This window comes from Amblyomma mixtum, chromosome 3, assembly GCF_055824585.1.
Source record: "Amblyomma mixtum isolate Tamu chromosome 3, ASM5582458v1, whole genome shotgun sequence".
Taxonomy (NCBI): domain Eukaryota; kingdom Metazoa; phylum Arthropoda; class Arachnida; order Ixodida; family Ixodidae; genus Amblyomma; species Amblyomma mixtum.
The window spans coordinates 356,518,752-356,662,930 of record NC_143014.1 but is presented as its reverse complement, the minus strand read 5'-3'; the positions used below and the strand labels follow the sequence as shown (position 1 = coordinate 356,662,930).

Sequence of the window (144,179 nt, the reverse complement as noted above, 5' to 3'; positions counted from 1 at the left end):
GGTGTCAAAAACAGTGCAAAAATAGTAAGGAACACCAGAAGGTAACAATAAACATCCAAGAATTCAATACAAGTACTACAAGTAAGGAACACCAATATATAACTGTAGAACACAATACAAGTAGTAATACGGGGGTAAAAAATAAATAAACAGTGCGTAACGATTAATCAGGAGCACCAAAATGAGCTTTTAAGGCATTTTTGAACAATGTAACATCAGTAATAGACACAAGATCTTCGGGAAGGTGGTTGCACTCTGTTATTGAGCGCGGGAGAAATGAATTATGAAAGGTATTCGTGTGGCATGCGAAAGATCCAATTTTATGACGATGGTCCACGCGATGTGACACATAAGAGGGCCGGTGGAGTAAAAGATTGTGAAGTGTGTCGTGGTAGTATATTTTATGGAGCAAACAAAGTCGCTGTATCTGACGTCTCAAGGAGAGTGGAGGTAGGTGTAATGTGTTTTTCATGTTAGTTGTGCTGGCAGTACGATGATAATTACTGAGAATGTAGCGGGCAGACCGATTCTGAAGAGCTTCGATGGTTGTTACCAGATGATCAAGGCCGGGATCCCATACAGAAGCAGCATACTCAAGCTTTGGACGGATAAGTGTTTTATAAAATTGTAATTTAAGAGATGAAGAAATGTTCGCAAAATTACGTTTCAGATAGCCTAGAGATCTGTTAGCGTTGCTAGTTATATAGTTGATGTGCTGTTCCCATGATAATTTGGATGAAAATAAGACGCCCAAGTATTTGTAAGATGTTACCTGTTCAAGCGGGGAATCGTGAAGAATATAAGAAGATACATTAGAGTTAATTCGAGATACATGCATTAAGTTACACTTGTTAGAGTTAAGAGTCATTAACCAATCCTGACACCATGCAGTTACTGCGTTAAGGTCTGATTGCAGAATCTTTTCGTCATTAGGATTGGTTATTTCACGATAAATTACACAGTCATCTGCGAAAAGGCCAGCGCGAGATTGAATTTTGGTGGGTAAGTCATTTATGTAAATTAGAAAGAGCAAGGGAGCAAGAACGGAGCCTTGTGGCACGCCGGAAACAACGGGGACATTATTGGAGTCGATTTCGTTAATCGTTACGTATTGGGAGCGATTAGTAAGAAAACTTCTCAACCATGCAAAAACGTTGGGATCCAGGTTAAGTTGGTGTAATTTAAAGAGGAGTAGAGTGTGTGATACCTTGTCAAAAGCCTTAGAAAAGTCTAAAAATATGCAGTTGACAACACCGCCGTGGTCGAGGACGCTGTGAAGAAAGTGAGTGAAAGATGCCAGCTGCGTTTCACATGAATAATATTTTCTGAAGCCATGTTGGGAACTATGAAAAAAAGATTGAGAATCAAGATGGGTAGCGATTTGGGATGATATGATATGCTCAAGAATTTTGCATGGAACACATGTCAAAGATATGGGGCGATAGTTTTTAACATCATGCTTGTCACCATTTTTATGTGTGGGAACCACCTTCCCTACCGCCCAATCATCAGGAACCAAGCCGGTGGATAAAGATTGGTCGAAAAGTTTTGTTAAGATGATAGATGAATAAAATTTGGTGTTTTTAAGGAATTTTGACGTGATACCATCAGGACCAGAAGCAGAAGAGAGCTTCAGGCAATCAATAATCTTTTCGACACCAGCTGGATTAACTGTGATGGGAGGCATTGGCGATAGCGGAGGTATGTCGAACAGAGGTTTAGGGACGTCTGCATGACTAGAGAACGATGCTGCAAAAAAATCGTTGAATGTAGAGGCACATTGTTCATCTGTTAACGGTAGACCATCACTGGAGTTAATAATCATCCTATCGCTTTCAGGGCCTTTTACTGTTCGCCAGAACTGTCGAGGATTAGAACGTAGCAGATTGGGGAGGGTGTGTTGAAAGAAATAGCGTTTGGACTCCCGTAAGGCGCGACTGTAACTAGCATTCGCGGTGCGATAGGCTTGCCATCGCTCTGATAGTTTTGAGGTTTTAGCTAGGCGGTATAAACGCTTCTTTTTATTGGCTAGTCTTCCGAGAGCTTTATTATACCATGGTGATTTGGTGCACTTAATTACTCGTATGGGGATGTGCTTGTTGATGAGCTCGGCTGTTTTGGTTTTATACAAGTCCCAGTTTAATTGTAGGCTGCGATGTTCAAAATTTCTCAAAAATTCGTCACAAAAAGAAGATAATGCACGATTAATTTCGTCGTAATTTCCTCGGCTGTAATTCCTAACAATCTTCATTTTTTTTCCTGCTCGGGGGGCAGGGAATCCGAGCGTAAATTCAAGGAGTGAGTGGTCGCTAAGTCCTGGAAGAATGCTGAGGTTTGAAATTGATTCAGGGCATGTAGTTAAGATAAGGTCAAGAGTGTTTTCAGAATGACTAGTGCATCTTGTAGGCAGTGTGACGATTTGAGAAAAATGGAACGTTGAGCACAAGTTAATAAAAGATTTAGATTCTGAATCAGTAGGAAGACTACTGGGGCCATCCACGCCCCAGGAGATATTAGGGTAGTTAAAATCACCCAAAAGAAAAATAGGAGAACCAGGATACCGAACACAGATTAGATTAATGACATCGTGTAGGTTGTTAATGAATTCGAGGTCTCTGGGTGGTGGACGATAACATACACCGACTGTGATCTTCCTGCCTTTTATGTTTAATAAAACCCACGTTATTTCTAGATTGCTTGTCACATGTATTGCGCATGAGGATATGTTATGGTCTACGGCAATTAGTACTCCGCCACCTGGCCTGCAATTTCTATCATTACGGTAAAAGTTGTAGCGTTTGTTACATTCTAAAATTTCATGGTCGCGTATTTTGCTTGAGAGCCATGTTTCTGTTAGTACTACTACGTGGGCTGCACAAGAATCAATAAATGAACTTAACTGTTCACGGTTTTTCAGGACACTTCGAATATTAGTATACACAACAGAAAGCTCATTAAAAGGTCCACGACCCCTCTGTGACCGCTAAGGTGATAAACTAGAAGGTTGGATGACGCCACTGGGAGAAGGGCTAGAGGATAGCGCAAGGTCAGCGACAGATTTCTGGGTGGTCACAGCCTTGTTTAGTTGAGATTCAATGACGGTTTTCGTGGTAGGGTTGTAGGTGTAGCACTTCCCGTTCATGTGGAGCCTTTTATACTTCAATTGGTATGACGTGCTGCGAGTCTTGGCAAATTGTAAAAGCGTTTTTCTAGCTAGCCTAGTTGAGGGACAGAAGTCTTCGCTGACAGAAACCTTGTTCTTTTTTATCGTGTCTCGATTGGACAGAATTAGATCCTTAGTCTTGGAATGAACAAACTTGGCGATAATGGGCCTGCAAGAATTCTCTCCGGCACGTCCGAGCCGATGTGCACGCTCAATGTCATCGGAGCTTAAAGAAGAAAAGGCTGGTAATTCGGAGAGTACTGAAATTAACTTTTGTTCAGCGTCCGATGGGCTTTCTTGGGGCACTTCAGGTATGTTATAAAAGATTAGATTATTGCGCCTGGATCTATCTTCGGCGTCATATAGGCGTGCGTGTAAGTTAGCACATTCCTGCTGGAGGGTTTCAATATTTTCTTGTGTCGCCAGCATATCAGTTTGCAGAGTGTCGATAACAGACACCTTTTCTTCCAGGCATGTTAGCCGGTCGACAACTTCTGTCAGTTTTCGACCTAAGCTATCTTGCTTATTGCTAATTTCAGTAACTGAAGCTTGAAGTAGCTCTTGGCTGTTTTGCACCGCGACAGTTCTTGAGTGTACGTCGCGAAGCAGCTTTGATATTTCTTCTAGATCCATGCTTTGTGTATTAGCCCTCGTACCAGGGCCAGGGCCAGGATTTAGTTCAACATCACCAGCAATTAGTAATAACACTTTCACGACATCAGCACACTCAGATATCACAGAAATAAGCACTTCTGGGCTCGGAAACAGCAAAAGGCAACGATCTCCGGTTTTCTTGCTATAGAGAGACGGATAGCAATTGACCTGCACAATGAAGAAACGGTTGGCATAAGTAGTCCGCATCGCCGTGCTGTCTCCGAGCCCACTGAAGGGTCCCTGTGGCGACGCTTGGTTTATATCGTCGGGCAGGGATGACGTCACTGTAGTCGATGATGTGAAGGTAGTTGGCGGGATCTTTAAAGCCGCAGCGCTGTAGATTAGACTGTCTTGCTCTGTGCTGTGGCACGTTTCCACTGGAATCCAAGGCTCGTGATAAGGCGCGAACAGGACGGTGCTTTCGTTGAAGGCGGCGTATCCAGAAGATGCCAGGAATGCGAAAATCTGCACAATGAAGAAACGGTTGGCATAAGTAGTCCGCATCGCCGTGCTGTCTCCGAGCCCACTGAAGGGTCCCTGTGGCGACGCTTGGTTTATATCATCGGGCAGGGATGACGTCACTGTAGTCGATGATGTGAAGGTAGTTGGCGGGATCTTGAAAGCCGCAGCGCTGTAGATTAGACTGTCTTGCTCTGTGCTGTGGCACGTTTCCACTGGAATCCAAGGCTCGTGATAAGGCGCGAACAGGACGGTGCTTTCGTTGAAGGCGGCGTATCCAGAAGATGCCAGGAATGCGAAAATCTGCACAATGAAGAAACGGTTGGCATAAGTAGTCCGCATCGCCGTGCTGTTATATATTAAGAAACGGGGTTATATTTCTATCAAACTTTTCTGTGCCATGCTGGCATCGGTTTGTGTGCAGCCTTTGTGTGCTCATTCTTTTTGTTGCCCTGGAATAAACAGTTTCCTCGACACTCCGTCATTTTATTAAATACGGCATGTTGAACTACCACTTGCTCCGAACAGGAGACAAGCCCGTCAGACAGAAAGAACCCTTATTGATTTATGAATCCAAAGGTGTTTGTTTTATAGGTCTGTTATCTGTACGACTTACGCTCAAATAATTTCGTTACGACGCAATTGGCACAAGGGATTAAGCGCGGCATTCTGCCCGCCTCCGGCTACAGCCAAACGTGGGTAACGCGCAAGCAATTCGAAATTTGCGCCAGTGAAACCGAAACAAGAAGTGAGTGCCAGTTCCTTTCACCAACCGCTTGGTGCGCAAGGATCGATTGGGTGGTGCGTAAGCAATTCGAAATTCGCGCCAGTGAAACCGAAACAGGAAGTCTAGGCCTGTTGCTCTCACCAACCGCTGGGTGCGCTACAATCGATTGGGTCGCTGGGGTCTATGGTAGTGTCCTCTCTTATTAAGGCGGAAGCCTTTAATGCCTCATCGTTGTAAGCAGGAGCTGTCGACAGAGAATGTCACGCTTTTCAGTTGGTCGAAACGGTCGTCACGTCACAGTGCGCGAATTTCAATCGGGGCCAATTGTACTTAGGCTACTAACCATGCCGATGATTACAAAATCGTCTGCCGACCACAAGGTTGGAATCTGAGGGACTTTGCGCCCGGACTACTACTCTTCTGCGCCTGCGAGGTGTCCAGGCTGCCGTATGATACGGTGAAGAATGAAGACATTATCAGAGTCAATACGGCCAACAACACCTTCACGCTATGCACGCCCGATCGTCAACGGGCGACTGCATACGCCAAGATTGAAAAACTGAACCTCCAAGGTCAAACCTACAACGTTACGTCGTACGTGGCGGCGCCCGAAGACTCGATAAAAGGGGTCATTTACAACGCCTACGCGGGAGACTCGCCCGAAGCGGTTCGCCAAGGCTTCGGAAACAGAAACGAAGGAATAGAAGTTGTGGATGCCCGAAGGATCGGACAGTCCAGAACAATACAAATCACCTTTTTTGGAAAGAAGCTACCCAGCCAAGTAATCTATCAGTGCGGCGTCTTTCGGGTCCACCCCTTCAGGGAGCAACATAAAGTATGCTACAACTGCAGGAGGGTAGGACACCGGGCCGACGTCTGCTACAAACCTACAACGAACCTTTGCCGCCGCTGCGGAGAAAATCACTCGCCTCCACCTGAGGGAGAACAGCCAACCTGTCAACCCGTCTGCATCGTCTGCAACGGGGGCCACAACACAGGCAGCCGGAACTGCAAATTCCGGCTGATCAACAGGAACAAACAAGGAACGCCCCATGGCAACCAGGCACCCAAGCAAGGGGACAACGACTCATCACTACACGGACACCAGTCTAGGCCCAGGAAGAAGGAACAGGGTGCTACCGGAAAGGGAGGCAGCCACAGCCGGAACAACTCCAGCTCCTTCCCGCCCCTGGGGAACCCAGCAGGGAACGACAAGCGAAGCTCGAGCCGCGGACGCAGCGATAGCCGCTCCAACAAAAAGGTGAGCTGGCCAGCAGAGGCCTCCCAATCTATTGACGCTCGAGAGAAGGAGTTTCAGATACAACTACAATCCCGAGACAGAGAAATTGCCAGCCTTAAAAAAGAGTTGGCTGACATTAAACGCCTGTTACAAGCGCATCAGGTACAGAATGCCACTTCGGCTAGAACGCCACCCACCGCGTCCCAGGCTTCGACCAATATTGCGATGGAAACAGACGCCATTTGCCACACTCCCTCCACCGCGTCCCAGTCTTCGGCCCATAACGCGACGGACACAGACGCCAGAATAGCAACTAAAAGACCGCTTCCTACAAAAGAAGGCGAGGAATCCAAACGAAAGGCCGAGGCTTCGGAAGCCGACACCCCGCAGCCATCGAAAGCGCCTACCAAACTCAGGGCAGACATCAATACTCTGTCAGAGAGAACTAGCGCTATATCAACAGAACAAGCAACCTTCCAAGGCCTCGTTACTACCAAATTTGCTGAGATAGATATTCGCTTTGCAACACTAGAGGGACAGGTATCCCAAATAGCCACGTGTATGCAGCAAATAATGGATAGGCTTACAACTATCGAGGCCCGCCTACCCCCCATCTTGGATCTGTCCACGACGCCACAACCATCTATAACCCAACATGGCACCACGCCAAAAATTTGAAATTTGGCAATGGAACTGCAAAGGCTTCCGCCGCAAGCGGGCCCACTTGCAGCTCCACATCCAACAAGCACCGTCTGTTACAACCCCAGACGTGATTGCGTTGCAAGAAGCTAGCGGCAGGGCTACACTGCCAGGCTATAAAGCATATCTGCCACCTCATTATGATACTAGTAACGCAGCCGGCTCCTTCACAGCCACTCTGGTGCATAGAAATATCACCGCAATTCAACATTTTATAAATGATTCGGAAGAAGATTACACCCTACTTGAAATAGTACCAAGGCAAAAAGGAGACTCAAATCTCTTCATCCTTAATGTATACAACCCGCCCAGAAACAAAGGCAATGGACTCCCACACTTGTTGATAAACACAGTAAAGCTGGCTGCTAGGGCTCAACTAATAATTGTGGGAGACTTCAACGCTCAACACCCAGCATGGGGATATACCAAAGCAACTCCGAAAGGGAACCTGCTCTGGCAAATCATACAGTCGCTAGGGCTCACAACGCTAAACAACCCGAGCGACCACACACGCATGGGTAACAGTGTATGTGTCGACACATCTCCAGACTTATCCCTCTCTAAAAACGTCAAGGACGCAAAGTGGGTCAACACCGGGCAAAACCTTGGTAGTGATCACTTCATCCTTAGCATCACCTTCCCCACGACAAAACTTAAAAACAAAGCAAAAGAAATACGAACCACGGATTGGGACAAGTTCAGGCAACTTCGCGACAAAACAGCTCCAAAGGAGATCTCTAACCTTAGCGACTGGGTTATCTCCCTGAATGAGGATGTCAGCTCCACTAGCGTTGCGGTGCCAGTTGAGAAGGAGGAGCAGATTGCAGACTCAAAACTGTTACACCTGTGGCAGGCACAAAAAGGCCTCCAAAAACGTTGGAAGAAGCAAAAAGACAACAAGCGACTACGCAAAAAGATCGCTGAAATCGAGAGGCGAATCGAGGAACATACACTTACTCTCCAAACACAACAATGGAACCAAATATGTGAAAGCGTCAATGGACAGCTCGGAAATAAGAAGACATGGCATCTTCTAAGACACCTGCTCGACCCAGAACAAACACGTCCCGTGCAACAAAGTCAACTGTACAGACTCATACATAAATATGAGGGTACAACTGAAGACCTAATCAAAGAGCTAGCAGAACGTTATCTAAACACGGATGATGGTACTACACAACCAGACTACCGGGGGACTCCTAATCCAAATTTAGACGCAGACATCACAGACGCAGAGGTCTGGTACGCAATTGGAAAACTGCGGACAACATCTGCGGCAGGACCAGACAAAGTAACAAATAAGACTCTCAGGAACTTAGACGCAACGTCGATCGCGGCGGTTACAGACCTTATGAACAAATACTGGCATGCAGGCAACATACCACCAGAGTGGAAACACGCGAAAATCACTTTTATTCCTAAAGCGGGTAAGAAACTCAGCACTGAGAATCTACGCCCAATTTCATTAACATCATGCCTAGGCAAACTCATGGAACATGTCATCCTCAATAGGCTCCAAAACTATGCGGAGGACATGAACCTCCTACCTGAAACAATGTTAGGATTCAGGGCCCAACTATCTACCCAGGACATACTCTTGCAGCTTAACAAGGACATAATTGAAGCTGACGAGGGAACAGGAACGAAAGCAATATTGGGTTTAGACCTTGTTAAAGCTTTCGACAACGTCACCCACAGAGCCATTTTGACAAACTTGTCAGAAATCAACCCCGGAGAAAGGACGTACAACTACATCCGATCCTTCCTCACTAACAGAACAGCAGTGATAACGGTCGGAACAATAGAGTCTGCCCCAATCACACTAGGAAGTAAAGGAACGCCACAGGGCTCCGTCCTGTCCCCTTTCCTTTTTAACCTCTCCCTCATCAAAATTCCCCCCAAACTGGCACAAATACCAGACCTACATCACACGTTCTATGCAGATGACATCACACTTTGGGTAACCAAAGGATGCGAAGGCTACATAGAAGACACACTCCAAGCAGCAGTGGACATCATTGAGGCATGCGCATGGGAATCCGGCCTCACTTGTTCTGAGCAAAAATCTGAACTTTTCGTGATCCGTCGTAAACAAAGAGGTAGGCGTACCACGACAACGCCCCCGCAAATAAACGTCTATGTTAATGGACGATCTGTCAAAGAGGTACAGACCATGAGAATACTGGGGTTGTATTTACAAACAAATGGAAAGAATACTGACACTCACTAAGCTAAAACACACGGTAGAAGCGACGGCGCGATTAATCCGCCGCATAGCTAACCGCAGACAAGGGGTGAGGGAAAGAGATTTATGCCGACTAGTGCAGGCCTTTGCGCTAAGCAGGATACTCTATGCCACCCCTTATCTCAAATTTTCGAAAGTAGAAAAGGACAAATTGGATAGTATGATACGGCAGGCCTATAAGGCTGCGTTAGGACTCCCACTAAATGCCTCAACTGAAAGGCTTATGAGGTTAGGAATACATAACACCTACAATGAACTGAAAGAAGCCCATTTCATGGCTCAAACAGCGCGATTAGCCAATTCCAGAACTGGCAGGTGTATTCTTACCAGGCTCGGAATTAACTTTCAACCTACGAATAACGATGCTAAAGTGGACTTACCCCGCGACTATAGGATGGCCCTACTAATCAAACCACTCCCCAAAAACATGCACCCCTTACACCATGAGGGTAGAAGACAAGCAAGAGCCAAAGCCTTACATAACAAATACAGACAGTGCGCTGGAACACTTTATGTAGATGCAGCAGAATACAAAAATACCAATGCCTTTGCAATTGTGGTTGTGAACGAGAATGGTGACCACATCGTCTCGGCGACAATCAAAACGAAATCCTCTGAAACGGCAGAAGAAGCGGCTATAGCCCTCGCCCTAGCGCATACCCAAGGAAGCATCATCTTCAGCGATTCCAAAATGGGTATCAATAATTTCGCTAAAGGGCGAATTACAAACACCTCCCTTAGAATCCTTAACGCAACCAAATTCTCACCAAATTATTCCGAATTGATATGGGTCCCAGCCCATTCGGGGAATCCGGGGAACGAGGCAGCCCACAATAAAGCCCGAGGTTTCGTCGACCGGGCAGTGGATGAGTCTGGCTCCCTGAATTTCACGAAGGACTCCATGATCACATATCATGATCTCACCAATCATTTTAAACTAGAGAGGAGAATTTTCCCCCCTCCAGACAAAAGACTTAGTAAAGAACAAGAGGTTACGTGGCGTCGTCTACAGACGAGATCGATACGCACCCCATCACTCCTCGCGCGCATTTATCCAGATCTTTACAACCCAAACTGCAAACACTGTGGCCAACGTGCTACCTACGATCACATCCTGTGGGACTGCAAAATAGAGCCACCTCCGGGTGATCTAGTTACAGCTCCTTCTCTCGAGCGGTGGGAGACCGTGCTGGCTAGCTCTGACCCCAGAACGCAAGTTTTGGCGGTGGAGTGGGCTGACAAAGTCGTCGAGGGCTATGTACTCTCGACCACTTAACGCGACCTCTTGCCAAGCTCTTCCCGGCGAATAAAATGTTTTACAATCAATACTAACCATGCAACCGATTAAAGGGGTCGTATAGTGATGCTCCAAGTAAGTTTGAGTTTAGTTAATTGCTTACTTAGCTAATTAGTCTAATTAACCTTTCTAGTCCGACCAGATAAATAAATAAAACCAAGTAAGAAATTGGCCGAGCTTGGGAATCGAACCCCGGTCTCCGGAGTGCGAGTCGAGCACGCTTCCACTCCGCCATGCCAGCACGATGGTTTGGAATGAACAAAGGTGCGTCTAGTGAATACGGTGTCTTCGCTCACTCCCATCTTCCTCCTTTCCCGTTACGGTGAGGTTTAGGTGTCCATCGAGATATGAGAGACACATTCCCTTTCCCCGGAAACCAATTTACCGACGAGCAAGGCGTAATTGTCCGCGTTTCAGATTGGTCCAAATTGTCGTGACGTCACCGCGCGCGAAATTTGACGGGTGTCCACCGAAATATGTGAGACAGTTACTGCGCAACTTCCCTTCCTCAAATACAATTTTCGACTAGTGTCTACTCAGATATGTGAGACAGTTAATGCGTAATTTCCTTTCCTCAAATACAATTTTCATTTTCTTCATTACGGCCCCTCTTTCTTCTTTCACTCACACTTCCTCGCTTCCTGTACGGTGCGGCTCAGGTGTCCACCGAGATGACAGAGAATTACAGCCCCATTTCCTTTCCTCAAAAAGCGTTGCGTTCAAAGGGCAACGCATCGTGCCGAACGGGTGGTGGCGTTCCTTGGACTCCGTGGCAGCGCTACAACACGCTGTCGCGTTCCACTTCTAAACGCGAAGCTTAAGCGTCATTAATTGGCAGTTAATTAATCCACCAACAAAATGTGCAGTGAACAATCACGTAGCAGAATGCAGCACTCAGGCTTTCGCCTTTCAGCACTTTAGCCGCTAAAGTTCCTCGTAATTTTCGTTCTTTCTCTATGGCGGTGCTGTTGCGGTGCCTCATCGGAGCCGGCCTTCATCCCACTTCTGACACCAGGTCAGACCAGTCAGACAGACGCTCGGGATGGTGACCAAGAAATGACCACTTTTAATGTCCCGTCATAAAATATGTACAGCCAGAACGGTCACATGACTTATGTGAGAACTGGGTGAGGGAAAGGAAGGCATATCGCATATCTAAGCGCGTATCAGTGGGACGGCCGCGCGCACAGTACTTGTCAGGATGACTGTCACATCTATAACGCAGGACGCTGGGTAGCCTTCACGGACTTGCAAAGAGCGCTACAAACATTGTCCAAACTACTGAACAGAACCACTCACTCACCAATTTATCATGATATTAGATACCTGGACCACTTTGCTGTTGCTGATGGCCACTGTATAAATGTTCAATGTAACTAGCTCACTGCGGCGTCCTGGACAACGAGAGTGCAGATGAAGCAGCCCGCGAAGGTCTACAGTGTCGTAACTATAAGCGCACCTTCACGAAATCGTATGTTTTCCAAGTCGCCAAACGATATACCCAGGGTGTAAAGAACTGACTCTGGAACTCGCCAAGTCATCGTTACCCCTTTCTCCGTTCCATCGACCCACAGCTCAAATAAAGACTACCACTCGAGCTTCAACGTCATCTAGAAACAATTCATCATAGACTCCGTCTAAATGTGTCATTTACGAACAGTTTATGATGCCGTTTCATGCAAGCAGACAGTCCGTATTGTGACAACTGCGGCTCAGATGAGACTGTAGTTCATATTCTCTTCGAATGCCCAGCGTACGCCAACGAGCGTGCGCACTATGAACCATGCATGCAGTCCGTCACCGAAGTGCCACTCACAGTGGACTCTATATTACGTCCTTCAGGCTGCTACAGACAGCAATGACCTGCAATGATATTCTTATTTGCCTATTTAGACGCTATGTCTGTTTGAGACAAACTCTTAATTGCCCGAACACTTGATCATGCACAGAACTTGACTTCGGTCTGATCCGAAGAAGCCATCATGCAGTGAACTATCGCGTTACAACTCTCTTCAATGACTGCACTCTTTGCTTGCGCTGTTCTTCCATCTTTGCTCCCCTATTCTCTCCCCTACTCAGAGTAGCATTTCATTGAATATTCACGCCAGCTAAAATATTTGTTTTTCATTAAAGAGCTCTCTCTCGCGCTTCTCCACATTGCTACTGCACTATTCCAGTGATGCAAGGGATTTTAAAAGTCTACGTATTTCAGGGGATGAAAAATACAATGTGTGCACTAGAGGAAACTCGTAGAGGTTATCTGCTCTAATGAAGCCATACAACAGAAATGCATCCTGTGTTGTTGGCATGCGTTCAAGATTGGCGATGTAACGGACCATTTTCTTTTATAAGGCACGAATATTGTTTCTGTTACTCTTTTTGGTACACTAAGTTACAATATGTTAAATAAGAAATGAAAAGAGTGAAATGTATTTGTATTTTTGCTTTCAAAGGTAGAGAAGACAAACATAGAGAGAAAACGCCGGTTACTGATGAAAGTGTTTTACACAGATAACAGTCATGAGTGTCCCCATTTAAGTGAGGAGAGAAGTACAGACCAAGTATCTTATGTTCATTTACAATTTGTATCTGGTCGCATCCCAAGCTGACAGTGCCAGTCATTTGCACTTTATTTCTGGCTCGAAATACGATTGCTTTTTTCTTGGCAGGGTTTATTTTTATGCGGTTTATTTTTGACCAAGATGACAGCATCCGCAGTACTTGATTTCATTTCGCTAATAGCTGGTCTATATTTGAAGCAGACACGAGCAGTGTACTGTCATCTGCATATATATCAAAGTTAATTTAAGAATCAATGTGTACAATGGCATTAATATATGTATTAAACAGTTACTTTCGTCAATTGCTTTTGTCCTAGGGAGTAAATGTCGCCCTCAGAAATCCACCAAATAACATATAATGAGACGCCTTTAGCAGGAAATAGTGCTTTACGTGACGTTGGTTGCGCTTTCGCGCTAAAATGCTGAAAGTAATGTGACACTCATGTTTAGAGTTGAGTATGATATCAAATCCGCAACCAAACTTTCGTGACGTTTTCGTAGATGGTCCGATATATATGAAAGTCGCAAGGAGGAGAGAATAATTAAAAGCATGTTGGCACCAAAAGGATCAAGACGATGAAGAACCATTTCATCTTTTTGCTTTAGGGCCTAAGCATCTTCCTACCTGGCTCCAATGTGACCACCTGGAATCTCGATGACGACCTGCCAACACCATCAAACTTTCCTGGTACTGAATGCTGTGACACCTCCTGGCATTACCGACGATATAGCAATTGCCCCTACGAGCCGGACCTACTGCTGTTAACGCCCCTCGGACTAACATCGGCAGCAGCTGCGCCATCGAGGCAACAGTACTATTAACCGAGTGACGCGCTGATATTCTGTACTGAGCGTTGTGGCACCACATGGAACATACCATTGAGGAACCATTTCATCTATTTGGTTCAGTTAAGAGCACATTTCGGTAAATGCTATTGCACCAGCGATGTGTATCTTGTGGTGCTGCCGTGCCCACTGCAAGCATGTTCGCTCTTTGGCGATGTCATTAGTTACTCAATCATATCCTATTATTGGCAGGTGACGTAGAGTGGAACCTTGGCCCTACAATGGAAGAATTTGCCGCTGAAATCCGTAAGATGGCCGCAGAAATAAAATTATTCATGAATGAAAGCAAGGCTACTAGCGAATCCCTCCAGGCTAAACAGGATGCGGTGGTGTTAATCGAAAAGAGACCAAAAATATTGAAGGTTGAATCAGTAAAATACAGAAAACATGTCTCAGTATGCGGGACGGATCGATGATTTTGAAAACAGAAACAGAAGTTCAAATACTGCCATCTACGGCGTGGATGAACAAGTAAATCAAACGCCAGATTGCCCTGAAAAAAAAGTAGCTAAAATATGTTCAGTTGAAAGGATGAAGTTGGTCTGTCAGCGAAGACTTTTCTTTTAGGATTCGTGAAATAAGGAAGCAGCTCTGGGTCAACTGCAAGACCAAAAGAGAAAAAAAGAAGGCTTTCCTGTTTTTTGCAATAATATTAAAATGATGATCATAATAATGATGAATTTTATGGCACAAGGGCATCTGTGGCCAAAGAGCGCCAGCCAGGTTTCAAAGTTTTTGTTCGGCTCCTGAGGGTTTAGTAGAAGACCCATTTCCCAAGCATTTCACGCTAAGGAAGCCGAGTACCAGGCATGGGAAAGCTTGTACCCATTGTATCACCGGTGGGTACCCGGCGGCACTGGGGATCGAACCCCGCACCTACCGCATGCGGGGCGGATGCTCAGACCACAAGGCCACCGCTGCGGTGACCAGATCAAAATAAATGGCCAACTGCTTGCCTGCGACGAAGTACAAAAAGACAAAGTGCCAATAGGAGAAGCAAAACCGTCTTAAGGGAAAATCGATTCCAGCTCAAACAGCGCAAGATGTTCCGATAGTAAACTTGAACGCAAGAAGCGTTGTTGAGAAGGTATTTCAGCTAGAAGGCTTCCTGCTAGAGCATGCACCTGATATTATCACTATCACCGAAATTTGGCGCTCTCCTCTTATGTCTACCAGAGGTATGTTTCCAACAGGATAGGTTTTGTTGCGAAAAAATAAATGTTCTCGTGGTGGTGGCGTAGCGATTCTTGTCAAGGGCTGGTATCACTTTGTGCCGATGCCAGATGTGCTCGGCTCTGAAGCACTCTGCTGCTAAGTTGTTATAAGCCAGCTGGTTTACTACATAAGAACAACGTACCGGCCTCCGAACTCTAGCCCTGACATGCTACATAATTTAGCTGAGTACATGCAACGCAATCTTAATCGCTTACAAGTGGTCATACTCACTGGTTTTTTCAACTTTCGCTGTACATCATGGGGAATCCTCGATAGCGGAAACGTTGAAATTGTCTGTGCGGACGAGCTGCTCGATATAGTTCTTTAGTTTGGTTTAAAACGTTGTTCTTCAACCTACACGTGTCACTGACAGAAGCCAAAATGCTCTAGACCTCACGTTTGTTAATGATACGATTGTACTGAATGGCCTTTCTTAGGGAACAGTCGATGGCTTGTCAGTTCATAAAGCAACCAAATCTACTTTAACGTGGCGGCGGAAGTCTCTCAAAAGGTGCACGAGGTCGGTGTATGATCGGGACCGCTCAAATGACTTTAGAATCCTTGAACATCTGGAACGTTCTTACACGAATTCAATGTCCAATTTAACGATCCGAAAGTTTCAGCCCAGATATTAGTTAGTTTTCAAGAATAACCTTCAGCACTGTTTGTCAAAATACGTACCAACCAAAGTCAAAACAATGCGAAAAGTTAATCCATCGATAACCCTACAAATCATACAACTGAAGTGAAAATCTTCCAGACAACAAACGTTACAAACAAATTATTTTAATCTCGATACAGCAATAAAATCCGTGACAATTCCCTTGCGTTAAAGTTATCCATCTGAAAAATTCTTACGATACCCTAAATACAAATCGCACAAATAACGGGGGAAGATCAATATAGAGCGGAAGAATTTAATGCCCGCTCTACAGCCGTCTTCACCACTGATAACGGCATGATACCTGGCACAGGCTCCTATGTCTGCTATAGCACCAGTAAACTAACGGTGGTAATAATACTAACGGCATCCGGAATACTGTCTTCATTGCTAGCCATTGACATTAAGGAAGTCAGTGGCCCAGATAATATACCTAATCCTTTTTAAGGAATTATGTCGCATAGGTAAGCAAATACTTTAGCCTCATCTATCAGCAATGTTTATTAACCAGTGAAGTACCAAACGACTGGAAAATGGCTAAAATAATTCTCCTTCACAAATCAGGTCACAATGATAACCCTTCAAACTATCGGCCCATTTCAATCACTTGTACAGCTTGCAAAGTTCTCGAACACATTATTCTCAAACGCGTTGTCACGTGATGGCAGATATATGCAGCGAGGCCAGGGGCCGAACGCCTGACTGCTGAGCCGCTGAAAAAGTATCACAAAAGCGCACCACAACGTCGTTGTCGCTCTACAAAACACTTCGTCGTGCTCTAAACGTACAGTCTTTGTCAAAAGTAACCGGGCTGCATGGATTGCTTATCATTTGTATAGTAGAGCCTTTACGGCTATCGCTAAGGTCAAAAAGTTCTTTGAAGGTGAGGACAGGGGTTCTCCTTACCATACAGAGATTTAGAGCTTGAGGGCTGGCATACTAGTTTAAATATACCACTGAGAAGCAAAACCATGCAGCCTGGTTACTTTTGACAGAGTTACGTAGCACTAACCCCTCCCCCGCGGCAAAAGCAAAGTCCCGGTCCGTACTAGACGTACATGTCCAAGGCAGAGTGCGAGAAGTAAGGCCTGAGGCGGGCGACACGAACGATGTCGCTGCGGGGTGGTGCGGGCGGGGACTGTGGATGAAGCGGTGTAACCATGGTCACAGGACGTACGACACGATAAGTGCCCGTATAACGGGGAAGAAGTTTTTCACAGAGGCCCACATGGCTGGATGGAACCCAGAGCAAGACAAGAGAGCCCGGAGGGTAGGGGACGTCGCGATGGCGACAGTCATGACGGCGTTTCTGCGAGTCTTGGGACGCAGACAGCAGTTGGCGAGCGACAATACGGGCGGCGTAGGCGCGGGCGATGGCGTCCCGAGCTTAAGTAGTAGCGGAGGCGGTGGCGGGCAGTACAGTGTCCAAGGGCAGCAGAGAATCGCGCCCATACAGAAGGTAAATGACAACGCCGTTGTATCGTGACACATGGAGTTATATGCGAAGGCGACAAATGGCTGGCTAATATCCCAATCACGGCGATGGTCAGAGACGTACATGAAAATCATGTAGGCCAAGGTACGGTTCAGGCGTTCGGTCAGGTCGTTTCTGTGTGGGTGATATACCGTGGCGAGACTGTGACGGACGGAGCGCGAGCTGAGAATTTCGGCCACCACGTGGGATAGAAAGCAGCGGCCGCGGTCTGTGAGCAGGTGACGGGAAGTACCGTGATGGAGGATGTCGTTGAACAGAAGGAAGTCAGCGACATCCGTGGCGGAGCTGGTGGAGATCGCTCGTGTGATAGCGTAGCGCGTTGAGTAGTCCGTCGCGACGGCGATCCATTTGTTCCCCATAGCACACACTGGAAAAGGGCCGTGCAGGTCGACGCCGACACGGGAAAACAGATCTATCGGGATTGCAGACGGCTAAAGGTGGCCGGGAGGGAGAAACGAGGGCTTCTTGCGGCGCTGGAAGAGCTCGCAAGTGGCTACATGGCGCCGGACAGCAGTGGAAACCGGGCCAGAAAGGACGCTGGGACGCAGGAGTTCAGAAACCACGAGCAAGAGCTCAGCACCGTAATGCCGCATATTGCGCCGGTAGAGGTTGTTCTAATGGAGCACGAATGTAGCGAGGGAAACATCAGAGTGGTTGGCGGCGAGGCGGTCGATGAGAGAGCATAGTGAAGAATCTAGGGGCTGTTCTTCAGCAATGTTGCGAAAGTCAGATATGGAGAAAACGCAGGCGTGAGGCTTCAATCTACTTCAGGAAGGTGGGTCTACAGGGCAACGGGACAAGGAATCTGCGTCTTGATGCAAGCGGCCGGACTTATGAAAAACAGAAAATGTATATTCATAAAGGAGAACAGCACCGCGCCCAAGCAGGCCAGCAGGGACCTTGAGTGAAGATAGCCACCACAAGACGTGATTATCTGTTAGCAGCAAAGTGGTGGCCGGACAAGTAAGAGCGGAATTTGATAATTGCACAAACGAGGGTGAGGCATTCCCGCTCGGTTATATAATAGTTACGCTCTCTGGCGGAGAAGGGAGGCGGCTGGCGTACGCAATCACGCAAATCTGATCGCGGGGCCGCTGAGCAAGAATGGCACCAATGCCATGGCCACTCAAGTCGGCCCGAAGTTCCATTGGTGCCGAAGGATGGAAATGAGCCCAGACAGCAGGAGAGATGAGGGCACAGATAAGTGTTCATAAGGCGGCAGTTTGGTCGAGCCAGGGACGGGTGGGGAAGGCGACATAGGAACGTATACGGCTGCTTGAGGCGGCAGACGAGCGAATTCTTTTGAGTAAAGGCGAGTAGAGCAGGTGGTGTGGTCACAGCAGAGAGGCAGGTCTGATCGGAGAAGGCCAGAGGAACAGTCAGTAAGGGCTAAATGGGCAGTCAAAAAGTCAAGGCCAAGGACCACGTCCTCATGGCAGCTGGTCAGGACGGTAAACAGCACAGAAACATGACGACCGGGAATGTTGACTTGGGCAGTGCGCATTCCATCCACGGCAGCAATGCAGCCATCGGCGACGCGAACGGTGGGCGTGGCGGCATGCGTTGAAACTTTCTTGAGGCGGCAGCGCAGAGAAGAACTCATGACAGACACATGGGCGCCAGTAACAATGAGGGCAATGACCATTCACAAGAACATTCAGAAGATTATTGTGGGGAGTGAGGGTCAGAAGAGGATTTTAAGGCCAGGTCAATGATGCAGCGTTACCTCCGGGGCTGCATCACCTAGTTTTCCGATAAGTGGCGAGAGTTGGACAAAGATGAGTTGCAGCGGGCGAGAGGAAAATGGGAGCAGCGACCTTGCGGGGACGCTGAGTGGCTGAACCCTCGTCATGGAGCCTATAGCCTCGTCATGTAGGAGTTCTGGACGTGGTGAGAAATGACGCGGGGCGTAGTAGGTGCGGCGATGGACGAAGGAGAAGGAACGGCGTGGCGGCGACCAATGCCCGGGGCAGTGACGGGAGATTTGTCCTTCGCGCGAGCACGTAAAACAGATCGCGCGATCATCAGGGGTGCGCCATTCATCAGGGTTGCGGTACTGGTACCAAGTCGAGACGCTGGTAGTAAAAGAGGCAGCCGCGATCACTGGAGGATCCGGGCTGGCAGTAACGTTGTCCACGAAGCGCGAACGTACGGCCATATTCGCAACCTCCTGGCGTACTACGGCCTAGATGAGTGCCAGAGTGTTGTCCGGCAGGTGCAAGGGGGAGACAGCGGGCGTCAGCGCCTTCAGTTCACGGCACACGATGCGGGTAAGGTTAGCCGGGTCTAAAGGATGCCGCAGTGTTGGCAGATCACCACATGAGGAGCTGGAAACGGTGTTCGGCAGCCGGCCGAAACGGTGGGAAATGCGCCTTTGTTGGTCCTGTTCGAAGCGCCGCTGAGGCTATCTGCCTCGGACAAGACTTTGTCGGCCTTACGGCACAAGGCCAGGACGTCCTGAATGTAACCGATGTAAAGATCGGAAGACGTTTGGACGCAAGACACGGGAGAGAGTCTTTTAGGCGGCGAGTTGACGGCCAATAGATTTGCCGAAAAGGTTTGCGGAGTTTCTGCCGACAGACGTCCAACGATATCAAGTCATCTTCGTGTGTTTCAAAGCAAACTCTCGCGGTGCCGGTCCGATAAAATATCACATTGGCGAGCATCAGCATCGCGTCCCACTTGTCACGGGTGCTTACTCGTTCATAACGGGCGAGCCAGTCGTCCACATCAACGTCGTCGGTCCCACAGAATACATGGTCTGTTCTGAAAGTAGTAGGACTCATTTTTTTAAACAAAATTTATTCAAGAGAATAGTGCAAACGATTACAATTTTTCAAGGTAGCACCCTTCCGCACCTACACGCTGCTGCCAATGAGTTTTACAGTTTTCGTACACCTCCAGGAACGCCTGGGCCGGAATGCTGTTTAGCTCCCTCATCACGGCCTGTTGAACCACCTCTACCGATCCGTGATGTTTCCTCTCGAGCGTCGATTTTATTCTCGGGAATAGAAAAAAGTCTGGCGGGGCCAAGTCGAGGCTGTAGGGGGGCTGAGGCAGCGTTGCCGCCTTGTGCTGGACAAAAAATCAGGGTCGTCATTCAGATGATGAAGAAGATCCTACCGGTTGGCCTTTTCCTCCTCTGACAACACTCCCGGTACCAACTTCGCGCATGCTTTCCTCATGGATACGTTTTCTGTCACGATCCCAAAAACTTGGGTTTGAGGTATGCTCAAGTCATCAGCAATCATTCTGATACTCATTCTACAGTCACTGTTAAGTAAATGTTTCCCTCGCTACACATTTTCGTTGGTCTCGCTGGTCGAAGGGCGTCTGAAGCGGTCGTCTTCCTCCACTCTTTCCTTACCTTCTCGGAAAAGCTTCTGCCACTCAAAAACACCTGATCTACGCATGGAAGCGTCACCGTAGGCCTCCTCAATCATGTTGTGAGTCTCTTTGCCCGTTTTATTAAGATTTACTCAAAATTTGATCGCGTATCGCTGATCCAGTAAACGCTCGACGATTCTGCTTGACGAGACGTTTCGACATGGGTTCACAGTACAAGCGACCTCCTCTCTTCAACGGCCGAGAGCCGACTGCCGATTTTCCCCAGCATTCCCAATATCCCCCTTCAACGATACTGCACGCGCAGACCACCTCTCGTCCGCCCGTTCGCCCAGGAAAAAAACAGTCCTACTACTTTCAGAACAGACCTTGTATACCTGGTTCGCAGGGGTGAGCCAGGACGATGGGTTGTGTTGCTGGCTGGGATGGGGTGGATTCTGTAAACATGGTACTGCTGGCGAGGTGTGGGCACTGCGGAGATCCAGCTTGGGGCCGGGGATGGGATTGCGTGACTTTCACCAAATGTTAAGTGATGGTAAATGTATTCAGCGAGGCTAAGGGCCGAAGGCCTGAGACTGCTGAACCGTTCTCAAAGTTGTTCTTGTTCTTAGCTTTTGAAAAAAATGGCACATACCTACACTGGGGGATCGGCCAAGAATTGGGTGGTAAGGGTTGCTATTCACCTGTACATACTAAAGGCAAAAGAAAAGCACACGGGAGAGCAACACCAGGGGAGTCTACCACAAGGAGAGCAGGGAGTGAAAAAAAGGTATGACTTTGGATTAGAGAGTGAGAGAGATAGAGAACAAAAAGAATAATTCGAAATATAATAAAGCAGAGAAAAGAAAATGCTGTAAGCTTTAGCAAGGCAGTCGATGAAATTCCAGCAAGAAATTTTGAACAGATAACGTGAACGCACCACAGCGTCGTCGTTGTTGTCCAAAACACTTCGTCGTCCTCTAAATGTGCGTAGCCATATTTTAATATCCATTGACAAAAGCAATTTTATTAGCAGCGGGCAACATGGATTCGGAAAAGGTTTGTCAACTACCGCGCAATGAGCTGTAACCATACAAGACCTTGCGGTAACTGTTAATTATCATGAGCGAATTGACATCGTATTTCTTGATTTGTCCAAAGCCTTTCGCCGTGTCTCACACTCTAAATTATTTCACAAATTTGAGTTATTTTAAGCTCTGGGATTATCACAAATTGGTTACAAGCATATCTGTCAAATCGGCGTCAGTTTGTAGGATATCAAGCGCAACGTTTTGTTTTAGTTTAAGTAGCATCTGGTGTGCTGCAGGGAATAGTTTTAGCTCCTATCACTTTTCTTATGCGTATCAATGACATTGCAGATAGCATAAATCGTACTCTCTTTGTTCGAAGATAACTGCATTATTTTCAAGGATGTCATGCAAGGGCGTCCGCAGAACTTTTTGTGGAAGGGCGGGGGTGCGATGGCCGGGAAGGGGGCAGGTGGTAGGTTAGCATGAAAAAGGCGCTATTTTTGGTCTAAAGTACCCACATGAAACAAAAATTAGAATTAGCATGTTAGTGCTAGGCTTGAAGAATATACATTGGATTTTATTAATGAACAAAGAATTACACTTAATAAGCAAAATGCTAATATTTACTATCACTTAAACGTGCCAATGAAGCTGTGTCGTTGTTTTCTGCTAGTTCATAAAAAATAACGGCTTTTCAAAACCTTTTTTTCTCCTCATATATTAATATGTAGAATGATCTTGCGCAATGCACTGTCACAGCTCAAAATGTCAATAAGTTTGAGAACCTTTTAGAATTATATTAGAGGCAACGGGGGAATTGACAACTGATCATGCTGTGGTTATGATTTCCCTCATCTTTGTTAAGCGTGTACATTGTTGTTGCTTTTTTTTTCTCTCTTTCTGTCACTGCTCGTCCTGTATTCGTGTTTTGACTATGTTTTTTTGTTTCTTGTCGGTGCCTGAGGTTTTTGTTCCTCAAAAATTAAAAGAAAAACCTCTCCTGTTATGGCCTTCAAGTGAGGGCTACAGTATTCTCAAACAAATAAATAAATAAACATCCGAAATTCCAGGCGGAGGGTGCAGCCGCCCCCCCCCCCCCCCCCCCCCCCGCCTCTGGACGCCCATAATGTCATGTGTAATGAAGACCAACTGATTCTCAGCAACTCACTTGTGCAAGTTTTCTAATGGTGTCGGGACTGGCAAGTGATGCTGAACCCATATAAGACAGTCTGTATGACAGTGATTACAAAGAAAAGCCCTTTAATTTACACCTAGAGATTTGAACATCAGATACTAAAAAGTGTAGGCGAGCACAAACACTTTGGTATATGATATTAGCAGACCTAAAATGGAACAGACAGATTAGTTATGTAACATCCAAAGTACACTCAGCACTTTTTTATATTAAAGGTTCCCTCCAATCTGCTTCACTTGACAACATGTTATTAGGTTACCTCTCACTCGTATGCCCTTTGCTTGAATACACCATCTTTTTTTTTGGTTTCTGTCTGCAAAAATTGCATTGCTCAACTGGAAAGCGTTCAGTGGAAAGCGATAAGATTCATTTACAAATACCGTCATTGCGATTCCCCTACAGAACTCATGTGCAAAGCGGGTCTTCCAGCCATTCAAAAAAATCAGAAGGCACTTTGACTGTCTAAAGCGCGTAGAGGCGAAAGCGTTTTCCGCACCACTTTAACTGCCTCTGTGTCACTGTTGATGTCACAACTGGATGACGTCACACATAATGTCAAAATACTAATTAATGGCTAACTACCGGTTAATTACTAAATACTAATTAACTGCTAACTAATGACGCTTAAGCTTCGCCTTTAGAAGTGCGACGCGACCGCGTGTTGTAGAGCTGCCAGGGAGTCCACGGAAAGCCACCATCCATTCGGCGCGATGCCTTGCCCTTTGAACGCAGCGCTTTTTGAGGAAAGGAAATGGCACAGTAATTCTCTGTCGTCTCGGTGGACACCTGAAGCGTACCGTACAGGAAGGGGGGAAGTGGGACTGAAAGAAGAAAGAGAAAGAGTGGTCGCAATGAAGAAAATGTAAATTGTATTTGAGAAAACGAAATTACGCAGGAACTGTCTCACATATCTAGGTGGACACCCGTCAAAAGCGTGACACCTCTGCTGACAGTCTTCTTCGACAACGATGAGGCATTAAAGGCTTTCGCCTTAAAAATCGTCCTAAATTCCTGAGTCTCAAATTTCTTTTTCTTGTTGTAAACGATGCCTAGAGACGTGATAAACATAAATACGTGACCTTTTGGGACGCTGAAAATTCAAGAAGAAAACATAGTAAGCACTTGCACGAATACAGATTTTTATAGTGACACGCTCAAATTTTAAGGCGAAAGCCTTTAATGTCTCATCGTTGTAAGCAGCAGTTGTCGACAGAAAATGTCACGCTTTTCAATTGGTCGAAACGGCCGTGACGTCACAGTGCGCGAATTTCAAACGGGGCCAATTGTACTTTGCCTAGTAACCATGCAACCAATTGAAGGGATCGTATAGTGATGCTCCAAGTAAGTGGTACTGAGCTTAGTTAATTGCTTAATTAAACATTAGCCTAATTAACTTTTCTAGTCAGGCCATATAAATAAATAAAACTGAGTAGGAAATTGGTCGAGCTCGGGAACCGAACCCCGGTCTTCGGCGTGCGAGACGAGCATGCTATCCACTCCGCCATGCCAGCTCGACGGTTTGGAATGAACAAAGGCGCGTCTAGTGAATACCGTGTCTTCGCTCACTCCCATCCTCCTCCCTTCCCTTCCGGACAGGTTGTGTCCACTGAGATATGAGAGACAGGTACATTTCCTTTCCTCAAAAACCAATTTACCGACGAGCGAGGCGTAGAACCGAATGGGCAATGGCGTTCTATGGAATCCCTGGCAGCGTTGCAAGATGCTGTCGCGTTCCACTCTTAGAGGCGAAGCTTAACATCTTAACCACACATCAGTGACCACACTTTAGGTAAAAAAAGTGCCCCCTGAATTTTGACGGGTGTTCACCGAGATATGTGAGACAGTCACTGCGTAATTTCCTTTCCTGAAATACAATTTTCATTTCCTTCATTACGGGCCCTCTTTGTCTTCTTTCACTCCCACTTCCTCTCTTCCGCTACGGTGCGGTTCAGGTGTCCACCGAGATAACAGAGAATTACTGCGCCATTTCCTTTGAGTTCAAAGGGCAAGGCATCGCGCCGAACGGGTAGTGGCGTTCCGTGGACTCCCTGGCACCGCTACAACACGCTGTCGCGTTCCACTCCTAAAGGCGAAGCTTAAGCGTCATTAATTAGCATTTAATTAGTATTCAGGCATTAATCAGTAATTAACCTTTAATTAGTGATTTGTCATCACTTGGTAATTAGTACTCAATTATATGTGACGCCACCAGTGCCACAGAAGCAGCGAAAGTGGTGCGGGAAACGCTTTCGCGTCTACGCACTTTAGACAGTCAAAGTGGCCCCTGAATTTTTCCTTCTTTCCGCAACCCATCCCACATTAGTACCTGCTGCCGAATTTTGTTGTCACCTGCGCATCTTGAGATACCTTTTTCGACGGCTTCTCTAACCTACATTGGCAGCGAGTGCCGTGATTTCGACTTGTTTGCTTTTTGCTACTTTTAACATTTGTGTGATTGTAAAAGCACTTTCTTGTTTTTTTTATGTATCCTTCATGCTATTTAGAATGCACAGCTGGCCAAATCTTTAGCTAGCGTACGTGACGGCCACGTTTTTCGTTCTCCTGCAGCTTATTGCAAAGCAAATTTACAACAATGTCTAATCTAAGCACAGGCTTACTAAGCCAGTGCTTAATAATGAACTTTCCGCAAGTTTGCTTCGACGTAAAGCGCAGGAGGGCAGAAAAAGCGGCCGTCGCTTACGCTAGCTAAAGATTTGGCCGGCTGTACGAACTTTTTTGGCACCTTCCCAGTTACAGCCTAGCAGTATGTTACGATAAAAAATAAAAGGGGAGGGGCAGCGGAGGCAGCACTTATTGCCTAGTACGTTTCTGCCTAAAAATGAAGTGTGTCTAGGTGCTTTTCTTTTCTTCAAATGCACTTGTAATCCCAATGTTTATAATCAAAGGCTGCGCCTGTATGCTTGCGCCCTCTTGACGAACGTCTTTGACTAATGTTTCCGGCAGCAAGAGCTTCTTCCTTGGTGGAAGATATTGTTGGTTGTACTTGTGCATAAAGAGGAAGACCTACGGATGTAGGCCTCTACTGACCAGTTTCACCGTCGTCGTCTTTGCCCAAAGTGTTTTAACGTGTTCTGCTGAGCTGTTTGCTTAGTTTCTTCAGAAGATCAGCAATGAACAGCACGGAGTTTTACCTGGTCGCTCTGTCCAAGCAAGTCTTGTTACCATTTAAAACCAGCTTGGTGAAATGGTTTTGGCTACAAAATGATTCTTAACCAGATATGTAACCTAAAAATGCGTTTGATCTCGTCCGCCATCAGCTGCGCATCGACCGCACGGGCTATAGCACCACTTTATTAAGAGTTCAAAACTTATCTCAGCCGTGTTTTGATACTGTGACTTATGCGGGGTGCTCACATTACAGTAATTCTGCCTGTTGTGGTTAACCTTCTCGCCAATATAGTCAATGCATTCTTAAACAGGGGTTTAGGTTGTGTGAAGCTTTAAAAATTAAAAATATTTTACTTCACAGATGACTTGACCCTCTACCATTAGCTGCCGGAAGACATTGAAGCTGCGAAAAAGTGGTGCGGGTGTAGCATGGTAATATTAAATTGGAGTAAAACGGCAGCCCTTTCTTACAAGACGAAGACAGATCCACTTTCCACGATTACGTTGTCAATAGTGCGCCTGTAGAGGGTGTCGATGTCGTTCGCGACTTAGGAGTCCATCTTGACTATAAACCCACCTTTGAGGCACCTGTCAACCATGTGCCACATTCAAGTCTTCATACTGTCACGCACTAAAAGAAGGCGAAGCGGGCAGCGGCGCTGGCTGCAGTGGAAGCGCTAGGCCATAAGCCAATAAATCATGCCGCCATCATCCGTCATGTTGTTATGTCTTCATCGGCTTGCCATCTTGTAATAATATTTTTGGCATGGTAACACCCAAAGCTATGCAGTCAGTCGTATAAAGTGTTTTCTCGTGCTCTACAAGACTTTCATCGTCTCATAAATTGCAGTTTTGTAGCGTTGTGCGGAATTCTCTGACATTTCTTAAATGTGCTATGGCTGAGCGCTTGCAAAAGCGGTACTCAGAATGAAGTTACTCTTATGACTAGCAACGTCTGTTGTTTAAGATGAACCGAGCCCCACTTTCGATGAGGTGCGAGTTTCGGACGATGTATATCTACAGAAGCACTTGCACTAATGACTTCACTGTCCTGATTTGGCCTCTGCATTTGAATTATTATTGGCCAAGCAAGGTCCGAAAACCATCGGGTCTTTTATTCTGACTAGTGCGAATGTATATGTCCTTAATACCACATTCATGGTACGCTTAACACCCATACTGCGTTCTGCAATCCAGATGGGGACGTTTTTATTCCTAATAGAGTGGGCATGCGCGGTGTTTTGCCCATATGCATAAAACGTTAGATTACAATGCCTCATGCATGCTTGGCATCCTGTTCTGCGTTTATGGATTATACAGGGTGTTTCACCTAAGACTTTCTGCAATTTTTAAAAATCAGCTATTTGAATTAGATGCCCGCTTTTTCTGGCATTGCATTGTCAGTGGTGTAGTACATCATAATGCAGCTAAGACGTGCTAACTACCAGGCTTGGTAACCAATATTTAATAGTTAACTTTTAAACTATTACCCTTGGGCTCCTTAATTATTGAGAAGCATGTAGCCCACCGTAAGTAATGTCCATATCCGTTTTTAGAATTTCGAGAACGCGATTATCCTCGGCGCTGTGGCCCAACAAATTTTGGCTATTTCGACGAGTTAGGTTCACTGGAGAGGTTGCTTTGCCTGCAAGCTTCTCAAACGGCATGTATTTTGGCGCGATGTAGGCGAAATTTGTTGGGCCACAGCGCCGAGGATAATCGCGTTCTCTAAATTCTAAAAACGGATATGGACATTACTTACAGTAGGCTACATGCCTCTCAATAATTAAGGGGCCCGACGGTAATAGTTTAAAAGTTAACTATTAAATATTGGTTAACAAGCCTGCTAGTTAGCACGTCTTAGCTGCATTACGATGCACTACACCGCTGACAATGCTATGCCAGAAAAAGCGCGCATCAATTTCAAATAGCTTATGTTTAAAAATTGCAGAAAGTCTTAGGTGAAACACCCTGTATATTGATGCACCACTCCCAACGATGGGGGGCTGCTTGTAAGCGCACTAACAGGGCGGAAAAATGAATACATGAAAAAAACAACCACATTATCTCTACCCCCCACCCTCTTCTACTTGTGCAATTTCTTTTTCTGCATCTTCGCCACACCGCGGAAAAGTAGAAAGCAGTAAGATGTGTTTTGTATTTTTTAACCAAGGCGCTTATATCTCCCGTGCGTGACACAGGTCCAGTAAACAGTGAAGAATTGGTTGCCTAAAAAAAAATCTCGGTATTCACATTAGCTCAGAGGCTCGGACGTAGCGGCTTGTTTCTGAGCCCCTGTTTTCCATCCTCATTGTTTCTAGCATAAATACCTGTCAAGGGTAGATAAGAGGTTGGCGTTTATGGGCTGCCCTCTCTTGTTATTTATCAGGGCCCTACTTTCTTCCTAGTAGCTTGTAATTGCGTGCACAAGGGAAGACTCCACCGCCCTGGAGACAGCGCTGCGGATCTCTCTGAAGGGACGTAGTACTTGAAGCCAAAAACGTAAGTCATATCGGACGTGCCCCAGCCCTGTTTCTGGTTAACCTACTTCGTTTAGTCGGGCGGCGTTAAGTTCGAACCATCACGCAAGTTACTAGCAGTGTTGAAATGTTACTATCTTTCTTGGTGCTACGCATAAGTCATCTGTCTGTCCTGCATTAATGGATCATGTCTCACGCAGCGGTGAATATCACCAGTTGGCTGTAGCGGAAGCAAAAGGTAAGGTCAAAATTATGCCCACGAACAGAAGAACAACAGAAAGAAGAACTAAGGCATGCATGATGGATGTTTACAGAGGTAGTGCACCTTCAGATGCAATGACCAGAAGTTGAGCAGCTGTGTTAAGAAAATTCAAGTCTTCATAAACTGACCGTGGAAACCAGTGAGCACACAAAATACGCTATACACTATAATATGCTGCTGTACCTAACATAACTGCGATGGTTGTTCAACTGCGACGGAATGAAATTTATTCACGGTGCTTGGAAGTGATCTTGAAAAATTTATGCGGGTCCGAGCCCCAGCGGGTAGACAGCGCGGGACGAACAGGCCGCAGCACAAGAAACATGGAGCCTGTGTCTCTCTTGTGTCTTATTCCTCCCGCGCTGCTTGCCTGCAATAGGTTATACCAACTAGGGACTTCACCCCCCTCCGCCACACACCAATTTCTTTTTATACTAGGCGCCCTACTGTTCACGCCAGAAATTAAGCTGCATTGAGTGGAATGTGATGTTATAACTGCGATTACAATCACCGACTTCAACTGCGTTTTCGGACGTGCGGAGGGCAGGAATAGGCTCACTATCGCCCACTGGAAACTCGAGAATGGATAAGAAGGTATGGCATAGAAGCAATATTTTCCTAACTTCACGGAACATAAAATCATTCTCTGCAGAAGAAATCATACCAATACTTTGGAGAAATGTGCGGGTGTGTGCGTTTCTCCTCGTAAATCACATAACTTGGAAGTCAACAGAGGAGGCTTAATATATGCAGGTGACGGTTGATCTAAGCGAATGTATCAGAGTGCGAGAAAAAAACTGAAAAATATTTCGCAGCTTGTTGGTGGCACCGCAATCGACACGTCTCACTTTGCCCAAGACTCTGCGCGCAAGTGAGGAATGATGTCGGAAACCATCTCGCCTATTATCCGGCCATTGCCTACGTCTGTCCCCTTCCTAGGTCAATATTTCGAGGAAAAGGCTTGAAGATCATGTTGGCACTGTGTTCAGCAGCGCGACAAATGTATTTTCTGGTCGACAGAAGCACGTCCCCGAAAGCTACTTGTTAAGTACGTCAAGGTCCAGGGCAAGTGCGTTGAAAAATAAAATGTTGTGTCAGGTGGCTAAGTTCTCCCTTGAATGTTGAGCTCCGATCTTATTCGACGCCCATCGTGCATATTATACACCGCCGGGTGATGTTTGGATAAGCGCTGCTTTTATTTCTAATAGGGCAGAGAATGATGAAGACGGTGTACTTTTACAAAGTTTTTCAGTATATGTAAGGCGTCCTCTTCGAAACTAAGTCTTTTAAACTGTTCTTTTTTCGGGGGGGGGGGGGGGGGGGGGGGGGAGTGGGAGGCACTCTATCCGGTATGTGTACCGTCTTTGCCAAAAGCAACCGGGCAACGGTGGCTTGTGTCTTAGACGCACACCGAAACACTTCCGGCAGCCCTTAAGCTCTGAATTTGTGTAAAGGTGAGCCCTTGTCCTCACGTTTTCACACCCTTCGTTCTTTAGCGGTGCCGTAAAAGCTGGATTACACGGTTCAGAAGCAAAAGCCTGCTGCTCGGTTACTTTAGGCAAACGGGTTACGTGCCTACAGCTTCATCGTCTCTATGCTGTTTGCCCAAAACGAAACTCGAATGGCGGTAAAAATTATGCGTAAGTTTGTGCATTGGTTAAAGGGTTTTCATGTCACGCATCCAGCTGCTGCCGGTGCCGTTATGTAATGATCAAGCGCGCTATTTCACACAAAAGAAGCACTACCTGATGAGTTACTGCCCACAAACGTCCCGGAAGGTTCTTTACATTAGTTTAGAACTTTATAGTTATCGAGTAATGATCACTGCTGTAGATAATCACTGCCTTCTCAAAAGCTTACGCCATCAGTGTACACTGTCGGCTGATGCGATTCTTTGGTGTACTCACGTTCTAAGAGAGAAATGTATGACCAATTTAAGGACCGTTTCGGAGCAGCTTGACATAAGGCTCACCAATTAAATCCAGTTTTACTTTACCAAAAAAATGCTTTCCACATTAAAAGGTGAAGTTAAAACTTCTGGTCTGGTAAAAAGTTGAACAGCGATTCTTTAGAGCGACCTCTTTATATTTCGCAGGAAAAATAATAATAATAGTCTTACAGAAACCTCGCTGAGATTTTATGTAACCAGGCTGTTTGATGTAATATTCAATGTTTCGTGCCCTGATACAGAAACATTTTAGCGATTTTTCGGCACTGCAATGACGGTGTTCTGCTTGCGGAAATTTCCATCGAAAGCAATCATACATGACTGAGGGCTGCTTGAAGTAGCTGTTCAAACTCTGACCGCCAGGAGTGAGTAGCGAGGACCTTTTGCTAGAGGGCATTTACTTTCGTTTCTAATTTTTTGAGGCGTTCCACAGTAGCGCTTCCTTAAACGCGTTTAGTAGCTGCAAGAACTCGCTGCCGGGTTGCTGCGCGCGAATAGAGTATTTCTTATTTTATCAAAGAAAGAGCACAGTTCTTGCACGTTAGAGCAGCGTAGATATTCCTGTTGAACGAAACGAGTCTATCTAAAGACGTGTATCTGTGCTTTTAAGAACTCCGGGTGTTAGCTCACATGTTGCTATACCTTGCAACAGGTTTTTTTTTATCTGATGCTCCACTTACCTCTTAAGAATTGATTAAAGTGGGTTCAGAAGGAAAGAATGTACGCATACTATCCGGTCGAGCTGGCTACCTTACATAGTTCACTTGTAATTACGAAACTGTAATCCCGAGACTGACGGGATACAAAAAACGTATGAATTAGGGGCATGAAGAAAGCCGTGTACCGAGTTCAACAGTTACGCAGTTAAAGAAAACCGTGCCATAGTGCGAAACTAAGCATTCCATGCCAAACGCTGCCCTTCGCCCCGGGACGCATTGTGTTGGTTATGGTGCAGTCTCACGGGCCTTCTTTCCAAATAGATGTGTTGGTGGATTGCGTAGGCGCCTTTTCTCTTCGCAACCGCTGCTTATTATGCCCGTAGCGGTGGCCTAGCGGTTAAACCATCCGCCTCGCACTCGAAATGTGGTAGGCTCGATTCCCAACGCGGCCGAGTACCATCCAGTTTTCTTCTGGGTTGAAGATTACCCCGGGCGTAGTGCTTGCCTCTTCTGTGGTAAAAAGCCTTGAAAAGGCCTTTAGGCAACTAACCTCTCCACGACGCATCACCTATCGTCATGGGACCGAAATCGGCCTTGTACGGTGACGCACACTATGGCCGAATGCGTTCTTTAGCGGCGTGCTCGTAGAACAAGTCTGGTGCAAGAACACTACGTGACTGTGTAATGCCAGGCCGCTCGTCTCTAGTTACCGAGCCAGTAATACACTTGAGAGAACGAAAGAGAATGCCACCGACATTTCGCGAACTCCCGTGACACCGGACAGCTTTCATAAACCTGGCAATTGTCTGCTAGTAAAGCGCCTCTCGAGAGTTAACACCTTGCTGTTAGTGAATGTTGTTTTCTGTGCTCAATATTCGGTCTATTTTTGGGGGTATTAGGTGCATCCTTTAACTAAACTAGCGGAAGCTCGTACCCTAACATCGAAGAGCGTAGGAGAAAAAATCTTCAGCAAAACCGAAAATACAAAAATATCCAACTTTGTTGCTGCCGTTTCGGCTAGATGAAGGATAAGAGCCCATACATCCCAGTTCTGCGGAAGGTTGAGCTTGCTTTCCAGGCATATTAGAAAGCTCGCACCTGAGCAACCACTGTGTTCTGAGCCCTTTTTCGCAAGCCAATAACGTTGAACAGGTTGCCACATCACACAGCTTTTACGCTGAATAATCAGGCTGAAAACGCTGACCGCGAAACAGCCCAGCCATTAACGTGCTGACGACAATCACATGACCCCGTGATATAAAAGTTGGTGATACGAGCTCCACCTTTTGCTCTGCTGCCATACTTGTAGGCGCCAGTGATAAGGGTAATTGTGCCAATCTGCTTGTGTACCTTGTTTAGTGAGGCTTAATGTCCGGGCGATAAGAGACCTGCTTTCTCCTGGCAATGCACAAGTCTGCAGCTGTCACTATACACTCGCTCGCACAACGGCGCATACACAGGTGGCACCCAAGGCAAAAGCGCAAGAGCTGTATCAATGTTACATCTCAGGAGTCCTGTGTTATGGCAGTATGTGCACTCTACAGCACTAATAGCGGCCCTACAGAAATGGCCTTTCAGTCTTCGAAAGGTATTATGTCTATGGCCGACGCGTGCCCTACAAAAATACGAGCAATTACAGCGCAAAAATCAATTCCCGAATCAGAGCAGCATCCCTGGTAATAACAAGATGTTGCATCGGCTTCCTGGCTGCCTCTTCTCGTGCTTTTATGTTCGCTTTGCTGTCTGTTGCATGTAGTGCAAGGCAGTGACGGTTGTCAGAGAGCCAGTTTTCTGTATTACTTTGTTGAAGCTGTAATAATCACCTCATCCTAACGACAAAGTTTCCTTCTCACTTTTTGTTGTTCCACTATTGTTAATTTGATGAATTTGACTGTGTTTATGCCACATTTGCATTGCTTTTAAATCGCGTTTATTTTTATGTACTCATAATTTCTGGCGTGCCTACTGTGCTGTTGCAGCTGCCTTTTACTATATATTACCTCGTAAGTTTCACCGCGACTTCGTTTCTTATGCGAAAAGGAGTAACCGTCGCTTTACATGCCAATGCAAAAAATGCAATGGTCAACACTGGCATAGGCAGTTTAGTGTAACGAAAAATGACTGATCTTAAGCACGCGAGCGAGATTAATAAAAAGCTTTTAGAACCCCGAACATATTTTTATTTTACATAACATCCCCATTTATGTGAAGGTTCATGTTGCGAACAGAAGTGACATCCATTTTGAAATAATAGTGCATCGCAAACGTGAAATGTATCTTTTTTAAAAGGCGGGAACATTTAAGACTTATGCAGACGTATGAACACATGGCGCAACATCAGTTTTTCTATTCACAGGGTGTGCATTTTAGTGAAGACACGTATAATTGTCCAATAATGTGTGAAGAATTCTAGAAAATAATTTTTTTTTGCACAATGATGGCGGTGGTGGAAAACATTTATGTACAGGTATAATACAGGAGGTTATGCATAAGCTGACCCAGAGGAGGCCAGCCCTTACAAATACTAGGTGGAGGTCCCTAGTTCGGGACCCCAGTGGCATAGGCCGCCGCCCGGGCTCGCGCGACCAACGCCCGTTGGGCCTGCAGGTCAGAGCAGCCGAGCAGGGTCGCCTCCCAGTCCTCCCGGGTGTCGTTGGGGTGAGGGGGGAAAGCAGGGTTGTAGGGGCAGGCCCACACCATGTGGTAGATGTCCGAAGACTTCTCCGCACAGTGCGGACAGCTGCCCGAGAAAGAGGGGTCGAAGTGTTTCAGAGCTGCCGGGCACAGCAAAGTATTAGTATAGAGGCGGAGCAGAAGCCGCTCCTCCGCCTTTGAGAGACCTTTACACGGGCAGGGATAAAGACCATGGCCAGATTGATAGAGTGAAACGATGTCTTTGAAGGTGTAAGCTGGAATAAATTCGAGTTCCTGATCGTCAGGGTCGGAGGGGAATGTCCGGTGACAGAGCGCGCGGGCGGCGGCGTCAGCTGCCTCATTTCCCTCAAGGCCCATGTGAGCGGGAGCCCAAACGATACGCCGGTGCGCGGGGTCACCGGTGTAGACGCTGTTTTGAAGAAAGCGGTAGGCTAGATACGGTACCCAGCCCTGCTCGACGTTCCGACATGCCCCTCGCGAGTCGGAAATAGTTGTTTTTGAATTGGAATCGGATGCAGCCAACGCAATGGCGACCTCCTCCGCGTGTGTTATATCACGGGCTCGGAAAGTAAGGCCGTTCGCTGTTTTGGATTGGTGGACGACTGCGGATGTGTACCATCCCCCATGGTGTGGGCCTGAGGCATCCACGTAGAATACGCCGGGTTTCGATCCATAGTGGCGGGCCAGGGCTTCCGCCCGCGCCAGGCGCCGGCCATTATGGTCCTCACGGTTCATGTTCGCGGGAAGAGGGCGCACGTGGAGGACGCATCTCCACTGGGATGGAATACGTACGCGCTCTTCCATGAGAGTGGTGTGTTGGATGTGTAGTCGGGCAAGGAGGCGGCGACCCGACGATGTCTTCGAGAGACGTGTGTATTGGTTAGTCAAGTGGGCTTCCCGGAGCTCTCGAAATGTGTTCACCATGCCTAGCCCCAGGAGGCGCTTGTTGGAGGTGGTCACGGGGAGGCCTAGAGCCCGCTTAATAATTTTGCGGAGGATGACTTCGAGTGAATCCCCGTCTTGCTTCCGCAGGTGGAAGTATGGAGTCGAATATAGAACTCGATTGGTCACAAATGCATGCGCCAGCCGCAAGGCGTCCTTACATCGTAACCCCCCGCGCTTGTTAGAAACCCGGCGGACCAAGCGGCCCACCTGGTCCCCCACCTGACGGAGTTTGGCCAATGTTGTTTCTGACCGTCTGTCTTGATGTATAAAGAGCCCCAGTACCCGGACTTCGATATTTTAAGGGATTCGACCTGTCTCGAGAGACAATGAAATCTTGGCTGTGCACTTTGGTGAGGGGCGTATGTGCACAAATTCAGACTTTTGGGTGGAGCATTGGAGGCCGCAGCGGCGAGCATAACGGTCCACTATGGTCGCCACCTCCTGCAGGTTAGCCTCAATGTCTGCAAGGGAACCCTGCGTGGCCCACAGGGTAATGTCATCAGTGTACAGCGCATGCTGCACACCGGCGACAGCGCCCAGCTGGGCTGGTAGGCGCATCATAGCCAAATTGAATAAGAGGGGAGAGAGCACCGCGCCCTGCGGTGTACCCCTGGTTCCTAAATGAAGAGGGCCATGTTCTTTATCCTGGATTCGAATGTAAGATTGTCTGTCGGTTAAAAATTGCCGAATGTATTGAAAGGCATTTCTGCCGCAGTTAGTTTGAGAGAGGTGGGTGAGAATGATCTCGTGGGTAACGTTGTCGAATGCACCCTTCAAATCCAAGGCGAGTACAACCTTGTCATTGTGAAGGCATTCCACGGGGTTGAGGACAGCCCGATTGAGTTGTAGCAGGACATCTTGTGCAGATCTGTGTGGGCGAAACCCGAACACGGTGTCTGCGAAAAGGTGTTTGGATTCCATGAACTCGGGCAACCTGTCACGTACCATCGTCTCCATGAGTTTGCCCACACAGGAAGCCAGAGAGATGGGTCGGAGGTTGTCCGTGTTGATGGCCTTGCCAGCTTTAGGAATGAAGGTGCCAAGGTCGGTCTTCCACTCGATGGGTAGTGGCACTTCCCCAAGCCAGATTCAGTTAATATAATTCAATAAAGACAGGTATGCTGGGTCGGGGAGGTTGGCTAACAATTTGACTGTAATTTTGTCCCGACCCGGAGCGGTGCCGCGTTTCATTTTTGCCAGGGCCGCCTTCAGGTCGTGGAGCTGGAACGGATGATCCAGCTCAACGTTCTCAAAACCTGCATAAGAGTACGCCGGCCCGCGGGAGTCATGGGTGGTGCACAAGTACTGGTCCCGAAGCTTGTGCGCCAATTGATTTGTGTTGCCCTGAAAGCTGTGTATTGCTCTTTGGAGGTGTTTTTGAGTTTCCGTCCGTGTTTGCGTTGGGTCAATTAGGGCGCGAAAGAGTCACCACGTGTTCCGGTTGGACATTTGCCGCGGGCCGTATTGCATCGGGCCACCCAGTTGGAGTCGGCGAGTTGGGCCGCATACTCAGCCGCTCGTTGAGTGAGCTCGGCGATGCGAGCTTTAAGTTTCCGGTTGTGCTTTTGCCGGCGCCACCGACGGACGAGACAATGCCGGGCCTCCCAGAGATGGAGCAGGTGGTTGTCCACATCCGAGACCGCCTCTGAGAGCTGAATTTGAGTTTCGGAGGAGAGAAGGCCAGACCAATTGTTGTGACCAAGACTGGTAGCCCTGCTCATGTATGGGTGTGGCATTGTTATAATTCTGTCTGAACTTGGTCCAATCTGGGAGTCGGGCTTGTGTTGTTGGTCGCGCGAAAGGATGGGTCCTAATCGTAGTATTCAGGAGGCAGTGGTCGCTGCCGAGGGTTTTCTCTGTGTTGACCCAGTCTGCATATTGAATGTTGCGGGTGAAGGTCAAGTCTGGACATGTATCCCTAGTCACGGAGTTGCCTATACGAGTTGGGTAGACTGGGTCAGTGTGAAGAGTGAGGCCCAACGTTGACGCAAGCTCCGCCAACTTGCGTCCCCGCTTCTCTTCAAGGCAGTAACCCCACATCCGAGCGGGAGCGTTGAAATCGCCCACAATCAGGAGGGGGTTACGACCCGCAACTCTCAGTGCGCGGCTAAAGAGGTCCCCAAATGACATATTCGGCAATTTCGGATTGCAGTATACATTGAGTATGTGTAACGGTGGGTCCTGTTTGCGGAGTTGGAGGAGGGTCACCATTTATTCAAGTTGCATGTCTAAGTCGACCTGGTTGGCTGTATAATTTCTATGGACTAAGACAAGACTAGGGGTCCTGCTGGAACGTCGTACAATTTATTAGTACGGCGCCTTTCCCTGGCTCTTGGAGGGCAACTACGGCAGGCAAATGCTCAAAGGTTGAAAGGAAAAGTCGGAGGTCGGCCCGCTTGGAACGGGACCGGAGCCCCCGACAGTTCCATTGAGTAATCGTAATGGGGGAAGCCGATTTGGAAAGAGGGGAGCGCCTACACCGGTGGTGTCCCGCCATGCTCAGATTTAGAGGTGAGAGGTGGAAGTGAGGCTGCCCCCGAGCCGGATACCAGGGGCTGAAGCTCAGCACCTAGAAGGGGTTGCTGTCTTCGTCATCGTCAAGGTCATTTACTCGGTGGGACAATCTGGAGGGCCGACCAGATACGTCCTTAAGAGGACCGGTTCTGCGAGAAAGACGGGTGTTAGTCGCGACGTGTTGAGCGATCATATAGGGGATGGCCTCCATGACTCTAGCGATGAGGCGTTCCATCGCAGTTTCCAACAGTGTGTCAAATTTGGCATTAAGGCGGGCTTCGAGTTCGGCAAGGGAAGGTTTCATAGTCGGCGTCGCCGCCGCCTCGCTCTCCATAGCGTCCGTATTGGAGGAACTAGGGGGAGGGGGAGTTGTTTTAGCCTCCAAGGCTTCAATTTTTGCAAGTAGGATCTCGTTTTGTGCCCGGAGAGAAGCTACACGGTTGTGGAGCTCAGCGCCAGCCGCCGAGCGAGACGGAGGGGAGAGGGGGTGGGAGGAGGAGGCAACCGTGCCTGAACCGCTCACCTGTTTGCCATTTTTGACGACGCTGGCCCAGGAACCGGCCGCGCCATTCTTGTCCTGAGAGCGGGCTTGCTTCTCCTGGCCGCCGTGTGGAGGCGGTGGTTGCACTGGACAGCTCTTGGCGTCCTTCCCGCTAGTAGGCGTCTCTCGTTTTGAAGCATCGCTGCTTGGGTGACGTGGCTGCCTGCCCGTCCCGCTGGATTTCCCGTCCTTAGGGGCGGCTGGCTTGGTATGCCGATATTTAGCACTGCAGTCCCGCGAGTTCGTGGCATGGCCACCGCCACAAACCGCACATTTTGGCATACACTGGTGAGGGGCCCGCACCCCCTCTTTTATGGGAGTCTGCTGTCCACACAGGCCACACTTGTCTTGTGTTGGGTTGGGACAAGAGTCCTCCCGATGGCCGACAGTTCCACACAAACTGCAGGCCGGAATAGTGCGCAAATATTGGTGCACTGTGACAATCTCAGAGTTGTAGTGTACGTATCGAGGCCTCACCGTGCCGGCAAAAGTGAGCCGAGCTTTGTTTGAGGTGCTGAATTTGCGGATATCGAGTAAAGTGCCGCTCCTCCACTGCACGCAAGGTTGGAGAGACTCAGACGTCTCTTGGTTGGCCACCGTATTTACCCCATAGCAGACGTCCCCTTCATGTTCTTTGAGATGGCCGGCGAGCGGCACATCTCCTTTGGTCAATTTGATAGAAAAGTCGCCTAGCAGACGGTCTGCGACGCGAGCGTTCCGGGTGCTGGCGAGGATCAAATTTTGTTCCTTGCTTAAAAGGAGGCTCAACTCGGCTGCCTGAGGCGCCCCGAGGAAAGCGCCGAACGCGGCACCGAGCTCGCCGTGTTGAAAGGCGTCCCGGATGGCCAACGATTTCCGGGGCTTGATCACGATGACAAAGTCGCGTCCTGTTGAAACTTTGGCAAAGGTTTGGGCCTCCACTTGGTCACTGGGTTGCGGCCCTTACGGCCAGAGTCCTTCGCCGCTTGCAGGCGGGAGCTTGGCGGGTAGCATTTTCGGCGGTTGCCGAGGCGTCAGCCGCTATCTTAGCCTCTCGTCTGGAGCGACGCTCAAGTAGACGGAGGAGAGATTCATTGCGGATCGGGTCCGCGGGTGCCGATTTGGGTTCCACAGTGACGGGAACGGTCGACCAAGACATGGCGTCCGGGTCATGACCGCGTTGAACGGGCGTTTCCGTCATCTTGCAGAAAGCAGCAGCGCCCTCGCAGCCGAACGCCGGCGCAGCCGTTAGCCTTAGCGTCGGCGCCGGAGGCGGGAAGGAAAACCCGCTTTAAAATTTGAAAAGCTGGGCCCACCTCAATGAAATTGTTGTCCACGGATGCCGATCAGCTTGCCGAATCCAAAGTGAGCAAAATTGATGAGGTCCGACGACTTGAGTCGTGGCTCCTGTCAACAAATGACGGAGCCAAAGCGCCACACGTCTGACAGGCGCGATACGCTGCCGCGTTACCCTTGCACAAGGAGGCTTAATATTATGACGAAGAAGACGAAGCTGGCAGCGCTCGCGCTATGCCAGCGGCATTTAAATCATTCACAGTTCATCGTACGTCTCGCCTCACTCCTCGGCTGACCGCTACGTAACATTTAGTGGAGGTGCTGCGTTACCCTCGGCATCCTGGTCCTGGAGCTTCGGCGTCCTGTGTCAGCCGTGGTCTTCGGCCATGAGTCCCTAGCCTCCGCCGCCCTGCTTGCTCCACCGTCTGAGACCCGATCGGGCCTCGCCGTTGCTCCCCAGCCCTGTTTAACGTACTTACCACCCAACACGACGGGCTGGAAGCGACGCCCTGACCAACCCGACCTACCGACCCGAGACACCGCTCAGATCAGAAGACACAGTCCCTATGCCCATGCCGTTGGGCGCGTCAGAGGGCCTAGACAATCGGCTCCTGGCGACCAGCGGTTCGGAAGCTACGTATACCGCGACTCATTCGCTCATCTCTTTCATCGTGGCGGCCAGCACTACACAACCTTGCCACCTCTCCTATACCTTCATCTTAGGACCATCATCATTTCGCTCCTGTCTTTTTCACCGATCGGGGCGATCGCTCGGTGGCCCTGATTAGTGTGGCGAAGAAGATGAAGCTGGCAGGGGCGCGGGACGGATTGTTCTCGCTAGGCCAGCGGCCATTAAATTATCGCCAGTTCATTCTCGATCGCGCCTGATTCTTTGGCTGGCCGCCACGTAACATCTTAGGTAGGGGTACTGGCAAATAGCTGTCGATAACATGAGCCGCGAAAAAAAGCGCCTTCGTGACGCTTGACGGTTTAAATCATGCCGTTCGGCTTATGCAACGCGCCGGCTACCTTCGAACGCATGATGGACTTACTTCTTCGCGGCTTTAAGTGGTACACCTGTCTTTGTTATTTAGATGACGTTGCGGTTTTCTCGCCTACCTTTACAGTCCAACCTCGTTATAACGAAGTCACATTTTGCGCGGAAATTTGTTCGTTATATCCAATATTCGTTATAAAAGTATGCACTCAAATTCCCACAGAAAAGGTCGCTAATAAACCCAGGTAAAGAGTACTTTAAGATGGACAGCACAGGGTTGAAAAAATGCACTATTTTTGAATTTAACGCATGGTATAAGCATATGAAACCTCGCCTTGCATTTCGTACTGGAAAGCAAGAGGAAAACTCACAAATCGGGCTGCTGGCCAGGTGCAAAAACTAATTTATTTAAAAAACGACGTAATCTTCATTTGGCGGCACTTCACACTGTTTGACAGGTTATATTTCTCGACGAAATCAACACAGAGCAGCGCTTTCCCGATGTCAGCTTATTTGGCCACAGGTAGGTTCCCGAAGTACCCCCTGAACTTCCTGGCCATGTCAGCGGCCTCGGTGCTGCTGAGAGCTCGCACTTCGCCATCTTCACATGCATCGCTGTTTCTAGCATCATTTGCGGAAACCACCTGATCAGCAATTTCTTGGTCGGTCAGTTCGGGCGCCACAGCCAAGTTGTCATCTGCACAGATGAATTCCTCGAACGTAACGTTCGGAACCGCCAGCTGACGCCATGTCGTCTCGCCGAAATTGTCCTCTTGCCTCCCAGTTGCATTCGGCAGCTTTCTGCCTACTTCTCGCAGTTCTCTGCGCCAACGGCTGCTTCTTCGCTAGACAAGACGTGGCAAACAATCCGATGGCGGTCATTAAATCGCTGCAGCCAGCCACTGCTTGCATGAAAGTCATTGTGGCCTCAGAGGGAAGTGAGACTTCTCACCTTCATTTGAAGGACGGCACCAGACACAGGCAGGTTACGTGCTATAACGTCCTTGAACCATGCAAACAAGGCATCTTCAACATCCTGTCTTGCTGTCATTCTTCACAGCGCCTGCAGAGTGGGCGTTTGAAATCTGCCTTGCGCTCAGGACAACCATCTTATCTAGATAGATAAGAGTGCTAGGCGCAACACCGAAGTCCGCGGCAATGACTTTTCCTTGCGCCCGCTGTCATCTGCCCTGAATATCTTTATCTTCGTTTCAAGCGAAACTGCTGTTTGTTAAGATGCGTTCCGCTACGGCGTCTACAGATTAAACTGCAGAGATAGCGCGCGCGGGGCGCGGGTCGGAAATTGCGACGGCGGGGGTGGCCGGGGAGCGGGGGAGCGGAGCGGGCATCGGTTCGATCACGTGCCAGTCACGTGCTAGGCAGCCGTTGATGCTAGATTCATTCGCTCTCCCTAGATGGCGCCGCGTGCGGAAGCGCGGGTGATTCAAACACATTTTAGGTGCGCGCGCTTCAAAAGATCAAAATTTAGCGTGTTTTGAGATTTTTTCCTTCTTGTTTGCGCATTTTGAGCCCCGTGAATACAAAAACTGCTTCGTTATAACCGATACAGTGCCAAATTTTGAATTTTTCGTTTCGTTATACAGATAGAACTCCCTTAGAAATAAAGCATGTCCAACCAAACTTTTCTTTCACTTCGTTATATCCGATAATTCGTTGTATCCGTGTTCGTTATAACGAGGTTCGACTGTACCACGCACCTCGCTCGCCTCATGAACTCGGGTAGTGTTCCGTACAGCTTGGCTTCAGCTGAACTCCTCGAATGCAGATTCGGTCGACGAGAACTGACCATTTTCGGACACCTGGTTGAGGCCTCCGGAGTACGGCAACATCCCGCTAAAATTGAAGCCGTCAAAGATTTTCGTCTGCCACGGTCGTCCGAGGATGTGCGCAGCTTTGTCGGCCTATGCTCATATTACCACCGTTTTATCAGAGATTTCGCCGGCATTGCTCGTCCCCTCGCTGATCTTCTTAAAACCGACACCCCCTTTACCTGGGGCCCTCCTCAGGAGAACGCATGTTCTTCGCACATCCGCCTGCTCACCACTCCGCCCATTTTAGCCCATTTCAATCCGTCTGCTCATGGTGAAGTGCACACCGACGCATGCGGATAACGAATCTGCGCCGTGCTCGCTGAATGTGCTCATAATCACAACCGCTTCATTCCTTATGCCAGCCGCCTTGTATCCAATGCTGACAAAAATTACTGAATGAGCGTGAGGGTCTCGCCCTTGTCTAGGCAGTCGCCAAATTTCGGGCCTACCTCTTCGGCTGCTCCTTCTCAGTCGTCACGGACCACCACACACTATGTCGGCTCTCTTCCCTGAAAGACCCTACTGGCCGCCTTGGGCGCTGGGCACTGCGCCTCAAAGAAGACTCGTACACCGTAAATTCAAAGTCAGGGCGACTCCACCAAGGCGCTGACTGCTTATCTCGCTACCCTGTGGAGCCCTCTGATCTTCCTGAAACTGAGACCGTGCCTTGTCTCTGCTATTTCTGTCCTCCTCAACATCGGCGAAGAAAACCGCCAAGATTCCTCCTTACGACCCCTCATCGATGGCCTCAGCTCAGAACACCACTAATCCATCCCTGAAACTATATGGTCTTCAGAATGGCAGCCTCTACCGCCGCAGCCTACGCCCCGATTGCCCTCCGCTATTGCTTTTTATTCATCAACAGCTACTCTCCTCTGTCCTTGAAGAACTCCATCATCTACCGACATCCGAACACCTTGGTGTCTCCCGCACTTACACCCGGGTTCGACACCGCTTCTTTTGGCCCGGTTTATTTCGTACCGTCAAGCGTTACGTCGCCGCTTGTGACCTGTGTCAACGCTGAAAGACACCCCCTCCCCCCCACACCCCCCATTTACTGTCGGTCTTCTGAAACCCATTGATGTCCCGCTGGAACCTTTTCACCGCGTTGCCTTCGACCTTCTCGGCCTACTTCGTACATTCCATTCCGGCAACGAGTGGATCGCTGTCGGAACGGACTATGCGGCTCGGTACGCCATCACACGCGCCTTGCCGACGAGCTGCGCTATAGATGTCGCCGATTTTCTCTTCCAAAGTGCCATTCTGCAGCATGGCGCTCCTCGCCAACTACTCACCGATCGGGGCCGTACTTTTCTGTCCAGCATCGCTTCGGACATCATCCGTTCATGTTCCACGCAGCACAAGCTCGCCACAGCGTGTCGCACGCAAACCGATGGGCTTACCGAGCGGCTCATCCGAACTTAGACCGACATATTAGCTATGTATGTCTGCCCCAAACAACGTGACTGAGACAGCGCCTTGCCTTTTGTGACCTTCGCATACAATTCTTCACGGCATGACACCACGGGCTGTTCACCTTTTTACCTTTTGTGTGGCAGGCACCCCACCTTGCCCTTAGACGCTCTCATGCCACCTTCTCCAGCCTCCGCCACCGCTTATGCCCATAACGCCTACCCAGGAGCGCCAAACAGCCCGCTGTCGGCACCAAGCCTCCCCAGTGTCCCAGAAGTCTGCCTACGACCACCGAGACCATGAAGTCAACCACGAACCTGGATCACTCGTTCTTCTGTGGTCGCCTTCGCGTCACGTTGGTCTCTCCGAGAAACGTCTCTCCCACTACAGTAGCCCTTACCGCGTGGTGCGCAGAGTGACTCACGTCAACTATGTAATGGCTGCCTATGCGTCCTCACCATCGTCTTCTCACCCCGTCACCGACATTGTCCACATCCGCTGCCTTAAACCCTACCACGTCGCTGACATTTCGGCCCCCTAACGCCCTGACGGCGCTTCTGCAGCTCGGGGTCATGTAGCGGGCTGACGACGACGATGAACAGATGCACTATGCCACGAGTCGAGGACGGACAAAAACGACAAAGATCTCTCACCCGGTCCGCTTGGCGCTGTTCGCAGCTCTCCTAGCTTCTGGTATATGCCTCCCTGTAAGTACCTGCGAATATATTCTTCCCCGCTACAATATTCTCTGTCTGCTTTGTCCAAACACACACAAAAGAATTTGGAATTCTGAGCCAGATTGTGCGAAAATTAGCTGAATTCATAAGTAGGATCATAATTTACTGTTTTCCACTTCAGTACACATACCATTCCGGCTAACTTGATGCAGCCGAAGCGCTTGGCGTTTTGGCAGAGAAGGGCTCTCGGCGCACTGGAAGAGACTTTCAGCGCAGCATGGAATTTAACAGCGCAGCTTGGAGTAGCCTTTGCTTGTTGCACCAGTCAACATGCTGTAAGTAGTAGTGACACGTAAAAAAAACAACTCCGACTCTCTCTGCGCGTGAAATTAGCTCTTTTAATGCGACAGCGCTAAGGAGCTCGTGACGAAGAAAAGTTGGTGTCGACGTTGTTGCTATTATAAGATGAAAACCTCCAAATAAATAATCTTGTTGAAATACGCGGAATCAAACTCCGGTCTTTCAGATTGCGAGGCGAGCACGCGCAGAGGATGCTACGACGGTTGTTTATTTTTCATTATTGCACGGCAGCGTACCAACCCTGACAGGATTCAAGTCACTCTTAAGGGCTCGTTGGTTCGAACCATATAAAAGTGAGCCTAGTGAACGCGTTGTGGCCTTTGATTTCGTGAATTGCCTTTTTGTACTGATGAGTACGTGAGTAATTATGAATATGCGAATTTTTAAAAGAGACCCGATAACAATCGCGTTCTACTCAATAAAGCATTTCAACTGACTGCATTCAGCTGTGGTAAAGCAGCGCCATCTCTGCTGTACAGTCGAAAGTAAATGCGAATAGCTTGAGCTGAGGTACGATAGGTGGTGTTATGAGCATGTTAGGTTTAGAGTTCCTGTATATGCTACCTTCGGTAGCATATACAGGAACTCTAGTTAGGTTTGAGTGTGGGTTTTTGGAGTTCCGTGTTCCAAAGCGCTCAGGCTATAGACCGTTTACAGCGCGCAGTTCTTCCGTTTGAGACCAGATGGCGCCACAGGTGTGCTCGGAACACGGCGTCATTACTTGCCTCGTAAGTCGCCGGCGTGTATGCCTAGACGCATCAGTGGAAATGTGGAAAGAGAAAATACATGCTCTGTTGTGGATTGCAAGAATTGCGACAAACAGTTAAAGGCGCGGGATGCGATCGTTTGCGAGCTTCACGGAACCGAACTGCACAAGGACGTACTGCCCCTGTTCGCGCCCGTTGGGCACCCGCCCTTTCCGACCGGGCGAACGCAAAACACATGTTCGCCAACGCAAGACAGCGAATATAGAAAGAAAGGACTCGATGTTGAAAAATCTGCGAGGGTAAGTGCGCAACATAGCCGCATGAACAGGCTGTCCCGCCACCGAAGCGTCACAAAAAAAAAGACGACTTACGCTCCTATATACCGCTACTGCATACTGTGCAGTGCATAGCCGTGCGAGCGGACAACGCTTACTGTCAGTTCGTGTATTACACACCGTCTTCGTGCTACTGTTGAACTTCGCTCAGAGTAGCGCAGTTTTCGTGGACCACATTCGGAATAAAGCATTTGTGTTACGGCTGCTGTGCTGCGTGGTTTTCACTTCCTCGCGATCCATGCGAGACAGTCACTAGAAGTGGCTCCGACTGGTTACTTACAACCAACGAGACCTCGAGCATATTCATGTCCGCATATCGAGCATGGAGCGTACCACAATTTTATACTATGTGAGGCTGACATAATTGTGAACTTCGTGTAGCATGAACGCGTTGCCATGCGCGCGTTATAACGATTATATCGCGGAATCCTTGTAAACGATTGCATGCAAGCTTGTAAAGGATGCTAGATGCATGGTACTTCTTACATGATTGGGCAACATTTGTTTGTTTATTTATTTTTGTCGCCTTCCTTTGTTTAGCAAACCAGCAACAAAAATTTAGGCTTCCTAAGCACCTTTAACAGGTTGTAAACAAATGAGTACGATGTGCATGTGAGCGTTTTACAGCAGTCTGCATGCATGTACACAATATGACAACGATCTGCGCAGCCGCAGAGTCATTAAACCTTGCTGTTTTAGATAATAACATTAAAAAATTATAAGCAAAGCCTTCAGCGGCATTCAGGCGATCCACCCGTTGCCTCGAACAGGCGGAGAGCTCAGCGGCTCTTTGCGACATGAAGTCCGATCACGTTTTCACGCCTAAAGTGATCAAATTGGGGTTTTCACATGTCCTTCGAAGCTTCGGACCAACCACACTGTCGTCTTCCCACTCCTTTACAACCGTATCAGCCGAAACACAGCCTGTCGGAACCGAAAGATCAGACGCAGCAGCCGTCGCGACGAGGCGAGCGCCGAGCGGTCAGGAGGCGAGTAATGGCGGCGTGATCACGTGATCAAAGATGGCAGCCACCGTGATACGCCGCTGTAAAGCGTCTATAAAGGACGCCGTAGTGGAGTGATTCGGTAATTTCGGTGGCCTGAGGTTCTTAAACGCGCCCTGACAACGCACAGGGCTTGTGGATTCAAATTTGGAGGGCCGGCAGACGAAACCTTTCAAGTCCTCAACTGGTCCGAACGAGGAGCCCGGTGATAACACGACTTAAGAAAAACCAGCCAAAAAGACCGGCACAAAGGTTGATTGGTTGATGGGGACAGTTGATAGTCCAGTCGTTGTGTGTGCCTCGTCTCTCCTTTGTCCCCGTCTTTTTGGCTGGTTTTTCTTAAATAACACGACTGTTTCACTCCTCCGGGCGGCAGCGTGGGTGCAACCCTTCGCGAACTCTTCGGGCTTCAGACGGGCAGGCAGCGGCGACCGGACCTGTGTGCGTTATGTTTTGTTCAGGTGTCAACCACTGCGATGTCATTGAGCCTGTACCTCCCGACCACCTCTGATGAATGCGGTCTGTGTGCTCTTCTGGTCAACGAATGCGACGCCAACGGAGGCGCAGCCCTCCGTAATGGCCCCTATTTCTGCCTTTTATCTTTCACTTCCAACTTCCTCCCTTCCCTCATGGCGTTATCGAGGTGTCCACCGATATGTGGACAGTTACTACACCATTCCTTTCCTCTAAAATCACAATCACAACACAGAGGCTCAACGGCCAGTTCAGGGGGCAGCCTCACTGCAACCCATTCGTGATCTCTTCCGGCGGCGGATGGGCTCCTTTTATAGGCCTCCCAGATACTCCGAGCGATTTGTCCAACAGGCAAGGCGTGGCGCCGAGCGGGCGATGACGTTCTGTGGACTGTCTGGCAGCGCTGTAACACGCTTTCGCGTTCCACTCTTAAAGGCAAAGCTTAAGCGTCCTAAAATTTTTATTCACAGTTATCTGCAAGGCTACGCTGTGAGAACCTGTTTGCTTTCGCACTTAAACCAGACATTACAGCTGATGTTTCCATGCGGTGAAAACCGCAGTGGTTCAATTGTCTGAAAAATTTTATTAATTGCAAGTCAGATGAAATAGTGGCGCTCGCATTTTCGTCATAAATCGGCGTCCAACCGTATGTGCTCTTACAAATTGATTGCGAGAGCACAAGCTTGCAACAGCGTTGAGGCGGGCACTTTTATCTTGCCTGATCACAATACTGCACGCGTCGAGGAGCCCATGCACACTGCAGCGCATTAGATGTGCCTACCCGATAAATTAAAGCTTCCATCGAAGATCTTCTTTCATTATCTGTGACTGTCCCTCTCTCCGCACTGAAACAAGTCTCCAGGTTCTCCACGGACAAGCCTCTGCCACGCGAAGGGAGTAGTTTGGTGTTCACTAATCCATGCTTTGTCAGCTTTACCAGGATGTACGGGGAGTAATTTTAATGACTGCATTCACGCTACAGCCGTATGGCGCAAATTGTGCAACAATCGAATGCGAATACCGTTAAAAATGATTACCTAAACCGACTGTCTAAAAAGATAATGTGAATGAAATACGAATTAGCGCACAATTCCATTTTCCAGGGATGCCTTACTATTAGTCGGCTGCAAAAATTTTTAATAAAGGAATTACTCAAAGATTTCGCATACATAGACGGCATGCAAGACATCTCCTGGTTTCCTTGGTACGGCAGCGTGTAATTTGCGCAAATCTATCGCAGTAGAATAGTAACTATGCATTTTATGTCTATAAACACTATGCGGTGGCTTTTCGGTGCCGCGATTGTACTGCGAAGAATGCCAAAAATGGAAAAAACCATATCAAATGTCATTTACTGGACGCCAGCTGGGACGCAGAAGGCAGGGTATAACAACGCCGATATTTATTGCTGCGTTTGTGTTACTGATTGAAGCAGTTTATTGGTGGAAAATGGGTTTTTTCTTGAGTCAGTAGGCAGTCAAAATTTCACAAAGCTTTATTATTTGTTTATTTTTTTACAGCGATATATGTTAACCTGTTAAGCGCCGCAATATGAAGCAGTAGCAAAAAAAAAATGAAATTTATGTTGATAATTTGCATCGGTCTTCTAAATTAACTATGGTAAAAAAATACAGCCGCATTCACAAAGGCTTAGTAGATTTTTAGCATATGTTTCATTTTTGGAACATTGGCGTTTCCCATATGAAAGTGACAAAATTTGTCTGGAACAACTTTTATTGAGTGTTAAATGGGGATTGCTTACTCATGTTAACAGAAGAGTAATTATTAGCGTCATACAAAGCCTTTGAAAACTATAAATGTTAATAACAATGCTTGCGAAAATGTATTTTTTCATCCTGCTTGCTGTAAGGCAGTAAACACTTCACAAGCCATGGTATGCTGCAAAGCATTTCATGTGCAGGCGCATTTTGCACTGCTGACACTGGTTCGTAGTGTTTTTCTTGCACTCTGCACAGTTCCCCTGAGTTGCTGAGATGATGTAGGGGCCATTAGTTTTCCTATCCTCCCGTCTCGGATGAACCCGAGGTCCAGGCCGCACAGTGATTCCCTGCTTGAGGTGCAGCAAGGGCATGAGGACGTCCCGCCGAAATGCTATGTGCGTCATGGCGGCGTCGGTTATTTCATGAAGCTCGCAGTGAAGGATCCATCCTGCGACGAGAGCCATGTTCAGACCATTGCTGAAAAGGTTTCACCACCATTTTTTGCTTCAAAGTCTTGGACGATAACATAAGAGGAGGCGGTCGAGAACATCTACTCCCCCCATGCCCTCATCGTATTTTTTGATCAGATAGAGTTGAGGAATGTCCAGCTTTTTTGTTTGCGCGTCGTGAGAAACGTTTTGCAGTTCCAAGAGGCTCATGGCCGAGGTGGTTTGAAGAAACTGTGACGACTGCATTGTCGTTCCACCTGCATGCGTAGACCACCCCGTCACGCTTGTAGTGGGAAGAACCTCTTTCCTCTTTTCCGACGCCTTTCAAGCTCTTCAGTGGACAACCACTGGTTCTTGCATCTCGTACAGTCACCGTCGCTCGAATCCCCTGGTCAGCCAGTTTCGTCAGGAGATCATGCGAAGTGAAAAAGTTGACAAAGTAGACTTCGTGCTGTTCAGGGGCGGGCAGGACAGATGCCATATTGCTAACAGCCCTCAGCCCGAGAGGTGCCTTTTCGTCCGCCTCGTTTCTCCCGCAATATATTCCCATTGCATAGGGATACCCATTCCAAGAGCACATCATCCATATTTTATACGCAAATCGAATAGGTTTACCGCGAATGAACATTTTGCACGAGTGGTGGCCGTACTAGGGCACCATGGGCTCGTCGATGCTGAGCCTTTCGTGGAACACTACAAACTGTTGGAAACATTTGGAGATTTCGCCGTAAAACGGCTCAATCTTGCCCATCTTCTCGCCTGATTTCAACTGAGCGGCGAATCAGTTGAAAGTTAGTCGCCACCACTGTGGCGACTAAAGGCACACGAAGGTCTTCTGCGGTGCTCCAATACGAATCCACAGATGGAACGTAGTGATATCCGCTCAAAAGTGAGAGACCGAAAAATTGACCTGTGTCCGCTGCTGTGGCGTCCACCTCCTCCTCCTGTTTGAGTGCGTACCTTGCAGTCAGTTCAGCCAGGGAACCAAGATATTCTGGCGAAATAATTTTGCTGAACAGCATAAATTGGCTCATGTCCGCTAGCTGAGGAAGTGCCTCTAGCAACAACGGAGGGTTCTCTCTGGGAAGTGTTTTGTCCAATGTAGCACGGTCATCCCATACTGCGCTAAGGGAGCGCTTTGGGGTTTTTGTTTTTCCATCCTTGTTTGAAGATTTGCGCCCTTATCCAGCAGTCGACTGCCACCGCGCTGGTTTCTTTTTGTCGTGGCTCAGGACTCGAACAGCAGCAGGCGAATCAACGTCTTCATCGCCGCACTGCATAACTTCAACGTGCCCGCAAACATCATCGGGAACAACTTCAGAAAAGTCATTTTCATTCACGTGCTCCTTGTAAGTAATATTGCCATCTTCATCAGGCGGCAATTCGCATGTAGACGCACCTTCGCGTTCGTCATCAGGAAGGCTTAAGAAAAGGTCAGTTGTAGCCTCCAGTGTGAGGAAGGGTTGTGCCATGACCTACAACGGTAGTTATTGCGTTGAGAAGTATAGTACTTCAATATAATACTAGCTGAGAAGTCCTTTTCTACTTACATTCACAATGATTGATGCAGTTATGCGCTGCAGTTGAATGCTGCTTCTTTGACATTAAGCAGAAACGCAATGTCAAAATAATGCCAAGAAAACATACTGTTCAAGTTTGTGCCAAACGACACCTAAAGGGCGCCATCAACATGCCGAAAAAGAAGAAAAACATGGCGAAATGCACACGCGAGTCTACGCTGCTTTTGACACTGTAAAATACCAATGTTCCAAAAATCGAACATTTTCATTAAACTCCAAAAATTGAAAACTAGGCTGTCTTTATTATTTTTTATTTTTTTGCCCAGCAATACCTATGTACCGATCTTTTAGTTCTGCTTTGCTCATTGCAACATTACATTTGTCCTGCGAAATAATTCAACAAACGTATTTCTCTGAAGGAACGCAAAATATGCCTGTTTGTGAGCATTTATCCAAAGCATTTATCCAAACAGGTTGACAATAAAAATTTAAATTGCTATGTTTTTTACAAGTATCATCGAGTATGCGAAAAGAAAACGGAAAAACTGCGATAGATGGGGAAGAAAATAACAAATCAGGTTTCGTATGTACCACTTTTGGAACATTGCCAAGTAAGAGGTTAATGCCTCAGCTCCCGAAACCGTGTTTTTGTATGTCCGCATTGTGGTACGGGAAGACGTGGAGACATATTATAGCTAACTAGTTAACTACATTGCTAAATGATAGCAAGGTGCTTACTCCTCTTCAGTACGGGTTTCAAAAAGGCTTTTCCAGACCCACAGAACTCACCTGTGTAATCTACAGGTTTGCGAGCATAGTCAACAACTGTGGCGTGGTAGACATCTTAGGTTTTAGCAGAGCCTTCGAGCTTGTTTCTCATGCCAAACTAATTTACAAACTAAAACTGATTTGCCTTCTTAGCTTCATAATTCGTTGGATCCATTCTTACCTTTTTAACTAAGCATAATATGTTTGCGTTCTTGGTTTCTGTTCTAACTACCTTTTAGCCACTTCAGGCGTCCCGCAGGGAAGAGCCCTCGGGCCACTCATCAGCCTTTCGTAAGCAACCCTATTTTAGACACAAACTAAAGCTAGAACCTCTCAAACTTAGAGAATCATCTTGGATGGGAATGGATTGGAATGGATTGGGAGGGGGGGGGGAATGTGGAAGATGTGAAGCGCAGAGGGTAGGAGAGTTGTGCATTGGGTCTTAAAAAGAAGGTCCGGTAGGGAAGTCAGATTACTAATACGGGTTTGTAGCCTGGTTCAAAAGCGACTTTAATCTCAAAGAAAAAAAATCTGCTAAAGCGAAAACAACTGCGGTGATAAAGGTGCAAAAAAATGGGGTTGACAGCCTGCTACATCTGAAAAAGTTGCCAGGAGAAACCAGGAGAAGTGCGACAAGCCTAAGAAGCTAAAGCGAAAAAAAATAAAAGTGTGTAAGATAGAGAAATATCGTGCAACGGATTTTCGTAAACTAGGAGATGCGATGGGAGGCAAGCAGAGCAGAGTACTCTACTCTTGCAAGAGGTGATGCGTTATTAACGGGTACCGTCCATGCCAGGCACTCATCCCCCTTCTTCGTCCTCCTTATGCCGCTAGTCTATCGGGGGCCCCTATTTCCCATAAGGGTCCTCCATTCCTGCATCTCCTCAGCTGCTTCCGCTGGCTGCTTCTTTTCCCGACGATGTATGTCCCCTAGTCCTTGCCATCTCCTATTTGGATGCCTCCGTGCCCTAATCCGTTCCATGTTAGACTCTAACTCCCATTTCCTCACACGATCTTGATTCCCTCATTTCAAGTGAGCATCACAGCAGACGCTCGATACCAGTAGTACCACTGAAACGCGAGCTACCTTACCATGCGCGCATTGGTGAATCCGCACTAGATCTTTCCCCGTCATTGTAAAGACCCCTTCTTAATCCGTTCCACGCTGAACAGCATTGTCACGTCAATGTTAGAGAGTACCTGCAGTGTTCCCAGTTTTCTTTCCACACGTATATCCCTGAAAATACTAGCGGTTTTGAGTTTATAGATAGAGCTGAATTTTCTTTGTCGAGCTTATTGAAGTGGCATGGAGGAAAGAACACTCGCGTTCATAAGAACTATCGTGGTGTTAATAACCCGCTTCAGAGACTTCATTTAGGGTTTCTTTGCTGCCCCGGTGTGGCGTCTGTAGCGCTCGTGCTTATGTGTTTTCATGTGTCTCTAATAATTTGCTTTTTATAGAAAGAGACAATGACACGTAGATAACTTCAGATAGCGCGCAATCACCTTGAGCGGAAGGTGACGCAACGCGTCGTGCTTTTAACCGCATTGTTTTGCGGATAGTCTTTCTTGCCCGCGGGTAGGAACCTGTCCTCGAAGATTTTTCACCGAGCTTAGCGTGGACTTTAACATCATCAAGGTTTCGTGCGCAATCTGGATCTGACTGTTGGTGCCTCAGCTAGCATTTTCTTAGGGGGTGCTGCTGATTAGCATGGTAATTAATTATTTGCTTCTAACTGCAATAGTGCATTTTGTTGAACAGAACTGAACTGAACTGTTACCAGGGAAGAGTACCTACACTGTTAGGTCTCGGTGAGTTTATAAGTTCTTCGTCTCGTTTCAGGCTAGTTCCTTGTTGGTAGGGAAATTTATGGAGAAGAGCGAATAGTACTTGCTTATTGAGTTGCTTTTAACACGTTATAACGCGTAAATACCACATTATCAGAATATATTCTTCCAAGTCGCCTTGCCTGGCCCAAAGTGTTTCTTCTTTTAATGGCGTAAATATGGGCCAAAGAACAGTGCGTAGCAACCCGCTGTTTGTAGCAACCCGCTTGCAACCCGGCTCCTAGTTTGGCAAAATTGTCAGCGGCACACTTTACACCCTGAGAAACTGATAGCGAGGCACGAGGTGCATTATTACGTCAAAGCGGAATAAAAAGATTATTTCGGTTATTATGATACTCAAATCAAAAAAGGAAAAAGGATAAGGAACCGCAAAAACGACAAAACACAAATTATAAGCTTGCGAAATCGTGGTGCGCGCCTGAATACATCGATAATTTTGCTGATGCATATAATAGCCTTTATAATCGTCACTTATATATTTATAATTGATAATATTTCCTCTGTGTAATGGGAGCTGCGCCTGTGGTCACAAAAGCACCGGCACAATTCATTCACGCAGCTTTCATGGGGAAGAGGACAATGAAAAGATTTTTGGGATCTTCCTAGAATAAAAGGCTTGGCAAGCATCATGACTTATTCTTATTATGTTAACTATTATGTTAATCATATTAATGTTATTATTATGTTATTATGTTATTATGTTAATCACCCCTTTTTTACCGCCTTGCTCTAGGTTCAGACCTTTCGCCATCTCTTCTTATCCTTCGTACTCGCGGAGAAAGTAGCGCTGGAGAAGGAATAAATGAAGCCATACTCGAAACAATCCCGCCTATGACACAAAGAAGGCTATCACGAGAGGGCATGGCTCATTTTGATCCCGACATCAGTATGAACCGGCTAATTTTTTATGTGACATAGGATTTGCCCGCAGGTTTAAGGCAGTACTGGGCATCTTTTGTTTCTAAAGCTTTTGCAAAAGTAAGATCTATGGAGGAGCTTTTTATTACAACAAAATTTTACCTATTTTCGGTTTCCAGCTTTGCCTCATTTCGAACTGCAGGGCAAAGGCCTCTCCCATGTCTCTCCAATTAATCCTGTCCCTTGCGAGTTTCGACCACCCTATCCCCACAAACATCTTAATATCATCCGCCCATCTAACTGTCGCTCCCTCCTGCTACGCTTCCCTTCTCTTGGAATCCACTCCGTTACCCTTAAGAACTAGCGGTTATCTTGCCTTTGGATTACATGCCCTGTCTAAGGCCATTTCTTCCTCCTGATTTCCACTACTACGTCATTAACCCGGGCTTGTTCCCTCATACACTCCACCCGCTTCTGATCTCTTAAACGTTACACCTATCATGTTTTATTTCCAGTGGGATAGAAATAAACACTGGCAAGAATGCACCTTAAAAGAGGCCCTCCAGCCAATGGCGTCGACTGCCTCTCATGACGACGCGACTAATTCCCAAGCATAATATCGCAGATGACTGGCAGATGCCTGCGTGAAATGAGATTGACCGCAACGTCATGACAACAGGTCGATGCCATTTGCTAGAGGACCTCCTTTGAGGAATATTTGCCGCTGCCTTCATGAGTGGTATCCGATTAAAGGTGACTACGGATACCACACCTTACTTCCTGAGCAGAGTTTTGGTCCTTACATTTGCCAATGCCTACACTGACTTCCAAACGCCGCAGAACACTTGAAGCACACCTTAGGCAGCGTGCAGTTTCCTCTTCGAAGCTCGAATATTTTAGGAAGAAACGTTCACGTCTGGCAGCAAGTGGGCCATCTCGTGCGCGTTCACATTCAGTAGTAAATTTGTACAGTGCTAAATAGTGAGAGAACATTGTGAAGTGTGCACGCATTCTTCCTTGTTAAAGTACCTAGTCCTGAAGGCGAGTCAACAACTTCACCTAACTCACATTTAACGCATCCTGTAAAAGTAAATGTATCGTGCACCACGAACATTACATATTCAAATGAGAAAAAGAATAAAAACGTTCATCATTCTGACCGATTTGTGACTGAATTGGGGCCCATTCGGCGTTCAAAAAACTATCCTGGTACGGGGCTATGTGCTCAACAGCGGCGCTTCTGCGCTAAACGTAGTACGTTTTAATGAACAGCGTAAAGCATAGCCTTTCTACCTCCCTATCACTACCTCTACCACTCAAGGTCATCAAGGTCATCTAGCAACTCACCTACGTATCACCTTAACAATGTAGCTCTCGAATCAGTAGCGTCATACAAGTACCTTGGCATTCATATCGCTTCTAACCTTAGCTGGAACAGTCATGTCGAATTCATTGTCAACAAAGCTAACCGCATGCTAGGCTACTTAAAACGGAACTTTCGCTCGGCCCCTTCTAGTACCAAGCTTCTCTTTTACAAAACGTTAGTTCATTCGCAACTTGAATACGCATCTTCAATTTGGGACCCGGGCACTACTGATCTCATTAACCAGCTAGAAATGATTCAAAATAATGCAGCTCGTTTCATCTTCTCTAATTATCACCGCACCGCTAGTGTATCCTCAATGAAATCTAATCTCAATCTGCTACCCCTCACATTTCGTCGAAAGCATGCACGGTTATGCCTCTTTCATAAGATATTTTACCATGATGACTTACACGATAAATTGCTCATTCCGCCTTCATATGTATCATCACGCATTGACCACGCTCACAAGGTTGGCATAAATTCATGCAACACTAAATGTTTCTCCGATTCTTTCATACCCCACACATCTAAAGACTGGAACCGCCTTCCCTCTTCCGTTGCAACAATTGAAAAATTTTGGTTATTTCAGTCTGCCGTGCGCAATATAGACCATGCGAGTTCTTCTTAACATTGTATAAAACCTACCTCTTTCCTGTGTGTTCATATATTATTTAATTTCACCACTGTGTACACTCAAACGATTTTCATTGTGTTATATTAAGTGTTACGGGACTTTGTTTAGATCATTTTTAACCAAACTTAACTGTCACTTACAGTATTACTTGTATTTTTTGTTGCTGTGCATATCTTTTGTTTGTTTATTGATTAAAACCCACTCCCCTCTGTAATGTTTATACCCTGAGGGTAACAATAAATAAATAATAAATAAATAAGCTCTTTGGCATAGGCCTCTTCCATCCTCTTCGTTCTCTTCTCAGTCTCCATCGTGACTCGCAGCTTGCCCGGCTTTCCCTTACCCGTCAGGGTCAGTGGTTATTGACTCAAGCGGGTATCTCGCCCATTCTAATCTCCCCGTTTACCTCTCCTATTCCCACCCCCACCCCCAATCTTCGTATCCTTCTCCTCCCGACCAACATGTCCCCCGTCCTGCACGCCGGACGTCGTCATGCGGCGGCGCAGCACCATTCCCCTCTCTTTGATACCCAGGGTGTAGCTTACATGGATGCCTCTTTCGTGGCTCCTCGAGGTTCCTGCGGCTACGCCCTGTACCATCCACACCTCCCTGCTCCTGAAACCCACACCAGCGGGCCATATCTACACCCTCCAGACGCATTGTCCCTCGAGGTCCTCGCCATTGCGCATGCCCTCCAGTCATTTTCCCTCCTTCCCTCTCTCCAAGAGTACACAGTCTATTCGGACTCACAAGCCGCTATACACCACATACAGAAACGCACCCTGACCCCTTCTCTCCAACAGGAGGTCGAACGAGCGGTCTCCGCACTGCAGCCTTCCATCGTTTTCCTCCGCTGGGTCCCTGGGCATTCAGGGATTGACGGCAATGAGCTGGCCCATCAGCTCGCCCGTGACACACTTTTCCGGGCACCGTTGATCCCCTGGCCCAAGCCCTCGGAGGACGGTGGGAGACTCACCCTTCGCCGCACCATAAAAGAGGTCTACCTTGAGCTCCGCCTCGACAAACGCCTTTACCCTCCCCCTCATCCATCACTCACGGTGCGGGAGTCTCGCCTTCTTCGGCACCTTCAGATGAATGCAGTTATCACTCCGTCCCGCCTCTTCCTCTATCGCTATCGATCGGACCCTTCCTGTCCCAACTGCCCCTGTATCTATGCGGACCTGGCCCATTGCCTCTTCTATTGCCCGGCTGCTCAGCAGTCGGGTTCCTTCCCCCCACCCTCTCTATCCATCACCACCTGGCTCGACTGGCTTGGCGCTGAAGGGGAAGAAGAACAGCGGCTTCTGGTCGCCCAGGCGGTCGAAATTCTCGGCCTGTAAATTATGGTCGATTAAAAGTCCTTTACTACTACTACTAGCATTTCTATTGGCTGAAGAGCCTGTTTAAGGACTGTATGAAAAAGTAATCTATACAGTTTTCTTTTCTCAAAAAAGGGGCGAGAAAATGCACATACATGGTGCTGAACAAAAAAGTTGCAACAATAACTATTTTATGGAATGCTATATAGATAATGAATCGCTGCTCTCAGACAACCATGACTCAATAGCTTTATGTGAAACCTAGGAGCAGATATACCAAATATTTTGTTATGTGTTTTCTTATTTTAAATGATGTTGGAGACATTGGTTTACATAGATCACCACGCGGAATTTTCCTGCGAACAATAAATAACTTATAAAGCAATTTTTCTCCGCAGGTGTTTCGGTTTAAGTTTCAACCGCCAAACGACGGCTATGGCGTCCCAAACGAGCCAGAACAGCGTTGAGGCCGCGTGACGCATAGAAAAACTGCTATAACATTTCTGATTTTTCTCTTTAATACCCTCTGACTCTTACTCAAGCCTTCCTGAAAAGCCGTAATGTCGAGAAAATAATAAACAGGTATCAAATCGCAATTTCTATTTACCTGACATGACAACATACTTGTCTCTGCTCGTCTGCAACGTCACAGCCGCCGTTCGGACGTTGTAGTCGAAAGCAGAATTACGTGAGAGAAAAATATTGAATCCGAATTTATTTATCGGGTTTATGGTAGCTCGGCGTGGCAATCTATTTTTAGTGACGCCTTGTCCCTCAAACTAAAAAACAACACAACAAAATTTGGTCCATCCGCCCGGAACGGCTCTGTAGAGCAGCACAAACTAAAACTAGTGCGCATAGTTAACTTCGCGGATGGCCCAAATGCGTCTTCCTTCAGAGAACGTTCTGTTGCACTTCTCTGTGCATCTTTTTACAACTACTTCATAGGCAGATAATAGGGGACTACGAGGGGCACAAAACGGCGCTGGCGCCCCTGGATGATGGTCAAGAACGGCATTAGTGGCCACTGCTTGAATGTCAATGGATCGCGTCGCCCCACTCTTATGGAAGATAAAAAGGTATTGGGCAGAGAGAGAGACTGTAATGCATAAAGGAGAGGTCGGCCTGATTATGAGCCTAGCATGCTACTCCAGATGAGGGTGAAAGAAGAGGGTGAAAAAGAGAGAGAGATGGAAAAAATAAAGCTGACATCATGCATACTCAACACCCACACACTCACAAACACACTTGATTATCAAAGGACGTCCACTAAACCCGTGTCCCTAACAAAAACTAAGAATGCTTCTGTCCCTCGCCGAGCGGAAGTCACATCACTCCAGTGCGTAAGGAGAAGCTCCAGGTGCACGGGGCCGTCCTGACGGATTCCCAAAGCAGTTAACAGTGCCTTGAGATGGAGATTAAAGGTTTGCAGCGATAGATCAAGGGCTGAAGATCTTCGCGCACACCACATGTCGAGCACAGAGGACTAGTTGATGCACCAATTTCATAAAGATAGAATTTAGGTAAGGCAACGGCCTTACAATTCAGCGCAGACAATAACGATCACGTCTATCTAAATTGCGTGGCATGTGGAATTTTCAAGTGGGGTCGATGCGAAAAAGCAGTCCATATTGACGCTGCGGATCACACACAAAAAGCGTTGCGTCTGCCAGGATTTAGCAGCCAGAATTCGCGCGTCATCACTGCACGAAAAAAGGAATGATCAGGAGCAAGAAGGTGTCGCCATGCGCCGATCTCGCTGCACCGTCAGCACATCGTTGCCTGCGAGGCCGCAGTGAGCGGGTAACCAATGAAGCAGAACATGGTGACGTAGCTCACAGGCCTCAGTGTGTAATCTGTCCAAGACATCGATGATATGCTCCTGAATGCTTCCTGATGAATTTATCGATTGCAGTGCAGCGCGAGAGTCACTGAAGGTAACCCGCGCTGTTGGCGGTTGTTGTAGAATGCAAGTAAATGCTGCTAGCAGAGCAGCCATCTCGGTAGCAGTAGTCCCGGTGCTGTGATCCAGTGTCGCCGCAATTGTGGTGCGCGTTGACGGAATCCAGACGCCAATCGCTGATGAAATGGATGTGACAGAACCATCAGTGTAGATGTGGCGATAAGCACTGTAGCAACCACAAATGTGCTCAAGAACAAAGTATTTATGTGCAGGATCGGGGGTGATTGTTTTTCTTTTAATGCTAGGGAGTGTTGTCTTGATTTCCCATGCTGAGTTGCTTTCAGGGCAACACTTTCTCTCAGGGCAATCCAAAAATGAGGAACCCCGACCATTAAAAGAACGCGTACTCTAAGATCGCACTATTTCAGGATCCGAAAGCACGGTTGTTTCAAGCAGTATTCCCTGTGTCGTTGTATTTTATCTTTGGCTTAATGGTTTAGATAATATCTCCAGTTAGTATTAACTGTTCCTTACGACAAGGTCATAAATGGTATATTAATACTTTAAAACATTTTTTTTCAAGAATATTATAGACCGTCAGATCGCTTTTAGCCTTCCAACAACTAAGCTGTACTTTCTGTTGTAAAGATGAATGTCAACTAGCCAAGCCTCTCATCCCTGTGCTTACGACGGCGTTTGAGGCCACACTACTCGCCAAGCGCCCGACGTTATGCGCAGCGTAGGAACTGCATCGAAAAGATGGTCACAGATTTCTTTTGAAGAATGGGGGATGAAAACGCAAAGAAGGTTCTGCTGGTGAGAATGGGCTCAGCCGCTCAACCCGCTTTTGTTAAACACGACGCAGTTCGGTCGGAGGGAAAGAGATAAAGGAAAACATATCCTTAAGCCCGACCCACATGGAGCGATTTTCTCGCGAAAAACCTGCGAACGGCCGCCCGGCGGCGGCCGCTTGGCCGCCGACCAAGCCGTGCTATACTCCGTTTCAGACATGATGTGCAACGCTGTGAAGGCTACGGAAGTAGTCCGCAGAAAAAAAATAAAGAGAGGTGTATCACTCCGCGCTGTTTTGTTTCCGTGTGGTCTAACGCGTCGCTCCGGAGAGTCGACAAGCAGTGGGGGTGCGTGGGTTGAAATCCCGGATGGTGAAACTTTTTTTTTCGCACATTTTTTTTTCATCGCAAGTTGAATTTCGCGTGACTTGAATGAGAAAACGCGTTTTGTTCAGAATCGCTTGAATATTATGGCGTGTTCTGAAATGAACTGCATGCATCTGTTCATTTGATGCATACCGCGTTAATGTCAGCTGCCCGAAATTCGTTGTCAGTGAGCTCGCACCGGCTTTTGGTCAACAGTAGCGGTTATCTCCCCGATTCTGCAGCATTGTGACTATACTTTTTATATGCAAGCGAGAGGTTTGTGCGAAAGATGACGTTCATTCGTCGGGTTTAATTAATTAGCACAGTGGAGAGCGCTCCGCCGTGGCCCGATTAACAGGTGGCCGTCTACAACTTTCGGGTCAAATTATTTTTACCCACACCACCTCGATATGGCCTGTTTCCCCTTGTTAAGTGTTAAATTTAGAACATAGTGTTGATTGACACAGCGAGATAAAATAGTACTGCCTCAAGAGTTAGATTTGTTGTCGTGCACAAATGTATATGAAGGCAATACAGAGGCAAGTTAGCTTGTCTCGATTTCCCTGCTCTTCTAGAAGAGCAGAAGCTGCTCAGGCAGGATTTCCATGCAGCCAGGTAAAAAGGCTTCCATGCTGTGGGAGCGTCAAGTAAGAATGCAGAAAAAGTTGTACAACGCTCAGTAAAAACATTTCCAAAGCGCAAACAATAAATAAGACAGGACAATAAAAAAATGCTGACCCCGCAGTGTTTGCGAGAAATGGTTTATTCTGGAAACAGCCGGTAGTGCTTTTTCAAGAGCCACGCAATAGTATGGAGCATTGCCCATGACGACAATGCTATTGGCCGGAATGTTTGGCAAAAACTTGTCGGTGAACCACTTCTCAAAGCAGTTGCCACCCATCTCAGAGTGGTAGTCAGCGTGGTTTCCCTTTTTTGCTCTGAAGAAGTCAGCAGTGTCTTCCACGAATCCTGTTGCACTGCTCCCACCATTTACAAGGATCAAACGGGCCCATTTGCCTGAAGGCGCAGCCAATCCCGTTGTTAAACCTTTCAGGAAGGCATCCTGAGATTACTTTACAGTCTCGACCAGCCAGATGTATTATTTTATGTGCTCTGCGTTGACCCAGGTTTCATCTAGGTGGACGATGCTCCTGTAAATGCATAACAACCGAGTACACGAGTCCATGCTTGTAAGGAAACAAACACGCTGCAGCATGTAAGTAGGCAATGCACTGCAACAAACGCACTGCTGACCCCTGTCTCACGAACAGCCGCTCAAAGACATTCGAGAAAAAGAAGTATCTCAGCTTAATTGCTCCCTTGTTCGGGCTTATATTTCCCGCCCAGGCGGCATTTGGTAGCCAGTTTATATTCACTGTATGTTTGCATGGGGTACTTGACTAATTTGGCAACGTCTGAAATCTCTTCACTCGCGGCGACTGCGAAGAAAAATTGACAACGTTCGCTGTAGTAGCGGCAGTAACTCGCACCACCGGAGCAACTGGCAGTGTACAGTGGGTGTCCATTCGTTCCTACGGTGACGACGAGATGGCACTGCCCATTGCAGTGCAACATTTTTGGTGGTTTTTTTGTTTTTGCTTGCCGCACCAATTGGGATTTAGCGATTTAATCTGACCCATGCAGACACGTGCCCCACCGAAACGTAGCGCAAAAATGGTCGTGAAACATCACCACTACGCAAATGGTCGGCAACAGCAACGTGGTTAAGACGATTTCTTCTAAATGTGTTATCCTGAAGCAACACTCACTGTTCCGACTACGAGGTTGCAAAGCTAACATCAAGCTCTATGTGAAGCCAGTCTAAACGTGCTGCGTAAGAAAATAAGCAAGGAACGACCCGTACCTGTCCTGTCCTCGGAATTCCTTGATCGTCCGCAGGTACCTGCGACGCAAGGCAATGATGTCACTTCGCTCGATCAGAGCAAGATTCCGTTTTCTTTAATGAAATGTGAATCCGATGTCCTTCATCAACCTCCACAATGTGGTTTTCTTGAAGTTCGGCAGGTCGTAGTACTCATTTACAGCCTTTAGCACACTGCACAGTGTTGGACTTCCGTCTTCGCGTACATACTGTGCACTTTCAGACGGATGGCATGGACTGTGAAGCTGTCATTCTTGACTATTCGCGAGCTTGAAATTTTCGCGTCGCGAGGTCTTTTCATCGGAGACGCCACAGGCCCGCACAGACGCTCCGCCTTGATTTTGGCAACGCTATGGGGAGATACTCCGGTGTCCTCACTCACAGCATTCAGTACTTCCCGAACAGACTTCTCCGGAAAACGGATCCTGGTGCGGCAGAACACATTCGCAATTACTTGCTTGGCGTGCACGATCCTTCGGGAAAATGCGTACAGGAGAGCTGGCCGCGACCGCTGAGCTGTACGCTGAGCTGGACGGGAGGCGAACGGAAAGAGTAAACACGGCGGCCAGCGGGGACAGCGAAAACGTGAAATGGACAAAGACGACGAACGCAAAATGCAAAATCACAGATCTCGACCGATTCGCTCGCAATAACATCGTTGTTTGCCACGCTGATGACAAATGTATTATCCACGAAACCTGTCGGCAAAGGATTTGTTATTTTTGGCTCACCACAAGCAACGCACTATTTTCTGTCACGGATGCAGGCTGCGCAAAAAAGAGCGCTAGCTTTGACAGCGTTGCACCTGATGTATGAAACGGAGTATAGATACGTTCGCCCGGCGGTCAGACGCTCACCGGAAGTGGCGAATGCGAGCTGTCAGCGCGGACCAATGAGGGCGCTCTGCTTCCGCACCTAGCTTCCGCCCGGCGCTTTTGATTCTACGAACCAAGCACAGTCAACATGGCGTCCAAATCCGCGTGCACCGAGCATTAAGGCGCGTTCGCACTTGCCCAAAAATCCGGCGAGCGAAGCGGATTCGGCCGCTTTTGGCGCCGACCAGGGTGGAAAGCGGCGCGGCGCGGTCGATCGGTCCAGACCTATTCCTGCCGCTTCGCGACAAACAGGGCGGCGCCCTTCGTAGCCGGACCCATCGCTTCGGACTGAATTATCGTTGTTGCTGCCTTCTTCAGTGCGTTCACTGGCCATAAATAGAGCACCGGTATTTCGTTTCGTCTCACCTTGCCTATAAGAAAACGTATAAGCGACAAATTCGCTTCATTTTTTTATTTAGAGTAACAGTTCTCCCCCTACTAGGCTTAATAGGAGAGTCGGTTTCTTTAAAGTATTGGTTGCCGTCCTGAGAACCAGATGGCGCCACTACAAGCTGAGTTTATTTTTGCGTCTCTGCTAGCATACGCTGAACTAAAACTGGGAGTGCGCTTGCGTTTAGCGTACGTAAGCATGCATACGCTTATGGTACGTAGAAAGCGTAAATTTATACTATTTTCTCACTGTACCTGTGTACGCCGCAAGCGGCGACGTGGTGTAGAAGAGCGAGAAACAGCAGCGGCGCGGCGGTCCCGCCTGAGATGAGAACAGGTACTAGTTTTTGCGGCGAGCGAATCCGCTTCGCTCGCCGGATTTTTGGACAAGTGTGAACGCACCTTTACTCTGCCTACCCTAGCCTAGGGTCAGACAAATAAAGACAAAAGGGATAAAATTGAAACAAATCTAAACAATAATTTGTTTCCTTTGCCGCCCTCTAATAACCAATGGCTTTAAAGTCAGTTTAAAAATCTTTTTTGCTTCAGTTTACTAAGATTAAGGCCATACCGTTGTTAGTAACACTGAAATCAAGACGGCTGCGGTCTCGCGGCGGTCGCCTGTTTTTCACTGTATGTGGTGCAGCACGGGAACAGCGCGTCGGCGTTCCGCCGCGCTGCATGAAATTCGCAGCGTCTGTTCACTCCATGTGGATCGGCCTTTATGTCTGCGGCAGACTACTTGTTTGGTCAGAACCTCTCATTACGACGTCAATAAAATGTTACTATAGTCGGATACAACTTAAGCCTGCAGTGAAGCTCTGCTCACATTCATGGCCGCCGCACGGAATTCTTACACCACAAAAAAGTAGTCCCTCTTTAAATCTTCTCTTGTCACCTGAACAAGATAAGAAGAAAAGAATTCTAAGGTCTAAAATTTTGATAAACGGCTCGTTCATTGAACTCAAACATTAAAAAGCTGATTGCGTTCACTGTTGTGTTTGGCTAGCGGAGTAATACAAGACGCTGTGGACCGTGGCCCAGTGTTAACAACTGCTGTTTTTAAAGTACTATAAATTTGTTCTCTAGCTGCTCTGTTTGTGTGTAAAAACTTAGTCGTATAGCGAAGAAAATTTTAATGGAAACGCATAATATTTTAATACAACCCCTGCAATACAAATGTGCTCGTACTACACAAAAAAACGAACCACCGAATTACCAGAAAAGCTTCATCCTTTCAGTTCACTGTGATCCTTCGAGTACAATGCACGACTGTGCGTGCTTGTGTCTAGTCCCATTGGGAGCCATACTGGCAGCGAATAATAATGCAGTATTAGCCTCGCGTGCAGTCATGAATACTATCCCTGGATTACATAAAAGGAAGATGGTTCCAGCTCACAAATCAGGTGACATTTCCGGGAAAATTATCACCGCATACAATTGCCATTGGTCATATACTTAAAAAATCGTAGCGAATATCATCTACTCCCGCCTGAGATACTCATAAGAACCAAATCTTTCTTTCATCCTTGTCAACGCGTGTTTAGTAGACTCTTTCGTGCAAAGCGCAGCTCTTGTCCATCGCTGAGTACCATATTTGAATATTTGAGTACCATATTTGTTGATTCTGCCAAGGCTTTTAATGCCGTCTCTAATACTATTGGAACTTAGCGCACCGCACATAAATCAAAACATCGTCAGGAGGAATAAAAGTTTCCTTTTTAACAGGTCACAGTGCGTAACTGCTTGCGTAACATTGAAATCTATTCTGTAATAACAATAGTTTGTTTATTTTCAAAGAACATAATACATATTCAGGCCTGCCTAAGCCAAAGAACGCTTGAGGGCCAGTGTCTGGCATTTGGCGAGGAACAAAATATGCATATAAAAATATTATTTAGAGAAGAAAAGAGAGAAAAAAAAGGGAAAACACGCACAAGAGGAAGAAACAAACAGACCATGAATTACTGCTCAAGAACAGTTTGTTTTGCAAGTTTCCGGCTTGTTAAAACAAAAGCATCATCAGGCAAACTGTTCAATACCAACGATACATAGTACGATCTTACATGTTCTCCGTACCTGGTCCGCGTACTGGGCAAAAGAAGACGTTCTCGCGGGCGAAGTTCTCGGGCTGGAGTATACAAATGACAAAATTCTTTAGTCCGAATATATTTTAGAACCACTGTTCATTTGTACAAAAGATTAAAATTAGGAAGATGCAGGTGTTCGAAGACAACCGTATTCAAAGGCAAAGACATACCATAGCAGACAGATTTGAGCAAAGTTTTCAGAACACTGTTAATTTTATCACGCCAAAAAAACAGTGAAAAAAACAAGTTACACCATATCGCAATACACTGTAAGCAAAAACATTGCCAATTTGTTTACGGATAACCAACGGGCATAGAAATTTAATAGATACAATAAGCATGCTACCTTGCGCAGCTCGCTGCATACATGAGCTAAATATGTGCTCCAGGACATATCAGCATCGAGATGAATTCGTAGGTATTTGATAGATGGTACATATTGAATACAGTCGCATGAGCAATTATCACACATAGGTAAGTGTACGAAAACAGGTGTATTAACCGGTATATGTTTATAAGGGCTATGAAAACAAACAAGCTTAGTTTTCGCGCTATTAACCTTCATTAAGTTTTCATGAAACCATCTCATGACTTGCGGTATGTCATGTTGGAGATTCGAGATTGCCAATTCATAGCTTTGATGGTGAGTAATTAGTACGGTGTCATCTGCATATTAGAAAACCGTACTCTGCTGTGCTATAGCACTAAGATCATTTACATAAAGATTAAATAACAAAATAAAAAACCATATCTAACTTCTTATCGCCAGTAAAAATTACCTTTTTAACCCCTCCTCAGTGTAGTCCCAATGTGGACCTGGAAAAATGAAAGTGTATAAGCAAATCAATAAATAGGTTTAACCCGGCCAACGATATAACGAATTGGCAACACCGGACCTTCGTGCATCCGGCTCAGTATGAAGCTCTGCACCCCTGCGGAGCATTCTGCGGAACTATGCGGGTGATTTCCATTCATATGACACAGGTTGGCTGAGCCTTGACTTTCAGGGTAGTCCCTGTCAGACGCTTCGTATCTCGAAGAACTTCCGGTAGCTGACCGAGGAGAAAGAGTGAGAAGCTCTCGAAACATCAAGCACCTGCACTGCAAGGGAGATAAGTACGAAATCGCAGTCTTTGGCCCACAGTGTAGCTCCCTCTGTAGCGTCCATATCTTCGCAGATCTTGTACAAGTGGTCTCCACTTGTAGAAGATCGTTGCACTTGTAGAAGGTCGCATTGCGTTTTGTTGACCTACGGTCGGGTGCTGCAGGAACCACGATAAAGAGTGCTTTTCTCATATCACCACTGCTGGGGTTCAGACGAGTTTTGTAAGGTGGTTTGTTTGGAAGGACGGACGCCTTTTCATTCGGCTGCTTGTACTTCCCGGCGCCAGGTCTACGCCCAGAGCGTATCGCGAGCATGTGAGTAGAAACTAGAGATTTTTGTGCCATAGGTTCATTTCTCGTTTCTGAAGAAATAACCGCCAATGCGTTTTTCAACCGTTTTCTTGTAAACAATGCCATTTAGCAAGAATAGCCTGTAGCGAAAACATAGCTCAAGTCGTACACTTAGTAGCTCATTTACGTTCGTTTTATCGCGTCCCCTTTTTCCTTCGGCCGCATTACAGAACGCCCTCAATCTGAAGACAGTTTCAAAACATCCTCAGAGCCGGGTTCCTATTGGTCGGCCCGGTCAGGGCGTGCTCAATGCGACCAACTAGTAGCGGGGCTTTGAGACTGTTTTGAAGCTGTCTTTAGATTGAGAGCGGTCTGTAATTCGGCCTATGTATCTTGTCTATTGAAAGCTGTTCGCTCGACTAAGCTGGCGTCGATTGACTGCTTGTCTTCTCGTTGCCTACTAAAGCGCGTGATGGCGGAGAGCATCTAGAGTACTTGTAAATGATATCGGGGATGGCATCTAACAGTAATGATACTGTGACGTTGTAGTGACGGCAGTTTCATGGTCAGAAAAACAGTAACAAGACCTTCAAACGAAGCTCTTTATTTGGGCTGACTTGCGCCCGAAAAAGAACTAAACAGCACGGCAGTGGCGTAAACAACAAATGTGCTCGTCAGTCGTTGAACTACGAATGCCCGCCGCTCACGGCAAAGCTCAATTTAAAGCCACCAAGCAAACTTCGAGATAACAAGTCAAGATCATCTACAGTAATCTAGAAAAACGTAGGTGCAGCTCTTCATGGCTGTAATCAATCGATATTAGTCCGGTCGCTTCTCGCGTCACAAACAAAAATGATAACATCCCTTTCCTGCGGTCTTGAGCGCGAACGAACGGACACTACAATGACACATGGCAATATGTTGGGACTCCCCGCTTACTGAAATAGCCGAAATGGATCGCACGACATTTTTTTCCCCATTTGACTCGCCATATTGCTCGTTAGACCGTTGTGTGGATGTGTTGGTAGCAGGGTGGAAGCGGCGGCACCAGCTCTCTGAACCGATTGGCATAAGTTAAGAGAGGAGGTGTTTCGACACTATTAACAGCACCCTCATTAATAAATTTGGTTTAGTGTGCAGCACTTGAGTCTTGTACACCGGCGCGCAGGTTTAAAATTTCCGGTGGACGAAGTGAAGTGCCGAAACCAATTCTGTTAAGTATGCCACATACTCAGCTGGTAAAAAAGGCGGAGCCTGGAAAACAATCCGGCATTCGTTCTTATACCTTGAGGCTGCCTAACTTACCTGTTAAGCGCCACAACCGTTTTGGGATATAAACGACAAAGTAAAGAGGATGCTCATGACGGTGACTTATGTGGGGACCGTATTTGCTGTTTATAGTTTTTTCTTAACCCTGCTTCACCCAGTCAGCGCAGAAACTGTAACAAGACGAGCGGCAACGAACTTTCCGAACTGTCTCTTCGACACGGCTGATTTCAGTTCCCAAGAATGGTTATAACGCTGAAGAGGCACTGAAGGTGATTTGAACATCGCCGATCTGTTGTTGAAACGTTTTCTTAAGCCTCTCTAGCTGGAGTCTAGTGTGACAAATTCACGTGTATATATAGATGTATTTTTTTTTGTGCACACTGCTCAGTTTTCCAGCGTTGTCAATGCGACTAGGGACATTATCCGTGACGTTACTATAATGGTTCGTATAGGCCAGTTTTCGGGGACGTTTTCAGCATTCCAAGTCATTTATTCGCTTCGGCTTCTTTAAATTGGCTTTGGCAGCTGTACAGACAACTGGCTAGAGCTATTTAATTAGCCTAGGAAAATTACGTACGATTTTCGTATAGAACACCCATTGAAACATCCTGGGTAGTATATCTCTTTATCTGTAATATACAAAAGAACGGCGCCGTCAGAGCATGCAAGGTATCCAGTAGCTTAACCCGTATTCTGCAACTTACATACAAACGGGTTCTCATGGTGAAGGTTAGAGAAGAAGTTCTGTACAAAACACCGCTATTCATGAACGCCGGTACGTAACTCTGTAGAGGTACGTCAATTAGCACGCTGGATACGCCGGCGTGCGCTGCCAGACAGCGTATCCAGCGTGCTCATTTAACTAGCCGCAGTATAGTTCTGAAGCCATCAGAAGACGCGATCTCCTTCGTGACCGAGCACTGTCTCTCGTCGTAATCGACAGAAGCTGCGGTTGTCTAACTCCGTGAGATGGGCTAATGTCTGCCTTAACGAGTCAATGCTCGGCGTTTTCTCGCGGTGCGCAACGCAGTGGGCTGCACATGGCTTCAATTTCTGTGTCGGCCGTAGCAATAGCCCCTTCGAGGATGTGTCCAATGCCCTGTCGCGCGAGTGCTGCAGATGTTTTCTCTTTTCTGCGACTCTATCGTTTGCCTCTCTGCGTGCCTCTATGGGGACATCCTCTGGTTAAATGAGGGGACAAAACTCATTTCCATGCCATGCGCGGACGACTACAGCGCAGAGCGTCTGCCAAGGAACGGCTACCTTATGTGTGGAGCGTTAAACCGGTCGCCATTTATCCGTGGAAGCGAAAGAACGTAAAAACCCCGCACCACGATAACTCGTACTATGATCCTTACTAAGCACGGCTCACTAACAGTTGCATCTTAGCTCGGTTCGAAAGCGCAGCAACTATCCCAAACAATTCAGCACAAAACCATTTTTATTGCGAAAGAAATACTACGCTCACTAACGGCCTTTCGCGTAGCGGCGGCCGGTAGCCACGTTTGACCTTTAGAATGACCTCTGACGTAGCAACCGTCGCGGTGGACACCTGAACCGCACCGTACAAGAAGGGGTTGCAGTGGGAGTGAAAGAAAGACGAAGAGGAGCCGTAGTGAAGAAAATGAGGACATCATCATCATCATCATTTGATGAAAGGAAATTACGCAGTAATTCCGGAGAGGAGGCGGTGTCCTCATTGCAATTAAGAAGGAAATTGTAGCTATACCTGTAATAGTCACCTCTTTCATTGAATGTGTGCTTGTTTTTTTGAAATGCGGCATTGCTAACCTTATAATTGGAGTGTTTTACCGTCCTCCTGGCATATGTGACGGTTTTGCTGAGGAATTGCATCGCCTATTAGGTGAAGTGTGTGCGCGTTTCCCGAATTCTATTTTGCTCATTCTCGGTGACTTTAATTTTCCTAACATCAGGTGGGATATGTTGCCTGCCCCTCCTAGTGACAAAGAAGCCCATGCCTTCATACAGACGTGTCTCGACTTTTCGTTATGTCAAATTATCTCTCAACCTACTCGGTCATCGGTACATTCCTCAAACATTTTGGACCTCTCCTAGCCAGTGACCCAAATATTTGTTCAGATGTCATTCATCATGAAGGCCTTTCCGATCACGACATTATCACCGGGCACATCAACTATCTATTCAGCGAAAGAAAAACTGTTTCAAAAAAGATAAGATGCTACAACAGGGCTAACTTTCACAAAATGAACTCCGAATTAACCACCTTCTCAGTGCAATACCTTTCTGATTGGTCATCTCATTCTGTTGAGGAGAACTGGATGTTGTTCAAAACTACACTTACTAACCTCATCAATAATTGCATTCCTCTTATATCGATAAAGTGCTACCCAAGTGTACTCTGGTTTGATCTCAGGCTTCGTAGAGCTAATAATAAGAAAAAACTTCTGTACAGACAAGCCAAAGCGCATCGAACTACTCATTCTCTTGAAAGGTATAAGCAAAGCGATAAAGAATACCAAGTATTACTAAAAAAAACCCGCAGGGAATTCTTCAGCAATGTTTTGCTAACAATCATCACCAATAACCCACGAAGATTCTGGCGCGTTATTAATCCCCGCAGCTCTGATGAGATTATCCTTACTGACTCGAATAACACTCCAATTCCTGCATCCGAATGTGCTCAGATGTTTCTTTGAGCATTCTCATCCGTATTTACTTTAGAAGACATCGCTACAGCTCCCAGCCTAGATCAATTTTTTGAAGTTTCTATGCCGCAAATAGTTATTAATCACGAAGGAATTAAATCCTTCCTGAATAATGTTAAACTAACTTCTAGCTCTGATCCTCTGAGCTTTAACAACAAGATTCTTAAAAATATTTCTGAGAGCATTTATCCAGTATTGTCATCACTCTTTTCTCAGTCATTATCATCTGGATCGATTCCTAGCGATCGGCGCGTAGCTAAAGTAATACCCATATTCAAATCTGGTGACCACTCTAATCCTCTCAACTATCATCCAATATCCTTAACTAGCTCCATATCTAAGCTAATGGAACATGTTGTTTACACTAATATTATCAGCTATCTTGAGCACCACAACATCATATTCAAATACCAGCATGGATTTCGAAGGGGTTTCTCATGTGACACTTAACTTTCCGGCTTCACTCATGACCTCTTTTCATCAGTGGACGCAGGCAAACAAGTCGATGCGCTATTCCTTGACTTCTCTAAAGCATTTGACCGGGTCCCCCATCACAGACTTTTGCTCAAACTAACCCACTTGAACATTCATTCCGATGTCATTGCCTGGGTTAAAGCTTTTTTGCATGTCAATCTCAGTCCATTTCTGTCAATAATCATCTTTCGTCCTCCTCACCCGTTTCGTCCGGTGTTCCCCAGGGAAGCGTTTTGGGACCTTTACTTTTTCTAATCTTCAAAAATGACTTACCCGCGTGCGTATCATCCAAACTCAGATTATTCGCTGATGACTGTGTTATATACCGTAGCATTTCTAACGGCTCTGACCGCCAATCTTTGCAAACTGATTTAGATTCCATTAGTAACTGGTGTTCTTCTTGGTTAATGACCCTTAATTCCTCTAAAACTAAGCTTGTCTCTTTCACTCGCACGTCTTGCCGCATCCCGACATATTACACTCTTCTTAATAACCCGGTTGAACTTTCTACTTCCTACAAGTATTTGGGACTACACCTTCAGTCTAATTTAACATGGAATTACCATCTTAGCCATATTCTTGCAGCTGCTAACCGCTCTCTGGGTCTTCTAAAACGTAACCTTAAACAAGCGCCTTTTCACCTAAAAACACTAGCATACGTTACCTTAATACGGCCTAAAATCGAATATGCGTCGGCCATCTGGGACCCGGATCAAGCATACCTATAGATGTCTTGGAATCGTTGCAAAACCGTGCCGTTAGATTCATCTTTTCTGATTATTCTCGTCATACTAGCGTCACCGCTCTAAAGGCTCTCGCCGAACTTGATACGTTATCACATCGCCGCACACTATCACGCTTGACCCTTTTCCATAAACTTTACCATCATGTTCTGCTCCATAACTATTTTTTTCAATCACCTGAATCTTTTTTTCCACTTCGCGACCACCCGTTGAAAGTTAAACGCATATCATGCCACACTTCTGCTTTTGCTAACTCTTTCGTACCGCGTACTATAGTCGACTGGAATAATCTACCTTCACACATCGCTTCTGAAAGCGATCTTAACAAGTTTCTGGACCTTCTAACCCAAATGTCTGTTTAGCTTTACTAATTGATTGTACCACTTGCTGCATTCAGCTGTTTTATTATTTTGTTTTGTTCCTGCGGTTGTTATGCCTCTAAAACACTATCTGTTCTTTTTTCGTGTAAATTACAATGTATACTCCAGGTTTTTGTTTGTTTCTTGTTTTGTTTTCTACATGTGCTGTCTGTATTTATGTATTGCACCTTGGTGCTTGCTCATCCTTATTTTGCGTTGTGTGTCATTGCTCCCCCCTATGTAATACCCTCGACTGAGGGCCTTTAGGGGTCTATTGAATAAATAAATGAATAAACTGTCTCGCATATCTCGGTGGACACCCGTCATCCGTTTGCAGAGGAAGGGAGGAAGTGGGAGTGAAAGAAGGAACACAAAGAGGGCCCGTAGTGAAGAAAATGAATTAGAGGAAAGGAAATTACGCAGGAGGTTGCGCAGCTGCGCGGACGACAGGCCACAGTTGGCACGAGTCCAGCGCAAGGACGGACACCGCAAGCACGGACGGACACCGCGAGCATGAGCGATTAAAGGCTTTCGGGTTAAAATGAATTAGAGGAAAGGAAATTACGTACAGGTGCTAGTGACGTTATAGCGTGACGTCATACCAGGAGCGAGAGACGGGCTACAAACTCGGCTCCTCGGGTAATGGCGGCTGCTTGCCACGGCGCGCCGCGCTCCTCCCACTAGAGGCGCGGCATATGCAGTATAAAACATCGAGGCACCCTAAGTATAAAGCACCTGCTTTCGCAACCTACCAGGCTTAACCAAAGCTAAGCCCTCGCCAATTTTGAATGGGAACCAGTTTCTGAACGAAGTTTTTTCATATATTGTAAGCTTTCACTGTAAGAATCAATATATTCGCACATCTCCGGCGCTTTTACCATTTTTCCTGCCGTAAAAAGCAATCCCCATTCGTTTTCTATGGTAGTCTTATTTGCTCGATGCGAGTGATGGAAGCCTTCTAAAAGAAGTATTTTTCTACACTTCGGAAGAATGGACTATTACCTTCAATATTTTCATAACAATACCTTCCTATTTCGAATATTCAAAATTTTTCTCCAAGAATGTTGGACTTCCCAGAGCGCTGAGGGAAACGATTTTTCAAGTAAAGAAAATTATAATTGGAATATACAAGCCACTGGATGAGCACAAGGTACTAATTACTTTGCTGTGAGGCGGGCTTAGAGTCCATCATTGGAACTCCAATGTGACATATCGCGGAAGCGGCCACCTAAGGCATTTAAAAGCTGCTTCTCTGAACAACGCAGCAGTAAATTGTGCTCTTATTCTTCTGCAGCCTTTGTGCTGCTCTTGCCTGATGCATTTGACCTTGAACAAAGAAGAATGAATAGTGGAGTAGTACAGAAATGCGGGCGAAATACGGAGCATCTCTTGTTTTCACCATTGTTTTCTCATACGAGAAAACAATTGGGGAAAAAATGAGGTGAACCACTTGAAAGAAGCGCTCGCTCCTGGCTCGAAAACCACCTTTACAGCAAAAGAAGCGGCTTATATACGGGCACAAAATATATCAGCACAGCCAAAATAATAAATCTAAACGCATGGCTATCTTTTGGCGACAATCGACGCGGAATGAGAGCTGCAGTTCTTTGCTACTGCAGGGAAAACAGCGCTTGAAAGACAGGACCGAGAATAGGAAGCTACTATTCTAGGTCCTGTCTTTCGCGCACTGTTTTCGTTGAAGTGATGTGCCAACTGGCCCGGCAAATTTCCGTAATGCTCCTTCATCGGCACCGACGTAGGTGAATTTTAACTTTTATCAATCTAAACTAGCGAAACATGAACCTTCGCTTAGCTGCTTGAAATCGCTGGTCTTGGAGACTAGTTGGTATTTGGCCTCTGACGAATTTCAGGAGCAATAAGGCCTCTTGTCAGTAATGTGGCTCCCCGAGGTTTAATTGCCTTCGGAGAAGAAGTTTTGAAGTTGTTAATATTGGCCCCCAATGACCTTGGAGATGAAAAGCAAATAAGCAGTGAAAAGAAACCGACGTGTTTCCACGTCCACGCAGTCTTTCGTACTGATATGAAAACGTGGCACGCAGTTTGTTGTTATATTGGTCTCAGCCATATATAAACTTCGTTGTGTCTGGAGCGCTTCCCTCGTGGGTGCGATCTTGAGAAATAGGCAGAATAATTGAAGAAGGGTATATGTGTCATGTATGTTGAGGCCTTTAATATCTTGGAGGGGCTTAGCCTCTCGAAGCTGCACGTGAGCTGCAATAGACGCCGCAGTGGACGACTGCGGATTACTTTCGACCCGCTGAGCTTTTCTTTTTCCGCACACAGGTGAGCAAGCGTGCCTAGAGCGCTCGAGCCTTCCGCTACGAAGCACAAGAACGAAAACGTTTCAGCAGGTACTACATTTCGGTGGCAGTTCTTGCACCCACGGAGAGCCGCTTAATGCGCGGTCACACTAGGCCGACGAGATCCCGATGCCGACGCGATGGCGACGCCGACGATCGGCGGTCACGTCGGCCAACCTGGTCGTTCCCCGACTAGCCAGTCACACTGCACTGACGATGACGACGACGCCCCCAACGACCAAACGTCGTCCTAGTGTGACAACGCCGCCGACCAAATATGCCGACGAGACCCGTCGGCTGATGTGTCATGGGCAAATCGGTGGCCAAGCGAAAACATTCGCCAACCGAAAGCGAATACCGAGCCCACAGCGCGAAGTGCAATCATAATTTGAACAAATAATGCGCGCGCAGCAACATTCATCAAGACATATGGTCATCGTCACTATCACGGGTATAAAACACTTCGCCCGTTTTTGAAGTTCTTCTGCACGTGCGAACGACTTCAGTAGGGCCCGGCTCCACCGAGTGTTGTCATCATCATGTCACAGTCGGCGTAGTTCTCAATCGAAGAGGAGGCTAACTGATCGGGCTCATTGAAGAAAGGCGTTTGATTTGGGACGGGCGGCACAAGCAGTATCATCAACGCGATTTGAAAGAAGTCGCCTAGAGCGAAATAGCAGCCGCAATTGCCGACAACTTTTTTGTTTTTTCTTCGGTGGTTCGTCAATCGCCTGGAGCAGCAGCAATGCTGCAACAGCCGTACGCGCTGCTTGGACATCACTAATTGCACCGCCTCGCGGAGCACGTGTCTGCGGCGCAAAGAGACCATGCGAGCCGCGCGTACGAAGCAGCAGCGTCGAGCCGTCGGGATAGGATGACGTCGGCGTGAGGTCGGCGCTGTTGTCGGCAGAGTGGGACACGCGGGGCGGCCGACGGCTGCTATATCGCCGACGCGACGGCGATGCGCTCATCGGGCGACGATCGGCGCTTATAGTCGGCGTCTTTGCAGTGTTATAGACGCGCCGAAGGCACGAAACTCGCTACGGCCGACAGTCCCCAGACTGAAATCGGCCTATCGTCGGCCTAGTGTGATCGCGCCTTTAGACGTACCGTATGTTGCAAAACTTTACAGCCCACCGTGCCATTGAAATAAACGGCGCGGTGGGCTGTAAACTTTTGGCACAGACGGTACGTGCGATAAAACTTCGACCGCGGTTACTACAGGATAGCAGAGTCACCCCTCCTCATCATGGGGGGGGGGGGGGGGGGGGGGGCTTCACAATACCGTCTCAGTCGGATAACAAAGCAAACAGTCCTCAAGATGGGAACGGCTGGCTCCATCCTCCTCCCGGTGGGGGCTTTACAATACCCCCTCACTCCGATAACAAAGCAGACTCTGCTCAAGCAAAGACCGGATCTCCCCCCTCCAGTTTACATGTTGGGCATGAGCCGACACTATTTGGAACAACATACGTCAGCGGAATCATGCGATCGCCGCTCGGCTAATAATGTTACGAGCGGCGCGGGAAACACCGTCACACAACTCTGCTCACTGCGGGAGCATATACAAGAACACTAGTTTCTCCTAGCTTCGACGCCTTTCGCGTGCTCCCTATTATTCTGGCCGCACCTGTACTGTGACCAGACAGGCCTATGCGTCAGCGTTCGGTTAATAAAACTAATGTCTTCACTCAAAAGCAAACCGAGCACCTGCTGGCCTGCGCCTTTGAATACCCATACATGTGCTCTGGCTTTTAGCAACACAAATATTTTGTTCCCACGAAAGAAACTGCCGCATAATTAGGGAGCATAGGAGCGGTGCGTGTAAGCTTTTGCAGTGTTCACACCACGTGCACATTCGTCAAAATTAGCGGGATGGGCACATTTTTTTTGTTGAGTGATTTAGCTAGTTTCAAAGCTTCAGTTTTGGATTACACTTTTTGCTGTTACGTTTCTTATTAAGCTATTCCTCTATATTCTACACTGTGTGCATATACCCGGTGTTTCTAAGAACTTAAATGCAGAAAAAGTTTCTGAGAATACGGGAGTTCGAGATACAAAGAAAACACTTTCAGAGGCCAACTGCCAACCACGACGGACTTCATCAGTTAGTTTTATGTCGTTTAATTAAGTAGGTAAGTAACAAACGTTTACAGTTTCATCTATTAAGGAAATATGATGATAGTGCCCCATGACTTGTAACTAATGATGCAGAAATAGCGGAATGAACAATTTAAACTCTTCAGTCATGTTTTAAAATTGATGGAATGGAATAGACTTCACCACACGCTCATTGAAAACTGTGAACATTTTTTACTCGAATGTGCAAGAATGATTCTCTTTAGTTGCTGATTATTAGCACTATCACTGCGTGATAGCGTGCATGCGTCTATAATACGCCGTGTTTGTCAAAGCTAGGCGGCATCAAATATTTTCGCAGTAAGGTGGCCTGTGCTGGCACGAGTCATTTTGAAACCTCCCAGTCAACTTAAAGGTATAATTAACATTTTACGTTGCTTTCACTACTGTTACAATTGTTTATTTAATACCAAGGTATTACACGCCCCATGGGGCCAAAACGCAACGATGGTCATATAAAATCGCTCATTGTCTGCAGCAAAGTGAGCTCTTTAGACCGGAGCATTTCCATTGACTGAAGACAAGCGACGCCACCAGACCGGAAGTGACGTAATTTTCTGTAACGGCATCAAGAGCTCCTGATTCTATCGCATTCTCAACAGGCAATGGAATTAGGTGTTCCTGTGAATGATTTTTCAGGCACTGTTCCTCCATTTAGGAATTGCACACTCTTATACCAAGCATAATTTAACCAAGCGAATTAACCGCAGATGGTGGGCACCGACGACGTCTTCAAGAAGCTGGGACCATGGCACTATCCGGTGATGGCCTTCTGCTTTCTTCGCGGGTTCCCCGCAGCGTACCATGCCATGGCACCGACCTTCATCGCACCCCAGCTGAAGCACTGGTGCGCCAAGCCTGCCCAGCTGGCTAACTGGTCCGCAGAAATGTGGCTAGAGAAAGGAGTTCCGTGGGAAGAGCGTGAGTCTACGTTGGTTCGTTCTCATCGCTGAAGCCTGTAGCAGGACTCCATGCGAGAATGCACTCCTGTGGTCTGAAATTGCGGAACGAATCCAGTAGTAATAGCCAACGGTCATAACTCGGATAAATGTTATTATACGGGCAGAAGCTCACCGGCAACTGCGCTATTTGCCGTAATTGTGATACCGCCGATGCGTGGAGCACACGCGGCGGTCCCAAAGTTTTTCGTAGGCACTTAGCTACGAAGCAAACAGAGATTTAAACTCTGCAGCGCATTAAAGGTTAATCTGACTTTAGCTGAAGAGTTGAGAAGCGACTATAGCGCGTCATTCCTGTCTTCTTCCGCTTGAGAGCGTAAGCCGTATTAAGTATGCTTCGTATTCAGTGGACTATAGTCAGATGCAGCTCAAAGGAACCCCTCTACCCAATGGCGTCGACCGATTCTCCCCCTTGACCGATCCTTTTCGACCTGGTACCGCGATATCGCTGGCGGTGTCAGATGAAAGGAGAATAACCACGGCTTAAATGGATTACCCGTGGCGTCGTCAAAACTTATTGATGCCACTCGCTGGAGGGCCTCTTTTGAAGGGCATTTGCCGTTTCGTTCTTCAGTTGTATCCGACCACAGACTAGGCGCTCTGCGTTGCTCCGAAAAGCGCAAACGCCGCTGTCGGCGTCTCGGAACGCTTTAGTTTTAGGGTAGAAGCTCGCACGTCTTAAAATCAGTCAGAGGCGCGTGTTTGCTGTCTCGAACGCTGTAATATAAACCGCTAGTGGATTACAACTGTTTTTTCAGCATTAATTTTCGCATTATAATCTTTAGTTTCATGAAAAGTGCTACTTCAGCTGAGATTACTGAACAATCAAAGATGCGTCACCCGTGTTCGTACAAAGGCGCGGACTGAAATGGACGTATCCACTTAGTCGACACTACCAGAATACGGGGCCCGTGTTTTCCGCGATGTTTGTATTTTACATCGCTTCATTAACTCCTCCAAACCCCGCCGCGGTGGCTCAGTGGTTACGGCGCTCTGCTGCTGACCCGAAAGACGCGGGTTTGATCCCGACCGCGGCGGCCCAGTTTCGATGAAGGCGAAATTCTAGAGGCCCGTATGCTGTGCGATCTCAGTGCACGCTAAAGAATCCCAGTTGGTCGAAATTTCCGGAGCCCTTCACTACGGCGTCCCTCATGGCCTGAGTGGTTTCGAGACGTTAAACCCTAATAAATCAAACCGAACTAAACCATTAACTCCTCCAAGCTTGCGTTCGCAAAGATCCACCACGCTCTAGCCACAACTGGTGTCTTGAGCGTCGTTACTCAGTACATCGAGGAATCGGCGTTCAGTGGGTCGTATGTTTTTGCTATCGCCGAAGCAATTATGCAATGACAAGCAATGACAGTGTTTGTTCTTATTCTGCTTCCAGGTAACGGGATAATGCAGCCAAGCAGGTGTGAAATGTACGCCTTCGAAGAAGCACAAGATGGGTCGTTCAGGTTCCTGAATGAGAGCCGGTTGGAGTGCTCAAGCTGGGAGTATGACCTGGGGGAACACACGAATACCCTTACCAACACGGTGAGGTCCGAAGAAAAATGCTAAGCAGAAGTTCAAGTGTACGTTTTACGCTACCAGTTTAGCATTAGCGTACTCCTGACTTCAGCAAAAAACTAGCAGAATTCGCACTGTTCGACCGCAAACGTCAAACTGCGGTCTGGTTCTGTCACTTTTCTTATGTGGGCCATCCTTACACGATTATTTAGTTTGAAGGCTTCCAAAACTAGAAAACGTTTTTGTGGAGCTCACTAGTTTTTAATTTGCGAAAATGTCAAAAAAGTGCTGTAGAAATTCAAATTTGACAGATGTTCTGGTCCTCTTACCCTTGAGGGTCTCACAGGGAGGCTGCGCTAAATTTGTGAAACCTTTCCACCTGAGAAGGCTCCGATTCTGACCACTCAGGATGTTATTACGTATTGCAGGGTGTCTTTATATTGACTACATCTGACATATAGGCTACTGCGGGGAAAAGAATTTGCGTACGCCACTCAGGCTTGAATTGAACTGCATCCCAGCGGCAGGATTACTGCGTTTTTCTTAAGCAGGAGCTTCATCCCTCAAAAGGAGGAAACTGACATGCCTGCAGATATAAAATCTTCCTTTCGGCCTTCTCGACGCCATGCACCCGCGTGACATATGGCGGTGCGATAGAGCTTGGGTAGTATACAAGCTGTCGTAGTAAACACAACTTTTCCTTTCGAATGCTGCTGTATGCATCCTTCTAGCCCATATAGTTGACTGCCTTTAGTTTACACAGACTGCATATAGTTGCTGGTATAGCATAAAGCTATAGACTGCATATAGTTGACGGCTATACTTAACTACCTTATAAAACGGAAGCTGGATCCACACTCCTGCCTTTCTTTGATATGTGTTTTACAAGCTCATAGAACGTAGGACTAGTTGTCACTTAGTCATCATTTAATACAGCCCACAAAAAGAGACACCAAAAGACTCTAGACGAACACCAGCTCTTCTATAGCAGCGCTTCTGTTCGTCCTCTTCCCTCTGGTACGCTGTGTTGCATGATGACCTGTTCTGTATTTAAGGCTCAATTTTTTCTGCATTCTGACCTGTGCAGTTTGACCGCTCTTTGGCATTCGCGGCGAAATCAGTTATCTAAACCTTAGCGTGCTACTTATGGATAATTGTGCGGCACAGTTGATATTTCGCAAAAGAAAAGCCTTCGGATAACGCAGACCTCATGCAACTTGACACGTGCTCACACACAAGAGGCAAATAATAGTGAGATTGGTCTGTAATACTTACTTCAAATCTGAAATATTTTTATTAATATCAAATAATTTTGAGATTGAGCCACCTTTTAGTCGCTTGCTCAGAACAGCATTGTATTTCGATCGGCTGTCTCTTTAAAATTGTTTTCTTCGAAACCCAGAATTGCACTGTCCGCCCGTCCGTCGGCGTTTACACGCAAAGTTCATTATTGTGTCACGTACTTGACTGACGGAATATTTTTAGAATTTTCGGGAGAAATCGTTTTCTAACGGAAAAACTGAGCTGAACTGCGTTCCTCAAAGGGACACTGAGCAAAAATAGAAGTTAGCCTGCATCGGTGGATTACTGCGTCGTATTAATACTGACGTGACTTATTGAAAACCGAGCTTTTTCGTGCTAGGCGTTGCCTTACATACAGCAAAGTAAAGAAGAATCTCACAAGAGATTTTTTACTCAGGACGAAAATTAGATGGAATTGTCTTCAGTGCCTCTTCACTATGTATTTTACATTCTAAGAGCTACTCCTCTGATATGAGCAAAATGTCAGCCAGCACTGTTGTCTGCTAGCGATGCTGCCAGCTCTTGAGCTCCTCGTCATTAGGACTGAAAGAAAGCTAGTGTATTATAAATTATACCCAGACCAGCATGCTGGATCGTGCAAAAACTGGCTCAATGATGTTTAATGACAGATTACGGCATGAATGAGCCAGAGGAGCCCTTTGAGCTCCTTAACGTTTTATTCTATCGCGTTTCGGCAACACACGCTCATTCGTGTGTGTGTGTGGGGGGGGGGGGGGGTCAGTGCTGAGAAACATTGATACGGCACTTATCCGTACTGCAAGAGCGTAGCGCTGGTAGCTCGTATAGTGCACGTGCATTTCCGTTGCTTGTCTCTAAAATACTCTGACCTGCTCGACAGCAGCTCAGCGGATATAAGGCTAACGTGGGCTGCCTGCGGCGGTTCTGCGCGTGCACTGGGTTTACTGCACGAAAGTACAAGGCAGTGCAAAATCGAGGTATTGAAGACTGGGCCGCATGTACCGCAAATCTGTAATAAACGCAATCTTGAGCTCGTATTGTTATGTGGATCAATAATGCGCACTCTGAATAGATAAATATACAATTCACCTCTCGAGGACACGTGCATGCAGTCTCATATCTTTGAAGAGCAAAAAATACACAGACAGGAAAAGATGATGACACAGAAGCGCTGTGTCTTTGTGCTTTTTTCGGCTTTAAAAATGCAGGATTGAGCCCATGCCAACTTGCCCAATCATCGTTACTTCTGCATGCACATACAAGTTCTTTGAGAGTACTAACACGTTCAAGCTCAATAGATTTGCATTTTAAACCGTTTTATTCCTGCCATGCCACAATATACGATAATAGTCCGCAGTCGAAGTGTACAGCTTGAAAACCGAATAGTCAAACCATTACTAACGAAAAAATACTCATTTGCACGGTTGTGGGATTGTTCGCAGGGTTACAAAAAAACTCCTAAGTGTTTATTCCCCTGAACTTTTAAAACAGGCAAAATACCAAACCGACGATTTTTCCGAAGGCATTGGGTCACTACGAATATGGAGACATAAATATATTCAACAACTTAAAACGCTCGATATTGTGTTTGCAGCAGCTTCAACAACGGTGTAAAAGAATATGCACTAGATTCAGACAGTCTTAGCAACGCTTGAACCTGAAAGATAATAGCTATAAATAGAAAAAAACTTCCCGTTTGCACCCGAGCTTAGTTGGAAGATATATAAGACGCGTTTCAGAGTACGCAGTCACATTGGCATATTTGCACAAGGTATTCACCAAGTCGCCGCAACTTGCTTACCTGTTCCTGTCTGCCTACATAGACGTAGACAAGGGCATGCAGCGTTGTAGAAGATTGCACCTGCGGCATCGAGAGCTTCTTGAAATGATGCTTGTCATTTCCGAGAGTGTTCACATGTTTCATGTCCCTCACGTTGTCTTTAATGAGGTTTGTTCAGTCCATGAGTGCGGAAAAAGAAGCTGATGTATTGCATGTTGCCTATTCCTTTCTCCTCAGTTTGACCTAGTGTGCGACCGTGTGTGGCTGAGGGCCGCTTCACAAAGTATTTACATGGCGGGGATTATGGTGGGCAACACGATTTTCTCCCACCTCTCCGACTGGTAAGTGGTGTCTGCTTCCTGCCTTTCAAAGCATATCTGTGATAAGTGTTGTAGGCCTGACGGTCAAACAGAAGTAAGGGTGAAAGACTAGTGGCGTTTCTTTTCGAGTAATTCATCAGGGAAGGCTGTCTGCATGCGGTGAGTTGAGATATTTATTTAGATCACATGCTTCCAAATTTCACGTGCGTGGTTAGAGCTTCACGTAAAATAAAAGCCTGACTCGGACCAATTAACTGCTTTGAGCTGAAGCAATCAGCGAGAGCCTTGAGCAGCTATCTAGCGAGAGCAATCAGCGAGAAGCATTGAGCAGCTATCTAGCGAAACTAGAATTCGTGAAACAGATTACTTGTCCTTTCTGCAGGAACAAAAAAAAAACTTGCAGTTACACGCAAGGAACAGTGGGCGCAACTGCTGAAAAAATGCATCCTCCACTGGTTGCTGAAAAAATACATCCTTCACCTGTTGCGCATAGTAACTTTTGCATTATTCTATCCACCTCATTTATTCATAGTCCTACATTGCGCCTCGAGGGCATCACAGTAGGAGAGTATGTTACTAAAAATGACAAGTAAAACAAGGCACAATCGTCAAAACAACCATCACGAACTGCAAGTCGTCAATACAATAGTGGAACAGTAAAGTGAGAAGACGGTAAGCAACTAAGCAGCCCCGACACAGACAATTAACCAGCGGTAAACTGAGCTAAATAGTTTTTTCAATGATTTTTTTCTACTACTTCTTCATGTTCTTTTACTTCCAAGCTTTTTCCACCTTCCCACGGGTGGGCATAGGGACAGCAACCCTTGGAGGCAGCTACGGAAGGGTGGGGGGCGACGGGGAGTGGGGTCTTTTATTTGCGTGACGCATGTCTTAAGTTTTCTTTTATGAATTTGGCTAAATCCCATTTTCGAACAAAAAATTCTTGCCTTAAGGAAGGACTTGGTCATCCTCCCGCCACTGTGACTTCCCTTCCGTCCCGGTCATGAATTTTTTTCTCTACTACTTCATCTCCCTATACTTCCAAGCTCATCTGGAATAAATGGGTCTGTTATCTCCCCGGTACGTATCCAGGAATGCTGGTATGTCAATTGCGGCGATGCGTACAGTGTACACATTTGAACATGCGCGATCTTTGCTATGGTTCGGATAATATTGAGCCTTAATTGTTCGTCCAGGTCACCTCAGCAGTCCGTACGCAAAAGTTCTGCATCAGTTGGCTCAAAAAGAGAGTCAGTCATCGCCAATTAAGTGGCCGTCGTTTTTGAGAGCGAAGAGGGGAACGGAAATGCATGCTGTAGTACGATATAGCAGTTTCAGAAGAACTTGGCGTCATAGGCATTGCAACCTGTCACAACATGACGGTGAATTAACACTGAACTTCCTACGCACCACCTCTCACGCTCGCTTTCTGCTTTCTGCCGAAAAAAAGAGCCGACTACCTTGCGCTGCTGCGCTTTTAAACACGACTTTTCGTTGTGGTTCGAAGTTTATGTGGTACCTGCCCCGGTGATTCAGTGAGTTTCGCGTGCGGCTCCTGACAAAATGTAGCGGATTGGATCCCGTCTGCGCGGTGGCATTCCGATGGCGGCGAAATAGATGAACGCCCGTTTGCTGCCCGATGTCAGCGCATGCTAAAGAGCCCCACCTGGACGAAGTTATTCCGCAGCCCTCCATTGCGTCGTCTCTCATAGCCCATGCGTGACATCGGGACGCTAAAGGGGAACTAAGAACAGCGTCACCCAGTTATAATTGTCACTAAGAATTGATTATCTGGCTTTTTCTGGCTACGCTGGCGTTTATCCATGTGCGCATCTATCGCAGTGAAAATTTCATTTCAAAATCTTCCCGCGTGTAGGTACAAACTCGTGAAGTCCTGATCGAAAAGGACGGGTTCCCGCCATTCAGAAGTACGTAAATGTCAGTATCGCGTACCCTACGGAATCCCCGCCAAGAAAACGGTGCTGATGCACGCATTTTACTCGCGAGAGCGGCTGGTGACGGCGACAGTTGTGTTTTGTTTCTGGGTCTTTACTAGCTTTTAAGCTTTTAACAGCAGCCACCGCGGTGGCTAATTGATTATCGTGTTCGGCTGGTGAACCGAAAGACGCGGCTTCGATCCGCCCTGCGGTGGTCGCATTTAGATGGACGCGAAAGGCTAGAGTCCTGTGAACTGTGCGATATCAGTGCACGTTAAAGAACCCCAGGTGGTCGAAATTTGCGGAGCCCTTCACTATGGTGTCCTACCTAACCTGAGTTGCTTGGAGACGTTAAACCCCCCTACACAAAACCAACCCGTTCCATACTTGGTTGTGCTACTCCCTTCAGAAACCCTGATAAACAACATGACACTAATCTAGCCCCCTAGCACGGAAATAAAATTAGCCTGTTTAATATGTATATCATTTGTACGATGACCATTTTTCGCCCCATTGTGCCTTGTCTAGTTTAGTTTATTGCGGTTTAACGTCCCAAAGCGACTCAGGCTATGAGGGACGCCGTAGTTAAGGGCTCCGGAAGTTTCGACAACCTGGGGTTCTTGAGCGTGTAATCATATTGCACATAACACGGGCCTCTCGAATTTCGCCTTCATAGAAATTGGAACGCCGTGGCGGGGATCGAACCCGCGTCTTTCGGGTCAGCAGGCGAGCGCCATAATCGCTGAGCCACCGCGGCGGCACAAGTGTCGCCTGTCGAATTTTGAACTGAACCCTTCTAACCGTGCGCCATCACACCGAGTCACTGGAATTCCTCCATTGCATAGTAAAATTCCCTTATCGCGCTTCAGGTAATGGCTACATTTTTCCAGATATTTTCCGCTCAAGCAGGCGTCCCCATAACCTTCAAATTAAGCGATACATTGGTCTCACTGTACTGTATGGGTTTTATGGCGCATAAGCTACTCAGACCATCATGAACAAAACACATGGTATAATTTCTTTTAAAAATTTGGCGTCCTCGGTGACAGTCTTTGTCATAGAACGACTCCGAGGAGCGCAACAAATCAAATAAAGACCCCATACCTCTTGTCAAAACTGAGAAAATGAATGAGGTGCATCGCGAAATGTGTCAAAGCACAGGGTAAGAATTTTTCGAGTTCTTAGTTTCTGTGATATTATAGTTTGTTTAAGATCGCCGCTTCTTTCAGGAAACTGAAATCACATGAAACATATACAAGTGTATTACCTCCTATATGTGGATTGGGGTGGAAGGGAATGAGCTCATTGTAAAACACAGTAAATTAATTTTCCTTAGATGTTCCAATTGTGTGCACGAAAATAAAATGTGATTTACTGTGAGCTCACCTCCACATTTCTCAGAGAGGTTTGTCTTATTTTGTCGGCAGAAAATTATGGGTTCGGTGTGCGCGTCCGATGCGTATCCGGCATAACATTACCTCTGTAAAACGTTTCTGATGCTTGCATGATCTCCATTCTCCCAGAATAAGTTTTACTGAATGTAGTTTGTTATTCATTTCACTATTCCATGTAGACTGCCATTTTTCTTTAAGTTCATTTTTGCTAACTTTATGGAATCTGTAGGGTTTATTTACAGTGCTGACTTTCTTATTATGAGCTTGTGCAGCTCATACGTTAGCTCTCTTGTTGCCACTAATTCCAATATGGCTTGGTAGCCAGCAGAACTTAATTTCACGTCCTTGGATTTCAGCAGTTATGTAATATATCTCCAATTAAAGGTTCTCTTACACTTCTGGCGTGCAGTGCTGCGCTTACACTCAGTGAATCCATGTAGACGATGGTGTTTTGAATGTTCTTCTGGACTATATTTGCTACAGCTACGAAAATGGCATAACGTTCTGCTGCGCAAAGTGACGCGCAATGATGCAACCTGGCTACCTTTTCTCATTTATCTTGCACGGCAGCACTTCCGACGTAATGTGCTGCTTTTGGAACCATCTGTAAAAATGGTGTGTATTCTCTGTATTTTTAATCCAGCGCCAAAAATTCTTGTAATGTGTGTTCACCTGGAGTTTGCTTTTTGTGAAATTGTCAATGTGTAGTCGCCTACAGCGGGAACGGTATACCAAGGTGGCATCGGTTCGGGTCTCTGGGCAATATCAGGCGGTGTGTCAAGAATATCCAATTCCTGGCAAATTTCTTCAAAACGGAGGACGAGGGTTCTCGTTGCATTGGGTTTCTAAGTGAACAGCTGCTTGGACGGGCACTTCTTAACTGTGGAGTTGCAGAGATGTTTTGGTAGTGAACGGGTTCTTATGTCGTATGCACGGGTGAGCATGGCTCTTCTATTTGCGAGGGGTGGTTCGTTGCATTCTACGTATAGACAGTTTATGGGCAATGTCCTGTATGTCCAACTTGCAAGGCCCAGACATGAGTTATGTACTGGAGCTATTGCTTTAGGTAGGCCGGCCGAGCTCAACTGTACACTATGCACCCATAATTTAGGCAAGAGCGAACTATGCTGTGGCAGGTATGTGAAGGAAAGGTCCTATAATATCCCTAGCGTTTACATGAAAGCACCTTTAAGACATTTAGGGACCGAGAAGCTTTCTTTTTCTGGTTTTCTATGGGGCAAGAAGGGCAGTTTTTTGTCAAAAGTTATGCCTAGGAATTTGTGGTTACTCTGTACCGGTAATTCGGTTTCGTTCAGGTGTAGTCTTGGGTCTGTCTGTAGGCCACGTGTTAGTGAGAAAAGAATGGACACTGTTTTCTAAGGGGAGAACCGAAAATCCTTTCGGCCAGCCCGTGTCGAAAGTTTATTCATTGTTAACTGCACTTGTCTTTCGCATTTTCATGTTTTAAAGTACTTTTTTCCATGGACAATTTACGAATAGAAATATATTCTTAGAATAGCTGGGTCGCTTTCAAAGTATTGTATTCATTTCATAATGTTGCAAATACATTTTACTTAATATTGTATATTTATTATACAATTTGTGCGCTTTATGTCACCAGATTACGCTAACCTCATAGTCTGTGTTCTTTTTATTACGTTTTTTTGCCCCACTCCTGCAATAACCTGGCTAGCCGATTGGTTATACATCAGTTAACTAGATAGATCCCGGTATTTCAGTAGTGCGAAGGAGCATAAAATTTTACGACGTTACAAAAAAAGATCACCCGGCTCTCCAGGTCTCGGATGCGGCCATTTCTACCACTAACGTGCGCGTTGCGTTTTGCACTCTGAGGGCATCACCATTATAACCCCATAATGCGAAGTAACGATCTACAGCAAACTAAGCAGAAAACAGTTGTCGACCCTGTAGAGCAGTAATCGCAGTTTGGCCTAGGACTGCGCTGCTCTTTGAAGGAGATATGAAGCCAGAATATTCTTCCAGGCTAGTTGGTATATATCTGTCGAATTTTGGAAGACAGGTCAATAATGCATTCATGCCATGTGTTTGGCCTGAGGCAAGCAGTAGTGATAATACTACGCTATTCATTACCAAAGACAGCTACAAAGAATGCATGAGTGAGAACAGGGTAGTCTTGACATAAGCCACGATTGTTAATCCTTGCGCAAGCGTTTCTGCCACGTTGTTTTGCCTCGGTGATCTCAACGCACCCAAATGCATTGGTGTTTGCATGAATCACACCGGCAGGTTCTGACCTCGCCTCGTCTGTGTCGAATTCATGCGAACGCCGTCGTAGTCACTCACTTCGCGTGACCAGGAAGAAAAAAAAATATCCTATAAGTTAAGTGGAGGAAGTTAGTTACCTATCCTCCTGTTATTCACTGTGGGAACTAAAGCACGTTCCCAAAAATATTCGCCTAAAACTAAGCACTAGTTATAGATGCCATTTCATTTCCTCTAAGTTTCGGGCCAGCTATTTTCTCTCTGTAGCCCGCATCAGCAAGGAAATGCTGTTCTGCAGGTTCCCTACGGCATAATTGGTGTTGCCGTATTTAGCAGTCTCCCATTCTGTGTCAGTAACCACAAAACGACATAGCAGTGACACTCACACCGGTGTTTTAATAGAGACCAGCCAGCGGGGCGTATCCGTTGTTGGTGGCAACGCAGAAGTAGGCTGTGCCCCTGGTGGTAGAGCAGAGGTCACGTTCTTTGTTGTCAATATCCCGCCTGCAGTGAGAACAAGTAGGGACATGCGTGGTAATGTTGAATATAAAGAAGAGTGATGCAAGTTGATGCCGTCTTACGCCTTCCACTATTATATCGCATCAGCAGAGACAAAAATGAATGCGTGAAAAGGACAACAAGATTACTTTTTGTTTCATGCCAGTTTGTTTTTGCGCTGAACATGTTTACTTATTTTTCACAACTGCTAATACAAGTTACGTATACCACACAGTCTTAGGAGAAAATGGATCGTTCAATTACCGATAACTGCTGCTCCATCCTCTGATAGCCACAGGTAGGCCCGAATGTTGAGATATGGTTTATTCAGACATGGCGTGATACCAGTGCCCATGCGCTGGATTCAAACACCGCTGCAGTCTTGAAGTAAGCGGCTGATGCTAAAGAACAATGTTGACTAGCGCGGCGCAGTAAGGCAGGATAGAGTCAGGCGACAAGGCGCAGAGGGTGCCGTCGTTTTACCATCAATTCGTTAGCGCCGCTGCATTGCGTAACACGGTGGCGCAAATCAGAGGCCCACTTCGTGTCCTCTTGGTCTCAAGTTGCCTTGCTCATAAAAGCGCCGTTTTCGGCTAGAGTGGTCTCTTTGTAATTAGAATTAGGTCATATGTTGATACAAGTTAAAAAATTGTCTCTCTAACGGAGCAACTGCGCTAAGATATCGTTTTATTTCTTCTGCCGTGCATGACTCAACAGCTGTAGGGAAACGTTTTACCAAAAGCGCACAAGAAGACGGGCACAAGCGAGGAGAGGCAGAACAAAGTGCTAACTTGCGACTTGTTCACATTTTAACTTCAAGGCCTCTCTACGCAGATATTTTCTAAACTGGGCCCTAGTCTCTAAATATTTCTGTCTGAGGGGGGGGGGGGGGAGGGGGGGGGAAGAGGTTTCACGTATACACCACGCATGCCGAGTAGTGGTCATTTGCTGCTTGCGCGCACATCTTATCAGAGGCAAGGAGAGCGACAGTTGTATCCCTCGGTTTCGCGCTTGCGCATGCGCAGCAGACAATGCAGCAGATGACGCCGCTGCGCCCACCGTCACTACTGGATGGGCCGGCGGCCAAATACTTCCAGTAGTCCTTGCGAAAGGGCATCACTTCCGGCACACTTTCTGGCATGCTGCGCGGATAGGGAGGGCCTCTCTTGAATTCTCCTTCCTCCATGACGTTCCTTAATTCGGAACTTTCACGAACGGTGGTCGAAGCCCACGATGAGGTGATATCGCTGCGGCGACGCAAAGCGGTCGAGTTTTGTTTTTGCTGTCGCAGTTTCCGCATCGCTTGCTTATGCTGCGTGCAATCTGGACGCCGGACATTGCGGCTTGTGTCACGAAGTGCCTAGTATTTGTGCGCAAATAAACGCATATGTTACTACGAATTACTTCCCTGCGAAATCGCTTCTGCAAATGAATTACATTACCAACTTCATGGGTAAGAAAGGTAATTCATAAAATTAATTATAAATTACCAGAAAGTAATCAGGTTGATGTATTTTTTTTATATCTGCATGGTGGTACGATAGAATATACAAGTTGGTATGATGCCAGCTAGAAGATGAATGGCAGGCGAAATGGCAGATTGAAGTAAATAATAATCTCCACCTAGTAAAACTTTTCATTGGAGAATGGAAGTCATGCACCAAGAATGCTTCATTGAAGTCATTTTATGCCGCCTCCGTATTGGACACACGCACCTTACACGCAGTTTTATTCTTGCAAAACAAGAAAGACCTACATATGAGTTATGCTGAGAAGATGCCACCATAACCCACACTTTATGTTCATGTACACCGTTCAAGAGACTAAGGAAAAAATATTTCCCGCAATTTTTTGATCAACCCATCCAGTTCCATCGCAGATTACTCTGAAGAGAAATTTCATTCGTCGAAACTTGCATTATGTCGGTCTTAAAAGAAGGAAAACCTCTAAATCATTTGTAGAATTTAAAAACTTTATAGCTCCCGCCTAACAATCAAACATACTAAACCTTACGTTTGGCTCAGTGGTTATGGCCCTCGCCTGCCGACGCGAAACACGCGTGTTCGATCCCGGCCGCCGGCGGTCGAATTTTGATGGAGAGGAAATGCTAGAGGCCCGCGTACTGTGCGATGTTAGTGCACGTTAAAGAACCCCAGGTGGTCGATATTTCCGAAGCCCTTCTCTACGGCGTCCCTCATAGCCTGAGTCGCTTTGGGACGTTAAATCCGAATAAACCAATAAATCAAACTAAAACTCACGTTTGGCGCATGATGGCGTTAGTGGCCTATGTGCCATAAAACACAACACAACATAAAATAACCCATTTCTTCCCCTTGATTTCTACTGGAATGCCATTAACCCGTGTTTGTTCCCTCACCCACTCTGCCCGCTCGCGGTGTCTTAAACTTACACCTATCATTTTTCTTTCCTTAGCTCGCTCCATTGTTCTTACCTTAAGCAGAACCATTTTTGTTAGCCTCCACGTTTCTGCCCCATATGCGAGTACCGGTAAGATACGGCCGTTGCATACGTTTTTTTTTTTTGAAGGATATTGGTAAACTGCCATTCATGATCTTAGAGAACATACGAAATGTCTTCCACCCAATTCTTATTCTTTTAGTTAATACACTGTCGTGATCCGGATCTGCAGTCACTACCTGCTCTAAGTAGACGTAGTCCCTTACAGCTTACAGCACCTCGCTGCCAATTGTGAACCGCTGTTCCCTTCTGAGACTGTAGAAAAGTGCTTTGTTTTTCTGAATATTAATTTTTAGACCCACCGTTCTGCTTGGCCCGCCTAACTCAATGATCATGCTTTGCAGTTCTTCTCCTGAGTGACTTAGCCAGGCAGTGTGATCAGCGGATCGCAGATTGCTAGGGTATTCTTCTTTAACTCTTATACCCAATTTTTCTCAACTCAGGCTTCTAAATACTTTCTGTAAAGAGGCGGCGGCGAATAGCACCGGCAAGAACGTGTCTCGCTGGTTGACACCCTTCTTCATTCGAATTCAATTGCTGACTTTATGGACGACTATGGTAACTTCGCAGTGTTTGCAGATACCTTCCAGTATTTTCGCATAAGGCTGTTCTACACGATGTGTCCGCAATGCCTGCATGACTGCTTAGGTTTCCACTTAGTCAATTGCTTTCTCGTAAGCAATGAAGGCTATCTATTAGGGTTCGTAATATTATGTGCATTTCTCTTTCACTTGATTGATAGTGTGAATACCGTATATTTACCAGTATTTTTAAGAAAATATGCCTGATCACTTCGTTTATTGAAGTCTAAGGCTGTCCGTATTCTACTTTCGATTACATTAGAAAATACCCTGTCGGCAACGAGCAGTAAGCTGATCGCTCTGTAATTTTTCAAATCCTTGACATATCCTTTCTTAAGAATTAAGATAATGTTAGCGTTTTTGGAAGCTTCTGGAATTCTCAAGGTCATAAGGCATTGCGTATACAGGTAGGCTAGCTTTTCTAGCACAACCTCCCTTCCGTCCATAAAAAAGATCTGCTGTTAAGAGATCTATACCAGATGCTATCCCACTTTTCATTGCTCCTAAGGCTTTCTTTACTTCCCCTTTCGTTACAGGCGGGATGTCCCATTGTTTGCGCTATTGGCTCTCTCATTAACGTCTTGATTACATTGGCTACTGTATAGATTTGTGCACTACCCTTCGGCTACCTTGACTCTCTTATTCAAATTGCTAATGACGTTGTCCTCTTTTTGTCTCAGCGCATACATCTGATTTTTACCTGCGTGTGTTTGTGCTTCCTTTAATCAGGAAAGATAGAACTAAAGAATGGTAGTATCCGCGCGCAATTTCTTCGCAGCAGTTAACCGCGCTTTCCATTCTGTTTCTACTTTCGCACTTACGCGGTTAATAGAAGATATTCTTTCTTCAATCACCGCCCGCCCCTTTATCGATAGTACCAAACGAGATCGAGGGAATGACGCAACAACTAAGTGCGAAACGAATAACAGTTTAGTAGAATAAAAATCTTGGCATCTAACAGCCTTTATCTCGTTTATGATGGTTTAACGTTTCAGAGGGCCTCAGGCTATTAGGGACGCCGTAGTGAAAGGCTCCAGAAATTTCGACCACCTGGTGTTCTTTAACGTGCACTGACATCGCACAGTACAGGGACCTCTAGTATTTCGTCTCCACAGAAAAGCGACCGCCGCGGCTGGGGTTGAACCCGCGTCTTTCTGGTCAGCAGCTGAGCACCAGAACGACTGAGCCACCGCGGCGGCTCTGCACCCTTTAAATTGATAAAGCACTGAAGGACTCATAGCATGCCATATTACCATAAACGCCTGTCATTACTGAGGCACACAACTCTTCGTGCTTTAAATATGCCCGTCAGGGATATGCGCTCAAGATGGTGGATGTCCTTAAGCTTTACAGACTGGATTCGAAGAGAAGGCATGCGCAGTAGGAGGCAGCAGAAAGTTATGTGGGAGGATGAGAATAAGAAGTTTGTGGGGGTATGGTGGCGTCAGCTGGCAGATGACAGGGGGAATTGGATATAGGAGAGGCCTTGGCCCTGCAATGGACGCATTCCGGCTGATGATGATGACGTATTTACATAGGCGCTTCCAGTCCAGTTAAATTTTTTGTTTCTCTTTTTAACGAAGACTCGATTTCTAACAAAACTTTCTCGTGTCATCGTTCTGCCAGAGTACACCGCAGAAACTTCCTGGAGCTCCCTCTATTAGTTGCACCAGAACGTCTCGCCATGACCTTCAGCGGTTGTTAAATCTCATTAGTTGCAAACATTCATGTAACTAAGCTCCTAGTGCACCGTATACACTCTGCTATGGGTCGCACATTTTTCCCTTCATTTTACAGAGACTGCCCTTACACGAAAGCCGTGTTTCGCAGTTAAGTTTTCTGTGAACCTACTTTTTGTGCCATACTGCAGTCCTTCAATACCTTTATGGCCCCCCGCCGCGGTGGCTCAGTGGTTACGGAGCTCGGCTGCTGATCCGAAATACGCGGTTTCGATTCCAGACGGGGAGATTGAATTTCGATGAAGGCGGAATTCTAGAAGCCCGTGTGCTGTGTGGTGTCAGTGCACGTTAAAGAACCCCAGGTGGTAGAAATTTTCGGAGTCCTTCACTACAGCGCCCCTCAAAGCCTGAGTTGCTTTGGGACGTTAAACCCCAATAAAACAAAACAAAACAAATACCTTTATGGTGATGAAACTCTCGCTCAAGTTTGGCTTTGTGGCCAAAAGAGGCCGCTAGAGGCGCAACCACCGATCGAGAATCAGCGATAGTGCCCCGTCCCAGCGCCGTATGGTGCGGTTGTACCACGAATTTTTTCTTCTACTCCTGCGCTGTTATTTGATCTTTTAATGATTCATGAGAGACTCAAGCGTACGTCCTGAATCCGTTACAGTTCCGTAATTCTAGCCCGCTTGACACTTGCATAGAGAAAGAACGCGGCCGTCAGTGTCACGGCTGGCTTCATATCCGTGATCGACTGGCCGCTGTGTAAAGACTGCAAAAGGATTTGCCGGGCTAGTTGGTTCATTTCTGAAAAAAAGATTTAACTGCGCGAAAGGGTTAGGACACAAGGGAGACACATTCACGCGCTTCTAAGTGTCGCGAATGTGTCTCCTTTGTGTCCTGACCCTTTCGCGCAGTTAAATCTTTTTTCTGTAAAGACTTATCATGCTTAATGTGACATTCAAAACATTGCCGATAACTGGGGTGTGCCGAAAAGTGCGGTGTGTTCATTAACTTAACAGCATACATGTGAACGCAACCCAGTCTGCGGTAAGGCAAAAGCCGTCTTAGCAGGCAGAACTCACTGGACACGACTGCAGGTTTAACAGTAGACTGCGTTAAACTGCTCTACGCTAAGAACTAGCTGGCGTGAGATATTATTCGATGGTTTAAATCGCGAAAGTTGCGCAGCAGACGGTATTTCAGTTGTTCAGCTTTGGAGCTTGAAATGGTGCATTTCTGCCTCAATAGCTTTACTGTTTCGCCAGGAGAGTACCGCTATTTGAAAGTGATAATGCTACGGTACAGCGCCTGTAACTGCCCCGATCGAATAATGTCGTTTCGAATTGCTCTGCTTAGGTGCGCATTGCAGACGTGTATCGCGCTCTCCTTTAACATACTCATGTAAAATATTTTCAAAACTTACCCGTCACCGTTTTCGATGGATAACATGCGCAAAATGATAAAGCGAATGCGTTAATAGAATGAAAATTTTATTTATGTATACTACAGAAAGCAGAAAGGCAGAGAGCAGAAAGCAGAAAAGATATGTTGCTATTGGCTCAACTTTTCGCCTCCACTGGCTGGGAATTTCGCACGCACATTCGCACAGTTTGTTTGCAGGTGCTATAACTTATCTGGCCTCTGTTGGTTTGTTGGTGGAGCTGGTACATCCTCTGGCGAAGCGGTGATTTCAGCTTGCGCAGCTGGCTGACTGTGGGCGGGATTTGTAGTTTGACAGGCTCAGTCTAAAATATGCACAGCACCTGAAAAAAAAGCGGAAATGTGTGATTCCAGCCAGTGCCTTTTTGAGCATTTCAAGCTTCCACGTACTTAACTAACGAGTGATCTGTGCTGACACTGAGGCTTACCCTCATTAGCTGCAGCGGTAGCGTCGTCGATGGCCGGGTAGTTCGGGCATTGCATATCCAAAACCTCCGCTGTTGTGCACGCATCCGCTGAAACACGGCGTCGCTTTGCTGATGTCCGAAAGAGTGCTTTGGGCTTCGCTAAGTATTGTGGGAGTCCATCGAATAACCTAAGAACAGCATCATGATTCAGCTTGGGCAGCTCACAGCACAGCGAAACAACGTTGCTGTGCACTAGGAACTCCTCGTATTGAACGATATTCATTGCACCGAAAAGTTTCCACAAAAGCGCATGTAGGCATATCAAAGGAGAAGCCACCAGCTTCTTTTCAGAAGATGGCGCGTCTCCTCTTCTCTCGCACTTCGGCGTCAGACGGAAAAGTGTAAAGTAACAACTTCTCGCAGCCTGAGCAGAAGCCCATCACGCATAAAAATGAAGACATCTTTCACAGCACACACTCGTGTCATAACAACAAAGGCATTTACGTACTTCGACACTACACCTGATACAATGCCCGATTAAGAAAATGACACAACTAGACACCGAAAAATGTTGCGCTCACGCCAACACCGCCGCGCGGCAGCTTTAGGCAGTGTACAAGGCTCTCCGTTACAGTTACGGGAAGGATTCATGATAAAGCTATTGAATTACTCTAACCATAGTTTTAGGCTGTGTCCGGCTCCTACTTGCTGGTTTCTTTAAGGGAGTACAGACACCAAGCTTTTGGTTGAGTGTTTTCAGCTTTATAATGATGCCTAAAACATTAGCATTGCATATGGATCACCTAGTGGTATTCGCCCGCGGCCGCTGAGTAATTTATAATTAAATTTATCTCGCATGCTATTTCGGTTTCTATTTTCACATCAGAATGGTGCCTGTAACGTCAGGCTTGAACAAACAGCAATATAATAACTGTTTTTTCGTTTTAATCCTCTACAACTCCAAAACCCTGCCTGCTCAACGGCAGGAATGATAACGAATGCAGAAGCAGTTATTATATTGCGCATTTATTGTGCCCCACGTTACCTATACTCAGCTTTCACCTCACAGCACTGTTGAAACCGACACTGAAACAGGAGAAAAAAAATATATAAATTATGTAGTGGTCGAAAGCAGATACCACGTGGTGATCTACGTATGCTTAGCCATGTCTTACGCATCGTAACAAAAATGAAACGTGCAACCAAAGTCGTGTCACGGTTCCTTAAACTACTGCTCAGGTCTGGCTCCTCGCCACTTTTGTAAACGAAGCCATCTTCATTTCAATTAGAATTACGGAAAGTTGGGCAGGTTATCCATTGTAAACAGCGCAAAACGGACGAAGACAGAACAATCACGACCATATGAGCGCTGACGTTCAATTGGTGGTTTATCAAGCACATGTAAAGTTATACTTCTTGTGGCCAAAGTAAAAAAAGTTGAAAGCAATACTTTCTCAACACTGATCCATATCTTGCTTTTTAAAAAAATGCACTCTCCAGGAAGGTAGTTTCGCGGCTAACCAGTGACACTGAAGGTTTGCTAAAGCAGGGAGAACCCCCGTTATCAATGTGATATGCTTCGAGCGACTCTCTGTTTGATCCTTATTCTCGAAGATATAGGACTGAGGAGGGAAAATACAGGAATGTAGAATATAAGACTGAGGCTTGAATCTAGCCACGTTTGCTGGATGTATTCGCAACGCTCAGGCAAACACTTACTCACTTTCCAGCCAGGGAATTCCAAGTTGGGAAAGGATGGCATCATCCTATCTTGTATTCGCGCCGCTCCCAGCAAGCCATGCTTCCATCGAGGAAACTGTGAAAGGCGAAAATACCAGGCTTGAAGACGGAGGATTTCCAGAGATACCGATGGGGAGATTATGTGAAAGGATGGCTTCTAAAAAGAAATCGGACAACAATTGTGTTCCTCAGGAAAACGAAGTTTCTAAGCACCGGAAGAGTGCCGTTATTCCTTATATCCACTCCATACCACAGCGCCTGAAAAAAGTGAGGCGCACAATTTCAAGTCGACGTTGTGTTTTCTGCTCGCAGAAAAATTAATCAACCTGCTGGGCCCTCCAACGAAGGCGTGAGCCACTACTATGAAGTAGGGCCGGAGGTGTGTGTTCCTCAATACACGCCGAAAGGAGGGTTGACTGCGTCAAAGGCAGTATATACCGAATTCCCCATTAATGAGGTGGATTAGTAGTCTGTCAGACAGGACGCTGCCTGAACGACCGCCTGAGAGAGCATAGTAATTCCTTGCGCAAGGTAGCCGGTTCAATTTTAGCATTAAACATTTCAGAACCCGAACACATGTGCACCGCTTTCCTTCATCAGACAACAGTTATTTTCAAGCAGAAGGATCAAACAGCAAGAGAATTAGTCGAAGCTTATGACATTGATAAGGAGGATTCTGCATGCGTTAGCAAACCACTAGTGTCGCTGCTTAGCTGCGAAACTGCCTTCCTTGAGAGGGCACTTTTTTGAAACCAAGATAGGAATCAGGGATCATGTAGTATTGCTTTCTGTTGTTTTTTTTTGGGCTTATTTGGTGTTTTGGCGAGAAAAGTATAACTTTTGGTGTACTTAATAAATAACCAGTTGGAAGTCAGCACACGTGTACCCGTGCTTGTTTTGTCTTCGTCTTTTTTGCGCTGTTTATAATTTACTTCATTTAAATGTATTGCATTTGAAACATATATTCTTGCATTATTCATGGACTCTGCACGCCACCCATTCAAAAAGTATAGATGCCTAACTTTTCGGTGCTTGTTTTCTTCTTTGTTAGGATGCGGAAGGCATTTATATACATGGATTGCCACGCGGTATTCTCCAGGGCCTGCTAAATAATTTACAATACAATTTCTTCCTCATGCTATATCGATTTCAGTTTAAGCAGCCGAACAATCACTATGACGTCAAAATATGGTCACCCACCCCAAAACAGCGCAATTCAAAAGTTCGTACAAATTATGGCAAACAAACGCTGATTTACCAGGTTCCCTGTGCTCGTAACAGGATAAACCTGAATGTCAATTTCTGCGTGGACAAAATTGTATTTAAAAGCAACAATAAACACTTACTAATTGAAACAATATCGAATTTTCTTCACTCTAAACGAAGTTTTCTGCTCACGTTTTACTTTCATATCAACCTAAGCACGTTGGTTGAATTTGCCAGCGAGGGTTGGGCAGCGATCGCCCATTACATCATTATTTTGCTTCCATTAATAATGTTTGTACATCAAATTAGAATTATCTTGGCTATTTGATTCTTGGTGTATGCTTTGTGTATTGCCGTACCTGTTGTGTGTGTAACTTCCAAAGTAACATGTCTATAGTCGTCCACACGCGTCTAGAGCAGTGGGATGCCGCTCTTGCTTGAGCACTGATCACAACCGCCGCTGCCTGGCCGGCGAAATACCGCTTTTAAAGACACACAGTTGAACACGATGTATGGGAGTGTGTATGCAAGATTAGAACAAGTTTGGAGCCCTTGGCTACTCGCAAATGACAGAAATGTACACCTTAGTGCTCCGCTCGAACGCTCTAAGCAGGTGTGTGTGGGCGACTGTACGTTTTAAGGTGTGTTGAAATGTTTCTATTTTTTGTGTTATAATGTCATTTGAATGCTCCGCCAAACTGTGTTATGGTGCCCAGGATTCATCAGGCTTCTTTTCCTTCAGCCTTGGCTGCCTCTTTCTCTGGAAAGAAAAATAAACAAAAGAAAGATTCGTCTCTTAGGCAGCGTTGGTATGCCTCGATTTTATACGTCGCTTTCCTACCCTAGCTCGCTATGCAATCCTTGCGGACGCGAAGTCACTCCATTCAGGTCTTCTTCCTGTGAACATGAAATAGCTCGGGGTCAGCTTTTTCAGCCGAACGCCTGTCCTGACTTGCTTCCGTCGGTTTGATATCATCACCATTGTCACCGTCAGCCTAACTGCAGCCGCGGTGACTCACTGGTTTTGGTTCTAGGCTGCTGAAACCAAAGACGCGGGTTCGATGCCGACTGCACGATCGCATTTCGATGGAGGCGAAATGCTAGAGGCCCGTATACTGCGCGATCTCATTGCACGTTAAAGATCCCCAGGCGGTCGAAATTACCGGAGCCCTTTACTATGGCGTCCTTTGTGGCTTGAATTGCTTCAGGATAACAAATTCTATGAACCAAACCTAACTACACCCCCCGAATTGCCAACCCTCTCTCAATGACCTGGCATTAAATTCACCCTGCCCTCCATCAGCTGCGGGACCTTATTCTCGAGGATTTCCTAACCGCATCCGGCCGCCTTATACTCTTCTGCCTAATGTAAATGCAGCTATAGCCTGAAATATTGCTTTGTTCATGTGTCGGTTGTCTTACCGTCACCCTATTGCAAGCAATGCTACGTTTCGCTTGTTTAACAGCGCATGCCACCGTTGCAGGTATGGCCGCAGGCAGTCTCTCGTGTTTTCAATGCCGCTGCCCATTATTGCCGGCCTGCTGACGGCTCTTGCGCCCACCTTCTGGCTGTACAACCTGGGGCGCCTCATCGCCTCCATCGGCATCGGAGGCATCCAGAATGCCACTTTCACGATAGGTACGTGCGGGGGGAGTGAAGAGTGCTTGTCACCAATCGCTCCGCAGCAGTGCTTCAGATTCAGCGCCATATTTTTACAGGCAATAGTAAATGTGTATTATGAATACCCTTACTTTCATAAAAAAAAAGTGGCTGTGGCTCTACTCGCTGCTTCTGACGACATCGCCTACGTGACCTACGTGCAATCGGCGACAAAAGTGCCGAAGATGCGCGAGCACCGGCCGAATATACTGGCGCATCACCTGGGCACCCGAATTTCAGAGATCGCGACTATGCATGGCGTGTCGATACAGCGAGCCTGCGGTGGGGGTCGTCTGGAAGCGTGTGCTATGTTTACCTTCGGCTTGCTGAGAATAGTGTTCGTCATAATGAGTCGACAGGCTGGCGGGCCTCTCGGCGTGTGTAGGTAATCCCATAACGCGTCACCAATATCACCTCATCTCAGGCACAATAGTTCCTCCTTTAGATTTCAATAGCAGTGCGCTGCCGCATGCTGCCCAAATATGATTCGCGTATCGAACATCTCCGGGAACATCTTTGGTCGAATGCCGAATTGGGCACGAATGAACACGCCATGTGTAGCCTTGATAGCCGAGTGCCGGGCCGCCAGGCAATGCAGCTATACATTTTTGCGCTGTTACTGCCCTACTTTGAACAGAAGATCACTGCGTTACATATAACTGCTACATCCATTGCATCATACATACCCATTTTTCTTAAAACACATTTTGCTGAAAACATACGAAATATTTGAAATGAAACTCGCAACCTATGCTCATATTGGAATTGTGCATGATCAGGTTTCCTTTTTTGCTTTATACCTACACATTCGCAAAGGGCTCCATTTAAGGCATAGCCGTCTAAAAACGGCTTTGTTGAGAACTAATTATGCTGCTGAGAACCTTGCTTACTAAATAATTTATTTACTAAAGAAACTCCCCCTCATTACGAAAGTTGCACATCAGCCTCATGGCCGCCATAACTTTAATATGAATTCAAACACATTCCTCTTTTCATGTCCCTTATTTGCACTTTCTGGATTTGGTGCTGTAGAAATATGTATTACCGTTTTGCTTGCGTGCTGTTGTTATTGGCTCTTCTTCATTTTTTTTTAACGATGTAATAGTATACGATGCTTTTGTCTAATCTCTGCTTGATGTATCATTGTTTACTTTTGTATAAATTGTATAGGTCGTATTGCAAATTGCATTCTTACGTATTTGTATACTTCGTCAGGCAAAAGTGATCTGCCTTTTGTCCCTTCACCTCGTACATAGTACCCCTTAAAATATCAACCAATCAATCAACCGATCAATCATTCAATCTTCAGCTGAATCTCTATCAGTACAACGCCCGCAGCTTTAATGTCGCTGCAAATGCCACATGCGGTGTAGCATCAGTTTACTGTGCAGCGCTGTTTGCTAATCGCTCATCGACTTCAGTACCATAATTTTACAGTAAGTGCTCAAACTATTCGTTGATTGCCATTGCTGCCAACTTTAGCTAAGTTCTCTCTGCAGAGGCTAACATAGCGGAGGCGATGGCTGGGGAGCGAAAAGATGTCGACGAATTAAATGTTTGCGGGTTGAGAGCACAAGTGTAGGTGTGAATTCGCAACCGCCCTTGCTGCGAGGCAAATAGGCTGAGAAGTAGATCGACAAGGCAAGTCGCGTTCATTTTTATAGGTCCCTGCAGAGAGCGAACGATTTTCCTGGTGTCTGCTAGCGCCTCAATGCAAGCATGAACTATTGAGCTTCTTCAGGGTAGCGCCGCCGAACGCGAAGGCCAGCCGGAAGCGAGAATAGTTGGTGTAGGGGTTACCTTTCAGAAAGGGTTTTTTTCATTTTAATAAGACCTTTGTTTTGTTTACCGAGTAGTTCATGCAGAATTTCCTCTTTTTCTGTTTTTTTTAAGCGATCGAGGTGCTGGCTACCCGACACCGAGCTCTAGGGGTGCTGGTCGCCAGCGGTGGTTGGACTACGGGACTCGTAACCCTGACCGGCATTGCGTGGCTGATGAGAGACTGGCAGCATGTGCAGATAGTCATATCACTCTGCTACCTAATCAACGTCCTCATCTGGCTGTGAGACTGCAATTTTCTTTCTTTTTCATTCATGGCATGGGGTGTTCGATACTAGCTCTTAGCCGTAATCTGATGTATTACACCGCTGACAATGCTATGCCGAAAAATTCGCTGTTCAAAATCATAAAGCCTATTTTTAAAAAGTATGCGAAGTCTTTGGTGAAATAACCTGTATAGAGTGACTAGGAAGAGGTCTATATTCTGTATCTAGTTACCTTATGTTTTTTCTGAACAGTCTCTAACTCATAACCCGCATGTTTTGAGCTCCCCGAAGACGCCAAAAAAAAAAGAAAATCCTGCGAAGTCTATATTTCCCCAAAAGGGACAAGAAAACACAGGAAAGCGTCAAAAGCATGTTGAGGGCAAAGCGTTCAGCGGACCTAGTTTATTAGTCATTCTCGCATCCTAAACAATGCTCTCATGATTCGGTTGTGTCTCTTGCAGTTTCATGGCCGAATCTCCATTGTGGCTGCTTGCCACGAAACATTTTAAACAGGCGGAAAGAGTGCTCAAACGGGCCATCAAGAAGAACAATGTCGCTGAAGTCGATGTGAATGACATCATTAAGTCGTACGAGGACAAAATGGAGAGGGTGAGTAAAGGAGCGTCGTTCAAAAAAAGTTAAAAAAAAAGAAACGCAAGCTGCGCAACGTGGCAGCAGCCTATTTTTTATTTCGACACACATCTAATGTCGTAGTGCTCATAAAGCGCTTGCTCTGCAACTTTGATTGCATTTTTATTTGTTTGTTTTCAATTTTTTACTTCATTTCCCGAAACTGTTGGCTGCACACTTTCTTGGTCACCTGGAGCACCGACACGCGCCGTACAAAACCTGGAGCAGCAAGTTCCCAACAAAAACCACTGTTTATGATTGCGCAGTGCCAAAAATACTGCTTGCTTGATGAAATTATTGTCATTCTGAAAAAACTAACACTCGCCAAGAAATTGAAGGATAATAGGGTAAAAACAAATCAGGTTTCGGGACCCCTACGGATTCCTTGTTCACATATGAAAACTAAAAACGGATCGGCCGTGTTTACGCCAGTGACTCGTATAAACACGGCCGATCCGTTTTTCGTTTTCATTTCTGAACAAGGGATCCGTAAGGGTCCCGAAACGTCATTTGTTTTTACCCTATTGTTCTTCAGTTTCTTGGCGAGTGTTAGTTTTTTTTCAGAATGATGTCATTTCCTCGCCAGACGAGTTTTCGTCGAACTCTGGACTATGCAATTATTGTGCCATGATGCACAAACGCAACGACTCTATCATGCAGAGCATCGTTTGAAGTGGGCGTGTTTAATCAGTAATCTAATCTGTTGTTTTTACATGGAGTCTCATGGGTTAAAATTAATTCTTTAGTGTTGTATATCAGAGTTTTGAGGAAGTTTTACGATTCACAAAATACTCAAAAGGTATTCTATCAAGCTAGAATATTCAATCTTGCTAGAATAAAAGTGGTGTACGAAATGTCTAAGGCGTCTGCAAAGTTTGCAGCCCATGGAGACTGTCAGACGCCAAGTTCCTTGAGAGATGAAAGCATTCAGGGGTTGCCAGAAGTAATTTTCAATGTTAAGTCAGCGCTGCCCTATCTGAACGTTGTGTGTCCTGTTCGTGCTTACAGGAGCGGTCACTGAAGAAGCCGACATTTGCTGCGCTCTTCCGATACCGGTGTATACGGAAGACAACGTTCATCCTGACTTTCAAATCGTGAGAATGCCACTGCACTTCTTGATACTGTCGCGTTATTTGAGAGTGCAAATAAAACATCTCATTGCTACCAAGCGCTTACGCTTCTTATAAGCCTGCTACGCACAAATTTACAAGACTGATGCGCTGGGATCGACCAGGTGTGGGTGCAAGAAGACGCCTTCCTCGTTCCCTTCTTTCGCCCCTCTTGTTCCCTTTTTTCCCGTCCTTTCTTCCTTCCTTTCGGATGATTTAAAGCAAAATTGCCTTTTGAGGCATCGCAAAATGCCGAGCAAATGGCAGACCAGGCTATTCCACATTTACACATATGCCTACATTGAGAGCAGGTTTTCTTGAGAAACACTAAAGTTTTACCAACTGCGTCGCTTTATTCTAAGAAGGCTGATGTCTTTATTTCATTTCCACCGAGGATTGGCATTGAGGTTGCCTTACCTTCTTTAAAGCTTGTACTAATAGCCATTTCTAAAGTTTTCCCTTTATTATCACTAGGTAGTGCAACCAACCTTTTAGGCCCTCTACATCACCGCTGGTCTTCACATCATTAACATCTTTATAAAATTCTGGAGCAAACAATGTTTCTACAACCTTACCTCGGGGCATGATATCCTTAGGTGCTTATGACAGAAGCCAACAGCCACAGAAACCAAAGGGCACAGGAGATTTTTTTTAATGCATTTATTTATTTTGTGGTGTTGATCAATTTAGAATAATACTGAATATGTTATCACTTAGAGCTAATTGATTAGAAAAGCAGAAGAAAAAACAACCACATGCCGCCGGTGGGATTCGAACCCACGACCTCCGAATTACGCGTCCGGTGCTCTACCTCTGAGCTACGGCGACGGCTGTCAAACCTTCTGCTTTCACTAAACTAAACACAGCACAATAACTTGAGCGCGGCCCATGTTAGCCTTGCATGCTTATGCGTCACTGAACCCAACACAACACTACATGACATTTTCACATTTCGCCTCCTCTACACAGGTTATACAGAAATAATACTTCGCACAATAATTCAAGTAAAGCAAAAGCAATGTCTTTCATACCTTTCGAAATTTGCAATATTTGTAAAAGCCGCAACGTAAGTTAACTATGCCCCTATCAACTGCGTACACCAAAGGATAACAAATACAGTAGCTGCTAAACAGGTCTCACCACCATGAACTGTGTGATAGGCCAGCCGACAGTGGAAACAAGTACCTAATTTCAAACAATACAATAAGCTCCACTCCTGACCCTCAGGAACCATAATCTCTTTGTTTGTTTCCTAACTTATATTCGAGATATTGTTATTCATTAAGCTCCTTATATGGGGGAATTCGATCGGGACATAGCATTTATATTCTGTCATAGTGCATATGTATTGTGTTCGGCGTCGTACTTGGCATCAGAGCGCAACAATGGTCGAGTTGGTTATGATACGTGGTGTCAATCAGCGTGAGTACGAAAAGGACAATCGGACGACGCGAACGCTCATATCGTCCGATTATCGTGTAATTGAATATATGGCCTTCTACACCTTCATATTTTGTCGGAATCAACGTTTTCTTAGCTCCTTGTTAAGATAGAGTTTCCAGGAGTGTTTTGTTTAGGCATAACGACACTTCTTCTGCAGTGTTTTACAGTTGGTAAAGCATGGGGCTGGTTTCAGTGAATAGAATATCTCAGTTGCTTTTATTACGCATTCTGTGCTGATAAAAGAGGACCAAGGTTTCTATCGGTTTTCGTCATCTATACCAGCAAGAAGAGCATTTAACATTAATATAAGAGAATCGCTCCAGGCCGCATAACATTAAGGGAGACCACATGAGAGACGATGAAGTCATATGTGAATGAAGAAGTGCACCATAAGCTTTCAAAATATAATTGCTCTTCACTGCCAGGTAGACATTAAAGACCGAGTCGGAAAAGTAGGCTTTAGTTACACAGGCAGATGTTCCCAAGTAAACCGCAGATGCTGTCACATTTAGCCCTTCCAAGAAGAGAACCCTTGCCGGTGCCAGATGCCGCTGTATCAGCATGCACCTCCGGTGTGAAAGCCGCCCGCACTCTGTCGTGTATTAAGATAAATGGCCCCGTTGAATGAGTCGTGCTTCTTGCCTCCAGTGAGCATGAACGATAACACTGGTAGGTATCGGATCTCTTGGCGTCAAACATGAGAAGTTGCTTTTCGGCCAGCGAAAAAGAAAGTGAACTGGAATGAAGGGAGAACAGGGGTAATGGAGCAGTGGGTTTTCTATTTTACAGAGTTCTGTCAACGCTGCTCTACTACAACCTGACCTACACAAGCATCCTGCTCGGTTCGAATCCCTACCTGAGCTTCGTACTGATGGCCTGCATGGAATATCCCCAAAAGTTCATCTCCATCATATTTATCAACTACATGAAGCGACGCACAGCCTATGTCTTTCTCTACGGCTCTGCGGCCCTGTGTTCGGTGGCTGTGATCTTCGTGCCCCCAGGTAAAGAGGTCCCCAAATGATGCATGCTCGTAGGTGCCTGGCTAAAGACGTTAATTTTCCCAGTCAGAGACAACATTTCTAATACGAATCGTAGCATTGTTTTTATTTCCACTAGTAATGTAATTTTCGTGAATGAAAATGCAAATTGTCCATGCTCATAATATTGAAGAATTCACATGCGATCAGTAAGTACCTATTTCGCGCCTTTGGGTTGCTTTGAACTTATATTGACCATTTCTAGTCAGGTGTATTTTCCCCACTGATTACTGCCCCGGTCACCATTCCTTTCGGCCTTCTAGCCCATCGCAAAGGAGGAGTGGGCCACGACATGATTTGGGTATAAAAATTTAGCGAAAACATTTTTGTTCAGTTGCGGTAGGGCTTCAGCGGAACTTCTTTGAAGTGTAGAACCTCTCGAAGCGCTCTCCTGGGTGGAGGCCAGGCTTCCTCTCGCAAGTCTTGAAGAAGAATAGTCTCTTTTCTGGCTCCGTTTGTCGTTCTGTCACTGCAGACAGCGTAATCTATACTGCTGCGGCCTTCAAGTCTGCCTTCATTCTATTCGACAACTTTCCGTAAAACGCGCCTGACGGGTTGTAACTCATGCGGCGAGTATTTCGCGTCAATTCGGGGCCTGAAAACCACGTGATTTTAAAGCGGTATGGTGCTGTCATATCTCGAGAAGAAAAGCCAAACAGCCAGTTTTCATGATACAACAAACCCATCGAGAAGGCGCGCGGATTTACCAGCAGACATATTAGACAAAACATTGTGTCGGGCCATGCCCGACAACTGACCGGACGGGTACTTTTCCGCTGCCTGGTGATGCCCGAGAGATGACCGCAAAGGGTTAATGGAATGGCTCTGCAACACGTCCAGGTTTCTATGCATTGTTGAGTATCTTATATTCTCCACATCGTTTCTTTTCTTGCGCAGTGAATCACGGAGATATACAGAATATTTGCGCTCTAAAACTATTATTTTATCATGACAACGCTGATAACAGACACTACGTTATACTCTTGAGTGGTCGGGAACAACTCCACTCCTGTGTTTCGGTGATTTCAGTCCTCAAAATGATTCATCCCACTAACTTGCCGCTTACAACGGAGTGGTAACAGAACAGGTTTGTTATCCCAACCCTTTGCACGAGCGCCTTGCAGGAAAAGATTTAAAAAATACCAATTACAACCGTCGAAATGCGAATAGTCAGCTCTAGCTTCTCCTTGTCGTGCTGTTGCAGTTTCTTGGTTTACTCTGAGTGCTGCTGACACACATGAGTGGGTGGAAATTGTATTTTGCTTTTGGCACGAATACAAATAGTGTTTATGGTGCGAAAAATGTGTTTGCACGGGTCTCAGCATCTTTTCGTTCAGTGCAATTGTCGTAAGCGTCCCGGGAACATTCCTACAGCGTTAGATCCACCCCACGTTGGCGGCTCTAGCCTCCCGGATACGAATAGCGCTCAGGCTTCGGCATCGCCTTCTAAGTTGTAGTATCGTAGGCTGTGGCCTAAACTACATGCATGGCCCTCCCGCAACGATAATAATGGGCCACGTCGCCGCCGCAGCTCTAGCATCATTGCTGCAGCTTCTACTGCGGAGCCATATAGCCATATCAGGGTGTTTTCTTAAGGAGTATTTCGCGACTTTTAACCCCGTTCTGCAGCGACCACGTGCTGAACCTGAAAACGACAAAGCGCAAGATACCGGTTATATGCACGCTATGTTCACATGATCGCGGACGATTTCAGGTAGCGAACGCGACAAACACTACCAGGCGTTGGTAGAAAACCTCAGCCTTTATTACCTAGCGCTGCTAAATACCAGCAGTGCTAACTCTGCAGCTTCCGCCATATTATGCATTTTGCAGCTTCCGCCATATTATGAATGCCCTTACTAGAGGCAAGGGTGCAAAGGCTGCACCTTCTGACGAGAACAAAGATCTTTCTGAAATTGGCAGCGCAGTCATCCTTCACATCATAATTAAGCGGATGTAAACGCTGAGGTTCACCAACTGCACTGCTGAACGCTGTTTCGCAATTGTGACTATACGTCAAGATCAAATGACACTGCTGTTTATAATGATTGATAGAGTTCTTACTAATAAATCTAAATGTTCCAACGCATATCACACTAGCATAAATATTCCAGCTGCCTTCTTTCACGCGCCGGACAAAGATTCAAGCACCAGTAACGCTATGTCCGCTTCCCTCTGCACAGGCATCTGGTGGTTGCAACTTTGCTTCATGCTGCTGACTAAGCTGTTCAGCAGCTGCGCCAGCTACGTGAACTTCATCCAGATATCGGAGCTCTATCCCACCCAGGTCCGGACGCTGGCCACAGGTTGGACGGTCACAACAAGCAGGATTGGTGCGATTCTGGCTCCGTTCACCAAGGAGTTGGTGAGTATGCTCAGTGTTACCTACGCGGCCGGTCCTGTGAGCGGAAAACCCGATGATTGGGCACTGGCGGCCAACGTAAATTCGGGCTGTACTGTTTCGTTACCTCTCAGGAGATGAAGCAACCAAAGTTCTTAAACCAACTCATTCGATTGCCTCGTTTCCAAGAAAACGTGGTACTGGCTGCTGACGTGGAAGTTTTCCCCGGAGAAATTTTTATCTCTTGGGCAGTCCTCGCGCTTGCACGAGGAGTTAAACGATAGCTGGCTTCTTAATCACACAGAGAATAAGTACATCTCAGAAAAAAAGAGGACCAGCGTGAAGCACTCTTTATTACCAATGTGTAAGTTTCGTCACAGGCGCCAAATTTGATTAAAGCTGCGGAAGTTTGATTAAAGCGGTGGAAGTTTGATTAAAGATCCGGAAGTTTGATCGAGGCTCCGGAAGTTTGAGGCCAAGAATATTGTTTGGATTTCTCGGCTTTTATTGTTTTGAAATTGGGCGGAACTTTCTCTGTGTTTATTTCATAATGCTGTTATCGGTTTCCTCCGAGAGATGAATGACTGACTTTTCCCGCTGATTTATTGTGCAATACTTTGTGACCAAAAGTCACTCTAAGTCTGTCTCAACGTTTTGTCACCATAAGAAGTTTATTTACCAATAATTAACGTGTAAGTGGGAGTACTTGGAGCTGTGCTTGTAAGGGAATGCTGTCATTGTTAAATTTAACCATGCTAAGTGAGATGGCAGATAGATAAAAACCGAACTGGAATTTTATATCTGACAGCTAAGCTATACTCGTAATGCTATCGTTTGGATGTCGCACTGGACTAAGCGTAAGGGCGAGGCCTCACGTGGTCTGTGTGTTTAGCGCAGCGATGGAAGCGCCGGTAAATTCCTCGCTAGCTGCTGCAAGATACTTTTTTCGTGAGCGTCTTACATGCGTTTCATGACCTAGTTAACTGACTTACTGCTCTAAGCGAAAGAATACAGTGAACAAACTGTCCTTAGCTAGCAGGCGGTGAGCAGGTGACGCCCCCCGGAATGCAAGACGTGGAAGTTAGCGGAACAACACCTCAAATAGCACAACCGCGCCGCTTATCCAACGCTACCACCGTCTCATCACGCCCCTGACTTCTCTACTTGGTTATTTTTCACCTTTGACTGAGAGTAACTTGCACTAAAGAGCCAACTAGCTACGTCTTGCATGCTAAGAATATTGACCTTTTTTGGTTAAAACTGAAATAAGAAAGCTGAAATCGGCGTAATTAATTTTTTTTATTTTCGCTTAAACTGAAGAGTCAAACCCCTGGTTATAAAAAAAAGGGTTTGAAACGAAATCACATTTAGTTGTTTCAGACTGGCTGCCGGAAGAAACGTGAAATACATCCTTTAACTCTTTCAGACATCCTGAATTTACTGTGTGTGTGCGTGTGCGTGTGCGTGTGTGCGCGTGCGTGCGTGCGTGCGTGTGTGTGTGTGTGTGTGTGTGTGTGTGTGTGTGTGTGTGTGTGTGTGTGTGTGTGTGTGTGTGTGTGTGTGTGTGTGTGTGTGTGTGTGTGTGTGTGTCGAAGAAGGGGGTTGCACGAACGAAAACGCGATTTATTTCCAACACTTCGGCTGGGGCCTGACCTTTGTCTCGGAAACGTCGGAAATAAATTGACTTTTCGTTCGTGCGGCCCTCTTTTGCGATACGTATTTCTGGATCTTGAAAGACTTTATGTATATATATATATATATATATATATATATATATATATATATATATATATATATATATATATATAAAGTCTTTCAAGATCCCGAAATACGTATCGCAAAAGAGGGCCGCACGAACTAAAACGTCAATTTATTTCCGACGTTTCCGAGACAAAGGTCAGGCATATATATATATATATATATATATATATATATATATATATATATATATATATATATATTGTTACGTGCTTAGCACGCACGGGGGTTTATTCACAGAGGGGATCGGTCGGAGCAGGATGGAAGCAGGCAGCCTACCAGCGTCCCTCAGCTCTTTTTCTTCCTTTCTCCCTGCCGGTCAGTCCTTCATCTTCTGCTTCTTCCGTCGAGATTCTGTGGAAGCACGTGACATTTCCCTCCTCGCAGACGGAGCCCGTCGGGCGAGTTACGTAGACCGTCTGGGATGGAATCGCTTGAGACGGGCTACATGCACCACCTGAGACTGGCGTGACCGTCGACCACTAGCAGTTAGTCGTGATATAACGTAATTAACGTCACTTATGCACTCCAACACAACAAACGGTCCAGTGTAGTGGGACAGCAGTTTCTGACACAGACCACGCTTGCGTAGAGGGGTCCACAACCACACAATGTCACCAGGAACATAAGAAACTTCTTGGTGATGGACGTCGTAGCGGTTCTTGGAACGCTCTTGAGAAGATAAAATTCGAACGCGGGCAAGCTGGCGAGCTTCTTCAGCTCTGCAGAGTGTGGTCGCAAGAGAAGGTTCGTCGTGGATGAAAAATGGTAGAATGGTGTCAAGGCCGCAGCGAGGTGAGCGAGCATAGAGCAGGTAAAAGGGGCTGTAGCCTGTTGTCTCATGTTGCGCTGTGTTGTATGCATGAGTAATGAACGGGAGGACGCCATCCCAGTCCTTATGATCTGCAGCGACGTACATAGCGAGCATGGTGGTGAGCGTCCGATTAGTGCGTTCTACCACCCCGTTCGTTTGGGGATGATATGGCGTGGAGTGGCGAAAACTGCAGCTGCTGAGGCGGAGAAGTTCTTCAACAACGTCCGCTGTAAATTGGCGTCCACGGTCGCTAATGAGAACTGCAGGAGGGCCGTGCCGAAGAATGACGAATCGAAGTAAGAAGTTAGATACTTCAGACGCAGTAGCAGCTGGTATCGCGGCTGTCTCACAATAACGGGTTAAGTGGTCTACGCACACAAGAATCCATCGATTTCCTTTCGAGGACCGTGGGAAAGGTCCAAGGAGGTCAATGCCAACTTGCTCAAACGGGGCTGTTGGAGGTGTGATTGGCCGCAGTTTGCCCGGTGGACTTGAAGTCGGCAGCTTAAAGCGCTGGCATTGCACACAGCTGGCTACATAGTGCTGGATGGTTGAACGCATGTTAGGCCAGTAAAATCGTTGTTGTGTGCGGTGGAGTGTGCGTGTCACTCCCAAGTGCCCAGACGTGGCGTCGTCGTGCATCATTTCAAGAACTGTGATGCGTAGGTTTTCGGGTACGACAAGAAGCATGCGTGCTCCTCCAGAAGCGAAATTCTTCTTATAAAGCAAACCGTCGCGAATGCAAAAAGTATTCTTTACAGAATCTTGAGCGGCATCAAACAAAGAGGTTAATGTTTGGTCTTTGCGTTGCTCAGTTCGGAAAACTTCAAGATCGGGGAAGGCTTGTGAAAGTGACGCCAAGTATTCATCAAAGTTGTCTGCGTCGTCATCAGTCGTTTGAAGCGGCAAGCGGGAAAGACAATCGGCATCTGAGTGTTTACGGCCGCTTTTATGCACCACAGTGAAATTAAATTCTTGTAGGCGCAAAGCCCATCGAGCAAGCCGGCCACAGGGGTCACGAAGACTCACTAGCCAGCAAAGCGAGTGGTGGTCGGTCACGACGGTGAAAGCATTCCCGTACAGATAGGAGCGGAAGCGCTGGACAGCGAAAACAACGGCGAGACATTCTTGCTCAGTAACCGTGTAATTTCTTTCGCTCTTACTCAATGAACGGCTGGCATATGCTACCACGTGCTGATCGTGACCATGGCGTTGTATAAGTACAGCGCCGATACCGATACCACTTGCATCAGTGTGCACTTCAATTGGTGCAGATGGGCAGAAGTGGCGTAGGATGGGGCCCGAGGTCAAAAGAAATTTCAGATGTCGGAAAGCTGCGTCACATTCGCTGGTCCAATGGAACGGTGCATCTTTATGCAGCAAACACGTGAGTGGGTAAGCGATGTCCGCAAACCTAGCTATAAAGCGTCGAAAGTACGAGCAGAGCCCTAAAAAACTCTGCAGCTCTTTCACTGATTGAGGCACCGTAAAACTTTTGACAGCTTCAATTTTCTTTGGATCAGGTCGAACACCGTCTTTATCAACTAAATGACCAAGAACAATTGTTTCACGGTTCCCAAAATGACATTTCTTGGAATTGAGGATAAGGCCAGCTCGTTCCATGCAATCAAGCACAATATCCAGGCGGCTGTTGTGCTCACTAAACGTTTTGCCAAAAATTACAACGTCGTCCAAATAACATAAACAAATTTGCCACTTGAGGCCACGCAGGATTGTATCCATGAACCGCTCGAATGTTGCAGGCGCATTACATAATCCGAAAGGCATGACGTTAAACTCGTAAAGTCCGTCTGGTGTTATGAATGCCGTTTTTTCCCTATCTGCAGCGTGCATGGGGATTTGCCAGTAGCCGGATCTCAAATCAATAGAAGAAAAGTACGAAGCGGAGTGCAGACAATCAATTGCGTCATCTATACGTGGAAGCGGGTAGACGTCCTTCTTCGTGGCCGTATTTAAGCGACGGTAGTCAACACAGAACCTCCATGTGCCATCTTTTTTCTTAACAAGGATAACTGGAGCTGCCCAAGGACTGGAAGACTCTCGAATTATGCCTCGCTTTAGCATCTCTTGAACTTGGTCATCTATTAACTTACGTTCAGTGGCTGAGACTCGATAGGGTTTCTGGCGTATAGGAGGTGCGGAGCCGGTGTTGATCGTGTGATGAATACGACTGGTAGGCGGTGGTGTAGAATCGTCTTTGGCAAAGTCGAACACGAACACGTGCTTCAGAAGGAGTTCCACTAGAGTGCGACGCTCGGTTGTGGGAAGAGCCTGATTAATCATAGTCTTAACTTGGGTCTCCATATCTCTTTTCACGTGCTGCTCACTGACAGAGTTGGTTAACGTCGCGACGGAACCTGACACACCTTCCTCGAAACGGGCGAGTTTGAGGCCCCGGGGCAACACAGCTGGCTCTTCAGAGTGGTTCACTGTCCACAGCTCGGTACGGCCTCCCACCACGGGAACGACGCAACGAGGCACGACGATACTCTTCTTAGAGCAGGCGAGTGTCGTAGGCTCTGCCACAGCTTCAAAAGATTCGCACTGATTGTGAACAGAGGAAACCCGCACGAATGCTGCGGAGAAAGCTGGTACAATAGTGTCTTCTTCCACCGCAAATGCTCCAAAATCCGGTGTCGAGTTATCCACAAGAGCTGAAAGTAGTGAAGAATTCAAAGAAATTTCTCCCGTACGACAGTCTAAAGTTGCACCACACTCTTGCAGAAAATCAATCCCAAGAATCACATCATGCGTTGACCGTGGTAGCACTGCGAATTCTGTTCTAAACGTTAGACCACCAATAACAACATCCGAAGCACACACACCAAGTGGAACCAAAGGTTCACCACCGACACCACGGAATAACGCTGCACGGTCACCACTAAACATCACTTTCCTACCTAAACGGTTCTTAAACCTCAAACTCATAACGGATACGGTAGCACCAGTGTCCACAAGAGCCATTGTTTTCACACCATCAATAAACACTTCCAGTTTGTTCTTCAACATAAACACGGGCAGAGGTATATTGGACGTCATCGACTCGCCGGCGGCCTCACCTCCATCGGCCGCGCCCCCTAGTTTCCCGGAGGCGGAGGAGATGCACGACGTCGAGGAGAAGGTGACCGCCGTTGGCGCTGAGGTGGCGGCGTCACACTGCGGTCAGATGCAGGTGATGAACTCCGCAAAGTGCTCGGACGGTACGGGTCCCAAGCGGACGTTGGGGGTCGCTGCTGCGCGGTGTGCAGTTGTCCGTAAGTAGGCGCCGGGGGTTGGCAGTCTTGAGAAGTCGGGAAACGACGGCGGCAATATCTAGCGATATGCCCTGCAATACCACACCGGTAGCACAAAGGTTGAGAGCGCCAGCGACCGCCATAAAAGTCCTGGCGAACAAAGTCGCGACGTTGGCCGGAGCCAGGATCTCGCTGCTGACGAACCACGTCTTCTGGGTAAGTGGGCCTCCTTTCCGTCGGCTGGTGGCCATAACGTTGGGCAATGTTCCGAACTTCCATGGGCAAAGTGCCGTTAGGTTGAGCCCACGGAGTCGACAGGGCGGCAACATCGTCCTCCGGTGCAGAACTGTGCCGCGGATATTCTGTGCGGCAGAAGGTGTCCCGGGATCTTGACAATTCCTCGCGCACAATCTCTCGAATCATATCAGCCATAGAATTTGGAGGACAGGCTTCAACACTGGCTATAGAGGTGACATTGGCCAATCTTCCGAATTTAGGGGTGATTCGACGCAGCTTAAGAGCTTCAAATGTTCTGCAATGTTTGATAACGTCAGCGGTGGTGCTCAGGCTCTCTTTACTAATCAGGAAATTGTAAACATCTTCCGCAATTCCTTTTAGAAGGTGGCCGACTTTATCTTCTTCAAGCATACTGGAGTTAACTAGCTTGCATAACTTTAAGATGGCTTCGATGTATGCCGTGCAAGTTTCTCCGGGTACTTGCGCGCGGTGAAGCAATGTCTGTTCCGCACGCTTCTTCTTAGCCGATTCATCCCCAAAATTTTTCTTGACCTCGGTCGTAAATGTAGCCCATGAACTCAGTGTATCCTCATGATTGTCGAACCAGTCAAGGGCCGTGGCGGCAAGGAAAAACACTACGTTAGCCAGTTTAGTAGCAGCGTTCCAGCGATTGTATTTGCTCACCCGCTCGTAGTGTTTCAGCCACTCGTCAACATCCTCTTCAGGTTTACCAAAAAATGTGCGGGGCTCTCGATAATGTGGCCAGTTGTTCGCTGTGGATATCCCGGGTTGCTCGGCATTGTCGTCTCCAGGCATGTCCGATGGCAGTGGTGGGAAGCCTGCGAGTCTACGGCTCCTTCGGCAGATGGAATGCTCCGTGGTCGGTACCCCGCACCTCCACCAAACTGTTACGTGCTTAGCACGCACGGGGGTTTATTCACAGAGGGGATCGGTCGGAGCAGGATGGAAGCAGGCAGCCTACCAGCGTCCCTCAGCTCTTTTTCTTCCTTTCTCCCTGCTGGTCAGTCCTTCATCTTCTGCTTCTTCCGTCGAGATTCTGTGGAAGCACGTGACAATATATATATATATATATATATATATATATATATATATATATATATATATATATATATATATGTAGTAAGAACGTAGACCAACGTGCCAACGTTTGAAACGCTTGAAACATTTTATTCACGTTTCGACCGTGGAACGGCCTGAGGCATTCTGACGAAGACCGTTCCAAGGTCGAAACGTCAATAAATTGTTTCAAGCGTTTCAAACGTTGGTTTACGTTCTTACTACTACATACCGGGCCAAGATTGCCCCTTTTTTTGCTGGATTATATATATATATATATATATAGAGAGAGAGAGAGAGGTTGCGAGAGCATGAAGTACCCGACTGCTTAGAGGAGTATATGGCAAAGTATACGATTCGTTAAAGGAAAGTTTTTTTTTTTTGACTCAACGTTTCGATCGGAAGGTAGATCGTTTCAAGGGTGATTTTTCGTCGCTGGTGTTTCCCCTTTTATAGGGGTTCGACACAGAACAGGTGAGCGAGAAAGAGAAATAAGTGGAGAGAAGCAAAAAATATACAAGTAAAAAACAAAGAAATAAGCATGCGTAAGAAAATTGGAGAGGGAGCCGGAAGTGAAAATGTAGAGTGCGCAGAAAATGTGAGGAAAAAGGAAATACAATATCGAGATGCGGTCTCTGTTTCGTTAACCACCGCATGCTTGCTTATTGACAGGCGTATAGAGCTGAGCTGAGATGGTCGACAGATTACGTGGCGGTGCAGCAACCTTCGCGGCAAAATGCGGGAACGTCGCTTCTCCTGGCCGTGAGGGCAGGTGGAAAAATAATCTTGAACCAACAACAGAGGGAATGAAGCCGAAGTTTTTGCTGGGCTTGTTGGTCGATTGTGACATAAGTAAAACTGCGCAAAAGAAGGAGCCCGAAGACGAAACGAAGAAGGCACAACTGCAACTGCAGACCGCACGGTTACAGGCAGCTTTTCCGCAGACAGTGATATCGGCCGTGACTGAAGCTTTGCTTCAGAAAGTTAAAGGCAAGAAAAGAAACGTTACTCAGGAAAGCAACAGGAGCGTGAGAGCAGCCGTTGTCCCGTATTTCCACTGGGTAGCACGTAATATGAAAAAGGTTTCCAATAAATATAAGATTTCCGTAGTGTTTTCTGCCCCTTGGAAGTTAGCTACGTTGTGTCATAGGATTAATAACGGGAAACCAAGCGGTGATTTACCAGATCAAGCTTACATGCGAAAAAGTTTATATTGGACAAACCGGAAGGTGCTTGAACGAACGTTTAAGGGAACACGAGCGCTCACTTGAAAAAGGCACTGGATCTAATCTAGCACTTCATTGCAAAGAATGTAAATGCATGCCTCGTTTACGCGAAACTGTTCTTCTTGATAGAAGTACAGACAACGTAGCCTGGGAGAGCTGAAGGAAGCCTTCTTTATAAAAAGAAATGGCTGGTAGTGTGTCAGTGACGCGTCAAAATCATTGTATGGGAGCGAACCTGCCTTTTTGGAAACACATTGCTAAATTTTTATTTTTGACTACGCGTGTTTGAATCATTGAGTGTCACTGTTTCATCGTTGTTATTGTTAAGGTGTGTGCACTTTTTTTTTAGCCACACGTCGTCAGATTCAGTCGGTTTATATTCTTTCCACGATTTCATTTTTCAGTTTTTTTCGCTTTTACCCTTGTTACCAGCTAATGATGTTTTATCGATTTTTACTGCCCTTTACACCATGTGGCATTAACTGTTTTTAGTCATCAAGTGTATTTTTTTCATTTTGTTTCCATTACTTCAAAGATTAAGTCGACTTTTAGATTCATCCTGCTGATATGTTTTTTATTGCTTCTATTGCTCTTTACACTATGTGACATTGACTGCATCTGATTACCTTTGCCAAAGCTTTCCTATATATTGTGCGAGTTTTTCTCAATAAAATTCAGTTGCCAGATCAGCGCTCTTTCCTGTCCCTTCTTCGTTTCGTCTTCGGGCTTCTTCTTTCGCGCAGTTTCACTTATGTCGGAACAGAGGGAGCAAGAAAAAAAACCTGAAAAAACCTTAAAGCATTGCTTTTTCTCCGCATTCGGCAATAGTGCACCTACCGCTGGTTTAGCTGCTGCCGCTGGAATATGAGAGAAAAGAGGGGGGGGAGAAAGGGGGGACGAAAGGGAGGTGCCCGACGAAATGTTACCAGCATAAAAAATGTAAGCTTACAGAGCAGTCAAAGTAGGCATTTAAAAAAAATCTATCGCATTCGCGGGACCAGAAGATGAGCCAAACCGGGATGTAAGCAACGACACAAATGTGGCATGCAAAAAGGGGCATGTCGTCAGACGACGCAGCCAGTGGTGCTTTGTGTATTTTCGTAGGCCTATGATCTCGGAAGAAAGGTGAGGGTACCGTGGCTTTCTTCAATGCCCCTTTGCACAGTGTTAAATTTAAAAATAATATATGATTCTCGTTCTTCGCGCTAACGAGTGTTTTCCTCGCGCTAACGAGTCTCAAACTCGTGGCCTTTCTCGAGCAGGTGCTTCGAAAGAGAGGCTGGGGAGGGATTGAGTATGTGAGCTGTGGTTATTAAACCTGAATCGGAAGGAATTGTCTGTTTGGCCTATACACTGTGTCGCCACACTCGAGCATGTAAACAACGTTGCTGGAATCGCAATTTAAGCCTTCCCTGGTAGAATATTTGAAATTTGAATGGGTGCTTTTTTTAGTGAGTGCCGTGGTTTCCATGTGTTTGCAGACTTGGCATCGGTTTTTTCCGCATGATGTGCAATCCACAGCTCTCCGTTTATTGACTGTCGAATGGACAACATCGCTTTGTAATTTTGTTTGGTTTTATATATGTTACCTGGAGGACAGTTGAGAAAGTTTTGGAAAGCCGGTCACTCTATTCAATGATACTGAAGAGTTTATTTAGGATTTTGTTAATGTTCGGGAAGTTGCTTGTGAAGGTTAGTATGAGATTACAGTGCTGTGATGTTGGCTGAGATTCCTCGCTGACGTGATTATGATTAGTTGCTTCCTCCTTTTTGAGGGCATCGTTGATTATAGAGGACGGGTAATGTTTCTTTACAATTTTCCACATGCAATCAGCATTGTGGTGAAAATCTTCCGATCGTGAGCAAATTCGTTTGAACCTGATGGCCTGTAAGTATGGAATTGAAGTTTTAGAACCTGATGGCCTGTAAGTATGGGTTTGAAGTTTTAGATTGGCGTGGATGGCAGCTGTGGAAATGAAGATGCTGTTGTCTGTCTGAGGGTTTTATTACTGTACTTCCTTCAACTCGAACCAAAAGATCCAAGAAGTAATTTTTAATGCATGATTAGGTGATTCAAAGAGATATTAGAATGTATTTTGTTGAATGAGGTGATAAATGGATGAGTTTGTTCTCGGTTTCTGTCCAAACTATAAATATGTCATCCAAAAAGCGTTTCTAAAAAGCTGGTTTGGTTGGATATGATGAGAAAAAGTCTGATTCAATTTTGTTCATAAATATGTAAGCCTTGAAGAGCTGGGGAAAGGAATTTTCCGACGTCATGGCCGCCTGTTCAAAGGACTTCAACATCCCCCTCTTACCCCTCTGTCTAGGTTATTTGTGTTTCCCTCGATATATACTATATATTTCCTGTGTGCTCCTTCTGAACACCTGCCTCCACGTTTGGGGCATCGCCGTTTCAAGTTATCATCAATTCTCTACCCCCCCCCCCCATACTGTTTGCACTGGTGCGTTAAGGCTGTACCTCGCGCGCGCTTTAATAGCTGCGTTTCGAATACTGTAATACACTCGATAACGGCAGGTCCTCCTAACAAAACGTCGTTAATTAAATCGTGTTATGTTTCTCAATTTTTGGTTTTTTCTTATATATATATACAGCGTGCAGTTTTTAACGATTTATAGATGTCTTTTTTTAAAGCTGTTAGAGATACGTTGGTGCGTGTGCGCAGGTGGATTCTACAGCAATGTGATCATCATGTACGTGATAGAGCTGAATAATTAGAAATTAGCTAGAATTTATGAATTTTTTACGTTAGATTTTAGGTGAAAAGGTTATATTGCGAACTTAAAGGCAGTATATGTAAAGGTTGTTTCACGTAACTTGAACCACGTATTTAAAAAAGCGGAGCGGAGCTGAATGAAACCGACGACATATTATTTCCCGTCGTTTGGTGCTCTTCGGGGTATTTTTTTTAATTCCGCTTAATTAGAATAGTTAAGCAAATTTTTAAATATAATTGGCGTTTGTCGGTCAGTATACATCCTAATTTTGCATTGGCATTCTTTGGGCTATTTCCGAATTGAGCACATCTGAGCTGGGTTTGTGAAGTTGGCAGTGGGTTGACCGATGACGTCCAAGGACGTCCTTAGATTCCAGCCATGTAGAAGCACTGCCAGAGAAAGTCTAGTTGTACTGTTAGAAGTGGCTCTTTAGATTATCAAGTACTCTGTGATAGTGCCCTTCACTGTGTGCTGATCCAATATGGCCTACTGAATGCATGACTCGAGGACGTGGTTACACCTTTTGAGCCTGGTCATTTGTTTGGGGGTGGTACACAGCGGAAAAGCTGTGCTTTATTCCTCTGTCTTGAAGAAAAGACTCAAATTCTCGGAATATAAACTGCGGCCCGTAATCTGAGGCCATTTCAAACTGACTGGCCCTCACGTGCAAATATTGACAGGAGGAAGACCGCCACAGTACGGAAGAACCCATCCCTGCGCAAAGCAACTTCTGGCCATTTGGAACTCCAATCAATTACTGGTATAACAAAGCAACGTTATGCTGATGCATGCTCAAATTGGCCTACAATCTGGATTGCTGTCTTTCTCTACGGCCTATCTGGAAGAAGCACTGGCTGCTGTGGATGGCGATAGTCCTTGACGCTTTTTTCTACAGTTGGACAGATTGTGCACTTGCGGATAGCAGTCTCAACTTGTTTGAGCGGGCCTGACCACCATTACTTTTCTCGAAGACGTCTCTTGGTCTTCACGATTCCCTGACGCGATTCATGGGCCGGCTGCACTAACGTAGCTCTGGTTTGGTGGAACCACCACTCGTTCCGTGCGCATAAGCCGGCAATCTTCTACTGACAGTTCCTCACGGACTTCGTTCCTAGTGAGGACTCAGTTCAGCTGTGAACCTTTTCTTGGCTAGCCATGATGTTTGAAAAAATGAGCGACAACTTGCAGCTTGAATTTCGTGGCTGTAGCAAATCAGATGTCATTAATGTGAACTGAAGATGCTACTAGAGACACCATTTCCTTTTAAACTTGAAGGCCATTTTCGGCGTCTGGGATAGGTAGCCTGGACAAGCAGTCCAAAGCGGCCGCTCTCCAGTGCTTTTTGTGGAAAGCAAAGATCCTAGAGCCAGGTGATCCATTACTAAAGTGAGCGATCGACACCAGACACAACTGTCCCTTTTCTCACACGCCCACAGGCAGGCAAAGGACTCACGCTCTCTCACTGAGTGTTTCCGCTCAGTTTCTACCAGTGCTTTGGATGCGAATGCAATGGTCTGAATGTGTGGTCCGTCAGTTTCTATCTGTACTGCACCCAGGCCGTACGCAGATACAGCCGTGGCCACTCTAGCGGGGAGCACTGGGTCGATGTTAGATGCTTGTTCGAAGCTTGTTCGATGCTGGAAGCTTTTTTACTCTTGTCAAGCTCTTTTCGGCAGCGGCATCCCATTTAAAATGAACTTCTTCCGAAGCAGCCCGCGCATAGGTTCTACCTCTTCAGCCAGGGGAGGGATAAACGTAGCATAATACTCGACAAGACCCAAGAGCGAATTCTCCATGCTTGCGTCTGGGGGGTGCCAGCGTGAACAATAGCGTTAACTTTAGCTTGAAGAGGAAATATTCTATGCGTAGTGACACGATGGTTCAGGAACATTAGCTGAGACACACTGAAGATCCATTTTGCACAGAGCTTCAGTCCAGCTTCAGAGAGGCACAGGAGAACCTGCTCCAAGTTCCTGAAGTACTCCGAGTCCTGCCCAAGATGATGATGTAGTTTCGATAGCAGGGGACCTCCTTGCAACCCTTCAGACCTCTGTCATGAAATGCTGAAATCCAGCAGTAGCAGATGCCAGTCCAAAGCACACCCTTCTGAAAAGAAAAATGCGATCGTGCATAATGAGTGCAGTGAGGTCTCTGCTGTCCGGGTGAAATAGGACCTGGTAACAGCCAGAGGCCGAATCAAACTCCGAGAAGTAGCGTGCTCTACTCAGCGAGTGTAGCATGAGGCAGGGAAAAGCTCTACAGTAGCTTTGCAGGGCTCTCTGAAGTAAACACAGGGGCAGATGCTGTCGTCTTTCTTGCGTACTACAACGATAGGCGACGTCAATGCAGATGATTGAACTCTTTCGATGACATCGTCAGGAAGAAAGTGTTGAAGGTTGCTGCTACATGGCTTGCGCAGAGAAACTGGCAAACTTCTGAGCTTCTTCACAACTGGAGGAACTGAATACTTCATATTGGCCTCTTGTTCGACGCCCTTGGTCAACCCAAGGCCTGGTGAGCTGGCATACCGAACCGAGGTAGCTTACCGAACTTTCGAGGACTTGCGGGCACCTCATATCCGCTGCTAGGAAGGGTTTTGTGCGCTTGTAAATTTGTAACCTTTGTAGCTGCTTTTCGGCTGAAGGCTTCTGAATCTTCTTCTACAGCCGTGTGCAGGACAGGTAGCTGTGTGCCCACAATATGTAGTCCTAAAGCTTGCGCAGCTTTTAGACCAAGAAGTGCGACATGAATCGCTATCACCCTCGTTTCTTCCTTGAACGAGACGCTAGCTTTCGCCTGGCCCAACTGGAACCTTCCTGTGTGCAATGTCGAAGAACGTAGGTCTACAGCTGGTCAGGTGTCTTCGGATACGCTTCGGAATTCTTGCTCCTCCATGACTGACACAGCTGATCGGATGTCGACCAAGAACTTTACAATGCGCGGTTGTGAAGTGGAGATAACTGGCGCCACTGTCACATCAATGTAGAAACCCATGCACTTGTCACCGTTAACAATAAGGATGCTGTTGACACCTGGTGCATCTTGTTCAGGAACTGCTTCGCGAACCTGAACCGGGCGTCGTCCTTGTGCGCTTGCGGGAGCTACGGCATACTTGCATGAATTGGCCGCGGCGGCCCCATGGGAAGCAGGTTTTGGCGAGAGCGGTGCATACGAACAGCTCGCACCTTGCTGTGCCGCAATTGCCACTGGCGTTCGGATTTATGCTCTACGGAACAACGGTGGTGGTCGTTTCTGAAGTAGCGGCCAGCATGACGAGATCGCCCAAAGCAGGGCCTGCTCTGGCTAAAGGGACATGCACCGTTTTTGCTGAAACGGCGGCAATCTGCCGTGTTCCGCCCGACTGCATAACGCTGGCGTGGCTGTTGCTGAACGACGCGTTAAACGGGGTTAGCAAAGGCTTCTGACCCGAGCTGAGCTCTCTTACGAAGTAGCGCAATCTGAACTGCATGGTCGAACGTCAGCGTGGCGCCTTCCAAGAGCAGCCGTTCTCGTCAATGTGGAGATGCGACGCCAGTGAATGAACTGCTCGCACGTGTTTTTGTTGACTTGGCTGCCTAAATTGCAAGAGACTGCCAGTTCTCGAAGCGCGAGAACGACGTCACGGATAGAGTCACAATGTAGCTGACGAAGCTCGCTGCAGGGGTCATTCTCGCCGAATTTTGTGTGTGTCGGCGAAATGTTGTCAGAGCACGGGCTATGGTGTATTCATGTTGAGGAAGCGGTACTATGGCCACTTGCTTGGAGTCCATGGCATGATGGTTTGGTTGAGTTGCTGCAGCAGTTTTGTTCGGCAGTAACTGGAGCGTCGCTGGCAGTGAGAGCGCATCAAAATTGCATGGTCTTTCCGCGCCCAAGCAGTGCAGGAAAAGCGCTCGATAGCGGGGCGCAGGAATCTCGGCAACCCCTGTTTCCCTTGGACTCCACATTATCTTATTTAATTTACCTTTATATTCAAGGTGTTCTGTTACCCAGGTGCACTTTCAGTGGCACATGTTTGCATTGTTGAGCCCTGACAGTTAGCCGCACGAATTCGAGCTGTGTGCTCCAATTCGCAAGGACATAAGTCTATCTTGTCTAATCTTGTCGCGCTCTTGCGAATTTATTACAACGCTCTCAAATATTGCGTAACCGCGCATACGGGACCCAAAGTTTCCTTACGAAGCGAACGCCAGTTTGATGTGAGAGGGGAACGGCAATAGCGGGACGCTGTGAAAAATCTTAAAACGAACGCCACTTTTTAGTGCAGGCACGCCCTTAACGGCTGCACCCACACATTTTCTGCGCACTGCTTTTCGTGCATGACAATGTGCGCTGAGCATTCTGTATACCCCGTGGCGCATCCTCGCATAGGCAGGGGTAGTATAAATGGAATATGTGCGCGGAGGGTAATCTTTTGGTATAGGGTGGGTATTGGTGTGATAAGATATAGCTGTCTCGTAGAGTACAAAAAAGTTCAACGAGCACGGTCACCACCAGCAGCGAAAAACTAGCGTAGGCCGGCGTGTCGTCTGCAGGCGTTCGCCTCTCCGTGCGGCGCCACGCTGCGTTGCGGACGCACAGCCGGCGGCATTTCCGCATTACACTGGCAATGTGTCGTACACACCCCATAGCTGTGCGGCAGTCGAGTCTGCAGTGTACTCTTTACACCATGCCATGACCGGCGGATCGCGCTGCTTAGAGTGGAACGACGTCGAAATGTAGACACAGCGCGAGGAGGAGGCTGCGGAAGCGAGGGAAGCGACTCGAGCAACTGCAACCCGAGGCCAACACGAACAAGCGAAAAACAGAAGACTTGCCGCTCCTACGTTGAACGCAGTCAACGATAAAATGATTTTTTTTTCACCCTGATTCCAGCGTACAAAAAGCTGAAATGGTATAAATAATAGACACACACAAAAATGCCAACATTTACAAATGCGTTGACGGTAACGTCTTTAGAGCTGAACAAATAGTTCTCTGATTACGGGCTTTTATTTATGTGCAGTAGAAATGTCCCTCATTCGCTTTCATGTTTCATTTTTTGATCGCGTTCAAACAACCGGGACTTTCTCCAGTCTACAGCTGATTGTTGTGGCGTTATCAGCGAAAACTTCGAGAGCAAGCATGTTAACAAATAAAGGTGAAGAGCCTCATCATCGTCATCATTCTGACTACGCCCACTGCAGCACAAAGGCTTCTCCCATGTCTCTCCAATTAACCCTGGACTTTACCGGCTGCGGCCTCCGTATCCCCGCAAATTTCTCAATCTCATCCGCCCAGCTAACTTTCTGCAACCCCCTGCTATGCTTGCTTTCTTGTGGAATCGGCTCCGTTATTGTTAAAGACCAGCGGTTACCTGGCCTCTGCATTACATGCATTGCCCAAGCCCAATTCTTCCTCTTGATTTCGACTTGGATATCATTAACCCTTGTTTGTTCTCTCACCCACTCTGCCCGCTTCCGGTCTCTTAAGGTTACACCTATAATTTTTAAGGCGAAAGCCTTTAATGCCTCATACTGTCGTTAACAAACGCGTCGGCAGCCGTGTCGACAGACGCGTTGGCAGAAGTGTCGACAGACGCGTCGGCAGCCGTGTCGACAGACGCGTCGGCAGCCGTGTCGACAGATGCGTCGGCAGATTTGTCCGCCTTTCGGCGTCACTGCTTAAAAGGCTCAAGGTTCCAGCATGAATAAAGGCGCATCTAGTGAATGCATGGGCTTCATAAATAAAATAAAAGGTGTAAATTCAAGAAAAGGAAAATAAAAAATAAGAAAATAAACAAAAATAAAAACACAATAAAATAAGACGCGAAAATAAAAATAAAAACAATAAATTTAATAAAAGGAGCAAACGTAAATAAAAACAAAATATGAAAAATAAAAAGTAAATAAAAACAAACAGTGGCCAGGAAACGCTTTCGCCTTGCAGCACTTTAGAGAGCCAAAGTGCCCCCTTGATATTGTTTCCATAGCTCGCTGCGTTGTCCTTTACTTAGCCTCCACGTTTCTGCCCCGTAGGAGAGTACCGGTAAGGTGCAGCATTTGTATACTTTTTCTCTTGGGGGATATTGGTAAACTACCATTCATGATCTCAGAGAACCTGCCTTATGCGGTCAACCCTATTCTCATTCTTCTAGTTATTTCCGTCTCATGATCCGCATCAGCGGCCACTACCCGCCCTAAGTAGACGTATTCGCTTACGGCTTCCAGCACCTCGCTACGAATTGAGAACTGCTGTTCCCTTGCAAGACTGCTGACCATTGCTTTGGTTTCCTGCATGCTAATTTTAAGGTCTACCGTTTTGCTCTTTCTGTCTTGCATTGATCATGTTTTGCAGCTCATCTCCTTATTGACTTAGCAAGGCAATGTCATCAGCGAATCGTAAATTAATCAGGTGTTCTGCACAGTGCGCTTCATCTCGAGATGAAGAGCACTGCGCGCATATTCTCTGGCGCGAGCCCTTTGCGAAGCCACAAATAGTTTTCTTTACAAGTGTATCGCGCTACACCAAACACAAGGTAGCCATAAATTCGGCGAAAAATACGGAGCACGTGGAGACTTTAGCGCGACCGATCGGGAAACATTGCCTTTTAAGGACATTCCTGAAAGCCTCTTCGTATTCTACTCGTGGTACTCAGCTCTAAGACCTGAAAGCTCAATTTAGCGAGAATGTTAGCAGAACGCAGGTACTGCTGCTAACTCGAATATTAATCGCGGAACTTATATTTTCTGAAGCATGTTTCTGTAGCCTAAATATAAATGTTTATTTTTTTTGCGGAACAAACCATCTCAAAGAGTGGAATGAGTGCCAATTAAAGCACATCAAATGGGCTTACCTTCTGTCACTGAACTAGAAAACGTCCAATTTTACGTACTGTGCTGAAAACAGAGTTCGTGTTTGAAAGTATCAAATTTTCGCGTTTAAATTGCTACCTGCTCTTAAAAATGGTTAATGACAAAAACGTTGATCGCATGTCCTATGTCTGTGAAGTAGGAAGCCCGTTGTCAATGTTGTGAATTTCAGGGAATCATAATCGGTCCTTGGGCTCCAAAAGCCGTGGACTGCGGTGTCTGCGTGCTGTCTGCACTCTTGGCTCTAATGCTGCCAGAAACCTACAAGCTGACACTTCCTGACACAGTGGATGACGTGAAGAGGAGAAGGTATGTGAACGCGCACACAAGATTTCATTCCAATCATTTCAGTGCGCTTTCTTATCCCTGCCTAGTTCCCTTTCGAGCACACTGTACACGAAGATAGTACTGCCTTGCTTGTTGTTCGTTAAAGAAATTGCCGGTAAATAATCTTAGCTCAGCACAGGCGGTACGGTGCGAGTTTCAAAAAAAGGTTAGCTTTTTTTCTTTCCTCACGCTGGACCATCGCTCAATACGTAGATTTCAATGTTGAATAGCTATCAAGAAGAACAATTATGAAAGTGTAAAATGCAATTTTCAGCATTTCTCACAGGAGCTAAAAAATGGCAGCATGTAATGAAGTTCTGGAAATAAATAAAGTGTTAACCTCTTCGCTGCAGTGTTTCAGGCCATCAACTGAAGTCAACATGGGATGTATTGACGAAACTTTAACAGAATGTCTAGGAAAGCGCTATCATAGTCATTTTGTAGTCATTCACTGTAAAACCTCTGCTGCTTCGATATGTGATTTCAGAGGTCAAAAATCTAGCCGCTCAATTTGTTTTCTGAGAAATTAACACGCACCCTTTTCGTACAGCATCAAGAGGGACACGAACATCCCATCAGACGTCACGCAGAACCCGGACGAAGAGTTCCCTTGTATGAAAGAAAACGAAGAACCAGTGATGAAAGCTCATTAGAAGGAGAATGAAAGTAGTGATGACTGGACGCAGTTGTGTTACCCAAATAAGCGTTGGCTTTTGCTGCGGCAGCATAAGATTCGACACTGCAAAACAACCGCCATGCAAGCTGCTGAGGCTGGCGCAACTGCGTCAGCGTAAGCAAAGAGGCTGCCGCTACGTCATCACCGTCTCGTTATTGCTGGTTACGTTCCACGGCTAAACTTAATGAAAATACTTTCTCTTGTCCTTGCACGTTTAGCCTGTGGTGCCTCTGAAATTTAAGCAATAAATAATTGATTATAGGAGGTATATATATTTATAGCAACCGCGTGATATAAAATGGCTGTGGCTTAGCTTTGTTAAGCCCGGTAATTGCGAAAGCAATATCCGTAGTTACGCCATGGTTCAGCTAGTGGTGTAGCTGGTAGTGGTGCTTGTGGTTAGACTTGTAGTGATGCATCGGTTATTCAATGCAATCCAATCCAATCTATTCCATTCCAATCCAATCCAATCGAATAGTACGCCGCGCGCGGCGGGCGCAGGAGTTAGGCCGCAGCTACCCAGCGCGGCCTCACCTCGCGACGGCTCAAGTTGGAGCCCTGCTCTTGCAGCTGTGGCGTCACACCGCTAGGCGCGCCGCGCGCGGCGGGCGCAGGAGTTAGGCAGCAGCTACCAAGCGCGGCCTCGCCTCGCGACAGCACAGGTTGGGCCCCTGGTTTTTGCGGCAGATGGTACGGCGTCATAGCAGAGGTCAAGCTAAAGGCCAATGGTAGCTACCGCGGCCTCGCCACGCGAGGAGCTGAGAGTGAAATTAGTATTGTTTTCGCAATAAAAATGAAAAACAAAGCAAAGAGCAAAGCGAAGCAAGGAACGCATGTGAGACAGGTAAGAAAAAGCACAAACACGCCAAAGCCGATTAATGAGTCATTTTTTAGATTTTTACTCAGAAGGCAACTTTCTCTATCAGCGCTGAAGATCGAAAGGTAAGGCACATAGGCAGTTTCTTACGGATAAAATGCTATTCCACTACATCTTTTGTACTCTGGGCACGGTGGCCAACTAAAAAATTGCCCGCCCAGGAAAGGAACTATAAGTCGGGATGGGTGCTGGCTCTTAAATGGATTATAACGCAATAGCATCGAGGCTCTCGTTCAGCGTAGAACCTGGCGGCTTGCGAGAAAATGCGGATTTGTCGAGAAGGTGGTGTCGTCACACGTGTAGTGGAGTGATTAAACATCGCTAAATTGTGAATATAACCTCGCATATGCCTCAAACCGTAATATGAAATATAAGAATTTAAAGCAACTTACCTGTAGTGACAACAAAACTGCGGTCGAATGGGATTCGAACCCGTGCCCTTTGAATACCAAATCAGACAAGCTACCCCTAGGCCACCGAGACACTGTTGTTATTGCGTGAAAAACTGCCGAAAAGGAAAATCTGAATATGATCATGTCAAGGAACACCGGGCTGCATAATACGAGCCCGCCATACTCCCGAACCTCCCCACCTTCCCAAGCGTCAAAGTTCTGGGAGACACACACATGCATATAGATAGGGTAGCCCACTAGGCGGCTCTTCCACGGCAGCATATACTCCCCGCACCACGGCGCACTGCTCTCAGAAAAAAGACTTCGATCACCGTGGTGATTCGGCGTGGCGGCAGATTATATGGCTCTTCCAGAGACTGAATAGCCTCATGAACAAGAGATTATAGCGAACAGTAGAGTTTTTACCAACATGTAAAAACGGAACGCTACCTCCGTTCCTTTCTCGTTAAGTTCTGCAGCAAGCACTAAGTGCAGCTAGAACACACCTGTATGTCTGCCAACCGCCGAGAGCAGACTTTTTCTCGAGTGATACGACTCGCAACTCCATATGGACCTTCATGAACACGGTGTCATCCGGGGAAGCATTTTGTGTCGTGTAGGTCTTCCTGTTCCTGTGGTTTGTTCTGTGTTTTGTATCCTTAAAGCAATAATACATTAATTTTCGTCTTAATGAAAAGTAAAATTCTACACTACGCTGTTTCGCAGATGTGCAATAACCTGGCCTTTTTCTCATACATTAGAGGCACTTGGCTCTCAAGTCATGCTGCTGTATCCTCAGTTAAGTGTACATGTGAAATAAAGACCATTAAATTCCAATTCTCACTGTACCATCTCATGCAAGTATATTTAAATGCTCCTGAAGTTTTGGCTGATATTTTCAGAGATGTGCTCTCTTATTCGAAGAAAAACAAAAGTAGGAAACATAAGAAACAGCAGAAAGAGACCACCAAAGTACTCATTAATTGTTTCAAGCCATGCGCCAGCACTTGGGCTCCCTCTAACAGAAAAGAGGAGTATGTTGTTCTGTTGCAGTGGTAATGTTTAATGTAACTGTGCACTAGGTACTTCAAATTTTACTGCCCTTGACGTTGTAATCACCATCATCGGTAATACTAATGATCAATCACCCTTTGAATTTTGCCATATATGATCCGAATTTTTTGTTCAATTTTTTAATGAAGAAAAACAATGAAGATAAATAACAAAATTTGGGTCCAGGCAGGAACCGAACCCCAGCCTGCCAGCTGGGGGCGTTTCCACTGCGCCGCGACAGTTTTGTTTCTTATTAAATGTTCGCATCTGAATAAAGGCGCATTTAGTGAAAGCAGAGTTGTCGTAAAAGCGTACATGAGCAATTATTTCATTTCATTTCATTTAATTTATTGAACCCTCAGGGCCAAAGGCATTAATGAGGGCGGTGGTTACAAACAATAAAATACATAAACAGATGCAATGTATGTTACGAAACAAAGCATTATCATGCTCTTGTTACGCAATGTTAGCTAGTGCAGAACGAAAATGCTAGTTATCACTTATGTCGGCGATATCTGCGGGAAGCCGCTTCCATTCACGTGATGTACGAGTCAATAAAGGCTGAAATGCAGTTACAGTCTTGCATGTTTCAATGCCAACTTTGTGACGATGATCAATGGGGTCTTACACGTATCTGGGGGACGAAATGAGGGCATGACGTAGCATGACATGATGGTATAATTTATGAAAAAGGCTGAAACGAATTCTCTTCCGGCGGGATGCTAAAAGAGGTAAAGAAAGATTAGCTTTCATGCTTGTTACACTTGCGGCATGGTTAAAGTTGCACAGGTTAAACTAGCAGCGTTATTTTGAACCAGCTCAAGCAAAGTTATCAGTTTTTCATAATGGAGATCCCATATGGTGGCGGCGTATTCCAGATTAGAACGTATTAGCGTTTTATAGAGCAATAATTTCAAGGAAGATAGAGTTTTGGAAAAGTTACGGCGCACGTAGCCCAACATGCGGTTAGATTGGTTAGTAATATACTCAATATGGCGCGCCCAGTTGAGGCCAGCAGAAATATGAACACCCAGGTATTTACAAGAAGCAACCGCTTCTACGGCAACGTTATTTAGGCAGTACACAGGCGGAGTGTTGCAACTTCTTGATATCCGCATAATTTTGCACTTATTAGTATTAAGTTCTATAATCCAGTCATTACACCAAAGAGGAATGTTAGAGAGATCACGCTGAAGAAGGTTGTTATCATCGTCGGGGGATTTTATTTCGCGGAAAACAACACAGTCGTCAGCAAACAAAAGAATGTTAGATGATGCGATGGAAGGGAGATCGTTGATATAAGTAAGAAATATAAATGGTCCGAGCACTGAGCCTTGTGGCACGCCCGAATGAACTTCGCTGGAAGGTAAGTTAAAATTATTAGCGGAAGCGAACTGCGGTCGGTTCAGAAGAAAGTATTCAATCCATTCAGAACGCTGGAGTTGATATTGAGTTGAATTAGATTTAAAAATAATAAGCGGTGACATACCTTGTCGAATGCTTTAGAGTAATCTAGGAAAATGCAGTCAGCTTCTGATGCGGGATCTAATATATAGTGAAGTTTGATAGTGAAGCAGGCAACTTGGGTTTCTCTAGAAAATAACTTCCGAAAGCCATGCTGTGCGGGTGTAAACAATGAATTAGAGTCGAGAAAATTCACAAGGTTAGTAAAAATGCCGTGTTCTAATAGTTTGCAACAAGCGCCATCATGCGGATCGACTGAATCCCCCCCCCCCTCGCAATGCACGACGCTGACCCTGCACATGGCGTCATAATGCAAATGCTTTCGCATTACCGCACTAGGCTGTCCTAAGTGCCTTCTTAGATTTAGCATCTTTTGCACCTGTTTTGTTTTACTCGAAACGAAGATGGTAGGCTTCACCAAAAAATAGAATCTAATACTGGACATATTGTAAGGAATGCGTGTAAAATAAATGGAAACAGAAAAAGAAACATTTGGCGTTCAGGAGGCACACCCTGCTCATTACTCAGCGCAAGTCAGTTCACAAATGCAAAATTACTCTTTCACAAGTATACAAGCAAATTCAATCACACTCAAAAACAAGTAAGGCCAATAAATAAGATTGCAGCCTTAAAAATACGTCATGAATGTCACTAAGCGTTCAGTTTCAGATGCAGTTACTGAGAGTAGCTTATTTTGTGGTGCAGCATTCTTGTGTACCATTTGACGACTATATCGATCCCAGTCAAAACGCACTACAGGAATTTACGACAGAAAACTTCTGTAGTCTGTCGTATTTTGGGCATGTAGTATTTGTGTAGTCTGTAGTGTAGTATTTCTGTAGTCTGTCTTCTGTAGTGTAGTATTTCTGTAGTCTGTAGTGTAGTATTTCTGTAGTCTGTCCTCTGTAGTGACATAATTCTGTAGTCTGTCTTCTGTAGTGTCATATCTCTGTAGTCTGCCTTCTGTAGTGCATTTCTGTAGTGTGTTGTATTCCTGTAGTCATTACCAAGTACCCTTTGTCAATTAATATGCAGCTACAGAGCAGCAGTCTGAACATTCCATGCATTCCTGCAGTACAGCCAGCCACAAAAACATCTCACTTGGAGCAAATTTGCTGGGGAGCGATCTGTGACTACGGTCCGGCTACCTTCCCGAGCTAACCAGCAACCCATCTTTTGCCCAGATTGCCCTGCTGTACGCTACGCATCTTGTGCATCGTCAACTCAGTTCGTGACTGCTGACACGCGCGCAACGAAGGCACGTGCATTCGGACTGCTAGCGTCAGCACACGCAAGTCTACCGCTGCCACGGAGCGCCACCGCAAGCCCTGTCTGCCTGCTATATAACCTGGCTACCATCGACGCCGCGGGTCATTTGCTGGGGAGCGATCTGTGACTACGGTCCGGCTACCTTCCCGAGCTAACCAGCAACCCATCTTTTGCCCAGATTGCCCTGCTGTACGCTACGCATCTTGTGCATCGTCAACTCAGTTCGTGACTGCTGACACGCGCGCAACGAAGGCACGTGCATTCGGACTGCTAGCGTCAGCACACGCAAGTCTACCGCTGCCACGGAGCGCCACCGCAAGCCCTGTCTGCCTGCTATATAACCTGGCTACCATCGACGCCGCGGGTCATTTGCTGGGGAGCGATCTGTGACTACGGTCCGGCTACCTTCCCGAGCTAACCAGCAACCCATCTTTTGCCCAGGTAAAAGGCACATCTTTGTACCTATTTTTCAGCATATACGGATTTTGGGCCGCTAGTCTCAGATCGCTCCTTGGGTTATGGCTCCCACTGTTGCTGTTGTCGCTAAGGAACTCGAGGAATTTAAATTGTCCTTCGAAGCAAAACTGCGAAATCTCACTGATGTACTTGACACTGTGAAAAGTTCCGTCGCCTTGCGCAGTGATGATACTGTAAAGGAGCTTCAAAATGAGGTTGAAGAGCTGAAAAAATCTCTTGAGTTCATGAGCAACGAGTTTGAAACCATAAAGAATCGGAACGCCAGTCTTACTGCAGAGAACAAGAAACTACACGAGAGCAATGAGGCCCTAGTGCGCAGGGTTGCCCACCTGGAACAATATTCGCGTCTGAACAATCTAGAAATTAGAGGTGTCCCTGTGACTCAGGGCGAAGATTGCAACAAGATCGTTGAGGCTCTCGGCAGCGAGATTGACTGCCCCGTAAATTCAGAAGATCTGGATACCGTGCACAGGGTTCCAACACGAAACAAGAATGAAAAAAACATAATTGTTCGTTTCCTTTCGCGAAACAAGAAGGCGGAATTCCTGGCAAAAGCTAGGAAAACACATCCTACAACGACATGCCTGGGTTTCCCTCAAACGCAGGAGGCTCCTGTTTATGTCAATGAGCATCTTTCACCTGACAACAAGGACCTTTTTTCGAAGGCTCACAAGCTTAAGAAAGATAACAAATGGGCCTTCTTGTGGACATCGAACTGTGTTATTCTAGCTAGGAAGGAGCAGAACAGCACAGTCTTTCGGATAAATAATGTAGACGACCTTGAAATTTTCCGTGAATAGACATACGGGTGCTGACGTTCTACATCTTTCTAACCGCCATCATGGCATCATATTCCCCAGAACATGCTCGTTCGATCTTATCCGAAGCTAAAGGTCTGTCTGCCATCCACTTTAATGCTCGTAGCCTCCGGAAGAATTACGATAACATAACCGCTTTGCTTACTTCCCTTCAGCATCAATTTTCCATCATCTCATTTTCTGAAACTTGGCTATCATCCCTTGATAAAGATTTGTATGCTTTTCCTGGCTATTCATGCGAATACGCACACCGTGTTGATAACCCCTATGGTGGTTCGGCTATCTACATTTCAAAGCACATTGCTTACAAAAGACGTCTTGATTTGTGTTTGAATGTGAGTAAATGCGAATCGGTTTGGATAGAAATTGATTGCCGATCTACTGATGGCACAGAGAAGGTTATATGCGGCGCTATTTATAGGTCTCCTTCAAATGATGCGTCTGAATTTTGCCGGGCTTTTGAACTAGCACTCCATAAACTATCACTCGAAAATAAAAACGTCTTCATTATGGGAGATTTTAATATCAATATGCTAGACATGACTAATCTCATCTGTGTCGACTATACGACCTGTTTCTACAGCTATGGTTATGCAAATTTAATTAGCACGCCTACGCGTTGTACTGACCATGGCTCGCATTCATTACTTGATCATATTCTTTCGAATTTTCCCACTGCTCCTCCGGTTGGCGTGATAGAATGTGATGTCACTGATCATTTTCCGGTATTTCTTTGCGCACTATCATCTCGCTGTAGTAACAACATGTCCACGAGGAAGTCAGTTTTTGATAACGGAAAATATTTTGAAGCCATATCTAATACTGATCTTTCACACATTTTGGGTCTCTCGAACCCAGAAGTGGCTGTACTTGAGCTGTCGAAAATAATTTCATCAGCAATCAATAAATGCACATCGCTCCAATCATCCACGAGAAAATATGTTACCCCCATTTCCCCATGGATAACTACTGCTCTGTTAAACTCTCTGAAGAAAAAAGAAAACATGTATAAGAAAACTAAACACCAGCCGTTCAATCTGCGTCTTAAATTGAGATATAAAAGGTATTCCAGTGTACTAACGTCGCTTCTAAAGAAAGCTAAACGATGTTATTATGAAAACCAGTTATCCGCACATACTAACAATTCTAAACGAAAATGGCAGCTGCTTGACGAATTTCTGAATATTCGTAAGTCACCTAGTGTTGTTAAATCTATTTTCCACGGTGGTGTTACTTTATCTGATCCCGAGGAAATGGCGAATACATTTAGCAATTATTTTTTCAATTCACCTAATTATCCTATCTCTTCGTTATGCACACCTTCTCTTGAGCGCTGCCCTCACTCCTTTTTTCTTACCCCCACGTGTCCAGACGAAGTTCTATCTGTAATTGCTAATTTAAAGACGACCGGCCCCGGCGTTGACAATATCCATGGAAAGCATGTGAAAAGTATCCGGTCATTGCTTGCTCCAGTCCTTAGCCACATCTGCAATCTGGTTTTTAAATCTGGCAGTTATCCCAAGCAGCTCAAGATAGCGAAAATAATACCGGTCTTCAAAAAAGGCGATCCAGCTTTGCCAAATAATTATCGTCCGATTGCAATTCTTCCTTTTTTTGACAAAATTTTAGAAAAACTAATTGAAGTAAGGTTGTCTAGTTATATTGAAAAATTTAACATATTGACAGATAGTCAACACGGCTTTCGGCGCGGACTATCTACAGATACTGCAATAGCGTCTCTAATAGATTACGTTAGACTAACAATTGATAAAGGAATGTTCTCAGGAGCAGTTTACATAGATTTTAGCAAAGCATTTGATTCCATTGATCACTCCATCTTGTTTCACAAATTGGAATCTTATGGTATCACTGGACCTCCCCTAATGCTCTTGAAGAGCTTTCTCTGTGACCGACAGCACATAGTCTCTATTAATGACCATACATCTAACATAGCTTTAATTAACAAGGGTGTTCCACAGGGCTCAATTCTTGGCCCTGTATTGTTTTTACTCTACATTAATGATTTACCATCCTGTTTAAAGAATTGCAATAGTATACTATACGCAGATGACTCTACCATGCTATCATCGCACCAGGACATTAATCAGCTGATTCTTAACCTACAGAATGACCTTAATTCTCTTGAGCGTTGGTGCCACATTAACCGCCTGTCCGTGAACGTCACTAAAACTTGTTTTCAGATTTTCCATCCCCCTCAGAAGTCATTGCCCATCACACCACTTCTATACCTCAATTCTGCTGCTATTTCACCGCAAGATCGAGTTTCTTTTCTTGGTGTTATCATTGACCCTCACTTAAAATTCCATCATCATGTAGCTGAAACGTGCAAGAAAATTTCTTACGGATTACGCGCACTAATTAAAGCCCGAAGCTATTTTACAGTCCAAACTTTATTATCTCTTTACTACGCATTCATCCACAGCCACTTAAACTACGGTATCTCATCTTGGGGTAACGCCTATCATATTCATCTCTGGCCTTTAATAAAACTGCAAAAGCAAGCCATGCGCATCATAACCAATACCCCTCGAATGTCACCCTCCCGCGTTTTGTTCATAGATTTAAACGTTCTACCTATCTCAGCCCTTTATTTTTACAACCTTGGTATCCTATTCTTTAAGATTCTTCATCATTATCTCCCGCTAAGCATATTTTCTCCCGGCACGATCATGAGCAACACCGTCACTCGTTTTGCGCTGCGTAATAACTTTTTACTACCTAAGGTCAGAACTAACTACGGGAAACAATGCCTTCATTTTTCATCCGTATCATTTTGGAATTCTTTGAACATAGACATCAAACAAACTAATACGCTTTCTTTATTCAAGATCAAACTAAAGCTTTTCCTTCTTAATTTGTGATTTTTTTGTTATGTTATTGATTCTATGTATCGCGGCATCTGTGAGTGTTTTATTTTACATTATCGTGCATTACATTGTTTGTATTTAAATATTTCAGTAACTAATATTACACTATGTGCCTATATTTATTCTGTTTCGTCGCTAATTATTGTGTTGTGTATTTTATATTATGTTGCTTATTGAAATTTATTTTCATGGGAGGTCCCGCCCGCGGTCTTGTACCATGGGACCTCTCGCTGTATAGAATTGTAAATTTTATTGTATTACTCAATAAACTTTCAACTTTCAACTTTCAACTTTCAAATCGACTATTTATTTAGATATATACACAGGGGTGGAAGCAGCTAGCTCCAGCTTTTTGGAGCAGCACGGGAGCAGCAAAAGTCTTATTTTAGAGCAGCTTTGGAGCAATTTGTAGGCTATTTGGGAGCACTTTTGGAGCAGACTGGCAACATTTAAATGCGACTGAGAGCAATTTTGTTTGCAAATCGCCCAAAAACTGCAGAAATATTGATCATCAATCCTACAGGCCAGAATTCTTTAAAAGGACTGCAATCGCGCTAAAGATATTTGCTAGAGTTCATAAAAAATAGACATGTGGCAGCTGCTACAAACAGTAGTTGCAGTAAATTAGCTGTCATCAATTTCAGTTTCGAAAAAAAAGAAAACATCATATTGGCGACAGTTCGTCAAAACCATCAAAAGAGTGCTGCAGAATCTCGAATATACTAGTCAGGACCGAAAAAAAAGAATCAATACCCGCCAACCAGTGGATTTTAAAATTCGGAAAACTGTTGCAGCCAAACCAACAAGAAGGTACTCACATAATTTGCGCCCTCACGTAAATGCGCACCAAGAATTTAACACCCATGCATATATGTAAAAAAATGCACCAGCGTACAAGCGGGTGCACCCAAGGCAGGCTTTGGAAGAACGCGTTGCTCTGTACAGCTATGAAAGGTGCGAGTAGCGAGGGGATGGCAGCCGCGCCGCTATGAAGATGTAACCCCATAACTGGCCAGGCCAAACCGAAGCAACGCCAACTGCGTGCGAGGTAAGAGCACGACAGTACCTCGCACGATGGGTAGTAAGTCAGGTGTCCATTCCCTGGCAGCACCACGTGCAAGAAGTTCGCAATTCGTTTGTGAAATTAGCTCAGGTAAATAAAATTATATACGCGCGCCGTTTACCCTGCCCGCGCTGGCAGTTGCTATGCAGGTCAAGGTGTCCGGAATCCTAAACAACCGATTCGGTTTGGGGCTAGTAAGCTAGGCCTATGGCAAGGACGCCGTTTTAAGTGCTGTTTATCTCCAGAGTGAAAGCCTTTAATGGCTCATGCTCACAGTGTCTGTCCTTGCGCTGGAATCGTGCCAACTGTGGCCTCTCCTCCAGGCTAGCGCCACAGCACAACCACCTCCTCCAACAATTTCCTTTCCTCAAATTCATTTTCTTCACTACGGCCCTTTTTCTGTTCCTTCTTTCACTCCCACTTCCTCTGCAAACGGAAGAATCAAGACAGTTACTGCTTACTGCGGAATTTCCTTGCCTCAAATAGAATTTTCATTTTCTTCCCTATGGCCCCTCTCTCTGTCTTTTTTTCTTTCACTCCCACTGCCTCCCTTCCTGTACAGCCATGGTTGGTAGCAGCCGAAACAACCCAAAAGTGGGATTCAGGCGTGCACTGACCCAGGGAGCCAGTTATGAGCGCTTCCTTTCCTTAAAATGATACGAGTGTAAAACATCAACGCCAACGAACAAAGTGAACACAAACAGACAATGGCAATGAACAAAGTGAACACAAACAGACAATGGCAAGGCAAAGGGCTCCCTCTAAAACACTGCAACGCTTCCTTTCCTTAAAATGATCAGTGTAAAATGTGAACACAAACAGACAATGGCAAGGGGAATGAACAAAGTGAACACAAACAGACAATGACAAGGGGAATGAACAAAGTGATCACAAACAGACAATGGCAAGGGCAACGTTTCTGCCAAAGAGCTCCCTCTAAAATACTGCAACACTTCCTTTCCCTAAAATGATCTGAGTGTAAAATGTCAACGAGCGCCAAAGGGCTCCCTCTAAAACACTACAACGCTCTAAAACACTGGATCTAAAACACTGCAACGCTTCCTTTCCTTAAAATGATCAGAGTGTAAAATGTCAATGCCAGTGAACACAATGAACACCAGCGATGGCGACGCCGCGAAACAGGCGCCAAAGAGCTCGCTCTAAAACATTGCAATCAATATAGATACCGCAGTCACCAAAGACAAAAACCGCACACGCGGGAAGCCCGCCACGCGCCAAGCAGTTCGGGAAAGCGGCTGTGGGTTGACCACAAGGCTTTCGCCAAGCACACTAGAATTTCCAGTGCATTCGGTAATTTTTTTCCTTCCTCCAAGAGCGAACCCAACTGTCGATGCCAATGCAGTTGCGTCCGTTTCGTAGCGAGCACTCAGTGTTGCCCAGCTGACAATAACACTCGTCTAAATTTGGCTCTGTATACTTGTAATGGGCGTAAATTGCTGTTTAGGCGCATCTTGGCGCAGGAGATTAAGGGGGGATGAGGGTCTTGAAAACTTTTTTTTATTTGTTAACTTATCTTTCTGAAACTTAGCACCTGGGTGTAGCATTGAATGCTGATTTCGAATATGCATTTAGATTTCAAATATCTCACTTGGAAGAAAATATATGGCAAAATAAAATATCCTAATTGGGTCATTTCTTACGGGCCTTTTTAGTAATTTATCAGTTAAATAAACATTTTTAAAGAATAAGCAGACATTTGCAAAGGCCCAAAGCACATCCTAAAGCTAACAGAATGTCTACAAACTAATTTTGTTGATCATAAATAAACAACAAAGTTGGAAAGAAAAAATGACGTCGCAGTAATTAGCCCACACTTTGCCTAATTGCTCATATATCATATTTAAAGGGAAAAAGAAAGCTTTCGCATGTGCTTTGGGCCTTTGGAAATGTCTACTTATTCTTAAAAAATCATTCTTTAACTGATAGATTAATATAAAGGCCCGTAAGAAATTGCCTAATTTGAATGTTATTTTGCGATACATTTTCTTCCAGGTGAGATATTTGAAATCTAAATGCATATTTGAAATCAGCATTCTATGATACACCTGCGTGCCAAGTTTCAACAAGTTATGTCGAAAAATAAAAAACAAGTTTTCAAGACCCTCATCCCCCCTTAAGTTGGCGCAGCATGGTGCAGCACTTCCACCCCTGTACACAGGATTTTCTGCAGGTCTCTTGTCGACTGTCCTAGCTGAAGAAAAAGAACAATAATATATATAGTATGCATACACAACAAATGCATGCAAATGTTACAAAAGTCATACAGTGGAATCTCGATTATGCATTTCCCTTTCATGCAACGATACACATTTAACGTCAAATTGGCACAGGCCCGACGTAAACCCATAGGAATAATGCATTAAAAGCCTCAATTATACAACTGAAGAATATGCACACCCCGCTTCATACGATGGCTGGCGGGAACCGTCCGGAATGGGAGAGACATTGGCATGCAGAGCACTTTATTGACAGAAGTGATGTCAACCAAGCTGTTTCCAGATAGAAATCAAGACGGAGACGTGCATGCAACGTGTGACCAAGTGCACCATGGCCTGTAATGACTGTTCTGCCGACGGCTCAGACTGCGTCCGTGCACGCAACCCACATCCATCAGTGCGAGGCGGTCCGCCTGGCCAGTTTTTCCACGCGCTTCACTTACGAGGACGGTGGGGAAATAAACTGCACGTTCATACCACCATAAAGTTATTGTAGAGGCGGTAAAAAGAGTAGACTTTTCTGTGATCGCTGGTGGCTAGTTCAAAAGCGCTACCCGCTACACCTTGAGTAAAGCACAGGTTAGGCCGACAACACCAAGCAAGCGGTGTACTGTCAGCCGGCAGAACGCACATCACTGCAGAAATCATGCTAAAGGTGAACATTGTGCTTTCTTTTTTCCTTTAAGATACGAATTCTTAGTAGAGATACTGCTACCTGCTTCTGCGTAGTGACAGCGGTTCTAGAGAAAGTTTGAACAGAGAGACATGTCGCTGGAACGGCCGTATATTGCGCGCTGCACATCTCCGAAGGGTTGGAGTAGTCATATTCCTGGCGTGACGTTCATATAATTTTTTCAAGATTCATCCGACATCTACTTAACGTGCAGGAACAGAGCGCTTGCATGCCTTGTCTAAAGCCGTCTCTTCCAGGCTGAAAAGCCTCAACAGTCTCAACAACAGGCGCGCGGTCTCAACAGTCTCAAAACATGAGCGCAAAGGGAAGATCGTTTACTTTGGATGACAAGAAAATAATCACAAGGATGCTATCTTCAATAATGCCCAGTGAACATTACAAAACACTCCCAATCCTTGCTTTTATCTGTCTGCTAACATGGTCCATAAGTGCTGTTAACAGTCTGGTTCCTAAATATAATCTTCCGTGCGCTCATCTGAGTAGTCGACTACCCTTAAGCAGAAATTGGGTAAAGCAGTACCTCACTATAGTAGGCAAATTCCAGTAATATTTGCAGGTTATTCCAGTGCCTAAGTGTCCCATACAGACAGTTAGGAAATACAATCAAGTTTACGAATTTTGTGAGCACATGAGCTCACCCAATCTATTCATGCATATAAGACTATTGGCTTGAACAGATATTTACCGCCGCAGGTCACAGCACTTCTGTGCCAGGTAGCGCGTCACTTTCTTGTGGCGCTTTTGCAGGTCCTCGGCCGAGCATCCCTTCTGTTTCAGATAGTGCCAGAAGGAATCTGCGCAGATGGGGTAATAAGTAATGTTAGTGTGGTTGAATATAAAAAATGAGCAGATGCTGAGGCAGTGATCGAATAACGAGCATTAATACACCTAACATAGGTCGCCAGTTCGAATCCATGCTGCGAGATAGGCTCTAACTAGTAAGTCTATGCTGCACGACAGGCTGAATCGTATGACACCATCTGGTACATTCTGTGCCAAACGGTTCACCCACAAATATTACACGAATGTCGAGACTAAGCAGCCAGACTTTAATGCGTGCCAGACAGATATACATATACTGATCGACATAGTTTAGTTTCGAGCTGTGGTGCTCGAGCATCACACTGCCACCTGCTATTATTTTATTCCATTATGTAACCCCCTCGGTTCCCATGGCAACTGCTGGGATACACTGCTGCATTGGAGGCTGCCATCTTGGATTCTATCCATGATATCAGCACAACTCTGAGGCTCAAAACGCAACCAGGCTCAGAACGCAACGCTCTAAAATTACTACCTCGGGCCAATAGCTCTGGGGAACAAAGCTTCACACACTGGTGCATAATATCACACTTCAGATACACCCAGCAAAGCGGTAGAGAGAAAAGCCCTTTAATGAATAACAAAATTTAGCTGGAGTTTAAAAACCCACTTACACTTGCATAGGTTTGGGACTTGGGGGAAAACAGAAGAGAGATGCAGAAAATTGCAAAGGTTTTCAAGCAATTTCAACAAAATTTCAAAAATTATACAGCCCCTGAATTTGGGATGGCATACATCAAAGTGGCGACAAATGGAGTGACAAAGTTCCTTACACACAGAGTGTGCATTGATGAGAAATGAGGAGGTTTTAGTGCTTATCTGGGAGATTAACAGCAAATAAAGTTTATTGCACATCTCTGCTGGCTATGAAAGGCTAACCGCCGAATTCAGAAGTGCACCTCAACTCTACACTCCGTCTCCACTCTGTGGAGTGGAGAAAACAATTGCTCTTCCATTTGATGGGCAGGTAGGATTGAAGAATGCTACTCGGCATTTCTGCAGACGAGGAGCTGCTATAGAAACCTTCTTCCAACCCCCGTCCCTCGAGGAAGCATGAACGGCAAATGAAGGTGAGAATAAGGCGAAAAGTTGCCTTTGGCTATAAAAAAAGCATGGCATGTCTATTAAATGTCTGTTTTGTCACGTTGCACCACCTTAAAAACACAAAGAACCTCACCGTTTATTAGCCTAGTAAACCATCTTTTGCAAGCTGCATGACGAAAGCAACAGAGAAAAACTACCGGAAACGCTTGCACGTCTGGCAACCTTTGCTGCCAGTGATGTAGCGTCTATGTAGGCATTTACGAATCGCATGAAAAACTGCCACAAATGGAGTAAAAAACTGCCGTTCGTCAACTTGTGGGAGCTTTCGCTGGCCTGCAGAGGCCATCGGCGAAACTGAGAAGGTTTATGGGGTTTAACGTCCCAAAGTGACTCAGGCTATGAGGGATGCCACAGTGAAGGGCTCTGATAATTTAAGCCACATGGGGTTCTTTCATGTGCACTGACATCGCACAGTACACGGGCTTCCAGCACTTTGTCTCCATCAGAATGCGACTGCCGCGCCCGGGATCGATCCTGTGTCTTTGAAGTCAACAGCTGAGCACCGCAACCACTCAGCCACTGTGACGGCAGCAGAAAAATAAGATTCCCCAGAAGCGAACAGTGCATGCGAGTTTGGAGCCCAGGGGGTTTCTTTTGAGCCGCACTGTGTCGTTCTTAATGGATCTCTAGTGCTCCAAATTTCCTGGACATTAGAAGATTTCTGGTACTGCCTCCTGCAAGAAGTAGGACTTCCTGGAACGCTCTGGAGTCTCAGTATATAGCTTGGAAGTGAACCCCCTGGACTCTAAAAAACTTCTGACAAAGACTGTACCTTATACAGAACACAATGGGCCACATTGCAAACTAAAACAAAAAAGTATAGGACACTAGTAAGAATTGATGATGAAACGCATGCAGCTGAAAGCAGATTTATTGAAATGCATAGTGCACTGCGATATCCTAATGGTTTTAGCTTACCTGACACTGAAGCCACCTTCACTGGGGACAGTGGAGGGTAGGTTTTTGTAAGCCCTTTCGAAAGGGCATTGTTTGACAGAGTGCCTGTCAGGCTCCTCTGCGACAGGGTTTCACTGCCCCACAGGGACACGGCCAACTGTTTGCAGAAGGTCGAGTCCATGGCAGACCCCAGCAGCCGCTCCCATGTGCAGCTACTTAAGTAGTTGCCATGGCCAACATGTACCTGAAGAACAG

At 46.2% G+C, this 144,179-nt stretch overlaps 2 protein-coding genes and 1 non-coding gene across 3 annotated transcripts in view; 1 reads left to right on the top strand and 2 right to left on the bottom strand.

Moving 5' to 3' along the window:
* Positions 1 to 28,318: 28,318 nt before the first annotated feature.
* LOC149356428 (organic cation transporter protein-like) lies at positions 28,319 to 128,133 on the top strand. Its single transcript, XM_089584183.1, has 12 exons — positions 28,319 to 28,443; positions 77,897 to 78,107; positions 79,533 to 79,681; positions 82,953 to 83,056; positions 100,127 to 100,281; positions 102,196 to 102,364; positions 102,809 to 102,956; positions 103,986 to 104,071; positions 106,319 to 106,533; positions 108,753 to 108,934; positions 127,039 to 127,175; positions 127,744 to 128,133. The coding sequence occupies exons 2-12, from the start codon at positions 77,897 to 77,899 to the stop codon at positions 127,844 to 127,846; spliced, it is 1,659 nt and encodes a 552-aa protein (XP_089440309.1). The 5' UTR covers positions 28,319 to 28,443; the 3' UTR covers positions 127,847 to 128,133.
* On the bottom strand, positions 104,843 to 104,914 carry TRNAT-CGU (transfer RNA threonine (anticodon CGU)). The gene has a single exon. It is a non-coding gene; the product is annotated as a tRNA-Thr (tRNA).
* Positions 128,134 to 141,782: 13,649 nt separating the features above from the next.
* The window catches only part of LOC149356427 (uncharacterized), an 18,806-nt gene continuing 16,409 nt past the window's right edge, over positions 141,783 to 144,179 (bottom strand). The window contains exons 6-7 of the mRNA XM_089576338.1: positions 143,946 to 144,168; positions 141,783 to 141,895 (exon numbers count right to left, since the gene is read on the bottom strand). Coding sequence (XP_089432464.1) covers positions 141,783 to 141,895; positions 143,946 to 144,168 — 336 coding nt within the window. The remainder of the gene's footprint in view (positions 141,896 to 143,945; positions 144,169 to 144,179) is intronic.

Excerpts from the sequence above, each read along its gene's own strand:
- LOC149356428 (XM_089584183.1), top strand. The coding sequence starts at position 77,897 with ATGGTGGGCACCGACGACGTCTTCAAGAAGCTGGGACCATGGCACTAT. Across the intron at positions 78,108-79,532 it reads AGGAGTTCCGTGGGAAGAGC|GTAACGGGATAATGCAGCCA; the intron begins GTGAGTCTACGT and ends TTCTGCTTCCAG. Across the intron at positions 100,282-102,195 it reads GAATGCCACTTTCACGATAG|CGATCGAGGTGCTGGCTACC; the intron begins GTACGTGCGGGG and ends GTTTTTTTTAAG.